At 39.6% G+C, this 144179-nt stretch overlaps 1 protein-coding gene across 1 annotated transcript; it reads right to left on the bottom strand.

Annotated features, from left to right (window-relative positions):
• Positions 1-27756: 27756 nt before the first annotated feature.
• Positions 27757-112517, bottom strand: Adgrg4 (adhesion G protein-coupled receptor G4). Its single transcript, XM_034486268.2, has 22 exons — positions 111905-112517; positions 90241-96177; positions 85708-85802; positions 84174-84238; positions 81802-81841; positions 80553-80605; positions 78695-78858; positions 76862-76994; positions 74617-74735; positions 66177-66393; positions 64679-64841; positions 55944-56078; positions 50159-50278; positions 48748-48793; positions 47137-47240; positions 45614-45735; positions 44372-44640; positions 40880-40958; positions 37504-37784; positions 32045-32153; positions 29777-29931; positions 27757-27957 (listed from the first exon to the last, which is right to left on the bottom strand). Exons 1-22 carry the CDS (start codon positions 112467-112469, stop codon positions 27767-27769), a joined length of 9162 nt encoding a protein of 3053 aa, XP_034342159.1. The 5' UTR covers positions 112470-112517; the 3' UTR covers positions 27757-27766.
• Positions 112518-144179: the final 31662 nt, after the last annotated feature.

Raw genomic sequence — 144179 nt, 5'->3', positions numbered from 1 at the left:
GAGAGGGCATACAATTGGGTACGCCTAACATTCTAGTCACCATAGCCCTCACCCAAGAGATTGCCACAGAAAATGGCAGACAGCAACTGGAATGGGGTGGGGAAATGACTGGAAGCCAATTAAGAGATTATAAAGTGATCCTTCCAAGCTTAACCTGGCCTTTTGAGTGTTTCTGTTTTCTGTTGGGGGCCTCTCTTGCTACCTTCCCCTGGGTAACCACACAAATGCAGAAGCAGCAGTCCTTGTTTTGATGCTGGTTTCTTCATCATGGAAGGCATCACAGGCAAATGCAGGTACACACACACATACATCATACGCACACAGATACATCATACACACATATACCCTGGTCCATCGATATCAACTCATCTTTCAATGATCAACTTAAAAATCACTTTGTGGGGTTCTCTTCATCTTCCCCAATTTCAAATCAATCCCCTACATCCTTCACGTTGTCATACACTTTCCTTGTACATGTTGTAGTGTATAAATTCTTTTTCTGTGAGACATGTTTCTTACTGTGTGAGCTTTTTGAGTGTAGTTTTGTTTTTCTCCTGGCACACAGGATAGGGACTTTAATCTTTGTTCTATTAATTTGTCTTCGTGTCTTTAGAGACTGAAAAATGGACCAGCACCAAGCAAGGCTCTTGATAAATCCCTACTGAGTGCATGGATCACTCTGAAATGGTGAATTCCTGAATGAATGACTCGAAATATTTAAACCATGGGCAAGATTTTTTTTAAGAATAGTTTCTTTACATCTTTTTTTTTTTTTTTTCAATTTGACGTGGCTTAAAATTTCTTGGATTAGGGAAGTTTTGCAGAGGAGAGCAAGTGGGTAAATTTGTTGCAACAACTCAACTCTTAGTTCAGAACATGATCAAATACATCTTCCAAGCTCCTTCTCTGATTTTTCACCATTGGCACAAACACACAACCCTCAGCTGAAACAGTAATGCAGCTGAAAGCTTAAAATACTAACAGACGCGCTGTCCCGTTTTCATTATTTCTTTCTCAGCGCTAACTGCTAGAGGACATGGGTGAGAAAAAAACCATCAAGTGGAAATGAAGAGAAGTGTCAAAAAGAAATAAAGTTTCAAGTCAAGAGAGGAAGTAACCTTTGCCCGCTGAGAAAGTAACCTTTGCCAGCTGAGATGTGCTGTTACATGAGTCAGCTGTCCTTAAATGGAACAGCCACCAGATTCTAAAGATTTGAAGTGCCTTATTGCAAGACACACAGGAAAGAAATGGGGAGAGACAAGAAAAGAGGGAGAGGCAGAGATAGATGAGTTAAGGGAAAGGTGAGAAAAGCCAGCAATTCCATCAGAAATGGAAGCTTGGATTGAGAACTCTATGAAGATAGAAATTATTCTCTTGACTAGCTCTTTTGAACCATGACACACATAGGCCAGCTTGGCTGTGGCCTTGGAATAAAGGGAAGCTGAGTGTGCTATAAAGAGACTGAATTGAAAGGCATGGCTTGTTCCATGTGCCTAATCACTGCATCACCTCAATGTGTGTGACTGTGCATGTGCATATGTGAGTGTGTGTGTGTGTCTGTGTGTGTGTCTGTTTGTGTCTGTGTGAATCTGCAAGTATGTCTGTGTGTCTGTGTATTTATGTTATGTGTCTGTGTATGTATATGTAGTAAGATTTGTGAGACATGATCTCATATAGCCCAGACTGGTCTTTCAACTCATCGGGAAATTGAGGATGACCTTGAACTTCCTGTCTCCTGCCTCCCAACTCCCAAGTGCTAAGATTACAGTCATGTACCACCTCACCATGCTTAAGAATCATGTTTTTAAAGGGAAGAGCAACACTTCAAATATAAACATAAGACTATCACGTTGGCTTCCTTGTAAATTGCAATAATCATTTGTTTATCAATGTAGAAAACCCTTTCAGAAAATATAGAAGAAACACCTAAATTTTTCTATTTCTTAATGAACTTTTCTCATTAAGCTGCTTAAAATCAATCCCCTCCTCCCCAGAAAGACAAGTTACAGCTAACGCTCCAACATTCATCTTCCCCTTCTAATTGCTGTGTAGGAGTAATTCTGTGATTCTGGAAGGAAACTGCAGTGAATAAATGAACGATTCTCTCATTTGCTATTTGGAAGTTATAAAAATTACAAGACATCATTCCATTATATTCCCTCATTCCCTTGTCATTGGGAAAGGTTCCAACCTTTCATCATATTAAAAAGCAATTATCAAAATGTTTTATTCCATAATAAGTTTGACTACTAGGAGAAAAAGTATTCAGCAATCAAAATAAGGGGGCTCTTTTTAGCATATAAACAGGTGAGTCAACCCTCCAAATTTGAAAGAAAAAACTGTCAGTGAAAGCTTTCTCAGGAAGCCATCCATTTCGGAGTTTGGTATCTTCATTTCAGTGCTTCAATACCTCCTGCTTCCAGCTATCCCATCCTGACTTCGGCAGACAGGTTATCTTCTTGATAAGTAGGCAACCTGGTGGAGTTGAGTTATAACTCCTACAAAAGTGGGCACAGGGTGTTTTTCACCAAGATGAGCTGGGCTTTGCTAAAAAGAATTCAGAGTTTGCTTTCCCATGGTCAGTCAACCAATAGGTTCCCTCTGAAACCACCACATACAGGGTCACTGCACTCTGGAGCTGGGCAAAATTACAGAGATTTAAAGCTATAGTTCCTAACCTCTCTGTGACAATTCTTAACATTTGTACGGACTCTCACAATTTACAAAAGACTTTCCCTCTTAGGTTCTCCCTTTTATCCCCACAGTAACCCAGATGAGCCAGTAACATACATCTTCATCAACTGATAAATGAGACGCCAAGGCTCAGAGAGCCAACATGCCTGGATTGTAGTCGTGAGGTCAGTTAGCAGAAAAGCAGCCAGAGCAGGTGTCCAGTCCTTTGAGGAATGGTGCAGAGCTCTTTTACCCTGCTGCTTCTCCCAGAGCAACCCATGCAGAGGCACGCACAAAAGAAACAGAGCAAGACAGTGTTGCATTAAAAACTACCAACCTGACGATTAGCCAAAAATCAGGCTAAGGGTATAGGGTGAGATGGGCTGAAGCCACTCATGTCCAGAACTGCTAGACTCCTTGGCACATTTGTGTGAAGTAGGCAGGAAAGGTGTCCCATTTTGATGAATGCAGTCCCGAGGCTGCATGGAACTCACAGAAACTTTGTACAAATGAAAAGGGTAGGCCGCTTCCTCTCACTGGATGTGGCCTGTACCTACCTGAAGCAGGGCTTGAGTTCCAACAGTACTGTTCTCTTCAAATGGATATCTTGGTATTAGGCCTTTCTGGGTACATGCTGGTGTTCAGTTCTGAAACCAGGAGACCTAGGAGTAGAGAAAAAAATTATAGACTCTTTGCAGCTCAGTAGCAAGCATTTTCAACTAGGGCATCTTAGATATGCGGCATCCTGGTCTCACTCCCAAACCTATTGCCTCTGAATTTGCATTTTCATGAAATCCCCCAAGGGATCCGAGAAGCTACAAACAGAAGGTGAGCAATCACCTCTGAAGTCGCCTGCAGATTTGTCTGGCTGGAGAAAGAGACTATGCCTGGAACTCAGGGTACTTACTATCAGTGCTTTTTTTTTTTTTCCCCTTCCGGTTTCTTCCGTTAGACTGACACTGTTTGAGCCATCTCTGATTCACTAAGCCCCGAACAGCTCCAGTTCTTGAGGAGGTCATGGCCTAGAGATAATAGAGTACATTCAGACCAACACAAAAACAGTGAAGGTGTATGCAAAGTGCTGGAGGAGCACAAAGGAGCAGTGACCAACTGTAACTATGCCTGATATGGGGGTCGGGTGGTGAAAGATAAAGGACAGCTCCCATACAAAGTGTCTCATCAAGCAAAGGTGCACACCTCTCCTACAGAACTGTGGAATTTGTAGGGGATGGGTTGCATATCTCCCCCTCCAGAACTGTGCAGGGGGTGGGGTGGTGAATCTGGAGTAGTTTACATAGTCCTCTTTGCCTCTGTCTCAGGGCCTAACCCAGCGACCAATGCATAGCTGTAGCTGTCACTCAAAGACTACTAGCACTAACTGACTGACTAAGGGGTAGGGCTAAAAGCATGAATGAATGGCATTGGAAATAACAGGTGTGCAGACTAACTAGGGAAGTGGAAGCATCTTACTAATTTCCCCCCAAAATAATATGCTACATTTGGTTATGGCTAAGGAAGGAGCTAAAAAATCTAGTGTAATACTAGTATTTCCTATCTGAAAGGAAAATGAAAAAAAAAAAGTTAAAAACATTTTTAAAAACACACCTGTGTTAAACATGAATAATCTTTAACAATGAGCTGGGCCAAACCTGCAATCAAGTCTATTTTCTCTAAATGGGCTGATTGGAGGCCACTGAAAAGGCTGTTGTCTGCTTTTTTTCCCAGTACACAGTGGGGTTCCATTTTGCTGTGGGTTAGAGAATGGACATTTTCCTTTTACAAATATGTATTACACAGGATAAGGAAAGAGTTCCCTGAATAAAATGCATTCATTAACCCTATCACTTATAGTCTGCAAGAGAGTTTCAGAGACAAGGAGACTGAGCAGGTCACAGGCCAACAAACCAAGGACCCAGTGGGGCTTCTCTGCCTGGGCTCTGTTGATACAGCGAAACCCATTACAGCATGTTTGTTTCAGGGCCTCTGTGTACTGGCTATTCAGTTGTGCAGCGTGAATGTCTTGTAACCTGAATCTGCTCTAAGCTGAATATAGATGAGATTTTCTATAATATAAGGAATGCATTTCAGAAATCTAAGTTATCTCCCATTCCTGGGCAAAAATGATTGCTGGGAATCCAGGGAAGACTATGGAATCCATTGGGGTAGAAGTCAGTTGAGCTGGTGAGGGTGGGGAGGGGTAAGTAGTAATCCCATGTAAACAGTCTAGAAGGCATGTCCAACCTGTGGCCCAAAGACAACAGAAAATATTAAATGCACTTGGAACATTATGATGTTATTTCTGTAATTAAAAAAAAATCAATGTGCAGCTCTTAAAGATGAGCTTCGTAAGTAACAGTGTTCTGATACAATGTCAAAAAGTTGGACATGCCTGATAAACACCCTGCACCAAGCCCAGGGGACACCAGAAAGATGAGATTATTGCTTCTGTACATGTTTCAAGACTGAAGAACTAACGGAATGTAGAGAGCAAGAGAATTGACAGCCTCAAATGACTCACAGACTTCTAGTTTGGATAATGGCACAGGTTGGGCCCAGGGAAGGGAAGACAGTGAGTTAGAACCTGAACACATCCAGAGGTGCTTAGGTACCATTGATGCACAGATGTCTAACAACAGATAAAAGTGCAGAACTGTAGTCCAATGGACATGATGATACCAACATTGATGTTATGAGCATAGTATTAACAAAAGCCATAGAAGTAACTTTTCCCAGGAGAATAGACAGAGTAAGACAAAGAATGAGAAGAGAACCCTGGGAAAAACCAACAAGAACTAGCCAGCTACCAAAAGGTAGGCCATGCAAAGTTGTTACAATTTTCTCAACGCTACAAGGGGTTGTAGAAGGCACGGACTTAGAGAACATCACCAGTGTTGAGGCTGTACTGTACCTGCCATAAGTTACTCCATTCTGTGTAAAACAATACTTTTTCATCCTTTGCCTTCTCCTTGGAGACTCCATTTTACAAACAACATTTGGAGCCATTTTGAGGTTAAAGGGTGACTCTGTGCCTTGGTGGATACATACACAGTGCCATCTGCCTGGTCCTACCCATGAGGCAGAGACTGATAATAACTGACTCCAAAAAGTAGAAAGGGTGCCAGTCTAAAATTTCTCAACTAGCTTACAAATTCAAATATTATATATACTAAAATTATATCTGGAAAATCAGGTATACGATTTATAAAAAGCATATCAGAGACTCTAGCCTGAGAATTGGGTGTAAGCCTTCAACCTGGCTCCTGTAACACTGCCTGCCTACACAGACTGTTACCTGAACACCTGGTGAATATATTATGGGACAGGCCATTTGAGAGCTCTTCACTGTCTTCGGGGTTTCAGCTGGGGATTTGTCCTTCCTGTGACACAGCCTCTCAAATTGTTGTCTATCTATGTGTTCCTTGGAAGTTTAAATTTTAAAAAATTTGTCTTTGTTTGCCATGTTTGGTTGATATTCCTGGGAGGTCTGCTCTTTTCTAAAGGGAAACAGAGAAGAAATGAATCCAGGGGTGAGGGGAGGTTGGTGGGGAGACTGGGAGGAGTAGAGAGAAGAGAAACTGCAGTCCCGGCAGAAAGTATGAGGGAAGAATAAGTTTTTGTGGAACATCTTTAAAACTTTGTTTTCATTAATTAATTAATTAATTAATTAATTAACTTTACATCCCTATTGCAGCCACCCTTTTCTCCCAGTTCCCCCTCCCCTTCCCCTTCTCTGAAACGGGGAGCCGCCCCCTTCGGACATCACCCCATCTCAGTACTTGGTATCACCTCACTGCTGGACTAGATACATCTTCTCCCCCTGAGGCCAGATAAGACAGCCCAGTGAGGGGGCCAGGGTCCATAGGCAGTCAACAGAGTCAGGGTAAGCCCCCACTCCAGTTGTTGGGGGACCCACAGAAAGACTGAGTTGTAAGATGGCTGCATATGTGGGGGGGGGGACTAGATTCAGCCCTTGTATGCTTTTTGGTGGTTCAGTCTTTGGGAGCCCGCAGGGGTCGAGGTTACTTGACTCTGTTGATTGAGAAGAATAAATTTCAAAAATAATTTTAAAAGAAAATCAATATAATTAACTAACTAAGTAAGTAAGAAATGAAAGTAAGTAAGTGTCTGTAGTGGTTTGAATGGGTTTGGTCCCCAAAGATTCATGTATTTAAATATGCTTGGCCCAGGAAGTGGCACAATTAGAAGTTGTGGCCTTGTTGGAGGAAATATGTCACTGTGGGGATGGGTTTTTAAGACCCTCCTCCTAGCTGTCTGAAAGCTAGTCTTCTGTTTACCTTCTAAATCAGATGTAGAACTTTTAGCTCCTCCAGTGCTATGCCTGTCTGTATAATGCCATAATGATCATGAACTGAATCTTGGAACCAGTAAGCCAGCCCTGACTAAATGTTGTCCTTTATAAGAGTAGCCTTGGTCATGGAGTCTGTTCACAGTAGTAAAACCCTAAGACAGAAGTTGGTACCAGGGACTGGGGTATTGCTGTGATAGGCCTAACCATGCTTTTGTTTCGAAGAATGTGAATTTGAGGTCTTTGAAAGCAGTGGAATGCTTTAAGTGGGGCTTAATGGGCCATCCTAGTAGGAATGTGGAAGACATTAGCTCTGAGGGTGATTTGCACTTTGGAGACCTTGCCCAAGAAGTTTCAGTGGAGAATTTCAATATGTGGCCTAGAGATTGTTTTGTGGTATTTTGATGAAGAATGTGGCTGCTTTTTGCCCTTGTCTGAAGAGTCTACTGGAGGCTAAGGTAAAGAGATTTCAATTAATTGTACTGACAAAGGAACTCTCAAAAAGCCCAGCAGAGACTTGTTCCCTGCTTAAGTCTCATGAAGAGTTCTGAACAAATATAGCAAGCTTAGAAAGGAAAAATATAAAATGTATGAAGTATTAAAGAGGCAGCAGGAAGTAGGATGAAACTGAATCCTATGTTCAAGGAGATAGAGACTAAGGTAGTGATAACCTTAAGGCAAGATCCCACCCTGCTAAGCTTACTGTTTATACTTTTGCAGTTGAACAAGGTGTTAGTATTCTGTCTAAACTCCACCTCCACAGTTACCTGGCAACAGCCAGGTATGCTCCTCCCCACAGTTACCCGGTAACAGCCAGGTAGACCTGGCCCACTATAAAAGGGGCTGCTTGCTCCCTCTTACTCTCTCTTACTCTCTTACCCTCTTGCTTTCTTGCCTCTAGCTTCTCTGTCCCCTCCCCCTCCCCCTTTTCTTCCTCTCTCTCCACGTGGTCATGACCAGCCTCTACTTCTCTTCTTCCTCTTCTTCTCTCATCTTCTTCCATCCTCTTCCTCCCACCTTTGCCCTATCTCCTGAATAAACCTCCCCCCTTGGAACCATGTGGTCTAGAGTGGTCTGTTCTGAGCTGCAGTTGGACATCTAAAGATGTCTAACACTGGTGTGTTGATCCGAGATCGAAAACTTCGGAAACCACCATGGCTGCAGCAGCTACCGCTGCAGCCAACAGGCTATGTGGACTCCATCCCACCACAAGCTCACAAAACTCCTGCTGCGGTCCACCACATGGTATTCTGCCACGTGGTTTGGGCAGCCAAACAGGCCCACACAGACCTCACGGTTCCACCTTTCCTGATACCAGACTTCATAAACGTGCAAACACACACTGGCATATTGATTGGTAAGGAGATTCCAAATGGCAGGAGGGACCCTATATGCCCAGATAAGGCCTGGCCAGCCTTCGCTGGGCTGAGAGGTATTGGCATTTGACTGCCCCAGTCCATATGTCTGGTCTCCTAGCTGAACTACTACTTCGGACATTGGCCACTGAGTGACTCCCCCTCGAAAGCAGTTTGTAGTCCCCCCCCCCCCCAAGCTCTTGCAGCTGCCGGAAATCCTAGTACCAGGTTGAACTGCTTTCTGGCAATCTCCAGGAGTTCACTGAGGCCCCTAGATATTCTTGTGACGACCTGATATCTAGGCTGTTGCCTGATTTATTACTGACTTTTCTTATTATTTTTGGTTATTGTTTTCATTTGGACTTTTAATCTGAAATGAACTACAATCCAGAAATAGAAAGCACAACTGTGATCCAGATCTTGAGGCTAGAAGACACAAGACTTTGATCAGGATCTTGAGAAAGAATGCCAATGAAAAGCTTAGGCCCAGTCATAGTGGTATATACCTTTAATCCCAGGAGACAGAGGCATGCAGATCGCTGAGTTCAAGGCCAGCCTGGTACAAAGCAAGTTCCAAATAGAGAAAAGCTTAGGTCCAGGCCTGTTGATACATGCCTTTAATCCCAGAACAAAGGCAACTCAGGAGAACTGCAGATCTCTGAGTTCAAGGTCAGTTTACAGAGCAAGTTCCAGGACAGCTCAGTGTAGGAAAGGAAGGAGTTGGAAAACAGAAAGCTGGTGATAAAATAGAACAAGAGAGCCATGTATCAGCCCCGGCAAGCAGAAGATCTTGGCAGCTTCAGCCATGTGCCTCTGTCTTTAGAGTCCAAAATAGAAGGGACTACTGGGACAATTGATGCTGGTTAGCTGGAGCTAAGAAATTAGTGGTGATTAAGAAGAGACCAGCATCACTGAGGTACAATCTTCTAGGAAATGTTTTCTGAGAACACAAAGAAGCTATGGTCCAGACATAACCAAAGTTGTACCTCATTGTCTTAGGGTTTTATTGCTGTGAACAGATACCATGACCAAGGCAACTTTCATAAGAACAACATTTAATTGGGGCTGGCTTACAGGTTCAGAGATTCAATCCATTATCATCAAGGCAGGAACATGGCAGCATCCAGGCAGGCATGGTGCAGGAAGAGCTGAGAGTTCTACATCTTTATCTGAAGGCTGCTAGCAGAATACTGATCTCAAGGCAGCTAGGATGAGGGTCTTAAAGTCCATGCTCATAATGACACACCCTACTCCAACAAGGCTACACTTCTTAATAGTGCTGCTTCCTGGGCAAAGCATATACAAACCATCAAACTCATGGTGCAGCTGTACTTGGTAATGTGTAAGAGTCACCCAGGTGGTACCGGTTTTGAAGGGACGAAGGTGTCATAGAGAGCAGCTGAGGCTCAGCACCACGAGAGGCCAGAGAAGGCCATTGGTGAAGGTACAGCTTTGGTTGCAATTGATAGCCCAGGATTGAAGAGGTCATGCACAGAAGCTGAGGCTTGGTACCATGAAGAGAGCCTATAAGAAGCTTTTGGTGAAGCCTAGTTGCAGTAGAGGACCCCAGTGTATTGGAGATGCGAGTGCCGTGTGATGACCACCAAGAATAGCAGCAGCAGTGGAGTGGAGTCAACCAGGCAATTAAGGGCTAAGAGAAAAAATAATGTCTCTATAAGGGAAAGAGGTGAAAGTTTATGACCTGTCACAGTCCAGTGATATGCTTTCTATTGTACATGCCTGTCCCACTTTGAGAGACTGTTTCAGTGAAGCTACATCCTAGGCCTCTGGTAGTTACAGATAGTTACTGTATCCCAGACTTGATGAGCACAGCAGATGTATGCGGTTTGATGTACACTACAGCAAAACTCAGTCTAAGAAGGTGGTTGTTGTTGTTATTATTGCTCACCCATGATGAATAATTTTTTGGTCAGAGACAATACAGTCTGTATATTTTTAATAATTCGCATGGAAATATATTTTGAATTGTTGTGTAGGCATTATAAAATAATTATCATTTATTGCATACCCACTGTGTGATACACACATTACATATATTATCATAACATTTGAAATATTTATTGAATAAGTTTTCCTTTTTTTCATAACCTGAAGAGATAGGCAATACTAGCAATGCCTTTGACTAGAGGAAGAAACGGAAGCTTCATCTCACAGCTATTTCCCAGTTCTTTGTTCCTAGTCACAGCAGCCATTAAAGAATTGTCTGTACTCCCTCTCACAGCTTCTGTCTTAATGTCATTCATGAGTCTCTTGTATCTACCACTGAACAAACCTTGCTTCAGCTTTGCTGCCATTCTCCATCCATAGGGCCATTCTTAGTCTTAATCTTCCTTGGCTGAGCTGCAGCACTTAAGAGAATGGATCATTCTCTCCTCCTTAACGTATTTCGTTCTTTAGTCTTTAGAAAACCACAGTTTCCATTGGCCTGCAGCTTCACTGATCACGCCTAGTCTCTTTTCCCTCCTTCCTGAGTAGTTGGACAGCCTCTATTTCTATGTCAAGTCGCCTCATCTTGTTGCATCACTTTGTAAGCCATCAGTTTACCTATGATTCCCATATTTATATACCAGGCAGAATTTTACCCTTGAACTTTAAACTTGGGTATCCAACTATCTGTTCATCATTTCCATGAGGCTTTCTACCAGACACATGTCCTAAACACTTCTATGATCTTGCTCCACATTTAAAATCTAAAACAAGTTGTATGCATATACATTGCTTGGCATAAATGTGAAAATTCATAAATTATGCAATTTAGATGCGATATAGGAAACATCTTCATCCTGGTTGTCCAGGATGAAGCCTTGAGGTCATTACATACAGTCTTAGCCAACGGGCCTAGAAGTAATCACTCACCTTGGAGTAATTTTGTTTCTTTTATTTTTTTAAGTTCTTTGAAAATTTTATACAATGAGTTTCAACCATATTCATCTTTCTCCTACCTCCTCCAAGATCTACCAAAATCCCTTTGTGTTTTCTATATATTCATGAATGTGTGGCCTTCCACTGGAGTGTGGTCAACCCACCAGTGGCAATATTCTTGACTCTAATTCTCTCAGCAACTATGAATTACTAATAATTCATCTGTTAGAGGTGAGACTTCATGCCCAGCTCTCTTCTCCATGGTGGGAGTTAGTCTTATTTGTGATTGCACTGTGACATGTGTGCAGCTGCCCTCTTGTGTTGGGAGGACATTGTTTCCTTGTACATACTCACCAGTGTTGGCTCTTACAGTCTTTTTGTTCCCTCTTCCTCAATGATCCTTGAGCCTTGGGAGGAAGAGGTACAATGCAGATATTCCATTTAGGACTGAGAATGATGTAGTCTCTTATTCTCCACACCTTGGCCAGTTATGGGTCTCTGTATTAATCATTATCTGCTGAAAATACAAGCTTCTCTGCTGAGGATTGAGAACTAACACCTTTCTGCTTCACCATGCCTCTTTGTCTCTTGATCTCACCAATGACACTTCTGTCCACCATGCACAGGCATGTGGTTGGTTTCCTCTACCTTATCCCAAATCCCCTATCAGCTTCTGTAAAAAGCCTGTTTCCCCCCATTTAATACTACAAACTCCTCTAGACAATCCTATTTGTACAAACACTACCTGCTCAGCTTGTACTTTAGTTCTTGCCATTCACCACGTGCTAAACACAGCTCATAGTTTATGTATCAGATTTATTAATTATACAAGCCTCATGAGGGCAGAGACTTTTACATACTTGGTTCATCTCACTTTGCTGTTCCAAGGACCCAGAGTAGCACCTGGCCATATAAAGGCTCAAATAAAGGTTCGTTGTATTGAATTAGAAAGTTTAAATATCTTGAGTTGATAAGATGGCTCAGTGGGTTAGAGAACATGATGCCAACCCTGACCTGAGATTGATTCCCAGAGTTTACATGGTGGGAAGAGAATTTATTTCCTCAGATTGTCGTCTGACTTTCTCATGGTTGCTGTCACACACACACACACACACACACACACACACAAATTCACCCACACAGAGAGCAAATAAGTAAGTAAATAAATAATAGAAAGCTATTGTCTTAGTTGAGACTATTGCTGCGATGAAACATCATTAACAAAAGCAACTTGTGAAGGAAAGAGTTTGTTTTGCTCACAGTTCCATATAGCAGTTTATCATCACAAAGAGTGAGGGCAAGAACTCAAGGAGGGCAAGAACTTGGAGGCAGGAGCTGATGCAGAAGCCATGGAGGGTGCTGCTAACTAACATGCTCCACACGACTTGCTCAGTTCTTGTGTGTATGCGTGTGTGCTTATGTGTGTGTACATATGACTTAGAAACAACCTAAGGTGATTTCATTTATTTACTTATTCTTCTCTCAAATATTACATCCTGACCAAAGTACCCTCCTCGACTCCTTCTAGTCTCTTCCCTCTCTCCCCTCCTCCCCAAGCTCCACTCCTCCTCCATGTCCCTTCAGAAAAAAAAGCAGGCCTCCCAGGAATATGAAACATGGCATATCAAGTTATAATAAGACTAGCCACGTACCTTATATCAAGGCTAGACAAGGCAACCCAGTAGGGGAAAAAAAAAAAAAAAAACAAGTCCCCAAAGGCAAAGAAGGTGGAGACAGCCTCTGCTCCCACTGTTAGAAAAGTCTCATGAGAACACCAAGCTACACACACAACTATAGCACATACGCAGAGACCTAGGTCAGATTCATACAGGATTCCTGATTGTTGCTTCAGTCTCTGCACGCCCTGTTCTTGTGGTGTCCCTGACCCCTCTGGCTCCTAAAGTCCTTTCTCCCCTTCTTCCATGGGATTCTCCATGCTCTGCCTAATGTTTGGCTGTGGGTCTCTGCATCTGTTTCTATCAGTTACTTAATGGAACCTCTCCCTGATGACAATTATGCTAGGCTCCAGTCTATGAGTATAGCAGAATATCATTAAGAATCGTTTCCTTGTTTATTTGTTTGTTTTGCCAGTTGTGTTTGGTTCTATCCTAGGACTCTGGGCTATCCAGCCTCTGGTTCCTAGCCATCCAGACAGTCAAGTCTGAGTTCTTTTTCATGGCATAGGTCTCAAGTTGGACTAGTCATGCGTTGGCCACTCCCAGAAGTTCTGAGCCACCTTTACTCCAGCACACCTTTCAGGAGGGACAAATTGTAGGTCAAAGGTTTTGTGGCAGGGTTCGTGTCTCAGTACATTCACTGGAAATCTTGTCTGGTTAAAGGAAATGTTCAGGCTCTGTTTCTTCCATTATTAGGAGTCTTCACTAGGACCACCTTCGTAGATTCTAGGGAGTTTCCATTGCAGTAGAATTTTACCTCCCTCCTAGTTTTCTTTCTTAACCTAGGACTACTACCAGTCCAGAGACGGCACCACCCACAATGGCCTGGGTCCTCCCATATCAGTCACTAATTATGAAAATGCCCTACAGCTGAACCTTATGGAGGCATTGTCTTAATTAAGGCTCCATCCTTTCAGACAACACTAGCTTGTGTAAAGTTGACATAAAGCTGGCCAGGACAGCTATAGTATCTTTCTCAAGGCTTGTTATACAGAGACAGATCTAGCATCCAAACCTTAACTTTTCAGATACCAGGACTCATACTTTTGATGATTATACCCTTCTGCATTCTATTTTGCAAGGGAGCCCTAGTTCTCAGAAGGTGTGCTGTACATGAAACCCTTTTGTCAGTGTAGACAGATATAGGGCAACATCAAACAAATTGCCTGGAAAGGAGACATGGAAATTGAGTAACTGGTATTCAGAGGATATGAAGAACCAATTACATTAATTGGATGAGTTGTAAAAATCTACAGCACAACACAGCACATATATTTTGTTACTGATATGGTATTTTGATTTCCAAAAAGATATTAAGAGGGCAGCTCTCAAGTTATATGTCCTTACCATAAAATAGGGGCAAGGGCTCAAGGAAACCTACAGGACTCCATATGCCCATTGCTTTGACTGTGACAATGCTATCACAGGTATTTAGATGCTTCAACTCATTTCATTGTACAAATGGGCAGTTTTCCTTGGCATATCAATTGTTTTCAATAAAGTTGGTATGTTCTTGATGAAACTTAATAAGAATAAAAAAATGTCACTGAAGTAGATAGAAAGATTGGATGCTTCTGTGACTGCTGAGTATAGAAGTGAGTATGATTAAGGCAAAAAAAAACTTTACAGCACAAATTGCAATAGAATACTGAGGCCTGTTGACAAACATCAAGCTTTCTAAGGCCCTATGAGGCCTTGCTCTAGAAAATGAGGGATGGTATGATTATTATGACCAACTTGTTAACTGAACTTTTAAAAGCCATTCCAGTGAACTGACTAAAATCTAGCTTTCAAAATTGTGGCATAGATTTTAAAGAATTATTAGGAAAACTTGACTGCCTATGCCTTATAAACATACCCAGCTACCTTGTGCTAATCATTTTATGCTTAATACGGGAATGTTATGTCATTGTACACTACTTATGGGCACCGGTTTATCACACAGCACTCCATAAATCAACACAATGAAAGTAAAATTTGAACACTGAATACAAAAAAATTACCAGGGAAAAAGAGCCCTCAGCTCTGGGTCAGCGTTCATGGCTTGAATATGTCCTTCTTATAAGCAGAGTGGAAGAGCACACTGTTTCCTGGACTTGATTTCTATTTTTCAAGTATCATTAAGGAAGTAGAAACCATAGCATGGAGTTGAGTCTACTTAAGAAGTGAACAACAACCAAGCAATAAACACAAAACCTATGAGGTTTCTCCTGGATCTCCCCAAATGTTCACAGGGAAGGGAGCAATAGACACTGGAGTCTGGTCCAAACATTGCAATTAAATGAGCAACTTTGACTCAGTTGTTTTCCTACTTAGTCCCCAGTTTCTTTGATGAAAAAAAAATATGTGGTGACATGAAAATTAGAACTACCATATGACTAAGTAGTTCACCAACCAGAAATCCAACCAGCTTGGGAAAGAGCTCCATTCAAACACCATGTTCATAGCAGCATTGTTTACAACACCAGGCCATGGAAACAACTTAAATATCCAACAACAAAGAAATGATCCAGTATGCACACAAAGGAATTGGAGAAGAGTGCCTTAAATTCTGTCTTTCTGATATGACACCGCTACTGCAGTCATGACCACAGCAACTGTAGTTTCTTGTGCAAGATCTGCACCAAAAACACTGTGGACTTGGTAGGGAGAACTAGTTGCGGAAAGAAGGGGTCAGCAGGAGTGAAAGGGAGTTAAAAGAAGATGAAAGGGAGATAGGATGAAAACATACATAGTGAAATTGTTTTTCAAGAGTTTCCTGTCCTTTGCAACAACATGGGTGCATCTAAACGGTATTATTCAAGTAAAATAATCCAGATGTTGCAAGAAAAGCACTCTATGATATCATTTACACATGGGATCTGAAAAAAATGGAACTTATGAAAACAGGGACTTTAGAAAGTCTGATACAGCAGGACCTGGGGTTATGGAATGAGAAAGCACAGCTCCAGGTACAGACTGAGTCAGTGCTGAGGCTCTTCTGTGCAGCCTAACGATTATAGTTAATGGCATCATATTGTGTACTTGAAATTTGATAACAAGAGTACTTAAGTGTCGATCTTGTCGGCTCACACTTTTAATTGCTGTACTCCAGAGGCAGAGGCTGGCAGACCTTTGTGAGTTTGAGTTCAGCCTGATCTACATAGGGAATTCCAGGTAGCCAGAGCTAAATACTGAGACTTTAACACACGGAATGGGGGAGGCCAAGAGTGATGGCTTAATGGTAAAGACTGTATCCTGTTTTTGCTAGAGGACCTAAGTTTGATTCCCAGCACCTATGTGGAGTGGCTCACAATTACATATAACTCTTGCTACAAGGGGATATGATGCCTCTGGCTTCTTCGGGCCTCTGTGCATATGTGTGCATGTACTCATGTATACACACATACACACCTAAATCTTTGAAAGAAATGGATCTTAAGTATTTTTATCACATGAAGAAAGCAACTATGTGGCAATGAAACATTTTAATTGTCTTGCTTGTGGCCATGATTTAAAAAATAAACGTATTGCCGGGCGGTGGTGGCACACGCCTTTAATCCCAGCACTTGGGAGGCAGAGGCAGGAGGATTTCTGAGGCCAGCCTGGTCTACAAAGTGAGTTCCAGGACAGCCAGGACTACACAGAGAAACCCTGTCTCGAAAAACCAATAAATAAATAAATAAATAAATAAATAAATAAATGTATTACAATGTCATGTTGTGTATATCTTACATTCTCAGTTTTTAACTATTAATAGCACATTAATAAAGCTGAAAAAAATAAGTGCTAGTTGAGGGCCAGCCCATGCCAACCTTCCCATCCTCCTCCAGCCCTGATCCTGTGCCAGGCTGTTGTGCTTGGTTAAAGATAAAAATGTTGCTTTCAACAAAGTTCACAACAGGCTAGGCAAGCATTTTGATTCACTTATTTATTTCTGCATTTAGTTGGTGCCTTATGTGCAGAGTGTTGAATTCATCAAACTCAGCTTATGGCACATTTATCATCATTGGTATCTTGTTTAACTTATTTATTCCTGTCATCCCCACACTTCACTCAAATTCTCCTTGCTCTCTCATTAGCAACTCATCTCTTCTGCTTAATGACTATATTTTATCTGCATATGTTCCTACTAAATGCTCATTATCATTTTTTAAAGAATGACTTTTGAATTTCTGTATGTGAGATACTCTTTCCATATATATTATTGCATTTCTTGCTCATTTTTACCCATCATGACATTTTTTTTTTAATCTATACATGCTACTCTTACAACTAATCCTTTGTTTGCAATTGCTGCAAACGACTCCAGAAGGTGCATCTACCACACTTCAGGCATCCACTCTCGGTGATGGATGTCAGATTGTCTGCTACTCTCTATCATCATAAATAATGCTGCCATGTGAGGCATCCTGGTTTAGAAAAGAGTTGTAGGTGAGAGTATGAGAGGGAAGCTGCTACTAAGCAGTGATGAGAATGGCCTGCCAGGGTCTCCTTTGCTCCAATATGCCATAGAGCTTTGGGTGATGGGCTTAAATCCAAATTCCTCAGCTGAGGCGATAATTAGCAGGTGGCTTTGTGTGGTTATTTTAGCATCTTTACTGAATTAGTGTGGTGGTGGTGGTGGTGGTGGCGGTGGTGATATGCATGCATGCATGAGTGCAGGGGTGTGTGAGAAAGAGAGAGAGAGTGCACATGCATGTGGCATGTGTGTGCATGTACGTGTGCATCCATGCATGATTTTGTACATGTGTGTGTGTGCGCGTGTGCATGTGCACGCACGTGTGTGTGTGTGTGTGTGTGTGTGTGTGTGTGTGTGTGTGTGTGTTTGACATAGGCTCACACTCTGTAACCCACACTGGCCTACAAACTCACTATACAATCTATGATGGCCTAGAACTCATGGAAATCCTCATGCTTCAGGCTACCTGAGTGCTGGGAATACAGGTGTGAGCCACCACTCTTGACTTAAGTTGTTATTTGAATCTACTGACATCACGTTTCACATCTGCCTTCACTTCTGAAAACTGACTTATCCAAACAATGGTCCCCACCTTCAAGCACATCGAATCTACTGACATCACGTTCCACATCTGCCTTCACTTCTGAAAACTGACTTATCCAAACAATGGTCTCCACCTTCAAGCATATCTTTAAGGAGGATTGCCAAGTGTGTTTCTGTTTGGGTCTTCTGTGTGTTCTCCATGACAGCTATTTTCAGCTTTCTCCAGCTCACCACTTCTTCCCCCTTTCTCAGCAGGTTACCTTGCCTCCTACTTTAGAGAGAAAATAGAATTTATCAGATGAGTGCTCTCTGGAATTCTTATTACCATCTATAAATTTGCCTATATCTAAGTCTATCCATGCCTCCTTTCTTATTACAATGAGGTACCTACTTTCTGTGTAAGAGGAATCCAGCCATCAGTGCTGCACACAGCATAAGTATCTTTGATCTGCTGGCTAAATTCTATCACTAACAAAATCTATCTCCACTACCTGTTTCTATGACCCTGTGAAATTGAATCTCACCAATTTTAATACTATATTTTTAAACACTGTCTTTGTCATTCTGATAATTAATACGTTCTATGCCAGTTTTTTAGACAGAGTTTCTCTATGTAATAGCCCTGACTGTCCTGGACTAACTTTGTAGACCAGGCTGGCCTTGAACTCATAGACTTAAGGAACTTCTGCCTCCCAAGTGCTGGAATTAAAGGCATGTGCCACCACACCTGGTTTCTAAGCCAATTTTTTAAAAGTTAAAATCAAACCAAAGTTTCTCTTAACCTCAGTTCCACCCATTGACCTCCTTCTTCCCAGTCCCAGCAACTTAGTAGCTACAGCTGCACAAAGAACTATATTTAAGCCTGCATCTACCATCACTATTCAATGGTGCCTGGTCCCATCAAAGCTCCTTTGTGGCTAAAGCCAGAAGCCATAAAGGACTTATGCCCTCAGCATTTGTCACCATTGAGTGAGCACATCATCTGTTACAAATTACTCTTTCCCTGGTTTATATAGCACCTCCTTCTCCTAGTTTATCTGACTACTTCTCTGGCCTGTTTTTCAAGGTGCCCATTCCCAGGCTGATCTACCTAGATCTGTTTCTCATTGTTCTCGGTTTCAGGCCAAATTCATTTCTATCAGTTCTCTTCATGATTCACCCCCTTGAAATTTCACTGTGGCTTTGGCTGACGTGTATATTACCCACATCTCTGTCCCCATTCCTAACTGGTCTTCTCTACTACAGACTTACACAGCTGGCTTCCTTCTTAACATCCATACTTAAGCATCCCTGAGGCATCTCAAAATCCTTTGTGAATAGATTGAATTCGTTTTCTTTTTCAACAACCCTCTTTTAGTTACTTCCACTGTCACTATCTCAAGGAAACTCATTACACAGTATATAATCTTCTTATCAGTAAATGTTAAAATTATTCTTTAAGGTTCCTGATATCAAAATTAAAGCAATACAAAATATACATAACGAAAAGTAAAAGCCTCAGTAATTTCTATCTTGAGAGGTAAACAGCTATTAATATGTTCATGTTTACAGATTTTTATGTGTATATATGTAGATATACATGTATACATGTTTTATTTATACATATACTTTATCATGTATGTAACATAATGCAAATTTTCTTTTGCAGAAAATACATTATGCGTATCTTTGAATTATAAAACCACATTGCCGTAATTCAGTCTTTTGTTGGCCATGTGCTATTATTCTGTGCTAGGAACAGACTACATCTGAGATTTAATGATCTTTCCTTTTCCGTTTTCATTATCTCAAGGTTGCAATAAATAACCTTTACCACAAATTTTTGTATCCTCGTGATTAGATACTGTGCTAGATGTGAGATTTCTAATCTAAATCTATATTATACATTAAAGTTCGTGTGTGCACTACTGAGTATGCTCAAAAATGTTTCCCACCTCTGCTTATTGAGAAATCATTTATATATGATACAGTGCAATATTTTGAATATGCTACTGGATGAATTTTTAACATATACACGTACTTGTGTATCCACGATCTATGTAAAGCTAGTTGCCATCTCTATTTTTCCAGGTTCCTTTCTGTAACGTTTCTAATATATAAGTCTTCTCCAGAGGTCACAACTATTCTGACTTATTTAATCCTTCACAAGTTTTACGTGTTCAAATGAATGAAATCATATAAAAATTATTTGGGGTCTAGCTTCTTTTACACTGCCCATTTCATATTGTCATATCTAGCCACAGTTCATTGTTTACTGCTATGCATTATTCTCCTGTATAAATATCTCACAAATTGTCTTTTACTATGAGCTTATTTGAATGGTTTGTCTGTTGGGGCTATTATGAATTTGTGTACAAATACTTTTACAAGTCCATTTTTTTTTTCATTTCTCTAGGGTATTTATGTGCACAGGAGTGGAATGTTGGGTCCTAGGGTATATGTAACTCAATTAGAAACTTCAGACTTTACAAATAGGCTGAACCTGTTCATCTTCTGCCTGTTGTACTAATTTGTATTAATGAAAACCTCTGATAATGGTGTGTGAGAGTATCACACACTGTATTCTCACATCTAAATGTCTACTTCCCAGACAATTGTAGAAGCTTTGTCTGCCTTTTCCAATGCCTTGAACATGGTGCATGCTCAATAAATACTTCTCAAATTAGATGAATAATTGAAAAGCTACAGTGAGTTTTGCCTATAGACCTCTACCACATGATTTAAAGAGTTAACATATGCTACTTTGGAGATATTGTTGCAGATGTAGATATTTTATCACTTCAAGGGCAGTGCCTGCTTTTGTGGATAAAACTATTGCTTTTATGCCAATAGATTGTCCTTTAAAAAGCTTAGTGTAGGACTGGGCACAAAGAAATAACCATAGCAATCAGTGTGCCATGCTTTATTAAACAACAGATTTAAATAATGTGGAACATCACTTGACATTTATCTGAATTTTACCTGTTCCATTTCTAGATTAGAGTCTAGAGGAAGCAAAGAGAAGAGAGAGCAGCTCTCTTCCCCCCTCCCTCGCTGCACAGTCACAGCCCTCATGCTAGGAAATAGTCCATTGACTCAAGTCCACAATCTGATTTGCAACGTAATATAGCTAAGGGAAATATGGTTCACTCTAATGTATATCCTTCTCTCTCTCTCCTCTTGAAAGAGCCAGTGTTTGAAGATTTTTTTTTTACTGGATTTTTATTCTTTCCCTGTAGCCACAGCTAAAGTGTCTATTCTTCTGGGGTTTGGAGGCTGAGGATTCAAAAACACTCTTTCTTGCATGAACTAGACCTTCATCAAAATTCACTGCAACTGAGATTCATTTCCCTTCAAGTCCCATTGCTACCCACAACCAACTGAGCGTGATGGATGAGTTGGATAACAATTTGAAGGAGATAACTATCTAACCATCTATCTACCTTGTTCCCTGATTTGAGTGCCGTCACCCTATTAATGTACCACATCCTTCACTCTTGCCTCCCTTCACCTCTCAATAATGCAGGATGTAAGCAAAAGTCCTCAACTTTCTATAACAAACATGAAGTTAATATAGGGAAATCTTAGAAACTTGGAGATTTACTTGCATTCAATTTATGTCATAGTTTTCACAGGACTGCATATGCTCAGGAAACATCTGTATGTTCCCTGTATGAGAAAGTATTTTTCAGTATTTGAAGTCACTATTATTGATTTCTTTGGAGCTTGTTTTAGTTGTTGTTGTTGTTGCTGCTGCTGCTGCTGGTGGTGGTAGTAGTGGTGTTTTAATCTCTTTTCTGTCCTAAGGATTGAAGCCAGGGCTCTTTGTAAACTATAGCTATGGCATACTTCAGCAACACTTGTTTGTGTGTGTGTGTGTGTGTGTGTGTGTGTGTGTGTGTGTGTGTGTGTTATTTGCTTGCTTTTTTTTCTTTTTAAGGAAATATAGCTCTGGCTGTCCAAGACCTTGCTTTTTAGCTCAGGATAGCATGGAACTTACTCTGTATTGCTGGCATGTAGGCAGACTTTTGAACTCACCCATCTCCTGTCTTATCCTCTCAAGTCCTTGGATTATAGGCCTGCATCACCATGCATTGGCTTGAGTCCGCTTTAACATACAACAAACAAGGCTGGTCCAATGCAGGGCCCTGAGCAGCACCTGCCTCCCACATTTCTCTGACTCTCACTTTGGGAGTGCTATGCTGTTAGCACAGAGGATGAGAAAGGTATGTAGCACTCCTCCTAGCTTGCCATCTGCAACGACAGCCTTTCCTAACCCAAGCTGAAGACCTCTAAAAGGATCTGGCATTTAGGGAAACTCTTATAAGACACCTTTTGGGGCCATGGGGAGAGGAGCTTTAAAAGGTTTGCTTTAGTGTGAACTAGCACTGAGAGCTGTGACAAGGCAGCAAAGACAAGCAGGAAAGCATGTTTTCATATGCTGGTGCCACAAATCTCTGAATATCACCCCCTCTCTTTTTCTCGATCCTTCCCTCCCTTCTTCCTTTCCTTTCTTCTCATTATGTAACTCTGGCACATTTGGAACTTACCATGTCGACCAAGCTGGTCTCAAACATGTGGCAACCCCCATGTCTCTGCCTACCAAGTGCAGGATGAGACTTGAGCCACCACACTCTCCCAGGATCGCCTTTTCAAATGAGCACTCTTCTCTCATATCCCAGCATGCTTACATTAAACTCCTCAATCTGCTCAGTACCTCCTGCTTCACCTGTCTTAGAAAAGCAAGTGAGTACATAAATGAGACCTCAGAGTGATTGGGAGCATTCTTCCCCTTCCTAAAGAAGTGTGCCCACCACTAAGACACCACAGAGCCCTACCTCGTGTGTAACACTATACAGTCCTTTAAAATCCTCTCTTTCTTCACTCCCAACATTACTCGCACGTTCTTGTAGAATGCCTTCTATGCTGTAGGTATTCTTCAAGGAACAATACATAGAAAGGTTTTTCCCCTCCCATTATCAACCCCAAAAGGATCCCTAAAGGTTTTGGTGCCACATTTCCAACTCGTTGTTTAGTAAAGTACAGTTCAGCTGTTCAGGCATAGTCCCCTAGGACTGAGTCTAAAATAAAATGTGGGAATATAAGACATAACTGTTTATACTTCCAAAGAGTGCTGCTTCATGAGAAGCCCCCTTGCCAGGAAGCTATGTCCTCCCAACACTATTAAGTGTCTTGCTTTATCAACCTATATTCTATTTTGTGCCTTATTCTATAACCTTCTTACAAATGAGTTTAATTGCCAAAATGTTTTCAACCAGGTCCCTTTGCTTGATGAACTGGAGTGGACAACATGGTCAGTTCAGAGACGACTGTTTTTCTGTTGCTGGCAACTTCAGAACATTGCCAGAAGCATCATCCTGGAGGTACTGATGGCACAGCTGGAACTTGCAGACAGGGAGAGCTCCTTTGTGAGGCTTATCTACTAATGGAAAGTATGTGTTTACTCAGCCTTAACCACCATTACTTGGGAAAATTCCATATTGTTTTTCATATACTTATGCATTCTTACTATTTTTTAAGAGGGCAAGGAAGATTTTATCTAGGACTATTACAATATGGGTATCACAATTATTGTAGTAAAAAAGAAATCTTGAATTCAACTCTGATAAAAGTAACTAAAGGCGTTTTTAAGTGCTGCAACAAGCTAGAGAAATATCACTGGACAAAGTTGAGTCCATTTGATTTGGAGATTTGTGTTTGCAAAACTATCTACTTGAAGCTAGGCTCATCATGTCCCATGAATACTAGGAGACAGAAACACCAGCTTTCATGATGACTCATTTCAAAGGAATAGTGTCTTTAAAAATACATTCCTGTCATGGTGACTCACACCTGCAATTCTAGTACCTGGGAGGCTGAAGTAAGAGGATCATGAGTTCCAGGCCAGCTTAGGTTACAAAGTTAGACTTTTTATTTTTTAAATCCAGGATGTACTGGAGAAAAGGGACTCTTCAAATAAAGCACTTGCCATTCAAGTATGAGGACCACAGTGAAGAATCCTCAAACTCACAGGCAACCATGGCAACACTTAGGAGTCAGAGCCAGGAGATCCACCGGGCCAACTAGCTAGCCAGAATTGGTAAATTGAGCCAGAGACTCTGCCTCAGTAAATAAAATGAGGCACAATCAAGGAAGACATTCAACATCAAAACATGCGCCTACACAAATCAGAACACATATATGCATACATAAACACTACACACATACACGGGAAGATAAAACAAAGCTTAGAAACATAATTCTGAGCTAGAGTACTTGCCTAGCCTGTACAGAGCCCGATGTGCTGTCCTAGCACTGCAAAGACAAACAACCAAAACAGCTTCTAGAGACTGCCAGAGCTTTCACATTTTAATGACATAAAGAAAGAACTCACAAATCCAAAGGTGCTATAAAAAAAAGAAAAGGGGATTCAGGACTTATTATCAGGAAGAAATCTATCTAAAATTTCCTCAGGCTGAAAGGCTTTTTAAGTCCATCATGATCAACTACCTTTGATTGAATGTACCAAATGATGAGTAGTTTTCATCTGTATTAATTCATATACTATAATTACTCATTGTCAATTGAGTCACATATAAGACACTGTAAAGAGTGTGAGCTTGGAGTAATTGTTTCATTTTACAGCTGATCTAACTATCAAACTTAATTGTAGATTGGTTTTCCAGTATCAAAGTTCATCTGGGAATGTAAATTGCTCACTCATTTGTTTATTTAAGCAGAAACTGCTTCCTTATAAAAGATGTTAGTTTATGATTTTTGGCTAAGAATAGCTAAATGCTTACTGATACAACCTCTGCAGATTTCTAAAGGAAAATTTTAAGGACACATTGAAAAGATAAAGTTGCCCACACTTCCAGATAAGGGGAGGCAAACAGAATCTATCCATTGACCAAATCTGGCAGAATTTGGTGAAAGCAATTATCGTTGCCACCTCGTGCCCACTCATTTAAACATAACAGCTAAGGAAGGGCGACATACCATCTGTTCCTATCTCAGTGACTGTCAAGGACTCTCAACCCTTGGGTGTTAGGGAAAAAAAAACTCCAGTAGTGTTCTGTCTTGGAAAAATATTGCTTTGTGAAGTAGCAAGGGCACTGTCTCTCCTCCTTCTTCATTCACAATTTCACACCGTTCAGTCATACATAGCCTGATACACACATGAAAAAATACAAAGTATCCATGATGTGCTGGGTGTTATGAGTTTATGCTACTTCACTTATTTTACCTAATCAGTATCAGTCTAACCTGGATCTTCCTCTAGTGTTCCATACTCTTTGTGTCTCCCAGTTTCTTAAAAGAAAAAAAAAAAAAAACGAAGCACACCAAATAGCCATATAAGCTTGAGCTGTTGACAATATAAATAGAGCTCTTATCTTCCCCAGCCCTTTTACTGCCCCCTGCCCCTCCCTTGACCTGCACCTTCCCATATTCCTAAATGTAGGGTAATTGAACCATCCCAGATAGTCATGGTCACCATTTGGATTTCTAGGGGAAAATAAAAACAGCAAAGGCTTAGTGCTTAGTACCACTTGGTTTTTGCCAGCATGCCCACAGGCACAGAACAGAATGGCAAGCCAGATCATATGCCCTGAGGCTGTAACAGGCTTTGTACGTTTGTTACCCAGGGCTGAATTATGAGCATTTGCCTGTAGTATTGGAACTGGAGCCTTACCTTCTTCCTTAAGCTGTCCACACTCCAATCCCAGCCCAACTAGACTCTGTATCACTTTTCTCCCATGAACCACTTGTCTTCCATCACATCCATGTCACTCTCTATTGCAGTATGAGTGTTCCCTCTCTCTAGTCAAACAGCTGCCAAAGGTAGTAGACTAACTTTGCAGCCACCTGAAGGGAAGAGTTGAGTGTTGGCTGCTGATTAGAAGCAGTGTAAAGATTCTGGGGCTTCCTTTCCAGAATTTCTTTGCTCTGTCTTCATAAAAGAATAAACCATTTTGTGGCCCAAGAAGGACAAATCAACACATAAAATACAGACATTTAATCTCTGTTCTCCAAGTTATTTCAAATTATCTAATTTTCAGAAAGCCTGGTTTTGTTGTTGGTTTGTTTGTTTTTGCTAATTACTAAGAGAAGCCATGACAGGAATCAGGAACTCTTACATAAAATACTGTTCCTGTTTGTCACAGTATGTCAGGGCATTAGAGGTGAGCTCTGCACTCATCATCCCAGGAATAGGAGAACAACCAGGAAGGATTCTATTACTTGTTGACAATAAAGACAACCGCAGACATTTTATAGCCAAAAGAACCACCCCCAATCAAATTATTTGCAGAATGCATAGGTTGTTTTTGTTTGGTTTGGTTTTGTTTTGTTGTTGATTTTGTTTTGAGGTTTTTCTGTGTTTTGTTTGGGGGGTTTGTTTGTTTGTTTGTTTGTTTGTTTAAGATAATATTTCTCTGTGTAGTCTGGGCCATCCTGGAACTCTATAGACCAAGCTGGCCAGAGGTCCACCTGCCTCTGCCTTTTGAGTGCTGGTTAAACACATGTGCCACCACTGCCCATCTGCATAGGTTGTTTTGTTGATGGTGCTGGTGGTAGTATTTTGGATTTCTGAATTGCAACCAAATCTTGTCCTTAATTCTATTTTTTGGGCGACAGTAACTTAATGCTATCAATCTCAAAGACATATCACGTTTAGGGTACTTTGGTCATCATTCCTGTTAGTCTTTTCACACACACACACACACACAGAGAGAGAGAGAGAGAGAGAGAGAGAATCCATCATCCATCCAAGGGACATATAACTTACCCCAGACAAATACAAAAGGTCTCTCATCCTGCTTAGCCACAAAATACAAAGTCATAGGATTCCGCTTTATTTGCTCATTTTGTCATTTTCAGATGGTTCTTTGTTGTCCAAGTCCTTTCCATAATGCTTGCCCTGACCTACCCCTCACTTCTTATGGAAAGCCAAGAGCTTCACTTAGTTCCTGTTCTGTTACACTCATCAGGACCCTGCTTGCTCCCCACTGGGGGATTATCTTAGCTGAGAAATTGTCTCCACTATGGAATCCCTCCCTGCATGTGTGAATAGATGATTCACCCTTTCCACAGAACATGTTTAAATAAAGGGTTATAATCAAAAAGAAGACTTGAAAGACGGAGATTTTAGTTTTGTTTTTCTGGGGCTGTTTGTTTGTTTGCTTGCTTGTAATGATAGGCAAACAAGAAAGGTTTTTTTTTTTTTTTTCAGATGCTCTGACCTTGTGGTTTTCCTGCCTACTTCTTTTGTGGGTATCCAGCCACAGAAGAAACATTATTTACTTAACATTGTTTGCCTCTCAGGACAGAGCAAATAAAATCTTGGCCTTGTTTGGTTTGTTTGTTTGTTTGTTTGCTTGCTTTAGGACATATACTCAGCAGTTTTTTAAACAAAATCTCCAATGTTATGGACACTTCTCTCTTAATGCTTCATACACAGATGTCAAGTTCCTCTTTACAAACAAATTTAAAAAGAACAAGCACTGGGGGAGGAGAGGTGGATCACCAGTTAACAGTAGCATTTATTGCTCTTGCAGAAGACCCAGGTTTAGTACCCAGCACCCACAGGTTGTCATAAACCACCTGTTACTCCAATGTCAATGGATCAAAAGCCAGCTTCTGGCCTCTAAAGGATCCCTTATGTATGTGACACACATCCATTCACATAAGTACACACTCATAGTCATAAAAAATAAATAAATAAATAAATCTTGAAGGCTGTCTTTTTCTTTGATGTCTTCTTTCTATCACATATATTTAATTTTAAGTTTTTTTCAATTAAAAAAAAACTGAAGAGAAGAATTATTCCAAGGCTGATATTTATTAAGTATGATTTCATTCTGCCTCTCCGAAAACAATCTTTAGAATACAAGGTAGAGGCAGATTTGATTCACAAATTGAACATTTCCCCCAGTCCAGGGCTGGGAGTCAGGTGAGCATCTCTGTTGACATTTATGGAAAATGATCTTTGTTTATGAATGGAATTTGCTTTTATTTCTGCAGGCAATGCTCTTCTCATAAAAGTAGGTGCAGCTTCACAACTCAACGGAGAGAAAGTATAGGGACAGTCATCAAAGTCACCTGCATGAAAACAAAGAACATTTAAGCTAGAGACATTAAGAGTTTTGCACAAGGAAGAAGCATATGAAGATTTCATGGAATGATGTGATGTATCTGAAGTATAAAAAATGAAAGTTATGAAAAATATACTGTTATTATAAGTGTGAGGAGATGGGCTCATTCTGACAGCACTGTCTGAGCAACAGGTACATATGTACTTCCTGCAGAGCAACAGCCACAATCTATTAGCACTTTGAAACAGGCCCTCAGCCTTTTGGTTCTGCAGGATTATTGCTTGATATAAGGGTGTTAAGATTTTCCAACATGTACTTGTTACTGTTTCCTCTGAAGAAAAATACAAGTCCATTTGTGATACATATTGCTAATAAATGAAGACATCCCTAGGACCCTTTCTACTATGACTTTTCAGGGTTGCAAGAAGAGAGATAAATATCTATAGTTAGCTGGCCATAGTATGATGAGTACCAGTGGCTAAGGAAAGACTGTTTTCATGGATACCCCTAACTTTCCCACACAATGATGGAGACTAAGACTATATAGTGTGATTCAACCAGTTTCTTTTGCTCACCCAGACCTACCGTTGACTGGTACAGTTTATACATACTAAGGATAGAAAGAATGCAGATCTAAGTAGGTTAAAGAGTCTAAGACACGGCACAATCTTAAGCCAAAGGCCTTTTTAACCCACTGTGCAGTTTCCAAATCAGTTTTAGGCCTGAAAAATAGAATTAGTTTTTAGAATAAGTGTAATAAAAACTAGGAATGGGAGAGGGTGTCCTGTCATTAGCACTGAGAAGTGACAGGTTGACCACAGTCAGGCTGTCTAAGCTTATCTGTCTATGTGTGGAGCTGAAGCTGAGTTTGGGCTTAGAAGGGCTATTGCATCATGATCCAAGTAGAAAAGAATGCAGTCATCATGGCATCAAATTTAAGGGGTTTGCTTCTCCCCACCTCAGGTTTTCAAGATGGGGCCTCATTCCGCAGCCAAGGCTAGTCTCAAATCTAGGACAATCCTCTTGTAAGTCTCCTAATATAGCACGTGCCACTACACCCAGCTTTTAACTTAACAGTTTTCAAATTTTCTCCATCCTTTTTACTTTCCTTTTGTTGTTTTTTTCTTCTTTATTTTGAGAAGACTTTCCATTTTTAGATTGTAGATCCATCCTTTCCCAGCAATTTCCCTTCTAACACCCCATCCTCAGCTAAATACCTGTGTCCACCTACAAGTATCGATGTCTGTGGTAGTAACTCAAGGGGTATTTGTGGTAGGAGGCAGTAGCCATGAGAGCCACAAGACCTGAGTTCTGGCTCAGTCTGCTGCTAATGCTCTTAGTGACTGTTCATGAGCGTCTTTACTATGATTAAGTTTCTCTCTGTATAAAATGAGAAAATTGAATTAGAGAATGTCTAGGGTTCTTTCTCGCTTCTGTCTGTGATAATTTGAAGAGCCTTTGAAGTTTTTAAACCTTCTGTCTCTTCTGATCCCCATTGGTCTAATAGCTCATCAGTCTATACATTCTTTCTCAGATAAGAATGAGTCCAAATACACAGCTTCATGTATCTACAGAAAATCACATAGATCTACATATAGTTACAGAATAGATTATATTTAGTGCTTATCTGGATATATATCATAGGTATTATACTGTATTATATTGTATATCATCATAATATATAATATAATAAATATTAATTACATTATGTATGAAATATCTACTTATTTTGAGGGAGAAGTATTATCCAAGATTCAACATATAGTCTCTCAGGTTACTGAGTATCTCTGGAATACAAATGCAAACAAAAGTGTCTTGTGTTTTACCATTTGGGAAGTTTACTTCCGAAGGAGGGCTGGGTACAGATCCTATTGATTTGAAAGTACAATTGGTTGTTGTTGACTTGAGTGATGGTGTCAATAACTGGGGCTCATTGGTTTTCTTTAATCTCTTCTGTTTACGCCTAATATTTATCCCAAAACTGTTTCGTCCACCTGAAAGAATACCAGAAAAAAATGTTAAACATGTAAAGTTATCACATTCTGTATTAAAATAGGTGAGACTGTGACATAGTAATTGCACTGCCTTCAACAGCCCCTTTAAAGACAAAGTTCAATGTTTAATATCTGTTCATTTGGGGAATTAGCTTTTCTATACAGTTGTAAGAAGTAAATTTGTCCTGTGGTGTGTGACACATGAAAAGCCAAGAATGTCTGCTTCTACTAGAGCATAAGGACTTGTAGGTCACCAGTATACCCAGTATAAAAGATATCTGGGTATTATCTGTAGACTCTTAAAGTACAAACGTTGCCTCTCTGAAGGAAGCAGACTAGCCTTTGTGTGGAGACTGATACAAGTAGCCAAAGTTGAAGAAAAGATCATTTGATAATAGAACACCAGTTTATGTTGGAATTTTGATAGAAATTGCATTGAATCTGTAGATTGCTTTTGGTAAAATGGTCACTTTTCCTATATTAATCCTACCAATCTATGAGCATGGGAGATTTTTCAATCTTTTGATACCATCTTCAATTTCTTTCTTCAAAGACTTGAAGTTATTGTCATACAGGTCTTTCACTTTTTTGGTTAGAATTACACCAAGATATTTTACATTTTTTGAGACCACTGTGAAAGATGCTGTTTTCCTGATTTCTTTCTCAGTCTGTCATTTGTATATATGAGGGCTACTGATTTTTCAAGTTAATCTTGTATCCAGCCACATCACTGAAGGTGTTTATCAGCCGTGAGCATGCCCTAGTAGGATTTTTGGAGTTGCTTATATAAACTATCATCTTATCTGTAAATAACAATACTTTGATTTCTTCCTTTCCAATTTGTATCCCCTTGATCTCCTTTGGTTGTCTATTTGTTCTAGCTAAAATGTCAGGTACTGTGTTGAATAGATATATAGAGAGTGGACAACCTGTCTTATTTCTAATTTTAGTGGAATTGCTTTGAGTTCCTTTCTTGGATAGTTGCTTAGTCCCATTGTCATCAGAGAGGCATCCTCAGGCAACTGATGGGGACAGATGCAGAGACCCACACTTAAGCATCAAGCAAAATTTGGGGAATCACATAGAAGTGGGTGAGAAAAGATTGTAGGGGCCAGAGGGGTTGAGAACAAGGCCCACAGATTTAACTAAGCAGGGCTCATAGGGGCTTACAGAGGCTGAACCAACAATCAATGAGCCTGTATGGATCTGACCTAGGCCCTCTGCATGTACGTTATGGTTGTTTAGCTGGGTGTTTTTGTGGACACGTAACAGTGGAAGTAGGGGCTGTCTCTGACTCCTTTGCCTGGTCATGAGACATTTTTCCTCCTACTGGGTTGCCTAGTTCAGCCTTGATATGACAGCTTGTGCCTTGTCTTATTATAGCTTGTTTTGCTTTTTTTCAGTTATTATCCCTGCAAAGTCTGCTCTTTTCTGAAGGAGAAATGAAGGAGCAGTCAATTAGGGGAGAGGGGATGTGAGGTGGGGTTGAGAGGAGGGGCTGTGGTTGGGATGTATTATATAAGAGAAGAATAAAAAGGTGGAGGGAGGGAGGGAGAAAGAGACACACAGAGAGACAGAGACCACCAGTTGCCTCCACTGGGAGATGTCCTCAAGTGAAGGGCCACTGTTGAGATACATTAGAGGCCATTACATGTCACATTTGGCCAAGTCCCATCAGAAGAGTCACCCAGGCAGCTCATTTGTGAAGCATCTTCAGAAATGTTGACATGACACTCCACCTTTCACCACGCCTTGCTTCTCACATCCACACAACCTACTGTTGGCTACTGGCCAAAAGACCCCATGACCCAGTTCCTGAAATTCTTTAAGTGCTTGGTCAATATTCTTCTAACTGAACCACAGGTGAGATGACAAGCAATCCAAGAAATCTGGGCCAAACAAAAGCTCTACTGAGTTAAACTAAGGCCCAAGCTATAGTCGTCCCTTGACTTCCTCCATCTTAGCACAAAAATACAATCATTTTTATGACGTGGAAGCAGACTCCATTTTGGTAGTCTTGTCATATGAATTCATTAGGAGACAAATTGATATGACCAATGCTGTAAAATAAGTGTAATTTAAAACCACACCTAAGTGAACATCTTACCTGAAAAGTTATCCAGCTGAAACCACCTGCAATGGAGATGCATGTACCACTGCTCCCGCACGCTCTCCTTCATCACACAGTAAAACACAAAAATGAGGAACCCTAAGTCAGGAAAACAAGTTCAGTCTGTTAACCTTCCTCCACCTGTTAGCACCAATCCCTTGACTCAGGCCTATTCTTGTCACTATCCATGCCAGTGAACCCCAGGGGTACGTATGTCTTTTTAATTTCTTTATGATCTCTCAAAAGGCAGAAAAAGCACAAAGTCAGTATTAAGATTCCATGCCCACCATTGTTTCCCCACTAGGCTGCTTGCTATCCATGCTAGAGCATGAGATGCCAGGACTATTTTAGGATGCCCAACCTCAGACATAGTGATCAGTGATTCTCATCTTCATGTACTGAATTCACATCCTTGACATGCAGCATCCTCTCACATTATCAATGGCATGTGGCAGAAGTCATGGCTGTTCACTTCATTAGGCTATAAAATACATCCCCCTGCATCCACTTATGCTTCAAGAAATCAATTATTTTGTCTTGACAACATCTTGACATTTCTATGCATGGTGAGTCCCAGCTATGTGACTGAGTCTTCTAGGAAGCAGACACCTCAGCCCTGGACAACTCTTCAGATGACTACAGGAGCAATAGACTGACTGCCTGACTCCAAATTCATAATGGTCTTTGAGCCAAACATGAATCGTTAAGTTGTGCCTGGATTCCTGACCCTTGAACATTGTTGAAATTAGAAATGTATATGGTATTAAGCTGCTGAATTTGGGGGATAGGTTGTTACACAGTCATAAATATCTGATACATATGTTCTTTGGCATAATGAACGCATGTGTAAAGCATGTCCTGCTCTGACTTTGTCTGGTAAGTAAGAGGGAAGTGCTGGAGATATCAATTGTTAATGTGGGACATTTTTCATTTCTACCCTATAAAATAGTTCCGGGGGAAATAAAAGTAGGACTTAAGATTATTCTGACTGAAATGTCCCTGGTGAACTAATTGGATTTCTTCAAGATGGGGATGGAATTGACTAAAGGAATTCTGGCCACTACTCTGACTTTTATTTATGGTCCATGCCCAAAGTCATTATCCACCAAGCTCACACAGATAGCTCAACCTGAAAAGCACTTCCTACTTGTGAGTTGTCATGATCCTTGGCTTCCATATTATGAGCCCTCTTTAGTCCCATCATTCTCTACAGACCACCCATCTTATCTTCTGCTGTCAAGCCTTTGAAGGTCTGCCTTCTATCTCCTTTTCATCTTCATATCCCTTTTTTCCCTCTGCCCCCAGGGCAATGTGTGGCAACTCAGTAGACAGTTGTTGACTTGACCTTCCAAGCATGTGACACATAAATTCTTATTGTCATCTATAGCCTTAGCAATACTTGTTTGGACTTCAAAATATATTTTGTGGGTCAAGTGCTGTTTGGAAAGCTTTGTTCTCTGTAAAGAGTTCAACTTGCCTCTACATTGGAAAATTATCCTGCAGGTAAATTATTCCTAGCACTCATTGAAAACTGAGCATGAGTGAATGGGGTAAATAATTTCAAAGCTTATATATTTACTATTATTATTATTATTATTATTATTATTATTATTATTATTATTGCTTCATACTGGGGATTGAACATAGGTCATTATACATGCTCAGAAAGTACTATCACTGAACTATAGGCTCAGCCCTCTTTTTTTAACTTTTTATTTAGAAGCAAGGTCTTACTAAGTTCCCAGGGTAGTGGCCCTGAACTTTCAATTCTCCCGCTTCATCCTTCAAAATAGTTGTGATTACAGGTCTGTGTCATGAGGTTCAGCACAGTCAAAAGTCTTGGATTGAGGAAAGTGATAATCTGATGAAATTAACCCTAATTTGACCACCAGTTGGGTTCAAAGTGAGGGCTTTGCTTAAGAGGATGCAGACACACAGAAGTACTCAAAAATAGAGCCAATGAGCATGGTTATGGGCGTGGGAAAAGTTTGCTGTGCTATATCTAGATGAGGAAATATTTGTGGTAAGTAATAGAGGCTGAGAAGATGCAATGGCATTAGTCACAGATCGGAGAGGGTTGTCATGAAGAAGACAAATTACGCTTGCTCTCTGTGTGATTGCCAGGTCCGAATCAGGAGTGATGGGAGGAGGGGCTAGAACAGTCATGTGCTAGCAAATCACAGGCAGCATTTACTAAGGAGTGACAGAGTGACGGGTATTGTGTTGCCATTCTCCTGTTCATAGGTAAGAGGCTTTGGACTCCATGACCTTTAATAAACTTTGCCCAGGTCACAGAGCTAGTCTGGAGTCGGCAACATCAGCATTGAGCAGAGGCTCACTATGAACACCAAGGTCCTAACCATCTTACTTCCCTACCATCCAAGGAAGAAAAGTGGGATAAGAATCAGGGAATCAGAAGCTCAATGCTCTGCTTCATGGAATGCTGAGCTCTCAGCCCCTGGGAAGTTTCAGGAAGAGCCAAGTAGTTTTCTGTCACTTCATAGAGAGCTGGATTGGCAAGATCTTGTTTTCCTGGTCCCATCCCTGAGGCTCCCTTATTCCAGGTGGAAGGCAGCAATCTGGATGCCTGTCTCATTAACTCTCCCGAGGGCTTTACTACTATGTGGCACCAAACAATGGCAGCGATAGATTCAGTAGTGTTGTCTCTGGGCAACAACCACCTGGAAGGCAGAGCAGCAACCTGAGGAGAGCAAGCCTCAGCCTCAGAGCAGGGAGAAGCCTAGCTGCAGCATGAATCAGAGACAGCCATAACAATGAGCATTTGTGGCTACTCTGATCCCCTGCATGCAGTTTTGTGAGTTCTCGTACTTAAAGCTTATTCTGTGAATTCCAATGAGCAGACTGCCAGCTCTCCCTCTTTTCCTGGAAACTTTCCTTTCTCTTTCTCACAGCACATTGACCTGCTTATTCACTACAAGATAGGCATGAGAGAAGGTATCGGGTTGTTTCTTTGTTTGGGTTTTGCCACTAGCATTTCCATGTGTGTCCCACCTCCTTTACAAAGGGCTTATCATGAACCTAATGTTTTTTTTCTCACCTGACCACGGGACATCCACCATGGCTACAAATTTACCATTTGTCTTTCAAATTGCTAGTTTGTTTACCTGTTTCATTACAGTGTGTGTGTGTGTGTGTGTCTGTGTGTGTGTGTCTGTGTGTGTGTGTCTGTGTGTATGTGTCTGTGTGTCTGTGTGTGTGTGTATCATCTGTGTCTCTCTCTGTGTTGTGTGTGTGTGTCTGTGTGTGTGTGTCTGTGTGTGTGTGTCTGTGTGTGTGTGTCTGTGTGTATGTGTCTGTGTCTGTGTGTCTGTGTGTGTCTGTGTCTGTGTCTGTGTGTGTGTGTGTGTGTCGTCTGTGTCTCTCTCTGTGTTGTGTGTCTGTGTGTGTGTGTCTGTGTGTGTGTGTCTGTGTGTATGTGTCTGTGTGTCTGTGTGTGTCTGTGTGTGTGTCTGTGTCTGTGTGTGTGTGTGTGTGTGTGTGTGTCGTCTGTGTCTCTCTCTGTGTTGTGTGTGTGTGTCTGTGTGTGTGTCTGTGTGTGTGTGTCTGTGTGTATGTGTCTGTGTCTGTGTGTGTCTGTGTGTGTGTGTGTGTCTGTGTCTGTGTCTGTGTCTGTGTGTGTGTGTGTCGTCTGTGTCTCTCTCTGTGTTGTGTGTGTATGTGTGTGTGTGTGTGTGTGTATGTGTGTGTGTGTAACTTGACATTGGAACTCAGGGTTTTGAAAACACCCTTGCTATATAGGACAGCACACTCTATCTTACAGGCAGGACAAGGAATAATTGATTGACATAAAAAGCATCTGACAGACAGACAGCATGCCCCTGTTCACATTAGCTCTGTGAGGCTCTCGCTTTCATCTTCAAGAGAACACTTGATTATATTCTACATACTATTTTCCCTTCTGTCAAGGGACAGAACACTGGCTTTTTCAAAAAACCTCTTTCTTTTCAAGTTCCAACCAGCTTTATAGTCTTCAACCCCACTCTCCTCAGATTAGTTATCCAGAAAGCATCCTGGAGTTAGCACTGAGAAGGGAGTCTGCATGGGATTCTAATTCACTTCTACAGATACTCTCTACTGACCTTACTTAGTTCTGACGTGATAGAATATCAAGTTAGAGCACCCCAGTCTGAGTCAGGTGGCTTTGTCCACTGTAGAGCCGTTACCTCATTCTTTAACCTCTGTCATAATTACAAAGTACCAAGTAAGAATGTGCCAAGAGTTGCTAAGAAGTTCATCTCTACCACCAGATACAATCAGAAGGCACATGCTGGGGAGGGAGCATAGCAGATAAGAGTGCTTGCTGTACAAACATGAGGGTCTGTTTTTCAACCTTTAGCATTCATGTTAAATGCTAAAATAGCACAGACACCTGGCAGCCCAGTGCTATGTGGGGTGGAGTCAGAACTGCTAGAACAGGCTGCCTGTCAGACTCACTCCCAGCTGAGCAAGAGACCTTGTCTCAAATAAGGAATAAGTGCTAGAGGACATCAGCCTGTGAGTGTGTCCATCAATTCCCACATGCTCATGCATAGCTCTCCCACTCTCTCTATGTCTCTGTCTCTCTATCTCTCTCTCACACACACTCCTCACATGCACACACATCACACACACCACATACATACCACACATACACCATGCATATACCTCTCTCTCACACACACAGACCCCACAATACACCCCTCACATACACACACACACCATGAATACACCCCTCACACTCTCTCTCTCACACACACACAACCACAGACACATGCATACATCACACACATACATATATACCACACACACACACACACACACACACACACACACACACACACACACACGAACAGCATACAGAAGGAAAACAGCATATTTTATGTTTTCCCATATTCTGCTCAGAGCTTTGGTCCTCAGCTCTTTGCACTTAAACATCTATGTGACTCTGCAATTTTCTAGCCTGCTGGTTTAATAAAATATTAAGATATATGATGCAATTGGAGCCTATGGAGTTCAAAATGCAATGTCTCTACTGTCTAGTAATAGGTATTTTCAACTAGACCATGCACTTTAAAATTTAAACACAAGTGTGAATCTGTATGTCAGCAAACGCGGTGTGTTGGTGCTATGAGTACTGTAAGAACCTTTGTCATGCAGTATTTGATGCCAATATCACTAGAGAGAATTGTGCTAACTTATTTGTAATGTTCCTTCCATCACTGGTAAGAGAGGGGCCCCTGTATTCACTCAATGAAGGCTAACCCCTAACTGATATGCCAAAGACCACTTGTTGACTCACTGGGAGCAAGAATTTCCTGAAGTTTGGTTTTTGGTTTTTTATTTTGTCTCCCTTTAAATTCTGGTATGTGAGATCATTTTCCAAAACAAGAAAGCTTTCTTTGCTGGAGTGTCTAGCTAGCCACAGAAAGGGCCGACATGCAGTAGTTACCTTGCAACGTATTACAAATGGCAAAAAGATACATGAAAAAGATCCTCACAGGTCCCCAGGCGAAAAAGGCAAAGCCCCAGGTGAGGCCAAGTAGAAATGTCAAACTGATTGTGCCTTTGAGGTCATTCAGGATCATTTTCTTCCGAGTCTTCTGGCTTTGGGATTTCACCGAAGTCAATTGAACGAGAACGGTGCAGAACATGGAGAGATTCATGAGAAATATGAGGCAGAAATAAGCCACCACTGAGATGTAAAAGATGTGATCGTCTTTAATCCAACAACTGTACAGAGCAAGAAAGAGAAGACTATTGTGAGCTGTAAACATTAACTGCTGCTTTCTGGGGACCCCACTAAAGTCCCTGGTCACCTTCATCCAATCTAAGGACATCCAGACCTACAGAGATGAAGCAAGACAATGGAGTTCACTCATTCCCCGTGAAGGGATTAAACCTTATTCTCCTGAGCCTTAGTTCTGGATACCTTATAATGCAAGCTTGTGTCCTACCGGACACATGTACAGCAACCTCAGTAAATTTCCCTGAGAAACTATTCTCTTCTTCAACAAGAGAAAAACAAATTATGTGTTTTTCCCCAAAGGAGCTCTCCTCCCCACCCTGTACACACCTTAAACTAGAGCTTTTATTTGCAAGATGAATTCTGCTTTGCATGATAAATATCACAATAAAAGGGCAGGGGCAAGCAAGAATATCCCTGAATGCTATATCAAACAATGATGAGATGATCAGAGTTAATGAAAAATGCAACAAAAAGAAGATGGCTTGCGTTGTACTGCTTTAAAATATGATGCATTTGGACCACAAAAGGCAGCGATGACTACTGGATGGTTTAATGGCCCTACAGTTTCTATTAAAGAAGTGTACAGTGGTTCCTGTGAGCAGATGCTTCACTGAACAACATTTCTAACTATGAGACACATTGCTTCTGAGTTTTGAAGGCAGACAAGCTTGACTAAGTCAACTGTGTGTCTAATTAGCTGGAATCTCTTTCTGAATGCAAAAAAAAATAATGATCCTTTGGGACATGTTATCCACACTGGTACATGTCAGTGTGTGTGTATGTGTGTGTATTAGGAAGCTGAGGGGAAAAACATTTAATTTCCCTAAGAGTCTCATGCTTAAGATTCTCAGTCTATCACTTTTCAGCCTGAAACAAAACTATAGAAAACTCTCAAAATGAGGCAGTACTATATTTTGGGATACAGATGATCTCTGACATGGGGCTGGAGAGATGTCTCAAGCAAGTAAAGAGTACTTGTTGCTCTTGGAGAGGATGTAGGTTTGATTCCTAGCACACACATGGTGGTTCAGAAACCACTTAAAACTCAAATTCTAAGAAACTTGATGTCTTCTTCTGACTTCCCTGGGCACCAGGCATGCACATGGTGTAATTCATATATACATAAAAAAAAGTTCACATGCATAAAATAAATCAATCTAAAGGAATTATTAATGTTGATCACATAGAATGGGAGAGCAAATTAGCAGCCATCAGAGTCTAGAGAGAGTAGGAGGGAGGGTACAAGGCTCCAGCAGACAGGGGAATACATTCCTGTATTCTATTGCACAGAGTATGATTATAGCAAGCAATATGTGTTGTATATTTCAGATTACTAAGAAGAAAGGTGTTTAGATGTTGGTATCACAAAAAAATGATAAACTTTGAGATAATAGATATGCTATTTGACCATTTTAGATATTGATTTGACCATTTTGCAATGTAAATACGTATTTAAATATTTTTGCTCTGTTTCACAAATAAATACAACAAATGTGTCAAAAATAAAATAACTATCTAGGTGCCGTGGCTCAGGCTTATAATATTAGCAATCTGGAAAGCTGAGGCAGGCATAACTGAGTTTAAAGTCAGTCTGGGCTACCACTAACTTCCACGACATTCTGGGCTAAATAGCAAGACAAAATTCCAAACTAAAAAGTGGTAATAATAAAATAACATTTAAAATAAGACAAACAGGCCAAAAAATCTGTGCAAGGAACTAGGCATATGTTTGACTATTGGTAACAGAAGTTACCTGAAAGGAGCAAAATTTCATAGCTGGGGGTTGGGAAGAGGCTTTTCAGCCTCTACCCTTTTGTACTTTTGGATTTTGTACCCTGTGGTGAATTACCTTTCAAAGTATAATTATTTACAAAACAAAACTCTTAGAGCCATCTGCCTCTTACTAACAAATCCACATATAAAAAGGCTCTTTGTGGGGGGAGTGCGGAGTTGATTCTGTTCTGGTTTTGTTTTCGCTTTTGATCTTTGAAGAAGAATCACTATGAGACAGATACTGGGGACCTTTTAAGTCACGAAATAGGCAAAGAGGGAGGACAGAGCTGGAGACAAGATGGAAGGGGAAAGAAAGGGGAGGAAAGTAAGGAAGAAGCAGGAATTTTAATTAGAAAGCCTCTGCTACAGAGGGTGGTGTAATTTTGACCCACTGGCAACTGCCATCACACTGTGAGAGATGGAGGAGCACTAAATACAGGGTCTTCCACACTTGATCCCAATGCAGAGGGACAAGAAATCTATAGTGGATGTGATTTTGAGAGGCCATGGTAAAGGGAGTGGATATGGGGAACTTAAATAAAAAGATTGTGCAGCCCAGAGGATTGTATGACTCCAAAGGCAGCTCCAAAGAGATGGAATGGAATACAAGCTATTTTTGAGAGTCAGAGAGATGGGCTATCCATCAAATTTTAAAGAGAGAGGGAGGGAGGGAGAGAGGGAGGGAGGGAGAGAGGGAGGGAGGAAGAGGGGGAGAGACAGAGAGAAGGAGAGAGGGAGACAGGGAGAGAAGGAGAGAGGGAGACAGGGAGAGAGGGATAGGAGAGAGACAGAGAGAGAGAGAGAGAGAGAGAGAGAGAGAGAGAGAGAGAGAGAGAGAACAATAAATCTGGCCAGTTTATTACTATGGCAAGTTTTTCAGTCTCCTGGGAAAGCTGAAAGACAGAATATGTTTTCCAACTCAACTCAGTATTTCCTTAGACTAGCCACTAAATCTTTCCCATGGTCTGTGAGGTTTTGCGCCAAAAAGGCTGCCAGTTACATAGCATTTGCCATGGATCAGGCAACAGGTAAAGCAATGACATTTTATCTTGCACATGACACCGAAAGCAAGTAATATTCACTCCATTTTCCAGAAGAGATGCATCTAAAAGGTAGATGACGACCATGATCATACAGATGCCAAATACCTAATCATTCCGTAGGTGAGCATGGTTGTGTTTGAGCAGAAAAGCTGACACTGCGTTCTCTATAAAGCCAGTGCTTAAGACTAAGTCCCCTGACCAGAAACATCCCACCATACCTAGAACCCCCATCACCTGAAAAGCAAGTGATATTGGGTACTTACAATGGTGTTGTTGGGCTCAGAGTTCCATATGGATCTTTTCTTACACTGAGTATAATGGCCACTGTGATTGCTGGGATTCCTAGAGTGGTCAAGCAAGGCAAAAGAGCCTGTTAAATCCAGGAGGAAGGGTCCTAACCTAACAGCTGTGGGTCTGTTACATTTAGGCACTATTTAAATCAGCCACAGATGTATGGACATCAAAATACCATTGTTTGCAAAATGTTTGTGAATTCTTCCAAGTTAAATATTTCTAGGAGTTTTCCAATCTGCTAAACTAAGCATCATGCCAGTGACTCCAATGCAATACTCACTACTTATTAAAATAGCTCAAGTGCCAAAAACTCAGTTTGGCAATAGAAGCATTTAGTTGATCAGAATACAAATCCACACAAAGCGTTTCCTCTCAGATGATGGGCTATCATTTTCCCCCTCATTTTCAATTCTGCCCCTTCATTCCCACTAGGTCTTTGTCTAGGTCACCTTGGAGGAAGGGCACAGACCATCAGCTGCAGCCTTCATTACTTTTTTGACAGGCAAGCCATTTAGACACTCGTTACTAGTTTGACATTTTGACTAGATCGACCAGTTAACAGCTGCTCAATTCAGCCACACTATAATAAAGCAATCAGCTCAGTTAAATGGTCAAGCATGACAGGAGTATGAGCATGGGCTATACAAATTCAATTTTATGCACAGTTTAAAGCTGAGCTGATTTTTTTTATTCCTAAGCTTGCATTTTTCTACTGGGAGCACATACATTCACACACACTGTGTATGTAGAGGTTGCAAAATACTCCCCAAAGCTATCCCAATCCCCATAGTGGCAAGCATCTTGAAAAGTCCTCCATTGTCCCAACTGTGATAAATAGACCAATCCCTTCTAACTCTGCTAGACCACACCTAGTGCAGGGCCTACCCTCATGCATGCGTGCATGTGTGTGTGTGTGTGTGTGTGTGTGTGTGTGTGTGTGTGTGTGTGTGTGTGTGTATGTATGTATGTTTGTGTGTGTGTGTGTGCACACGCACGTGTTTCTTTCATGGAAAATAGAAGGGGCTCTATTCGTGGAAAGGAAAGGACCAACAAGAAGAGAGCAGGAAGGATGAGAAAGGTCTACTGAAGGAAGAGGAGGGTGAATAATAATATAGTATAATGCATAGAGTATGAAAATACCATATTGAAACCCATCACTTTCTATGCTAGTTTTTTTTAATGCCTCCAGAAGCTGTAAGACAGGTATGAAAGAAGGCCTCATATTTCAGATTAAATTATGTAGAGGTACTGGGGCCAGCAAGATGGCTCAGTGGGTTAAGTCACTTGCTTCCAAGCCTAAGTTTGATCCTGGGAATCCACATGGTGGAAGGAGAGAATGAATTCCCTCTGGCTGTCCCCTGACCGCCATTTGTACATCATACTACATACACATGCACCCACACATAATACATATCAATATTAAAATGTCTTATGAATAGCCTTATAAATTGTTCTGTTGGTTTTTGCTTGTTTGGAGTCTGGGAATGGAGTCCAGAGAATCCCACTGGGAACACAGCTGAACTGGAGCACACTGTATAGCATAGGATGTCTTTGAATCTGGGATGGCAGGCATGGGGCTCAGTGCTCAGTTATTAGTTTTTATAAAATGTGGACATTTACTTTCTTAGACAGAAATTTCAAAGCATACTCCTTCATAACATACTGCTTTGGCTTAGGAAGATCAACTTCTAAATCTACAGAGATCCTCCTAGTATTTGTCTTCCAGACTCCCTGCAGTGACTTAGCTGTTCCCCTTCTCCTCCGTGACCTTGTAAGCATCCACAACAAAGGCTTGCATCTCAACTTATCTGAAGTTTGACAAAATGTAGTATGAGCCTTCACCAATGGAAAAAAAACAAGAACCTTGCGGTGGGATATCATATCTCCCTCTTTCCTCCAGAAGTTGTCATGAGACACTTTGTTCCCAGCCTTTGGTTCTGAAGAGGTATGGGGCTTTGAACCTTGCCCCCCTTTAAAGGGAGCTGTAGAGTAGAGATATGCATAGCTTCCATTTGGTACTGACCCCTGAGCCATGGAGAATCACACCACTTGGACAGTGTCATCTGTTCTCTTTCTTTTTGGTGTTACTCTTTTCAGAGCCACGAGAAGTGGAGGTCAGCCATTTTAGTTACTCTCTCATTCACTGAAAATAATAAACTGTATCTATGTGTGGCTTGTTGTATCTTTTTCTCGACTGATTCTTCAGTCAGACCTTGGCCATGGCTTGACCTTAGCTTGGGATTATATTTGACACTTTTCAAGGTTCTCCTGCCCTTGTGTGTGATCCTTAGTCTTTCCCGCCTTTCCCTGTATCTTAGGAAGTAGTATAAAATGAGATGCTCTGAGAAACAAAGAACAAGCTGTAGGGAGTATGGGTATGGAGTAAGGGAAGGAGGAAAGATCTGTGAATGGAACAGAGTGACTACTGAAGAGGAAGGATGAGAGAAAGGGAAGGAACTATCTATGCTGACTTCCATTTGTGGCTTCTCCCAAGGGAAACAGTGGTCGTGACTGGCAAAAGGTGTGGTAAGGGTCAATTTGAGGTCTTGTTTCCTGTCTCATAGGCAATATGGCAAGATCATTGGTATTAAAAGTCCAAACTTTAGAGACAGGTTCTAGTTCAAATCTTGGGTGTGTGTTTTACCAAGAACAACCTCCCCCCACCTCCTCGTATATTTAGTGAAAATAATAATGGGGTTCATTCTATACAGATACTGTGAAGACTAACTACATGGACATGCAAAGCACCTTAGAATATCAGCTGGCATCTAGAAAAAAAAGATCTGACCATTCACTATCACATCAGTAAGTGTTATTGCAACTTCTGTAAGGGGAGGGCTAAAATCTCACAGGGTTTAGCATAGCACACAAGCTGCTGTTCAATAAATATTTGCCACAAACTCTTTAAGTTTAAAAGATGAATGTATAGAACCACATAAGCAGGAAGAGAAACGCATATCCAGACTCCAGTGATACAATACTTACTTCCTGAACTACACTAGTAAAAGACTTGGATCTGAAATAATCTCTCTCCCGTACTTTGAGCAGATCCTCCCAAGTTCATATGACAGAAACTTGATCCCCATTGCCACCATATTGAGAAATGAAATCTTCAATGGTTGGTTCAGTGATAAAGGACCTGTCTTCAGGAATGTCTTCTCTCTTGCAATAAATTGGGTTCATATTTTTTTTCAGCAGTGGATCTTTATAAAAGGGTAAGTTCTGCTTTCTTCCCCTCAGTCATAGCCATAAACACAGCAGAATGGCCCATGCCAAATGTGGACTCTTTGATCTTCTACTTCCCATCCTCTGGAACTTAGAAAGAATATCTCTCTTTGTAAATTACCCAAGAGGGAGGAAGAGGATGAGGATGAGGAGAAGAAAACAGACTAAAGTGAAGTTAATTGTTTTTAAAGACAGTATTTTAAAAGAGACATCAAGCCCAATGGTAGAATACTCACCCCAACCAGCTAGACAAAACTTGAGGATATAATTTGGAATGTATGTGTTGAAGACTTTGACTAAAGCAAAGTACATGTGGACTGCCTCCAGGCCCATCCAAGTCAAAGACACGAGCAGAAAGTAATGAAGTGCCACTGCAGCTGTGATACATAGTCCTACTTTCTGAAATGATGTCAGCCAGGAATTAACCAGAAATGCTAGGTTGAGCATCAGTAACGCTGTGCATAGGTTGATCAGGATTTTAGAAGGATAATCTTTTCGAAGTTTGCTTTAAAACAAACAAACAAACAAACAAACATCAGGCCAGGCAAGGTCTCCTTCCAACTTGAGCATCACCACATTTTATCATCTAGATAGTAAAACAAGAGTTGTGCCTTCAGGGCTCCTAAGTCCCCTTGCTGCAATCTATGAGCCTTACAGGGGCTCTGTTTTCTTGTGAACACCTTCTTCTGTTGATAACTTGAGATTTTCATCATCCTGATGGGTTCCCACCCATATAATTCTAGGGCTTGGATATTTTGTTAACTGGTTGTTTGGTTAGTTTTTAATTGTTAATAAAATTAAATTAGTTGCTTGTTTAATTTTGTTGTTCTTGAGAATTTCATGCAGCCCTGCAATGAAATATCATTCTACCTCCATTTCCTCTCCAAGTCCTGCCATGCTCCCTCAACTCATCCCCCTCTCAACCTAATTTAAGCTCAGCTTTAAAAATAATTATGGTTCCAATTAGCATTTCCTGTGATGAGTAATATTGTTGAGGACCTTACCATATGATAATACACTACTAACCATTTGGATGTAAATTAGAGCTGTCCATGGTGATTTTTTCCTGTGAAGTGTTCAGTCAGTTCTTTGGTTTACTTTTCAACTTTCTGTCTTGCTTTTTAATTTGTACACACACACACACACTGCACAAATCTCCCAATCTGTGGTTACGCTTTCACTATCTTAACTTTTTTCTTTGATGAAAGGGTTCTTGTTTCTGATATAACTTCAGACTTTTCCTTTTATGGTTCCTGTCATTCTATCAGGGTAGAGAAATTTTACTTCTAATTGTAAACCTCTCACTTTTAAAATACTCCAATAACAGTTATTTTGCTTTATTTTTAACTTGCCCATTTCAAAACCTAATGATCTAGCCACTTCTTGTTGTGTTTTGTTCATGAACTTAACAAGGTTTCAACGACAACACATCATCAGACCAAATTCAACTTACTCAGAGCTAAGTTGTATCAACTTACTGGAAAGCTATGTATGTCACCATGGCAACCCCCAGGAAAATGGAAGAGATCCCACATCCTGTATATGTTATAATCACTAATATCCGCTCATTCACTGCATCCACTGTAGACCTGGACAAATCCTAGAATTGCAATATATAATACTTTACATAGTTACCAGAACAAGTTTAGAGTAAAATGCTTCTGGCACATATGAACAGTTGATTCCCATGACATATAGCAACCCTGTAATAGCTCTTATATAGCCAAATGATGTGGATAGCTATGTGAGAAGACCATATATGGTTTGACCAGGCCTAGTACAGCTTCCTGTGGACAGAGCATGGAAAGTCATCAACAAGACTGAAAGTACATTTAGTCCTTCGTTTCATTGTTATTAACATCTTCAGCACTTGAAAATATAACCAAGCTAATAGATTTGAATTTGGGATGCAAAGTGAATCCTTATCTGAACTGAGTGTCCCAAAATGCTACACAGAAAGTAAAAACAAATGTTCCTTTTCCTTCGACCTTAAATAACTTTTTATAAAATTAAGAGATAAAGTGGTCCTTTGTCTAAAGTAATAATCCAGCAATGTGAAGACCACAAAAGATCTGAAATGGCATGCAAGATTATTTGAATATATAAGTGCACTGGTTTGGGAAGAAATCCATAGCTTTCATTAGATGTTTATAGTTCTCTGGCTCATAAAAAAATTAGGACTTGTTTTTAAGCTGGGAAGTGCTAATCTATTTTGGAAGTTCTCAAGTGAAAGAAATTTGTATCCCCTGCTGGGGCGTTTAACAGTACTTAGAGATAGTTTTTAGTTGTCAAAACTGAGGAAGATGCTATTGACATTGACTGGGTAGATACCTGAACTGCTGCTGACCATCTTAAGATATGCAGAATTGTTCTCCACACCATAGAATTATGTACTCCAAATAGCAAGAGTGTTGAAATACGAGAAACACTGATTCTCTCCCTTCTATTATTCACACCTCAAAAGAACGATGTAAGTTCCAAGCAAGTGAGACCCCCCTCAAACCAGACTGTAAGGCTAATTGCTGGCAGAGCTAGGGTGTGAGCATAGGGCTTTTTGACTCCTGTTGTAAGGCGCTAACTGGCTGGGAGTGAGCCAAACAAAATTGTCACAATTTGACAGTTACTGATTGAATGCATTCATGTGTCAAATAAAATTTTAAAGGGAATATAAAACATGCTTAAGTCAGGTGTAGATGTATACTGCTCTGCACCCAGTACTTGGGAGGCTAGGCCAGGGAGGCCATGAGTTCCAGGCCAACCTGGGCTATACACTGACACTGTATACTACACAGAACTTCTTCAGCTAAACACTTACAATTTTATAAAAAGAAAAATAAACACCTGTCTCGCGCTGCTCTATATGGGTAAACATGCTGGAAGAGAGTCTTTTTTTCTGCTTGTATAAAATTCCCCCATTATTTAGTTTGCAAGTAGATTAATAGCTTGAACCTAATAAAAGTTGTCAAAATTCCATTGAAGAGTGATAAAGGAGACAACTCACCATTAAGACTCCAAAGTGGGTGAGGTGGTTACACTGACAGACTGTGTAATTTATATTGCTTTCCTTTAGTTTACAGCCTGACGGGCTCCATCCACCTAGCCCATCTGCAGGGGACAGAAGGGAATTTCAAAGCAATTTTGCTTTTCTCAGAAATGTTTAATTTTTCATTATATGCACCATCCGAACGTGTGTTATAATTAGCATTGTTTGTTAAGACAGCAAGGTAGAGATACAATTGAACAGCAAAATTCAATTACATTTAATAGACCAAATTGACGTGTGTGTCAGGGGTGCAGGGCGGTGGGAGGCGAGTGGGCTTCGTTGTCACTCGCTTCTGTTTCTATACTACATCTCTACAGATTAAGATAGATTCTAATCATGAACAATTGTCCCTGTCACCATGCTGGAGCGACATGTTTTATAAGTAGCCAATAAAAGAGATAGATCTGGAAGTTTTGAGAAGACCTAGACCTTTGGAATATAGGCTGCCAGTTAGCCAACTCGGGACTGGCATTTATACTAGAAATAGCCAGTTCCACCCAGAAAGTAAGTGGGCTCAAGTGATCATGTTCTGAAGATCCTTACACCTTGTAGATCTTGGGTTATAGATCTGGTTTAGGGTAGTAGTACACCAAAAGATTTATCTCAGGACAGGTATCCATGTATGAGCAGGTACAATAGATTTCAGATATTCTAGGCTCACAGCATAGAGAGCCAGGGAGGGGCAAAGGGTCTCCTGGGGGTGTTCCAGCCATGAATCAACACAGGGATGAACTTATTAAAGCTGTGGAGGACAGAGCTTGTCACTTCATAGAACTATTTTTTTCTGACAGACTTGGACAAGCCAGGAGAGGATACATTGTTTCTGTTTGTCAGAAAGAGGTGGTATTCTGTTCCCTGAAGAGCTAAGTAAAAAGAGTGTTGTCTCTTTTCTCTCTGATTTCTAGATGGGAAAAGTGCCCAAGCAGAGCTCCCTAGGTAGAAGAACGTTTCTCACCACTAACCATGGCATTCCTAGGAGATGCTGGTTGTGTGGGAGAATTCTTTGTGATTTGGTATTAACTATAGAGACTCCAGTAGAGGTAGCAAACCTAAGCGAAACCCAGTCAGGAGTAACCACATCCAGCAACTCCATACACAGCATAGTTATCAAGCGGGGGGGGGGGGGCTCTGTGGGACTAATGATGTTTCATCTCTTTAATTAGATGATTAACGGATTGGGTCCCTTACAGGACATAGGACCTACCAAGGGCTCACCACCAATAAAAAGAAAAGGAGAGTAAATAGTGATTGTCCCTATGAGAAAGCATACCTCCTCAGCCCTCTCCAAATAGTTCATGGTTATTCTGTACCAGGCCTTCTAAGTTCATTTTTCCAACCTCGCTTTCCCAAAAATTGGTCTATTTTTTTTTTTATGATTTCTATAGTAATTGTCTTACCAAAAGGAGTTTTCTTAATTTTCTTAATTTAAAAGTCACATAGAGTATCTTGGTCAGACAGAATGCTCTGTAGGACCTGACTGGACAGCAGCTGACAATAAGTCCTCTCCCTCAACCACCAATTGGGAAAACAATTAGGGGGCAAGGCAAGTCTGCTTCTATTAATACTTACTGTTAGTGTCAAAATCCCAAAAGGCACAATAAACTTGATCATAATTCTGCAAAAAATGAGAATTACAGCTAAATACCTTTCCTTGTAAGGTTTACTGAACAAAAACAATGCACATAAGTGTTTTCAAGGTTTTTAGCCAGAAGAGCAAGAAGTGAGTGTACACATAAGTGTGCTGCACGCACACACACACTCACACACACTCACACATAGGGAGAGACTGGGAGGGATCATTTATGGTTTGGTTTTAAGTCTAACTCCACCTGGCTCTGGACTTACAAGTAAGAAAACAGAATGCGCTGCACAACAATGTGGCATGTGTCACTTTTAGTAGTTTGGGATCTGCCAGGCCCAGGAGGAAGCTCTAGAGAACCAGTGAGAGATTGACATATGTTAGGTGTTCTTTAGAAGGCTTTGGAATTTGGGACTCACAGCTACGATTATCCTTTATAAACACACAGTTGAGGTGCCTCCTCATTAAGCCTGTTGAAATTTCCTAAAATTCCCCTAGCTCCTACTGTCTCTGGAAATGATCTGACAGTCATAGTCTCAGTTCAAACTGAGAGATTTTACCCACCTAACATTTTAAATTTTCAATCTGGTTTTAAAATTCCCTCTCCCAGATGTGCTTCAGTGACTTGATGTGTGTGGGAGGTAGGGTGGAGGGTAATACCAAAAGGGGATTCCACCTTTGCAAAGGAGAAGGGGAGGGTGGGATGGGGGAGGATCTGCATGAGGGGATATTGGGAGGAGATGAGGCTGCTGTTGGGATATAAAGTGAATAAATAAATTTAATTGAAAAGGTAGAGATGAAATAAAATAAAATAAAAATATTAATAATATAATAAATAATAAAATAAATTCCCTCTCCTAATCTCCCTTCTCTTCTCTTTAAGACTATTGGAAAATATGTTATACCATATGGTCTCTTAGATAGGGGATGAAGGAAGCTATTAAAATTTCACAGAGGACACATTAACATCAAAGAATGAAACAGTAACTCATTCTTTTATTAAAACTGAGTTTGATCATTTAGTAATAAATGCCTTATGTTATTCCATATGATACAGTCCTTTGATAATTAATAGATGTCTTAATGTTTTCATGGAAAAATCAAAGAATACAAATGTTATTTTCAATGAAGTTGTATATCTCACTCAAAAGAGAATGAATTAAATGGCATTAACTACTACAACTAAGAGATCTGTTTATTCTTAGTTACTGTCTTGCTAGAATACCCACCATTCGGGATCCCTTGAGGATATGGCATTGTTTCTAGAAAAACCCAGTTATAACATACTTCTGCTACCCCAAATTAAATCATCATGAAGTCTTTGAATTAGATGTGAATTGGCCATTTTCCACATTGATGTCCTGAGGTCATTTGGTTCCCAAATGAAAATAGATATATTACCCAGTCTCCTTGAATATGCTTCAGAATGATAATCACTGGATCAGCCAAGTTTTGAATGGATGTATTTGAGATGCTTGCACTCACAACATATGTCACTAATTCAGAAGTGATGGTTTTAGCCTGCAGATGAAACACAAAGGCCCTAAATGTCTAATTTCTTATATAAACATGATCAATCTAGAATCAGTGATGTGCTACAAAGTTTTGGTACAGAAGTGTGGAAGAATCACAGTCTAAGGGTGAATTCTCAGAGTCATTCAGATCATCTCTTCACCACATAAAGCTCAATAATAAAAATTGAAACATTCATTATTTTATCTATCCATTTATCCATTCATCCATCCATCCAAAACATATCTATTCAACCAACATTGGGTTTATACCAGCTACTCAAGTCTGCCCTCACAGCATAGCAAAATATTCTCTGCCTTAATGATGCTCTAGATTCACAGATTTCACAGCATAACTTGGTTCTAACTCTTGACCATCCTTATAAGAACACCTTTTCTAATAAGGAATCTAAATCTATCATGATCTCGCTACAAACTAATTTCATAGTCTGTACCCCATAGGAAAAGAAACTATGTTTACGAATATCCATCTTGGAACATGTCTTTGAAAATATTGATGACTATCTCCATTCTAGAAGACCACACACTCTGAGGTCAAAGCATTATATCTCAGCATGGCCTGCACAGCCTAGTATGCAGCAGGTATTTCCTCTTTTGTGATCCAGATAGTTGGCTAAGTGATTTTCATGCATACTCCACAGCCCTCTGACATCATATGGTGTGGGACCGTGAAAGGCAGCCTGATTTCTGGTTGAGCTACATTTGAAACCCTGGTGACCCAGCAGGTGACCCTGCAGGGTCTCCAGCAAGGGATGGTAGGTGTTTGCCAAGCTCCAAGACTCCCTCTTATGGAGGGCTCCCAGAATGAGGCCGAGGCCGCAGCCCTCCATAGATTTGTGTCTTTCAGTCACTAAGGGCAACTACTGGGGGGGGGGGGGCCTCCCACTAAAACCTCAAGACAGATCTCCATATTAATGAGGTACCTAAAGGCCAAAGGGGCATAGCCGATTAAACATTCCTTTCCAGACCCTCCCCCTTACAAAAGGTATTTCACCTCAGGCCTGCCCTGAGAAAAGGGGGTAAAGTTTCTCATCTACTTTCTACCATGCCAATAAACATCTTAAAACCATGGACCGTTTCTCTTTCAATGGGATCCGCTGTGGGGAGCAATGGAGAAGGTTTTCACCTGCAGAGCCACCATCTAATCTCCCATAGAAGACCTCTCTGCATTCCTTGCCACCAACCCAAGCAAGCAGGGGAACAGCTGTGACCAAGCCAGGAACTCTCATCCCCATAGGACACAGTCAGAGCTTCTCTCCTTTTCTCCCCTTTTGGCCGAGGGCCAATGCAGTCCATATGCCTCCTTTTGGCCCAGGGACCCTCCAGCTAACTCTGGCAGAGCCCAGGGACTTCAGAGTGAGCTCCCCAACCCCCAGAGCTGGGTACCCCCCCCCACAGGCGTCACATAGTCCAACATCTGCCCAGTGCTGGCGTGGGGAGAATACAGTCAAAGTTCCCAGGTCTCTGTCTTCCCAAGTGGCTCTAGCCCTGTGGAGGGGCAGACACAGACTCAGGACACACTTTAACCCAACAATATGGCTTTTTTAAAAAATAAGCTAAACTGAGGCTTTTGTCAGCTCCGTGCCTATATGTATAAAGATCACACAACCAATGAGTGGCAGGGAAGGGGTGTTTAACAATGTTAATTTAAAGATAACAAACTAAAAGGTATTTGTAGAGATATGAGACTTTCTACTTAACAGGGCCAAAGTTCCAAATGCCAGGACTCCAGAAGGCCAGATAGTTGAGTGATCTCCTCCTGGATTACATGTACAAAACCATAGATAGAGCAGGAATAAGATGGGAGAGAGATGAAGAAAATCCTCTAATAATTTTCTAAGAAAGCCCGATGTTAAGATTACATCTTTTGAAGAGCCTACTGTACACAGTTAGAAGACTCCACTGAGGAAATAATGTGTGCTTGAGAAACCATGAATGTGGTCTTGTTCAACTTGGAAGTGTCCAACTTTCTGTTCATGGATGGCCATCTGTGTTCATGCTAAACAATACTGTGATGGCTAATATTGTCAGCATGACAGGATCTAGAATCATATAGGAGATAAACTTAATTGCATGCCTGAGAAGGAGCATCTAGATTGGGCTGACCTCGGGGTATACCTGTTAGAGATTATCTAGACTAGGTTACTTGAAGCAGAAGTCCTACTCTAAATGTGAGTACTCCATTACTTTGGCTAGGAATCTTAGAATAAATTTAAAAATGGAGAAATCTAGCTGAACACCAGAAGTTGTTTGTTTCTTTGCCCCAGACACTATGTGACAAGCTTTCCCAAGCTCCCACCATCTGGATTTTTCTAATATAGTGGACCAGACCCTCAAACTGTGAGCCAAAATCAATCCTTTCTAACTAATTTCCAACAATGAGACAAATAATGAATACACAAATATTAGATATACACTTCTGATGATACAGTGTTCCTTTCTTGTCAGAGTCCCCTGAGGCAGCCTGCTAAGGGTGAACCTCAACAAACTGTAATGTTGGTAAGGCCTTGCTGACATCCAAAAGACCAGTGCTAGCCCAAGCTTCCTGGTCCCTCTAAGACGTTCTCTCTGGGCCATGGGTGACATGAGGAAGGACAGTAGACTAGATGACCTGTAGCTATCCTCCCGATCTGGCCTAAGGTAAATAGCTTTCTGCAGTGGAAAGGTCAAAAGGAAATACTCACAATGACTAAGGACCTAACTAACCTTTTCTCTCAATTCATGCTTCTTACCTACACCATGGTGAGCATGGGGAAAAGGGGAAATCGTTTCTCACTCCTCTGGACTCAAGTTGTACCGGGTTTTACAACTTTTACCTCTGAATATTTACAGAGATGTTTCTTCTGTGTCAGCTCTATGAACTCTTCATTTCATCTTATGGCCCCTCCACAATTGAGCTCTCCCCTAACTCAGGCAGCCCCTGCTCTCCTCTGCAGTCCCAGAATCCCTATGCCACAGTGTGCTTGCTTAGTGTCTTTGCTCCTCCCTGAGAGCTGAAGCTAGTGGAAGAATGGAGGAGGCACAAGATGTTCAAGAGCGGTGTATTACCAACAATTTCTAAGGTAATATGTTGTAATGACTGTCAAGATATTGATCAAAAGATGTTAGAGGAAGCTGTATAAAACTAAGGCTATGGGGCCTGGGCACTGAAAAGAAAAGTAGTTAGTTACAAGGTAGCATGTCTTCAATCAGACACCAGTGATACAAGCCCTAGCCCCATGTACCTCTTTTAGTGTTGGAACCTTCTACTTCCTGTTCTCTCCTAATTCACTGTGTTCTATGTGGGGAGGCCCGGGTCTTTCTTGCTTAGCACTGTAGCCCCAACATCCAGTAACTGCACCATGGAAGATACAGAGTAGGAACAAAGTGATTATTTACTGAATAAATAAATGATTGGGTGAATAAAAAAACGAATTGTGTCACCTTCAGCAAAGCGCCTTCCCCTTTCTGGGTCTTGGTGACCTCACTGGCACAATAAAGGTATGGGACACTGTGAGTTATGAGGGCCCTTCCAGCTAGGAATTTGATGCATAAATGGATCTAACTCGTCTTCATCTGGCACTATGACGTCTGTAGGCTAATTTTTGCAAAGGTCTATTTCAATGGAAGGTGCTAGAGAATCAAAATTACTTATTAAGTGTAAAATCTATGCAAAGCAAGTTTATCTCTTATTCTGAGAGACAAGCACAGCCCTCTGAAGGAAGGAGGAAAATTAAGACAGAAAAATAATGGCATCTCTGATGATGCAAAGCAGTGACAAGAATATCAAAAGGTTGAGCGAGCTATGAAACACATTTTAAATCATTATTACAAAATTTTGTTCACTAATTCTTCCAGGGTACAGAGAATAGAGAATAGACTTATTAATTCTGGGGAGGCATCCTGGGTAGAAATTAAACTAAACCTACTGAAACAAATAGAATTTAGCTGGAGAGAAGACTGGCCACAGAATGCCAGAGAAATAGAATACTTTGCAAACACTTTTGGTGGTAGTGTAGTCCACTTAAATTGGCAGGGGCTAAAAGAATCTGTTATATTTTTATTGGCCTACAGCTCCTGTCGCCTGAGTTCTGGGATTAATTTATAGCCTATACTATCAGATAGTATATTTTCCTCCCAACATCTGTGAATATTTGACCACTCAGAATTCGTTCATGTAGATAATTCTTTACAAATGGAAACACACCTGGGCAAATTAATGCATTACCTTCAAATATAAGGACTTTGTGGTTGGGGAGATAGCTCAGTGGTTGATTTCTTTCTGCTCAAGCGAAGGAGCATTGGTTGGATTCCCAGAACCCATGTAAAATGCCAGGTAGGGATGGTGTCCCGACTTTAACTTTTTCCTTGGTAAGCAGAGACATGGGATCCCCAGACTAGTCTCTTTGGCAAGTTCTGGGTTTTTGACTAATAGACTTTGCCTTAATGAATACGGTGGGAAAACAATCAAGGATGATTCTGGACATCAACTTTGGGCTTCCACATGTGCACATACATATGTGAATGTGCAGCCTCCATATGTGTATGTGTGTGCGTGTTTGCACATGTGCATGTACGTGTGTGTATGATACACCAACATACATGAATGCATGCACACATTTGCATGAATTCACACACAAATGGGAAAGAAAAAACAAAATCAGAACTTCCGCGTTAGATAGCCTGAATTTGATTCATAACTATACCACTTCATCACTGTGTGACCTTAGACAAAACTATTTAATTTTGTTGATCCTCAGTTTCCCGTGAGAAGCAGATGAGGTAGTAGGCATAAACAGTAACAACTAAGTTGGGCATGGTGGCACATGTCTTTAATCTCAGAACTCAGGAGACAGAAGCTCTCCAGCTTCTCTAGCATTTTGGTCTATATAGAAAGTACTAGGCTAGCCAGTACTTTTTGACCTTGTCTCAAAAAAAGTACTCACTATTCTGCACTTCATGTAAATTCTGGTTGCTGCCATCTCAACAGCAAAGTGAGATAGAGTGATCATAGGCAGAGAACCTTCCCCATCATAGCATCAGCAACGCAAACATTTGCTCAGTGCTTAGGATATGCCAGGCAATCCCATGAACACATTATTTGTATTAAATGCTTCAGTCCTTCAACAGGCCAATATGGTGTGATTCTTAGACTATTTCACATTGAAAAAAAACTAGGGCACATGGATGCTGAATCACACAAACTGTGATTTTTACCAGAAATCACACAGATAGAAGACAGCAATGTCAGCCTAAGACCTCAGAAGCTGGTCCCCTAGATCACGGTTCACCACATTTCATGGCCTCTAGCTTATGGTAAGGTTTAGAGCACTCAGAGATAGAAGCCAGGAAGGATGGAGTGGAGAAGATTAATAAGCTGAAAGGCCATCTCATCAGGAGAACATGCTGTTCTTTTCTAGCTTTGAAACATCTTTGGTCACCAGATAGCCCTTGAGGTCCCATCCAAAGCTTTGGAGCTGTGAAAATTCATAAGTGTAAACCATCATAAAAGTAGATGTTGATTCATGTGGAGGGCCAGGGGTTGTGCTGAAAGACTCGTGGAATCAATCAGAGCATATTCTAAAATAAACAGAACATCATGAAAGTAGCAGGAGTTCATAATTACAGTGAGTCACCATGTCAGTTCATGACAGTTACCAGAGGCAAGAACTTACCTTAAAGAATGAGGTTTGGCCAAAAAAATTAAACAAGATGGTTTGCAAGCCATCAAGAGGAACTTTTTCCCTCAGTGACTTAGGCAAATAGATGGAAGCCAAAGCCCTCCTTAGAGGGATATCACCGAGGAGAATCTGCCAAGAAAAAATCAGGAAATGAAAACTGGAGTCTTCACCCATCATAGTGACAGCCTCCCCTCTCCCATCCCAACCAATTCAAAGTTCACTCAGAGGACTGAAGCTGGGGCTTGGAGCCTGTTTCAATAACCTATGACACACTTTCTTCACACACACACACACACACACACAGAGAGAGAGAGAGAGAGAGAGAGAGAGAGAGAGAGAGAGAGAGAGAGAGAGAGACAGAGAGAGAGAGACAGAGAGAGAGAGACAGAGAGAGAGAGACTTTTCCTTCCAAGGCTCTTGCCTCGCAGTACATTGATCAATGCTTTCACTAAATGTGAGCCCGGAAAGGGAGGCGTTAGGCTTCAGAATTCTGCTAGAGACTCATAGTTAGACCAATATTCTGAATATTTGGTATATTCTAGAATATTTTTGAGATGAAAATGGGCTTTATTAAAAAACTACACTCACTGGGAACACAAGCACAAACCTGGATCTCCCAGGCAAAAAGGAGTGTATGGGCACCCTTAAATGCATTCCCTTATTTAATATCTTTGCCAAACTTGAGAAGAGTGTTGTAGTAGGATATTAGGAAACAGGCTCAGGGAAGTTACAAGCCATATCCAGATGTCATAAATCACAGAAGTAACTGAACAAAAATATATGATTTAGGCCTGAATTTTTTTCTATTATCCATGACGCTGCTCAATGAGCTACTACCTAGCTGAGTATAGTGTGTGTGTGTGTGTGTGTGTGTGTGTGATAGTATATAATGTTTATGGAATGACTTCTTGAACCTAAAACCCATATGGACTTTCTAGCACAGATGACCCATGCCCAGTCAATTGATGACCTTAGAGGTCACAATTTAGCTTCAGCATATAGGTAATTTGGTACCAAGAATGTGACAAAGGTTGATGGTCTGTTTATCTGCTGATGCTTATAATGGATACTCCATATGTAAACAGAGAGGTCAACACCTGCTTCTACTATAGCTAAAAGGCTCTTAATGGATGAGGAGTTTCCTGCATATAACAGCTATATAAACTAACAGTCATTTGAAAGCCCAGGAAAATGAACACTAGCAGAGAGTCTAGAGCAGCAGAGTAAGCAGTCAGGAAAAAGGTAAAAACACAAGGTGAACTACCTGTTTCAGCTGTTCAGCTGATGCTTGGTTGAAACTATCATAGCTTTGAATGGAATCTGAAAATTGCTGCTAGGAAAATCTACTTATACCTGTTATGAAGAATCAGAAGCAAAAGGTCAAGAGAACCGTGGCCATTGGAAGGACAGGATGGAGAACATCCGGAGTAAAGAGAGCTAAACTCTGCAGAGGTTATATTTGTGGTCTCTGAGTCATATATGCATAAGGCAAATGCCAAATAAAAATCAAGGAACTCAACTGAGATTTGAACTGCCGCCCAAGACATGGAGTTTACTTTGATTCCAGACAACTTCAATTGCTCATTATAGCCAAATCCATAGCCTTCAGAGAAATATATTAGAAATTAATTTCCACATAAGAAAATTCAGAATGTATGTAATCACAATAGTATGTAATCAAAATGTAATCCAAATTTCTCAATATATGGAGAAAGAATGCATGTGATCCATATGCAACTACGAAGACAAGCAATGAAGAACTATCTGGAGAGGACACAAACACTAAAATTAATATACAATGATTTTAAAGCCTCAAGTACAGCTGTGCTTCGGTATGTAAAAGAAAATTTGCTTTCAATTAATGCAAAGAGAAGGAATAATACTACAAAAACAACAAAACAATAAGAATAAAAAGGATAAGGAGGAGGAAAAAAAGAGTCTGAGGATAAATGTTGGAAATTTTTGTGCTAGATGAGTTCAACAATTATGTGATGATAACGAACACCACTGAATTTTAAGATAAGTGAATAGAAATCATCCCATCAGAAAGCAGATAATAAAATAATTAAAATATGAAAAGAACCTCAAGGATGTTTGAAGCAGTACTAAAAGGTCACAGATACATGAAATTGCAGTCTCAAGTGAACAAATAACATGGTGAAGAAACAAGATTTGAAGAAATAATAAGTTATAAATTCAAGAAATGCAGCAAATCCCAACACAATAAAAGAAAACCACATGAAATCACATTGATAGTCAAACTGCAAAAAAAAAAAAAACCAAAAGGCAAATATTAAAAGTCAATAGGTGCAAATGATATATTCCACATCTCATACAGAGAAGCAAAAACTTAAGTGATACTGATTTGTCACCAGAAAAAGGTTAAGAGCAGAAGACAGTGACATGTATGAAGCTAAAGGGAACTGATACTAGATGAAGTGTGCTCTTCAGAGAGGACCAGAGGAACAAACATAGTAAGTGCCCCGGTAATGTTAAACAACAAAGCAAAACAAAAACCAACAACTTTTTTCTCAATTTCTTTAGCATAGTTGTATATGCCTTTAATCCCAGCTCTTGGGAGGCAGAGGCAGGTGCACTTCTATTAGCTTGAAGCCAACCCAGTCTACATAGTGAATTCCAGGGCAACCAGGATTATATAATGAGACTCTGTCTCAAAAACTCAAACAAAGAAATAAATAAGGGATTATAAATTTCTCTTGTGTAATCTATAGTCTTCCTTGGTTAAAAAATAATAACCCACATATAAAAGTTAGGGAATAGAGAACAGGGAGTTTAAGTAGGTAATTATGGTCTTAAAACTCTATGGGTTTTTTTGGGGGGGAGCAGCCAATATTGACTCTAAGTAGACTGCAAAAATATTAAGAATTATATTTTAATCTAGAGCAAGCATTAATAAAATTATATTAGATATGTGTGTGCTGGGTTTTATGTCAACTTGACACACTGGAGTCATCAGAGAGGAGGAAACCTCCATTAAGAAAATGTCTCCATAAAATCGGGTCAGAGGCAGGCTCCTAAGGCATTTTCTTTTGTTTTTGTTCTTGTCTTTATTGTTTTTATTTAGTTTGGGTTTGTTGAGACAGAATATCTGTGTAACCCTGGCTGTCCTGGAACTTGCTCTGTCTTGACCAAGCTAGCCTTGAACTCAGAGATTCTCCTGCCTCTGCCTCCTGAGTGCTTCTATTAAAGGCATGTGCCACCATCACAGTTGTTGATGGGAGAGTGCCCAGCCCATTGTGGATGGGGCCACCCCTGAGATGGTAGTCCTCTGTTGTATAAGAAAGCAGCCTGAGCAAGCCATAGGGAGCAAGCCAGTAAGCAGCACTCTCCTATGGCCTCTACATCAGCCCCTGCCTCCAGGTTCCTGCCCTGTTGGAGTTTCTGTCTGATTTCCTTTGATGATGAACACTGCTACAGAAGTGTAAGCCAAATAAACCCCTTTCTCTCAAACTTGCTTTTGGTCATGGTGTTTAATCACAGAAATTGAGACCCCAAGACGATGTGATTAAAAGGAGAAATGCTGCTGATGAAAATGTAACATAGTTCAGCCACTATAGAAATCAGTATGGAAGTTCCATCAGAAATCAAGTAGTACAGCCAGATTATCTACCTATACAACCCCTGAGTATATACTCGAAAGAATCAAAGTCATATGTAAGGCAGATACCTGTATTCTTACATTTATTGTGATACTATCCATAACAACTAAGATATTGAATTAGTCAAGGTGACTAGACATAAAAATGGATTTAAATTTTCCAATAAAATCTTATTCAGCCACAAAGAAGAATGAAATATGTCCCAGGAAATGAGTATAACTGGAGACTGTCATATTAATCAAATTAAGTCAGATTCAGAAAAACAAACACTAAGTGTGAAAAGGCATGAAGGTATAAAGGAGGCTATCTAAAGGAACGAAGGACCAATAGAGGGGCAACAAGAGCAGAGACGGTGAGCATAGATGTGATCAAAGTCCGTTGTCTGAAAGTGTCATAAAAGAAATAAATCATTTTGTAAACGACTATTTGGTTATTTAAGATATATAAAGAGTAAATATTATTAATAATATTCAAGCAGATATAAAAATTTATATAGACTTAGAAAAGGCTTAGAGTAGCAATCTTCCAAAAAAAAAAAAAAAAAAAAAAAAAAAAAGGTGAACACAGCAGGTATCAAGGCAATGAAAAGAAGGCCAAGAGGATCTAGCCTTAATGGCCATCTTGCCAAAAGCAATCTACAGATTCAATGCAATCCCCATCAAATTTCCAACTCAATTCTTCATAGAGATAGAAAGAACAATTTGCAAATTCATTTGGAATAACAAAAAACCCAGGATAGCGAGAACTATTCTCAGCAATAAAAGAACTTCTGGGGGAATTGCCATCTCTGACCTCAAACTGTACTACAGAGCAGTAGTGATAAAAAACAGCATGGTATTGGTACAGAGACAGAAAGGACGATCAATGGAACAGAATTGAAGACCCAGAAATGAACCCGCACACCTATGGTCACTTGATCTTTGACAAGGGAGCTAAATCCATCCAGTGGAAAAAAATATACCATTTTCAACAAATGCTGCTGGTTGAACTGGAGGTCAGCATGTAGAAAAATGCAAATCAATCCATTCTTATCCCCTTGTACAAAGCTCAACTCCAAGTGGATAAAGGACCTTCACATAAAGCCAGGTACACTGAATCTAATAGAAGAGAAGTTGGGGAAGACCCTCAAATACCTGGGCACAGGGGAAAAGTTCCTGAACACAACACCAATGGCTTATGCTCTAAGATCAAGAATTGACAAGGGACCTCATAAAATTGCAAAGCTTCTGTAAGGCAAAGAAAGGACGCTCTCAATAAGACAAAACGGCAACCAAGAAATTGGGAAAAGATCTTTACCAATCCTATATCCTATAGAGGGCTAATATCCAATATATACAAAGAACTCAAGAAATTAGACTCCAGACAACCAAATAACCCTATTAAAAATGGGATACAGAGCTAAACAGATAATTCTCAACTGAGGAAACTCAAATGGCCGAAAAGCACCTAAAGAAATGTTCAACATCCTTAGTCATCAGGGAAATGCAAATCAAAACAACCCTGAGATTCCACCTCACACCAATCAGAATGGCTAAGATCAAAAACTCAGGTGATAGCAGATGCTGGCAAGGATATGGAGAAAGAGGAACACTCCTCCATTGTTGGTGGGATTGCAAGCTGGTACAACCACTCTGGAAATCAGTCTGGCAGTTCCTCAGAAAATTGGACATAGCATTACCTGAGGATCCAGCTATACCACTCCTGGGCATATACCCAGAAGATACTCCAACATATAACAAGGACACATGCTCCACTATGTTCATAGCAGCCTTATTTATAATAGCCAGAAGCTGGAAAGAACCCAGATGTCCTTCAACAGAGGAATGGATACAGAAAATGTGATACATTTACACAATGAAGTATTACTCAGCTATTAAAAATAATGAATTTGAGAAATTCTTAGGCAAGTGGATGGAACTAGAAAATATCATCCTGAGTGAGGAAACCCAATCACAAAAGAACACACATGTTATTTAATCACTGATAAGTGGATATTAGCCCAAAAGCTTGGAATACCCAAGATGCAACTCACAGACCACATGAAGCTCATGAAGAAGGAAGACCAAGTGTGAATGCCTTGGTCCTACTTAGAAGGAGTAACAAAATACTCATGGGAGCAAATATGGAGACAAAGTGTGGGACAGAAACTGAAGGAGGGGCCATCTGGAGACCAGTCCACCTGGGTATCCATCCCATGTGCATTCACCAAAGGTAGATGCTGATGTGGATGTCAGGAAGTGCATGCTGACAGAAGCCTGATATAGCTGTCTCCTTAGAGGTCTGCCAGAGTCTGACATATTCAGAGGCAGATGCTCACAGCTAACCACTGATCTGATCATGGGGTTCCCAATGGAGGAGTTAGAGAGAAGACTGAAGGAGCTGAAAGGGTTTGTGGCCCCATAAGGAGAGCAATAATACCAACCAACCAGAGTTCCCCAGGGTCTAAACCACCAGCCTGGGAGCACATAGGGAGGGACCCATGGCTCCAGCTGTATTTGTAGGGGAGGAAGGCCTTGTGGGGCATTAGTGAGAGAGGAAGTCCTTGGTCCAGTGAAGCTGGATACCCCAGTGTGGGGGAATTCATTGATGGGGACGTGAGAGCGGGCAGGTAGGTGGGGACCCATCCTCATAGAAGCAGGAGGGGGGATGGGATAGGGAGTTTCTGGGTTGGGGTCGAGAAATGGGGAAAGGGGATCACATCTTAAATGTAAATAAAATATCCAATAAAAATATCGAGTTTCAGGTTCAGTGAGAGACTTGTCTCAAGGGGATAAGGCAGAGAATGATGAAGGATCAGGAAGTTTGATATTCTCCTCTGGCCTGTGCGCATTTACACACATATACATATAACACACACACACACACACACGCACGCACACGCACACGCACGCATGCACGCACGCACGCATGCACGCACGCACGCACGCATGCACGCACGCACGCACAGAGTATAGGTAGCAAAAGAGAGTAGCAATAACATAAGGATTCATTAAAAAAAAATGTAACCACACAGAAAATCTAAAAATAGGTTTATTTCACCAATTCTTCTTTTGAGAATTTCATGTATGAGTACTGTATTTATTCTATTTCCTCTCTTTCTCCTTCTAATTCTCGGTTTCTTCTTCTCCTTTTCAATTTCATGACCTCTTGTTCTTAAATTATTATTACATGTCTAGAGAGATGTAGATATATACACATTTATAAATACAGCCTGATGAGTTCACACATGTGTTCAGGGCTAATGACTTGGGATTGGACTGCCTATCAGAGGCTCATCCCTGGAGAAGACTGAGTCTCTCCCTCTCAGCAGCCATTAACTGTTTGCACCTCTTCACTTAGGTGGAGACTTTATGAGATCCTCCTATTTATCTTTTAAAAATGTATTGTGACTTGATTTTTTTGTCAAAGGTAACAAAGAACACCAATGGGAGAGGGAAAGTTCCCAGTAAGTGGTATTGTTTTAAAAACTAAATATTCATATGTAACAAAATTATTTCATACCGTGTAAGAAAATTAGCTCACTGGGGAATCTTCTTCTTAAGCATCAAAGTTAAAACCAAAGAGTTTTTCAAAGAAAGCATAAAAGAATGGTTTCGTGACTGCCCCATGTCTTTTTTTCCCAAACAAATCATATATGGTGAGTAGCAAGGTAAACGAACTACAAATTAGATTTCAGAAAAAAAAAATTCTAAACATCTGCTTATAAAAAGTCCCCACTGAGAAAACGATAGGGAAGTTACAGAAAGGAACTACAAGTCAATTAAAATATGAACAAAAGATTGATGGCTAAGTCAACAAAGAAGTTCTGTGAGCAATCAAGATGAAAATGAAAGCTTCCTGCCCATCATTAGCCACAAGAGAAGAGAACACAGGGATTTCTTACTAACGTAAGTATATACCCAATGAGCCAGCTACTCTAAATACTTGCCCAAGGCTCGTGAAAACATGTCCAAATAAAGACTTTTATGCAAATATTCACAAGAGTGTTATTTGTAATATCTACAAACTGGAACAAACAAACAAACAGCAATGGTAAAATAAATTAAAAGGACATGATATGTTTATTCAATCAAATATTCTTCAGCAATTTAAAAATATGGAAATCAAAATGATAAATTTCAAAACAATTGTAAAGATATATGAAAGAAGACTTCTAGTATAGAATCATGTACATAGTACATGATTTTCTTTAGAGGAATCAGTTCTAGAGCAGGAACAAATTATGGCAGAAAAAAAATGTCAGGGTGGTGGTGGCCCCTGGAGGTAACAGCTTCAGAGATTGACTGGGAAAAGGAGGGTCTTTCAAGAGCAATGATAATAGTCTATATCTTGATAAGGCTTGGGATATGTGGACATATGCCTTAGCTAAATTCAGAAACCTTAGACTTAGGATTTGTATACTTTTCCACATATAAATTTACAATTTTAAAGTATAAAATAAAATCTGCTCCCTAAGATTGCTTTGAAGTTGCATATCACCTGTCAGGGGCTGAACTGCTGTTGGACAGTTGACAGGGCTGAGACTTTTATAATTGATGCATGCCGGTTGCATTTATCTATGGAGTACAGTGGGATAAATCAGGGTAATTAGCATCCACATCACATCAAACATTTGACATTTGCTTCTGTTACTTAACCTGAACCCAGACTTTAAAATAAGGCCAGACGTAGATTTGAGTTCCAGCTTGGCTATTAGGTTGTGTTCTTGGGCACACCCTTTGGCTTTTCTGTTATCTTATGTGTTCCAACAAGACTCAGTAGCATAACATCCAATGTACAAAACATTATCCCTGTACGGTACTCAATAGTCACCTAATATTTTGGATGATTTCCAGTGACAGAGCCAATTGTGACATCATTGCACACCACACATCAATAGAGCTAAGATGCTAGCCTACCAAGGGATATGGATATGTACATACACACACACACACACACACACACACACACACACACACACAGCTTCCCTGGGGTCTCTATACTTCCCTGATGTTCCCATTCAGGTTTAAAACTTTTAAGGGTGCACTTTTTCCTTCCCAAGAACTTCATGGGTGAAGATCTAGGACAGCATTTGGCTGCCTGGCTTTCAGTTTCCTATGTTGCACTTACCTGGGGGGCTGTGACTTCCTCAGAGGAGTGGATGCTGAAGGCCATACCTTCAAACTTGTGGTCTACCCGCAGCATGGCCAAAGCCAGCTTAGCCACGGTGAGATTTGCTGTTCTCCCTGCAAACTCCATCTTGTGACCAGCACGCTCGATTATCCTCAGAATCCTGAAAAGAATCACAGGCAAACAGCATTTTTTTCTGCCTTGATAAAACTCATCCTCCTACAAGACATCCTCACTGAGAAGCTTGACTTTATGACTTCATTGTCATCGATGTTGTTTGGTTCTGGAGCCCGACGAATAGAGGTCTGCATCTTAGCGCCTCTAATTTCTGTAGGGGTAAACAAAATGACCTCCCCGACCTGCATTTCCCTTGCAAACAAAGTCAGAGGTGGCTCCAGCATGTATCTTGAAGTTCCTTAGAAAAAATCAGATGAAGTTATCTTTTATAAAGCCATCCATTGTGGCCTCATTTGCCTGAGAAGTTCGGATTTTATTAAACCTACAAAGGAATGCCACCAAGTGGTCTGAAAAGCATGGTGTGATCTGATGTGTACATTGAAACATATCTCTGAGTGCTGTGTAGAAAATGGGCCACAGAGCTGGAGAGATGGCTCAGCCATTAAAGGCTAGGCTCACAACCAAAAATATAAGAGAAAATGGGCCACAGAGCTGAAACAGTGCAAGCAGAGGCTAGGATGGGAGGCTCAAGCAGATGGACAGGGAAGGAAATAAGAGAGGAACTGGGAGAGGGAGAGATGGATGGATCCAGTGATTCTACTACAATAGTTTAAGGCAGTGGTTCTCAACCTGCAGTTTGTGACTCTGTTGGGGTCCCACATCAGATATCCAGTATATCACATGTTTACGTTATAATTCATAACAGTAGCAAAATTACAGTTATGAATTAGCAACAAAATAATGTCATGGTTGGAGTCACCACAACATGAAGGACTGCATTAAAGGGTCACAGCATTAGGATGGTTGAGGACCACTGCTCTAAGAGGTTAAAGGGTGTATGGACAGTACTTCATACAAGAGTTATTTTCTTCTTTAGTGTTGTTATCAATAACTCTGTGTCTTGTTCAATTAATGCTACATAAATGGGCATCAAACTATATTGGATAATATAGAGAATTTTCAGAGAATAAATAAAACATTTAATAAAAGAGTAAATAAAAATACATTTATAAGTCAGCTTCCCAAGAGGAAATATAAAACTGGCTATTGACTGTGAAGTAGAAGGCGTCAAGCAGAATAACTCCTAAGTTTTTCAGGATCCCACAAGTTGGATACATTTTATAGAAATGTGCAGCAGTTAGAGAGATTTCAGGCTGGGTTTTGGGTAGGAATGTATTTGAAAAGTCATTATCACTGAGAGCTCATTCATATTCAAATGGTGTTAGCCACCGCTTTGGACCTTGTCAAGGCATAACTGCTTCTGTGCTGAGGAAGTGATATGATAACATCTCCGCTTCCTGAGTAAAGCATTCCGACTTACTCATTGCTTACTGGAGGTAGATTGGAAGCTGAATCACTCTGCTTTTCCGTCACAGTGCTGAGGATTTGGAGTATGATCTGGGTTAGGTTGATACTTATCTCATCACAGTTAGAAATATCAGCTACTTTCGAAACAATGATCTTTGTCTCTTCTTCATCCAAAGGTGGAGACTCGTTGACCAGATTTAAAATGTGCTCTGCGACATCATCCGAATTCTCTGGGAGAAACAAAGTGGAAATGGGTGAGCTCCATGTTGGCCCTTACTGTGGAGCTAGGCTGGACGGCCTCCTTCTCGTTAAAAAGACAGGGCAGTGAAATGGAAACACACACCAAGGAAATAAAGTTCACCAAAGAAAACTATTGAAGCTCAAGTTCTCCGATAGATGTAGTTCCGGGAAGAAGAACAAAAGTCAATTTTGTATTCATTAAGTCTGATTTCAAATGCACTAGGGAAATCTTTTTGTCACTGAAGAATTATCTTGAAACTTGATGCTAATTAAGTTAAGACATTTGCGTGTTGGCTCGAGTTAAGATCCCACCTATACTCAAATATCAGCAAACATTGAGTCTAAGTTTTTATAATCAAGGGTGGTGATTACTATTTCCTGTCAAGAACTGGCAACCCACAGGTAGAAAGCAAATATGGACCACATAATAAGAAGCAATTAATTAAGATTTCTCTAAGGAGAAAGAAGAATACCTATTAGCTCGCCCACTTTTTTCTTCACTTTTTATTATGGAAATTTTCAAGTACGGTAAGAAAGCAAAAGAATAAAAAAAAAAAAAAAAGCAAAAGAAGAATCTAATGAATCTTCATGTACTCCACGAATCACCCAGCCTTGGCACGTGGCAGTGGCAGGCTAACCTTAATTTGCATCCTTTCTCACCCACCTTTGCCCCTCCCCACATCCTATTGTTTCACTCACAAACACTTCAATGCATATCTTTAAAACTAAACAACTTCACCTTAACCATGGTCATAATCAAATTAAAATTAAGATGAAAATTACCCCAAATGTCCAATCACTGCCCAAACAGCCTTAGTTTGTCTCCTAAATGCTTGTCTAGATCATTCATTTATGGGAATCATCACCTCCTTTTGAAGTGAAGGGTGCTGTTAAACAAATACAATGCAAATTAGATTTTATGGTACTAAAATCCATACAAAGCTGATCTTCCTGGCCAAAAGAATTGATCTGCTAAGAAAGATTCCAGAGAGAGAGAGAGAGAGAGAGAGAGAGAGAGAGAGAGAGAACAGTCATGATATGCATTTACCTCAGCTCATATTATGAATAACCAGCTATGTTTGGGAAAAGAAAACAATTTGAGTGTAAAATTCTCTACACCCCCTTCTCCTCCTCCTCTTCCTCCACTTTCTTCAGCATCCTCCACAGCTGTCAGCAACTGTCCAAAGCTCTCCCCTACCTCAAGCTTCCTACAATTTTATTCCCTAGGCAGGATTTTGGTTTTGTTTTGTTTTACTTTTTTCCCCCTCATCATCTTTCCCCAGTTTTCTCCCTTTATTCTTTTTTATTTCTACAAAAGACTCTGAACTCATTGATGAAGTACAGCAATTTTAACCAAGGTCCTCTTCATCCCCTCTTCATGACTCCAATATTCCCATGGCTTATTTAGAAACAAGTTCGCAAGCAATGACAGTGTTCTCATTGAGGAAACACAAAGGAAAGAAAGAACTAACTTTGTAATTGCTCCCAAATTAATATTTCATCCCTATTAATACATATCTTACGATCCATTCAGAAACAGAAAACACAGGTTTATGCCAGGGCGGGAAGGCAGGAGTGGGTGAGTGGGTGGGCGGGAGACATCCTCATAGAGGCGGGGGTGGGGTGGGGGGGGAGGAGAGATGAGATAGAAGGTTTCCTGGGGGAGACCTGGAAAGAGGATAACATTTGAATGTAAATAAAGAAAATATCCAATAAGAGAAAAATAAATAAATAAAAATTAAGAGAGAGAGAGAGAGAGAGACAGAGAGAGAGAGAGAGAGAGAGACAGAGAGAGAGAGAGAGAGACAGAGAGCTGAGTGGGTAAACGTGCTTGCTGCCAAAGCTTGCCTGCCAGAGTTTGACTCCTGAGATCTACCTGGAGAAAGGAGAGAACCAACTCTACAAGGTGTGTGTGTGTTGTGTGGTGTGTGTGTGTGTGTGTGTGTGTATACAAACTATAATATAAAACTTTGAAAAGGAACTAAGAAAACAAATTACTGGTGGAGGGAAAAACTACACTTCTTCCCAGATCTTTCTACTGCTGTTATGAAATTGTTCAGGTTTTGTTGAAAATCGAAAAGCCAGAGCTGCCTAGTCATGATCCTTCAGGCTTCTGTGGTGCGACTTCACTTCACGCTGTCCCTGCTGTGGCAGAATGAAAGTAAACAACAAGCCAAGGGGAAACTAACTACACTGAGGAAAGTAATTACAGACTTCTCATCTGGAGTTATATACTTTTTAAGGGAAATTCAGTATGAATTATAGTCATTGTATAAAAATTCTAGGTCCCTAAGCAAGAGTAAAAGGAGTTTCAGACTGGATTCTCTTTGCTTGAAACATTGTTTCAGTTAATCTGCCAAGAATTGTAGCAATCAAAGAATAAGAGCATAGTTTTGTTTTTTTTATGACGCTCCTGCTCTGAGCCAGTGCTGCATAACCACCAGGCACTCCCCCTCCCCCTACACACACACACACACACACACACACACACACTCGCTTTGTAATTTAACACAGTGGTTAACCATTATGTCTTGTGGTTCTGTGTGTTGAGTGGACCCAGCTGAGCAATCTTCTCTTGGGACTTCACAAGAAGTTGCCGTGGGATTGCAGCCCGGGCTGGACCCATCTAAAGGCTAGACTGGCCTGGAAGTTCCTTTCACATCTAGCAGTTGATGCTAAACAGGTGCTAATCATCTGGGGCCATGAATGAAACTCCCTCCGTATGTCATTTTCCAGTGACTTGTGTTCAGAGGTGTTGAATCCAGTGTTTAAGCTTATAAGAACGCAATTGGTGAGTCTCTGGGAATTTTTGTAATCTGGTTAACACAGGCAATCATTACATTAAATAGAATAATTAATTAATTAATATAAAAACTTACAATAAAATTATTAAAAACAATAAGGATTCTCAAAAAACACCATCTGCTAATTATTTGGCTACATTTCACTAATGCTTTTTGGACTATTTACATTCGTTGTCTCCATGTGCACTCCTCACTGACTTCACAGGTCACTGACTATGTGTTTGAGTTTGTATTTTGGATGAGAATATTACATTATGCAAAATAGCAAATGCTAAAAGTCATTAATTACCCTTTGCAAGTAGAATTGGTTAGTAAATATTTCTCAGCATATCACTTGACTTCTCAAAACACAGTATCTGCATTCTGAGAAGAAGCACCCTAAATGAGAATTACCAAGAAAATGAATACCTATTCTTCAGTCCTCTTAAAAAGTCGACCCTTTGCTTGCTTTTGGGATGATTTTCCTCCTACTGAGTTGTATTGTCCAGTCTTAATGAGAGGGTCTGTGCCTGGTCTTATTCTAACTTGTTCTTTGTGTTCAGTTAATATCCCTGATAGGCTAGCTCTTTTCTGAAGGTAAATGGAGAAGGAATGGAACTGGGAAATAGGGGATGGGGGAACTGGGAGGAATGGAGGGAGGGGAAACTGCAGCTGGGATGTCTTGTATGATAGAATAATAAACATTTAAAAATTAAAACATTAGACCCATTATTGACAGTGTTGCTATTGTCAAATTCTACCATTATAGCAGCCAGAAGCCAGGTCCAGTGAGAAGAGTAGATCAAATGATGTCAGGCATTTGGAGGATGAGCTATAACAGCAAAGCATTAAGCACCGCATTCAATGGTTATTCATATTACTGCCTTCACACAGATTAAGATGTAAAGACATTAGAGAGCATCTAACTCTCTCTGGCCCTAGAACTTGAGTCCTTTTGCATGGCTTTTTACTACAGCCTCTGTAGTCTTTCATTGCTTTTCGCCATACAATTGGGGGTAAAATGGCAGTGCTTTGCCATCATTCTGCCTTGACTGGGGGGGGGGGGGGTGGGGACCCAGAGCCTTCCACACATTAGTAATGTATTCATTCATCCCTGAGCTCCACTACAGCCCCTGTTCTCTGTCAATCACTCGCTGCCCTGCCTGCCATGATGGTGGAAAATGCCAACCAACTTCATCCTGTCTTGGCACATCCTTCAGTATCAAGTGAATGACAAAACCAGGGAACCAAACAGAATTCAAAGAACTTTGAAAGAAAGAATCCTTTAACTAGCGGTGTGATATAGGGGAGCTAAGAAAAGTAAGGATTTACATGGGAGAGCTATAGAGCTTTTCTCCAACTAAGATATCTAGTGTTTGTCACAAACATTACAAAGGAATACAAATAAATCATCTCAATATGAGTTCATTTCTTTCCTTTACATAGTACTCATCCTTGTTAAGTTCCTGACTTAAAAAGAAGAGGATTCCTCCAAAGGTAACAGTTTACTTTTCAGTCATATGCAGCAGAGGCAGCATCCATCTGATTGTCCCCTTTCTCCGTGGCAACCTCTCAGTTAATTTTCTAAAATTCTCAACCCAGTACAGTGCTTTTGTTCTTGTTATGGTTCTTTGTTGTCTTTTTCCTCCACAAGAGAAAATTCGATTAGCATGTCTAAAACAAATGTGTCACTCAGAAGGAGGGAGGTCAGCATGAGGCAGGCCCTCAGCCTCTCCTCCCACTCACTCCAGCCTGCAACACTACCTCCTGTTCTGATTCATGATTCCCTGTCTAGGACATCAGAGTTGGGCTGACTCTTCTAACTCTGCCACATTTTCTTTGCTAAAGATCTCAAATGTGAATCTTCCATAAGGAAGATTATCCAAAGAAGTGCTCTGCCTTCTGGCCAATCCTTTGGTCCTTCTGTAAGGTTCCATTGTACCTATGCCTCAAATGATGGTCATTCATTGAGACAGAGACCCAAAATGGCAGCAGAGCCAGAGCATCTGCAAAATTATTTAGAAATTGAAATTCTATGAAGAAAATATTTTCTATATTTTCTGGCCCTATTTCCTGGTTCAAAGACAGCTCTTGTCTCATTGTAACCTTACACAGTGGAAGAGAAAAACAAGGCTGAAAAGAAAGGCTTGAAAAGACCTCTCTTGTAGAAACACAAATCCTATTCATAAACGACCAACACTCATGACCTTCCAAATGCCTCAAATCACTTTGGGATTAGGATTTCAACATATATTTGCTGAATATATATATATATATATATATATATATATATATATATATATATAATAAAAATCAAGGAACTCAACTGAGATTTGAACTGCCACCTATAGCACATATTTCACAGAAAGAGGCATGTAAATGACAGATACACATGTGTGAAAAGATCCTCAATCTGTATGTCACTAGAGAGCTCCAAATTAAAGAAGGGCTACAAAGCGCTGACAACAGCACATGTTGCAGAGGATGTAGAGCAAGAGAACAACTTAGAAGCAAGCCAGATGTCCTAATGTAGAAGAATGGATAAATAAACTGTCATATATCCAAGCAATGGAATACTAGTCAGAACTAAAAAGAAATGATTTAGAGAGCCACACCAAGACATAGGGGAATAGGAATGTACACTGCCAAGTGCAGGAAGTCAACCTAGAGGGACTACACATTGCATGATTTCAACTGCATAACATCCTGGGAAAGACAAAGCCATGGAAACAATAAAAGGACCACTGCGTGCCAGAAACTAGAAGGGAGAAAGGAATGAATAAATGTACCACAAGAAGGCTTTAAGGGAGTGTGATTCTGTAGGCATGGGGTGCTGGCTATTTTTATGCCAACTTGACACTCGAACTAAAGATATCTGAAGGGACCTTAATTGAGAAAAGGCCTCCAAAAGGTCCAGCTGTAGAGCATTTTCTTTATCAGTTGTTGATGGGATAGCACCCAGCCCATTGTAGATGGTGCCATCCCTGGGCTGGTGGTCCTGGGTTCTATAAGAAAGCAGACTGAGCAACCCATGGGGAGCAAGCCAGTAAGCAGCATCCCACCATGGCCTCTGCACCAGCTCCTGCCTCCATTTTCCAGCCCTATTTGAGTTCCTGCCCTGACTTCCTTCAATCATGAACAGTGCTGTGAAAGTATAAGTCAAATAAACTCTTTCCTTCCCAACTTGCTTTTTGGTTATGATATTTTGTTACAACAGTAACCCTAAGATGCATGTCATGCACAGTCATACTTACAAGTATCCATTGTCCTGGTTAGTTTTATGTGAAGGTCACACAATGTAGTGATATTTGGATCAGTTGAGAAAGTGCCTCCATCACTTTGGCCTGTAGGTAAATTTGTCAGGCATTTTCTTAATTAGTGATTAATGTGGGATGACTCATCCCACTGTGAGTAATGTCATCCCTAGGCAAGTGGTGCTGGGTTTATAAGAAAGCCAACTAAGCAAGCTTGTAGGTATTATTCCTCCATGGCCTCTGCTTCAGTTCCAGCCTCCAGGTTGCTATGTTGAGTTCCTGCCCTGGCTTCTCTCCATGATGGCGTATGGTCTGAGAGTTGTAAGGTGAAATAAACCCTTTCCTCCCTAAGTTGCTTTTGGGCATGGTGTTTTATCACAGCAATGGAAGCCCTAATTAAGGCACATATTGTGCAGTGTCAAGAGTGAACCCCAGTATAAATTTTCAACTGGGTCAGGGTGGAGTCATCCATTGTAACAAAGCTAACTCTCTGGTGACATGGTGGGAGGACTAAATGTGTTGCAAGCACACAGAGGAGCTCTGTATTGTCTTCACTGTTGCTGCTGCTGGGCGTAGCGTAGTATTCCTGGAACCCCATGCTTAGAAGGCAGAGGCAAGAGCATCAGAAGTTCAAGGCTATCATGAGCTACGGAGAGGGATACAGGCCATACCTACCATGACTCTATCTCAAAAGACTAGATATTGCTATTAGCCCCTCCTCCTCTAAACAAATAGATTTTATGAGAAATTCAAATCCTCTTCTCTAGACTGACCAGGACAAGAAGAGAAAATAAAGTGCTAAAATCCAAAGTAAAAGTATATGTGCCATCAACTGTAACTAAAAGATGGTCATGTATTTGCAACAACATGAGGACACTGGGACTTTCATGTGGTGTCAGTGGGGATGCAAAATGGCTCAGCAGTTAGTGGAAAGCATTTTGCAGCTCCTTCAAAGGCTAAGGATAGAGTTACCAGGTGACTACAGTTGCACTCTTCAGTATGTCCTAAGAGAAGATAACATGACTACCGGTCATTTGCACCACAAATATTCACAATCTCTCAATGGAAAATAGCCCAACATGAAAACAACCAAATGGCCAGCAATTGATTACTAAATAAAATGTAATAGATCAATTTATCACAATAGTATTCAACTATTAACAATGTCGTATGTAGAAGCCCATGCTACAATATGAAGAAACTTCACAAACATTTTGAGATTCCTACAATAAGCAAAATTCACACAGGTGGGAAGTGGATCAATGGTTGCCAGGAGCTATAGAGAGTGAGAAATAGAGGTTTTGTTAACAGGTACAAGGATTCTTTTTATAATGAAATGGTCCTTTGTACAAGTCTCCTCCATGGAATTCACAATGAGGGTTGCACAACCGACTTACTGAGGAAAAACGCACAAGTCAAACGACCCACTACATCCCATTTGCTAAATGGAGAACCCGTGAATAATCACCACTGAAGAGGTTTTACACTACTTTGAAATATCAGGTCTTGATAATCAAATCACCCAAGACACCAAAGCTTGATACCACGCTTTGTTAATGAAGGAGTTCTGAACCAGGTATTTCCATACCCTAGGAACTGGATTATAAATTAATGCAACTATTACAAATGCATTTTGACATTATATGATTGACTCAAGCAAACCCACTTTCCAGAATTTATGCTTTGTACTAATTTACACTGACCAAATTGTTTGTGAAATTACAAATTCATAATACTTGCAAAATATTGTGATGTGAAATATTCACTAGAGCAGTCTTTTCCTTCTCTAATTGATACGTGTCTGATTTGGGAGTTTTGTGACTGTGTGGCCAAGGCACTGGCCTTGAACCCAAGATTCTGCTGCTTCAGTCTCCAAAGTGCTAGAATTACACAAACATGCCACCAGGCCAGCCTCCTAAGAGTTTTTAAATATGGAAAAGAATGGAAAAATAATACTAAAATGTAAAATGAAAATCTGCAAAACAAAAGATAGAAGTCTGATAGTCCTGACTCCTACCCTACTGCCACCTCCACCAACAAGCATCTGGCTTCTGAAATGGGGCTACTGTGAGGTAAACTGTCATTGAGTTCTGCCTATACTCTTTTACCTCAGATCAAGTAGGCAGATCAAGGGAGGAGGTCCCATGATATCTCTATGTGCACAACACTGTCTTACCATCACTTATGGTGATATTAGCAAGATCCACAATCTTATCAGGGAGTCCTTGAAGCAACTTGCATTGCTTAAGCCTTGGTTTTTCCCATTGACACTTGCCAGTCTGGATGCTGATGGAACTGCAAAAGATAGAATGGAGGAACAATAGGAATTATCCAGTGTTCTCATGAAAGTAACAGACAAGGATAATCCTAAGGGAAATGTTACAGAGGCTCACATCTATAATCCCAACACTCAGGAGGCATGAGGGTCACCATGAGTTGCAGACCAGACTGGGACTTGTCTCAAATTTGGTAATAATTATCATTAACGAATTAATCAATCAATTAAATAAGAGCAATAATCAAAGACCTTTCCATGCCTATGGCATGCTTCCCCATGTTCATTTCTAACCTTTAGGCTTAAATAACATAGATGGGCACATAGCTTGTATTAGAGCAGGACGAGATTTAGCCCACCAAGAATCAAGGAAGAGATTTTGCCCATGTAGATATAACTCCTTTCTATCACTTTCCTCTCTTGCCTCCTCTTAAGAGAAATTCCTATTGGAATACGGTCTTATCTTTACATAATAAATGTCTCTGATTAAGGACCTTCTGTAGTGTATTGTCCTTTACTATGAAGCCACACCTTTGCCTCATTTACTTCAGACCAGTTCAAGTCAGCCAGTACACACACTGAGCACCTACAGACTCTAGGAACAGTAGCAGAGGACACGGACAAACAGTGCAGGGACTTGAACATCACCAGGAGCTTGGGATTGAGTGGTCCTACACTCTGATTTATACAAAATATGAGAAAAGTTTATGTGAAATGGAACCTATTAAAACACCACACAAGAACTTCTTTTCTTTCTTTCTTTTTTTGCTTCTTTCGTTTGTTCTTTCTTTCTTTGTATGTGTTTGTTGTGGCAGTGGTGATAAATTTTGATTTGGGTTTTTTGTTGGGGTTTTGTCTGTTGTTTGTTTGTTTGTTTGTTTTGAAACAGGATCTTACTCTGTAAACCAGGCTATTTTGGAACTTCATAAGCAGTGCTAGCTGATCTTAAACTCACAGCAACTCTCCTGTCTCCAATCTTGGAGTTGCAGGTATGTAAAGCACTCATGTCTGGTTAAGGAGAACTTTCAGCATTTGAAGTAAGCCGAGCCTGGCACAGAAAGGATATATACCTTCCCTGCTGCCACCAGCCAGAGAAAGAGACACGCAGAAATAGCCATCATGTCTACAATAGCAAATTATGTCTTAGGCTATAGTACATGGTGAAGGGATGGAGCCAAGCAATGACAGGAAAGGCAACCTGCTGTCTTGATGACTGTGTTAGAGGTTTGCACTTCATTCCTTAACAAAAGTCTGCCACGTAGCAGCCAGACTCCAGAAAATCCTGCCGGCAGCAGAGTGAATTGGTATTGGGGAGTAGTGGGCTGTGAGAAAGCATGGAGACAGCTCTAATGTAGGCAAGAGCTAGGAAAGAGCTTGTACTAAGGAGCTGGCTACAAAGGAGAAGCTCCATGCAAGCTTCCACTGGGACTGCCAAGGTTGCTTGCTTTGTTGACTCATTAGATGTAAGCAGGGGTGGATACGATACAGGCAGAGATGTGGCTTTCTACCAGTGCTTTTAAGCATCTATCAAAACCTGCTGCCTCTGTTCTTGCCCATTTAAGTTATTTGGCATACACCATTAGCAGCAGAGAGTAAGAAACGAAGGCTGATGATTTAAAAAGGGAAAATGATCAGCTGAACAATACAAGAGTGATGGAGTAAATTATGATGGCCCATCCACGAGATAGCAGCTCGGGCTGCCTTCGAATTGATCATTAAAACGATGAATGCAAAACATGGAAATGTTTGATAAACTATTGAGTGAGAGGGTAAATTACATTATTGGTATGTAAACCATGGTTACTGCTACAGAAAAACTTAAAGACATACAAAGGAGGGCAAGATTTGGGGGTCAGAGAGAGGCAAAAAAAAAAAAAAAAGAAAGAAAGAAAGAAAAGAAAAAGAAAATAAGCCAGCCTAATAGCAGCCATGTTGAAGTGGCCAGGTTGTCGGTGAGTTTTCTCTTTTGTCCTCGTGAAATTTGTATTATATTATATGTGCATGTTTAACTCTAAAAGGGGAAAGAGGGGAAGAGGATCTGCAGTAGGGGAAAAGGAAAGGGACTACAAAAGGACATAGAAACACCCCCAAATGGAGCTGACCTCATTGCAGGTAAACTAGCATTTGCAACTTGACAGATACATACCAAATTCTTGTGGCGTTCCTATTCTCATTTTTAATGCACCTTTCTTGGGCTGTCTCAGTAGGGTCAGTTAATGGCCACTTATATGTCCCTTTGTATTTTGAGGGTGTTTCATCTGCTTCACATTTTCCTGGCTCTACAAAGAAAAAAAATATATGCAACATTTCAAGGGCAAAAGGCACTTAAAAGTATCATGAACATCCATTATGACCCATCATTATTACCCTGTTCACAACCATCAGCACATACAAGAGGAAACTATTCCAACCAGGACATTTAAATGAAGCTTCATGGAAACCAGTTTTAAAGGCGGCCTTTATTTAAATAAGCCTTTCAGTATAACCTCATGTTTAGTCCTTTTCATTAGAACCCCACCCATGTTGGAGGGGAGCTGCTTTTCCCCCACTTTAAAAAATTCTTTGACAATTTCAGACACGTATATAATGAAATTTAGAAGTTGTTTGTAAAAAGTGCTATATATGCTTGCATGGGGGAAATCAAAGCACAAAATGGGTACTAGAGTAACAAACCCATCTGGAGCTTCTGTCTGCCAATTGTCTTTCCTCCTCAGAAGTATGCCCTGTTATCACTTTGCTATGTAAACACAGGAGATTGGGCAGGCATCCCTTCCCGTGGTAGTCATCTCTTTAATGGTCTCAGGTGGATTTGGTTTCAGTAAAATCAACATTCCTGCTGTGACCAATATAGACAGCCAGGACCATGATGTCTCTGCTGATGGTGCTTTCCCAATGAAAGCCTACTGAGACACACTTTTGATACCAGGCTTTGTCATGTTAAAAGAGATATCGTCTAGGCTAAGTCTATGTGAAAGTCCCTGGTCCTTACAGTGTGTTTAGACATGTTTTCCTTAGTTGGTGACAGAGTGACCCAAAAAGTGACTCATACAAGTCTGTCCAATCTTGTCTATGAATGCAAGAAAATCACCTCCCTCTCTCTTTCAGGACAGATTGATTAGTGTCATTTACATGGTGGGTTCTGCCTGTGGCCTCCAGTCTTCTCCATCTTCATCCCACTGTAACCTTGTACACCCACAAGCCTCTGCTATTTACTATGCTTGCTGCCAAGGACAGTCCATTCTAATGCTTGTGTGTTAACTCAAAGTTTTTCCAGCCATCTACTGGGGAAAAGGAACAAAGCCAGCAGTGATGGGCAGTAGGTGGGCTGGCCTGGTAGACTTTCTCTTTTAACCACTGAAGCTTTCCTAATTAGAAAAGAAAAGGTTCAGAAGGGAAATCTGGGACAGTTCCCAGGTCATTTCCTAAGATGAATAGGTTGGTTGAATCAGTCAATAAATTAGAAATTATCTATAGGGCATGTATTGTGTGTAATGATGAAGCTCATCATGTTCCAAGGTTTTTACATCAGAGAGGCAATCCCTCTACACTACTCAGAGGCCAGCCACTGCTAATAGTAACAGCTGACCAAGAGTGAACTTGTAATAGTCCCTTGTAAACTCTCTGTTGCTCTATTCATTTATAAGCCCTTAAAAATATAAGAGTGAGGAGGACATGTGAGCATAAGTTTATGTGGAAAGATGATTTCTCAGCTATGCATAATGACTCATATCTATAAGCTGAGCACCCAACACTTAGGAGGCAGAGGCTGAGGTAGGAGGGTTTCAATGAGTTAAAGATTTACTTGGGTTATGTAAAAAGTTCCAGACCACACTGGGCTACAGAGGGAGACTTTGTCTAAACAAACAAACAAAACACTTTTCTTGCCATTGAACTTAAACATCCATACAGTATATTTATTATGAGTTTTATAATTTTTAAAAGGTGAATTTATACTGAAATGCTTTGCCAAAATAATTACCTAGCTTTTCCACCACAACATGGTCAGACTTTACCAATAGCGTCAATTGATCCTGTGTGAAGTTCCCATGTGTGAGGTTCCCGTATATTTTATTTCTGATTCTCCTGATCAGTTCCATAGATTGTAAAGAAGAGTTGGCTTTTATAATGACCCAAGAAGCACAACTACAAAACGGAGCAAAAAAGAGACACTAGTCAGGTCAATAGAATGCTATTTGGCCAGTGCCGCTGCAATTCTATAGACTTGCCATCGTTGGTAGTCTGTAAATACTAAATATTGTATAGTCACTGGATGATAGCTGTTGAACAGTGGTGAAAGCATGTGGAACTAGTCTGATAAATTTTCTTACATGCATCCAAAAAGGTCAACTCAAACGTTATTTTCAAAAGAATGGTCCACAGCATTATGTTGAAATTGCCTTGCCAAGAGATTTCTCTAGGAGTTTGTAATAATTAATTGGGAAGATGGAGTGCTCAGGAGTTATTATTTCAGAGAAAACCTTTTATTGTTCTGGTCCTTCAGTTTATCCATCATTACTGCAATAAGGCAAATAGGTACATGCCCAATTAGTCTATACAGAAGTGTTCTGCTGAAGGCTGAGTCCTATAAAAGACTAATGGTGATGTTAATAATTGCTAATATTTGTGGAGTTCTTGCTCCACATATTTTGATTCATTTAATTCTCACAACAACCTTATGAGATCGTGATGTTATCGTTCCTATCCTACAGATGGGATAACTGAGATTGGGGAGATAACATTTCCTGCAAACTCTACAAAGTATTTTTATCCATTTATAATAAAAAATAGAGGTGTCCTTGACCTTAAACTTTACAATACTGTCTTTAAATAATCCAGATTACTCTAGTATTCTAATAGGGAAAACATTCTAAATTCACAAACTTGCTTACACCTTTATTTTCCATTTTCATTTCAAAATACAGCTTTTGATGAACATGTTTACTGAGCATCCTCAGAATTATTGGAACTTAGATGCCCTTGCCTTTATGTCACACTTCTCCACATAGCAAACCAAAAATACCCTATCCTCCCCTGACCTGTAGGTGGTGAATTAAACCCCATTCATCCTACCCACTTTGATTCAATCAATTTCTTCCCCAAGTTAATATTTCCACTGTAAAGAAGACCCTCCATTGCAGCTGACACTCAAGCCAGCACCTCAGACATATCAATAGTTTCTTCCTGAGTCTTCTTGGGCAGTAGATAATTAGTTCTCAACCTTCCTAATGCTGCAACCCTTTAACACAGCTCCTCATGTCATGGTGACCCACAACTATAAAATTATTTTGTTGGTACTTCATAACTGTAATTTTGCTACTGTTATGAATTATAATAGAAATATCTGATATGAAACCTTTGTGAATGGATCCCTGAACTATCCACAGGGGTTTCTACCCACAGGTTGAGAGCCAGTGTTCTATGTCCTTCATGGTAGGTATCAAACAGACCAGCAATAGCCATTGTCCCAAGAGGAGCTTGCCCTTTAGTGTGAACACTATCTGGAGTGTTTTTCATGGTGGTGGTGGTGGTGTTTTCTCAGCATTTTATTGACCCTGTTGACCACAACAAACACTCTCCCCCTTCCCCAAATTATATACACGTTGGATTCCATTTCTTCACTATAAAGAGCCACCGGCTGCTAAGGCTATGCTGTGACCAACTGAAACAACTTAGTCAGTGGATGCAAAAGCTTAATTAGAGCATCTGAGAAATAAGCACCAGGTACTTTGATCTCCCTCTGACAACTCTGACCGAAAGGCTGCTCACTGCACGTACAGAATTAAATGGAAGGAAAATCAGAACTAAATGTACCAGCTATGAATAAACTCATCTCCTACCTGTATGGTACATGAAAAATTGCATCCATTCCTTGCCCTTTTTTCTGTTCCAACCGATGCAAAAAAAAAAAAAAAAAAAAGTGCATAGTCACTGAAATCTTTGAACAAACATCAAACTTAAATAGAGGGCTTATCATTAACACAAAAATCATAATCATTCTATACATTTACACAGCCACTACATTCTTCAAATATCCCTTAAGCACATTAGCCTGTTAGCCTGAAGGGTCGATAATACAAGGACTGTCTGTCCACTTTCTTGATGCAGCAGTTGACACTTGGGAAGTTAATGATCTACTTAGCAGCACAATCCAGGCCTTCTGGATACTGGCATACTGATGATAATACACATAAGCAGCTAAAGCCACTGTGAGCCTCAGCACTTAAGGTAGCACTTAATAAATACGAGTTAGTTCTGTCCATCTAACAGCACTCATTTTAAACATAAGGAAATGGAGGCACAGACAGGTTGATTCGTTTGCCCCATGTCTCACAGACAGAATGTGAAGGACCTGGGAGCTTTGGCAGATTACCACATGAGAGCTTTTACACGTAGTATTTAGCGAAATTTCAGTTAGATCGTGTTAGCTGTGTGTTACATTTTTATAATTCTGACAGCTCTTTATAGCAAGTATTTCAAATGATGGCAGGTGACTTCAAATGCACTATAGGATTTACTGCATTTCATATACTCAAAATATTTATCTCATATTCAAATACCTTGAAAGTTATGCAGTTTCCAACCATTTTAGAGTATAGTGTTGCACAACTCTGAGGAGCTGAAATAAGTACTGAAATTTGGGTCAAAGAAGATTCAAGATCGAGAGTAGGGGAGAAGAAAAAAAGAAGATTCAAGATCATTCTGCTGTACTCTGACTACAGATATACCTTAAAGGAGGGATTTAGTTTTGTTAGGTGAATGGCAGACTTACAAACAATTGCATCATGGAAGACTGAGTCTATTCTGTGAGTTGTCCACAATCAAGAAATTATACTACCATTTATAATCCCTAAGTCCTTCTACACACTCAGCCCACAAAAACTTCCTCAAAAGCTGCCACATAAGAAACAGAGATCTGCTTTCTTGATAGGTCCTTGGGCCAACCCTAAAGGGAATAACTTCATTTGACTCTCAACTTTTACCATTAAATTTGCCTAGTAATATACTCCTGGGTAGAAGAGCTGTTTACTTATATCTGATTATTTTTAGGATGGGTCACAAGTATCTTCAATTTGAAAAATTACTTACAATATTTCTGTACATGGCCGTCTCTTCTTTGGAAGTCTTTCTGTATCAAAAGCATCACAAAATTATAGAACAATGAAATGCAGTACCCAATCCATGGATCACAAGGTAAGGATAATGACAGGTGTGGGGTGGCAGGGTTCCAACAGTGCTGGGGCTCCAAGGAGACCCTTAAACTGCTATTTGCATACTAAAGTGGTGGTAAGACTTATTCAGAAACAGATCCAGAAATCAATCCCATGATGTTATAAGCAAGAGTGCATAGGATACACAGACAATGGTGAGAATTATTCAAATATCTATGCAATTATTAGAACGAATAAACTAAACTGAGAGTGATGGCGCATGCCTTTCATTCTATTACCCCTGAGGCAAAAGCAGGCAGATCTCTGTGAGTTTAAGGCCAGCCTAAGTAAGTTCTAGGACAACCAGAACTACACAGTGAGACCCTGTAGCAGAAAGAAGAGAGACAGAGAGAGAGAGAGAGAGAGAGAGAGAGAGAGAGAGAGAGAGAGGAATAAGCTACTTTTATAATCTGGAATAAAAGATGCATATAATGAATTATGAAACAAGAAAAAGAACATTGTTTCACATTATATAAAGTAGAAACTCTCTCATGAAATGTTTTAGAAAAACTAGTGGAATATAATGATGTCAGATGTTCACAGACATTCTTCAAGGAGTGGGAAATGTGAGTACATTTTTTGAGTAGATTTTGTAGATTTTCAATATCCATGTTACAGATTTCTATGAATATTTCTACATAGATTTCATGATGGCTGCATTATTGTTTTTATATTGAATAAAAATAAAACTTTTAAAACAATATTGTAGACTCCAAATATCTTCTATTTGCTTTCAATCTTTAGGGGGATTGGGTAATGAGGGTGGATCCCCCATGAATATCATTTGGGAACTAGTCAAAAGTGCTTCCTGTCTGTGCTCCTTGGCATGTGAAGATGAAGTCTGAGGAAAACATTTGCTGGGGCTGAAGTCAACCAGAAGGGAGTATTCTGTTTCCTTAGCCGGAACTATGGCAGTAACTTAGGGTAACCTTCGTTTATACATAAACCTTCATGAACCTCTTTTTGTTTGAACATATAACAGAAACCAAAGAGCCAACATATATGCAGTCATATGGAGGGGAAGCCACATGTGGCAGTGTTCAGAGGTGACACCTGGTGAAAAGTGTCTGGGTCCTAGAATCAGCCCAAGAGTTTCTTATGTGAGAATTGCACACTTGCAGAATAGTCGACTGATTATATCTGCCTAGACAGAGTAATCAGCCCTTAATAATTCTGCAGCACTAAGGTCTGTCAGATGATCCTGGGCCAGAAGGCAGAAGAACAGATGCTTCAACGTTTTGTAGTAGAGGGAGTGTCCAGGTGTTCAGAGGTCTCTATAAATTGGCTAAGTTTTAGAAGCTATGCTTTGTGCTTCCCACAATTATAGTTAATTCAGTCATTCTGGATTTCTGACGGGGTTGAAAACTTATAGTCTCATAGCCAATCCTGGCTATTTACCTTGAGAGAAAAAATTTGAGTGGATGGTCTTCAGCTGACATTCATCCTAAAGCCAAGGAAAAAGCCAGGTTCAGAACTAAGTGTTTTAGTTAGGAGAGATGACAGAGGTTCTGGTTAGTCAACAAAATGATGGACTGGGTATGAGGACTATCTTGTACCTCACGGGTACAAATTGGCATAATTATGCTCTAATTGTATTTTGAGAGAAAAGTTTCATTTTAACAGGAAGGGTGATGTGTAGGAGGAGCTAAGGTGGGAGGAGTACTGAGAGGAAGAGAAGGAGTAAGGAGAGGAGGAGGAGGAGAGGAGAAGCTAGGTGATGAGAGAGAGAAAGAGGGGGGAGACAGGGAGGCAGATGTTCACGTATCTCCACCAGTCAAGATAGTTGATATATCTACGTTGGGTTGTGGGTTACACCTCTGATTGAGCATTGCCAAACTTATAAAGCCTTTGATTAACATTTTTAAAAAAAATGTATAAGTGCAAAATGGAAAAGGGGGCATGGGATAGGGGTTTTTAAGGGGGGGAAATGGGGAAAGGGGATGGCATCTGAAGTGTAAATAAAATATCCAATAAAAAAATGAAAAAAAAAAGAGAATTGCCACTTTCTCAAAACTGGATTTGTTATATTGAGAGTGGAATGTTGCAAAATGGGTCCCCAGTTTCCCTGTTTCCTCTGTTTTTGTCTCAAGTTGGGGTTTTTTTTTCTGGTTCTGTTGTGTTCTTCCATTGGTTTTAGAGCCTACACCGAGATAAATATGTTCTTTATTCCCACATATCAACAAGGGAAACTCACAGACCCAGGTGCTTCCTCAATTTCCCTTCAACTCACAGAAGATGTCATTTACACACCTGCTTTTAATTTGAATAGCCAGGTTAGCAAGAGAAAATTCACTGTTGTGAAACATAGAGTTCAACTGTAAAAGAAAAAAAAAAGAAAACTGATGGTCAGTGTTTCTGCGGCCACTCTTCTGCTTTTACCCAGTGACGTCATAGGACAATGTGAGCTGCAGTTGTCATGGCAGTGAGCCCAGCCTTTCCACACCTACTCCACGTTTTCAGTTCCCATTTATTCACAATGTTAGGAGCTAAACTGGCCTCCAACCTCACTTCAAATATGGAAGCCCTAACCTGCAATCTGGTCATACTTGTGTATAAAGCCATTAAAGTTAAAGGTAGAGATCACAAATCCAGCATGCACTATTATCCTTATAAGAGGACAAAGAGAAAGCATGTGCACAGAAGAAATACCATTTGAAGGCACAGCAAGAAGGCCAAAGAACAAAATCTCACCAAAATCCAACCCTTATGGCCCTTTTCTCTTCAACTTCTACAACCCCCCCCCACTCCTACACCACCCTTACTCCTTCTCCCAAATCTGTCTCCCACCTAGAACTGTGAGATAACAAATAGCTATTTTAAAGTCACCGAGTTGGTGTATCTTTGTCAGGCAACCCAAACACGTTGAAACACGTGCTTATTTTCAAGCATTTCGCATTGGTCATACACACTTGAACATAATGGAGAGAAGGAAAACCAGTCTGTTCAGTCACTGCTGGGCCCAAGGTGCATATTGGTATTGTTACTTATCTGAAGACCATTTTGTAATAATTTTTAAAATGTAAAAATGTTCATGACTTTTGAGCCAATGATTTAAAATTTGAAAATGAATCCTATTAAAAAAAGTTCAAGATTCTCTAAAATAATTGGAAGAATGCTATTTTGAAACTATTTAAAATAGAGAAATAAAAACAGAAAAAAAAAAAACCTAAATGCCTACCAATACACATCTGGATTTGAAAATGAAATGAAAGTTTCTGTTAGAGACATATAGTAAAATCTCATGTTACTGTTCAACTGTATGTGGTAGTGCTATATCCCCAACCACATATATAATAATATAATATAATCAATGATACTTAGTAAAGTGTTCATGGTAGTCGTTTATTATGTAAGATGGTTGCATAATCTGTACAAAGATCTGGGTGTGCTCCCCAGAATTGAATAACACTCATCTATGACTGTGTAGAAAAATCTCACAAAGTATATACCTCAACTTATTAAGAGCATGTTATCACTGCTCTGTTTTCCCCAACTAGAAAAATTTAGCAATGACTCAGAATCTGTGTCCATGGAGGAAAACGTACTGATCTCAACAAATGAAAATAACATCTCATAAAAGCTTTCAACACTGCTACCATGAAAGAGATGATTGCAGATATCTTCAAAGTATTGCCTATAGAGTAAGTACATTTGCAGTAAAAACAATCTAAACTGATTATCTATGAAATAGATTATCAGTAGAAAAGGGAATCTACTTTCAATCTATCTAGTCTCTGTCCCATGTATTTAACAAGCACCATAAGAATTTTAAAAAGCATTTTACCCAATCTTTTGTAAGTTCATGTATAACCGTGGTAATAAGGACCCTTGGCTCTTCATCAAAGACAGAGAAACTCATTTTGATATTGTAGAAGGAAACTGTAATTAAAAATAAACAGGTTATTTTTAGTTATTTACATCAAGAATTCTGACTTCTTGCCAGGCAGTGGTAGCATACACTTTTAGTCCTATCACTCAGGAAGCAGGGGCAGGTGGATCTCTGTGAGTTCAAGGCCAGCGTGGTCTACAGAGCTAGTTCTAGGACATTCCAGGGTACAAAAAGAAACCCCATCACACACACACACAAAAAAAAGAATAGAAAAAGAAAACAATGAAAAAAAGAAAGAAATCTGACTTCTGGCAATTAACCACTGTAGAGCAAACAAAACAACGTTTTTATTCCTAAATTTTGCTTACTTTAATATCAAGAATCGGCCATTTTAGCTACATAACCAAGAGAAAAACATGCAAGATGCTATCATCCCATTTTTGCTTTGATTACCTGTCCATTTCCCTGTGTTTCTACACAGTTGATAGACTTGTGGCAAACACCCTAAATTCTCTTTCATTCACCAACTGGCTTCCAGCTCATTCAACAGCCACAGTAAATGCTATACGTCTTAAGCTAATTTATCTTAAAAAAAAAAAAATAGTAATTGTCTCCCCATTGCCTTCCTTCCCCCTTTAGAGTTTTCTCTCTTTATGTTTCTCTTGATCTTGTCCTGTTATAGCTTTATTTTGAATCTTAAAAGTTACAGACCCAAGCCAAGGAAACTGCTCAGCAAATACAAGCACTTGCTACCAAGCCCAATGAGCTGAGTTTAATTCTTGGGACCCAGGTGCTAGAAAGAAGACATGAGCCTTCCTGTCTGGGCCAGAGCACTGAGCAGATCTTGGGTGGCAGCTCTGTCCCCAACCTCCAAGAACCCAGAGGAAGCAGGGATCCCAGGCGCTCTAACTCAGGCAGTATCTTAGGTAAGCAGATATCAGGGCCTGCCCTAAACAGGGAGTAACTGGGAACCAAAAGGACCCAGGAAGTCACTCCTGGCCCGGAACACTGGTCCCTTCCGGTCTGGGCCAGAGCACTGAGCAGATCTTGGGTGGCAGCTCTGCCCCCAACCTCCAAGAACCCAGAGGAAGCAGGGATCCCAGGCGCTCTAACTTGGACAGTGTCTTAGAAACTAGTTCTCAGATCTGAGGCCTGGATCAGACCTCTGCCAGGTCTTCTGTTGTGTGGACCCTGGATTCCACCTGAGACATACTGGAAGGTCCACTCAATCCGGAGCCACAGAGGAACAAATGAACTCAGAGCTTCAGACAACATATCCTGAGATATTCTAGAGGAGACACTGCACCCAGAACAGCAGACACCTAGCTGGACTACTACCTTGGAGGCACCATATCCTGAGGCATCCTAGAGGTACCACTGTAATCAGTGCAGCTGGAAAAGATCACAGAGACATCTGGACCCCTAGGAGATCAGACACAAGCTAGATAACTAGAAAGACAGGCTTCAGTCAGAGACAGCAAGTATAGGCAGCACTAGAGTTAACCAGATGGCAAAAGGCAAGAGCAAGAACGTAAGCAACAGAAACCAAAGTTACATGGCATCATCAGAACCCAGCTCTCCCATCAGAGCAAGCCCTGAACACCCCATCACACCAGAAAAGCAGGAATCAGAATTAAAATCACTTCTCATGATGATGATAGAGGGCTTTAAGAAAGAGATAAATAACACTCTCAAAGAACTTAAGGAGAGCACTGGTAGACAGATAGAAACCCTTAAAGAGGAAACACAAAAATCCCTTAAGGAATTGCAAGAAAATGCAACCAAATGGGAAAAGGAATTAAACAGAACCATGCAGGATCTAAAAATGGAAGTAAAAACAATAAAGAAATCACAAAGGGACAATACCCTGGAGATAGAAAACCTAAAAAAAAAGATCAGGAGTCATAGACACAAGTATCACCAACAGAATACAAGAGATGGAAGAGAGAATCTCATGTGCAGAAGATACCATGGAAAACATTGACACAACTGTCAAAGAAAGTGCAAAATACAAAAAGCTACTAACCCAAAATATACAAGAAATCCAAGACACAATGAGAAGGCCAAACCTAAGGATAATAGGTATAGATGAGGGGGAAGACACCCAACTTAAAGGACCAGTAAATATCCTCAACAAAATTATAGAGGAAAACTTCCCTAACCTAAAGAAAGAGATGTCCATAAATATACAAGAAGCTTACAGAACTCCAAATAGTTTAGACCAGAAAAGAAATACTTCCCGCCATATAATAGTCAAAACATCAAATGTACAAAACAAAGAAAAAATACTAAAAGCAGTAGGGGAAAAAGGCAAAGTAACATATAAAGGCAGACCTATAAGAATTACACCAGATTTCTCACCAGAGACCATAAAAGCCAGAAGATTCTGGACCGATATCATACAGACCCTAAGAGAACACAAATGCCAGCCCAGACTACTATACCCAGCAAAACTCTCAATCATTATTGATGGAGAAAACAAAATATTCCATGACAAATCCAAATTTACACAGTATCTCAACACAAATCCAGCACTTCAAAGAATAATTGGTGGAAAACTCCAACACAAGGAGGGAAACTTCAACCTAGAAAAAGCAAGAAAGTAATCTTCCAAAAACCCCATAAAACCCCAAAAACCCCAAAAACTCTCATAAATACTGCAGCAAGAAACATAGGTCTGTAGGTATGTCTGTGATGTGCTGACTAATTTCCTTCAGGTGTACACCAAAAGTGTTAGAGCTAGATTTTACCTTTAGATATCATAAGAATTAATAGGCCTATCAAATGTCTTGACCTTTTGATCTTACAATTCAAGCTCTTGGGCCTCTGACCCTTGGAACCAAGAATACTTACCTCTGGAATTCGCTCAGGGGAATTCCAGTCTCTTATAAGGTATACTTTAATAGTCACAATGTGCCTCTTCTTGTCTCTTAGGAACACAGAAGAAGCTGTAAATTGTTCTGTCTCCTATTTTTTTCTAAAACTGTATGTAAAATTATTTCCAGATTTGATAGTCAATCTTATGCTACCTTGTATGCATGTAACTCTGAGAATGCTAACCCTGTATTGAAACCATATTGTCTCACTCTTCCATACTGGTGTGGAAGGTCTTTCTGACATAACTGTTTGAGTGCTCTAACAAGGAGAGACTGTTAGTGGTTAGGTTATTGTGATATAAAATGCATTCAAAGTCCAAAGAATCAAGAGATACCAGTTACACTGAAGCCAAAAAAAAAAAAAAAAGCAGACATGACTTCTACAAGTTGTTCTTCTTCCTCCACAGCCACACAGTGATATGCACATGCCCACACACATAGATAGATAGATAGATAGATAGATAGATAGATAGATAGATAGATACATACATACATACATACATACATACATACATACATACATACAGAACTGGAGAAATGATTCAGCAATTAAGGACATTTGTTACTTTTGCAGAGGACCTGGGTCCAGTTTCTAGCACCCACATGATGGCTCACAAACCCCTATTTCCAAGGGATCTAATACCTTTTTCTGGCCTCTTTGGGCACTTGGCATTCATGTGTCAAAAATACATACATGTAAGCAAAATATACATATAAAACAATATAAAAATGATGTAAATTAAACAGAAGTTGCAGAACTGTTCAATATTTGAACAACATGGAAGCTGAATATTCCCTAACTATGGAAAACCATTTCTAGCCAGCTAGATGTAGAAATTAGAGAGGGCTCAGACCTGCACAGAGAAATTCAAAATACAAGGTACAGTTGTGTGTGTGGTTGTTTTGGGGTTTGGGGTGTGTGTGTGTGTGTGTGTGTGTGTGTGTGTGTGTGTATCTGTGTGTCTGTGTATCTGTGTCTGTTTATCTGTGTCTGTGTTCTGTTGTGTGGTAAGCACCATCAGACCTAATGGCCTATGACTATTTATTTATTTGTTTATTTATTTATTTATTATACATATGGGTGTTTTGTATACATGTATATCTGTGCACCTTGTTCATGCCTGGTCCCTGAGGATTTCAGAAGAGTACATCAAATCTCCTGGAATGGTAAAATCTCCTAAAACTGTAGTTCCATGGGGGCTTGAGCCTCCGTGTGGGGACTGGGAATTGAACCAAGGTCCTCTGGAAGAGCAGACAGTTCTTGTAACAACTGAGCCATCTTGCCAGGCTTCCCACCCCCAGTATGATTCTTTTACAGGGTAAAGATGAGTGTCTGTGTTCACATGGGCAAAGTCACACATCAAGAACCAAATAACTGTAAGCAAAGCTTCAAATTTACATACTGAGTGAAAAGAGCCATCTGTAATATATTTCAATAAAGACAAGAAATTTAGCTAGAGAGTTCTGTGCTAGACCAGGTACTTGTGTACCAATGCTCTTAGGGAGATTAGAAACACATACACCCTTCCACCTCTTTTCTGCCTTCACAGAACTTGGAGAATCCATGGCCCATTGTTCATGCACTTTGTTAAGGATATATGAAACAAAATACCTGCAGACACTGTGGCAATTGGTGAAGTAGATGCTTGTGTAAATAGAGAGGAAAATATGGAGTCCATCCACTTTGTCTCAAAAGATGAAGAGACTAGTGAAAACCCAGTTGCTGTAGAAGAATGTGTCATTTCAGTATACATCAGGGGAAATGAGGCTCCTATAGCTGTGGGGGTAGTAGTGGTTATACTCATAACAGAGTCCAGGGTGGATTTAGAAGGAATTAAAGATTCTGATATAGCTGGGACTTTACTCCACACAGATGTATTTGTAGGAGTAGATGCAGTCAGAGAACCAATAGATTGGTCATGGCTTTTTATAGAAGGTGATATACTCATTCTACTAAAGGTCATAGGTTCAGACTTAGCCATGGAGTTGTCAGCCACAGTAGTTCTGGGGGATGATTCAAGGAATGTAGAAGTATGTGGACTCTCATCTTTGTCTTTTGCAGATATGGGCAGAGATGTCAAAGAGTCAGCAGTGATGATGCCCAGTGTAGTTGCAGAAGTGGTTCGGGTAGGCATGACACTTCCATCAGAAAGAGGTGCCATTGTAAAGTTAGGGTATGTTGTCATCATGTCAGAAGCTGGAAAAGTAGATTCTGACATTTCTCCTGAAGATGAAGTTAAAAGCTGAGAAGGAGTAGATACAGATGTCCGAGAGTTTGAAGGGAGACTAGATAAGCTCCAAGTGGGATAGGTAGCCCTGGAAATTACAGAAGGATTTGATGAGAGTGTGGTTCCAGGGGTTACAGGCATGGCTGTTTTCTCAGATGTGTGCAGAATGGCAGCCAAAGTGATAGGAAGAAATGTGGAAGATCTTGACAATGAAGTACTCTCAGAAATCCTAAAAGTAGGAAGGCTTTCTGATGTGAAAATCGATGGCATCATTGTAACATCCCTAGAGACTAGACCAATCTGAGATGGTTTAGATGTTGACAGTGTCCCAGGGAGAAAGTGCAGAGTATCTGTTTCCATTCTTTTGGGTGTCATTACCTTTGTTGTGAAAACTGGAAAATGAGAGTCTTCAACTCTGGGTGTGTTTCTAGACGTTGTAAGCAAAGCCTGGGTAACACTAGGTGTGATTCTTGTAGTCCATACTGTATAGTCAGCCATTTGAGATGCAAGTGGAAACTTGGCCTTGGTACTTGGTGAGTAAAGATGTGATGTCAAAGAAGGTGGAGCTGTACTGGTCTGAGTCCATGAAGGGTATAAAACAGGAGCAGTCACACATGGACTGCTCTTTGTTAGTTCACTCGTCAAAATGTCCATCTTTCTGGTATCCAGGGAAAGGTGTGTCAGTGTGGGTTTTACACTTTCTGTAGGTCTAGGGGTCCCTTTAAAGTTAATTGAAGACGGGAAAACTTGAGTATTCGAGGAAGTATAAAAACTATCTGAAAGGGTAGAAGAAAGCCCACTTGCAGGGACAGTGGCTCTAGAATGGGCATTAATGAGCTCTGTCACCCCACCACTGCTCACAGTGATCCCAGGTAATGTGTCCAGTGTGGGAGCCTCATTTTCTTGTGATGGTTGTTGAGTTGTTGAAAGTAACATTGAAAACATGGTCTTTGGAATGGAGGAAACAGCTTCAGTATTTTTAGAACTGGGCAGAGAGGAGGGAGTGGCACCTATAACTGAAGTCTCTATCCCAGGCATACTAATGGTTGGAATCGTTTTCATAGGTAAAAATTCTCTGTGTGTTGGAGAGAAAACATGTGCAGTTGTGTAGTTGAGTGGTACCTCTACCACTAAAGAATTTGAGGAAGTAGAGGAAACTACTGTGCTTTTTGAAGTAGGCCCGGAATGTGCCACCGGTGTGATGTCCAATGTTGATGCTTGGGTAGTTTTAGTAGTCTTAGGGGGAGGTGAAGAAAATGAAGTAAAGGCTACCCCAAGTCTTGTGAAAGTGTCAGAATAAAGCACTGTAGTTGAGAAATCAGAGTTGTTAACTGGCATTGAAGACTTCTCAGACTTAAGTCCAAAGGTACCTATAGAGACACTTTTCAAATTGCCTGAGTGTATTGTTCTAGAAGACTTAGTCATTAGCATTGTAGGGGTGTCAGAAACTTTTTTAGAGGTGAAAGCAGTGACACTGGGGGACAATGAAGCACTTTGGTAAATAGGAGTGGACGCCTCCATAGAAGTCTCCTTAGGATAGTTTGTTGGTTCATTTGAAACAGAAAAGACTGTAGTGCTCCCATCAGGAGTGACTGTTGTAAAATTGGTGCTCAGGAGGCCAATTGTGAAAGGAGAGAAGGACTTAGGGAAATTCCCTGTGCTTCCAGAAGTGGATGAAGCAATCTGTGTTGCTTCAGGTTGTGTCTTAAGTGAAAGTGGGTGTGAAAGAGTTGTGTTGATGACCACAGGATGTGATATTCTAGTTGTCCTGGAAGTGTCTACAAATGAAGTAGCTAAGTGACCTGTGACTTGATGAGTCACTGGAGAAAAACTCAAGATCTTTTCTGCAGTCCTGGTAGGATATTCTGAAAGGGTACTTGTCCTTTCTTTGTCATGAGACAAAGATTTTGTTATTGTCTGAATTTGTGAAGGGAGCGCCGTTTTCTCAAGACTAGTAGACCCTTCTGAAACATGAACACCTATTATGGTGCTTGAGGTCAAGATGTGGGCAGACTGTGTGCTCCCAGAAGTAGAAGATGTCGTTAAATTCCCAGAAGATGGATAAGCAGGTAGAATCTCTGAAGGCAAATGGGTTTGGTGGCTGGAGATTTCTGTGGTCTCAGAAAGTTCTGTGTCTGTCTTTTCCCAAGGGAAAGTGCTCTGGGAGTCCAAAATAAAGGAATTTCTGGATGGAGAAATCTCTGCCACGCCTGTAGTTCTGGGGGTTTTCTCCATGGAGAAATTGGTCTGTTCTTTGTCAGAGGATACCATAGAGGTGTCAAACACTGACTGTGTAGAGACTGGAGTATTTACAAAATATGTGGTAGATTCAAGATCTAGTGAGGTACTAAATTTATTGGCAAAGGTGTTGGGGGGCATGGCCTCACCACCAGCAGAGATTTCTGTGGGTTCAGAAGACATACTGACATCTCCATCACTACTAAAAGCATACGGAAAGCTAAAACCATAAGTTGAAGTCTCAGCTTGAGATGCAGATGGTGTTGTTACTGATGTAGATGCAGTTGAGCTAACATAAGTAGAGGATACAATAGTAATGTTATTAGGGGAAGGCCTTGAGCAGACAAGAGTGTGTATGGATGGACTTACTAAGTCAGCTGAGCTGGAGGGAATGGTACTTAGAACCTCAGTTACCACAGGAATGGGAGGTCTCAGTGAGGATACCAAAGTCTCTCTCATAGAAGAACCTGCCATTAGTGCTGTTATGGAAGAGATTGCTGTGACCTCGGAAGTGGTATGAAGTAAGTCTCTTTGGGTAGACATGGAATCACTGATTGTGGAAGCTGTTGGATTCACTGGCACCAACTCTGTGGTCATTGTCACTGTTGGTAGAGTTAAACCAACCAATGGCACGGATGTAGTGAAATCCCTGTCCACTGTAGAAGGCTGAGACAGGGTCACCTTAGTCTCATCAAAAAACACCTTAGTGGTGGCAGGAGAGGTGACAGCAGAGATATTAACTAGCAGTGAAAACGTGTGTGTAATAGGTTGAGGGGTTACTGAGGAATGAGTAGTGTCAGTCTGTGGAATGAAGACACCAGCAGACAAAGATGCAGCTGTCCTCTGTGAAGGATTAGTGGAGGAAGTGAATCCCAATGTCTTTGTTGTTGAAGAACTCAGAAGTTCAGGTAGTGCCTGGGTGCTCGAAGAATTGGGTGATAAAGCTGAGTTCCCCTTGGATGTCTCTGAAGTCCAATCTACTGTGTAGGTGTGGGTCGAGTTAAAGCTTTCCGTGGTTCCATTGTGTGAACTCTCAGATGTGCTTTCCTTCAATTTTGTTGAAAGCCAACTGACTCCCACCTCAGCAGTTGCAGTCTCATTATTCAATGCAGTAGTCAAGTTTTCTATATCTGCGAAGGGGGAAACAGTGACAAAAGCTGTCACCATTTGTGCTGATTCATCTGTCGCTTCTGCCTCCAGCATTGCTGAAAATGGAGAAGCCTCAGCTACTGCTGCGATAGTTGACTTTACCTTAGGATGACCGGAAGTGGTTTCTTTTGTCACAGTGGTATAGACTCTCTGTGTTGTTGCAGAAATGGGCAGAGGGGCCATAGTATCACCAAGGGTACTCACACCATTTGTTTCTATTTGTATTGTCTCAGAAATGTTCTTCTCAGTAGAAAAATTTGGTTTAATGTCAGTGAGGGTAGATGTATCCACTGATGGAGTCTCCCTTGGTATTGAGGGAAGTTCATTTACAGCTACTGTCGGCATAGAGTTGTTTTTCAATAGTAAGGTGGTAAGTTTAGACTCAGGCTGGCTGGCTATAGATGTGATTCCAGAAACACTTGTGAAATTACTAAGCCACTGTGATGTTGGTTTGAATAGAGCTGTTGTATAACTGGCTGTAGTAGCATCAGAGCTGGTAGTCGCCTTGCTCTCTGTGAATGCTCCACTTGGTGTGATGTTAGTAGACATGGATGAATGATGTATATTAGTGGTGTTACCTTGGAGTGATAATGTGAGAGTTTCATTAGGCATGAATGTGGGTATGGTAGTTATATTTATAGAGGTCAACAGGGAGTGACCTGACTTAGAAGTCCAAGATGTCTCATTGGTGAAAAACTGATAGTCACTTTTAATTGTTAAAGATGCAAGACCTGATTCAGATGCATTGTATGTAGGAGGTGATTTAGTAGAAATCAAAGTAAGTATGGGCTCATCAGTTGTGGGTGTATCAAGGGTGTATACTAGCCCTTCCATGGTAGGGAAGAGTGAAGCTTCAGCCAATGCAGGGACAAGTTTGGTTCTGGGGGTTATGGTTGGATGTGTACTCTCAGCATCAGTAGCTATCTGTTTATCTTGAGTTCCGGTGATTGGAGAGGAGGTAATGGAAGAAAGGGCCATGAAAGAGGTTTCCTTAGGCATGAAGGCAGATATAGCACCCTCCATGCTGGGTGAAGAGACATCTTGGAAATTTGTAGAGAATGACTCTGTTTTCACTGTTCTTAGGGCAGGTATGGTCTCCATAGGCAACACTGAATGGACTGTGAATGGCATTTCTGCATCAGTTGTTGACAAGGTAGGTGCCACCTGAATTTCAGGAAATGTAGCATTCACAGGAGAAGCTGTGGAGGTGAGCAAAGACTCTGGTGGGGAGGTTGATGAAATCCCAACATCAGTAGTAATAGGTGAAGTCTCTTCTAATGTGGTCCAAGACACAGTTCTGGCAGCTGAAGATACAAGAAAATCTTGCCCAGATTTAGAGGTATGGAGTATAGCAACATCTGTGGATTTGTGTTTGGGACAATGTGTTGTAGCTATGGATGTTGATTCATTCAAGAATAAAGTTGTCTTCCCAACAGCTGACTTGGATTTAGTTGTTGAAGTTTCAGATACAGTATAATTCTTGGTAAATACAGATGTGTCAATTAAATCAGTAGCTGCAGTTGAATGAAAGATCTCAGTAGCCATGGCTTCCACCATTTTTGTTGTCCTTGTTTTTTCTAAATATGAGTGTTCTGTTACATGTGTGGAGTTAGTAGTATAATTAGGTGTCCTCTGGGTAGGCAGGGGGATGTCTGTTGAAGTAAGCAAGGTATCTGTTGAAAATGTAGCTGTCTTGGTTGTTGATGTCTTTAAGTCTTTGGATGTACTTACTGTTGCTAGAGGTGAGGGTACTGTACTAGAATATGATATGCCTGTATGGTTGATTGTAGAAACAGGCATGCCTTCTGGCAACACTGTGGATGAATGTGCAGTCTTGTATGGGTTGAGCCCAGTAGTTTGGGAAGAAGTTGCTAGGTCTATTTGCTGTGAAACATTTGTACTTGTTTCTTGAGTTGTCATATTTTCAGAAACAACTGAAAAATCAGAAAGCATGTGTTACTTTTGATTCAGCCTTGGAAATTAGGGACAATTGTTTAAGAAAGAGCTCTATAATTTCTTTTCATTTTAAAGAGAGGTAGGCATCAGATATAATCATGTTGTTTGATTACTTAATTTTTCTTAAGATGATTTTCTACTTTGTAAATCTCTATCTGATTTTCATAATACCCTGAGTAAATAACTAGTAGGATGACATCTATTACATAGTATCTGCATAAAAGATATGGGCACTTGAACAAAACTGTACACTGATTGAGGTGATTCACCTTTGGAAAGGTACCTATCAAAACTCATAGAAAAAGAAATCAATAGCTTGATTAGTTCACATCCATTACTGAAACTCAATTGTGAAGTTAAAAATCTTCCCTCAAACCTCAGGATTAGATTCACACAGATGCAGTTTTAGATGCTGACTCCATAGCTTGCATTATTCCAGCCTTAGTCTACCTCTCTGTGCGTCAGCATCTTCCTTTGTTGTATAAAAATTATAACCCCACCTTATAAAACTTCTCTGAGACTTGGGTGAGTTTCTACCTGGGAACCAGCAAGCTTAGTGAAATCTGGTGCATAGAAAGCAATTTTAAAAATAGTTGCTTTGATTTTGAGTTGATTAAATCTCTTTTTTTTTCTTTTCTCCCCACAAGGTAGGGCCCTGCTTTGTAGACCAGACCAACCTCAATTCCTCACCTTTCTGGTTCAAGGGATTACAGGTTCACACTCTGATGACCAGCTGCCTTGGTCAAATTTTTATCGTTATTTGAACACTGAAGATCAAAAATGGTCTTATCTCTGGAACCTCAAGGTTAGTCTTGACAGTTTATGGTTGAGCATATGAATATATATTTATTGACAATGTATCCTTGTATATGTTGTAAATCTGTAGTATGAGCATTATAAATACATATAATAGGATTTTCAAAGGCTGTGGTAAAATAAATACAAACTTGAATACTTCTAGCACTCTATTATAGTGTCTGTTTTCCCCATATGAAAGTGCTTTGAAGACCATATGAGCATAGTTCATATTCCCCTTCAAGTCAATTAAACTTCACAAGTATGGTGAATACTATTAGAAGTCCTTTGAAAAACAGAAAGCTTTCTAGCATGATTTCTTACTTTAAAGAATTCATACTCTTATTGGAAAAGTTATACATTGTTGAAATATTTTGCTCATTTTTTGAGACAGGGTCTCACTATTTAGTTCAGACCTAAAACTCACTATGTCACATAGGCTAACCTGAATCAGGATCTTCCCATCATAACTTTCCAAGCACTGGAAAGCACAGGTATGTGCTACCACATCTGGATTGAATCTTTTTCTTTAAAAAAAAATAGACAAAATAATATTTTAAGCAAAAGAGTAAAATGATGGGATTTCTAATAAAGCCAACAATGGGATATAATCAGGCTCCAAATAACTTTGAAGTATAATAGAAAATCAGTACAGCAAAAGAACAAAACTGGCTCGAAGATAATGAGAAGTGAATATGGATGGATGGAAGAAAAGGTCAGTCTAGCTAGGAGTGAAAGGCATTACGTATTGAGTACTGGTGATAAAGTCTACAGATGAGGCTGGGACCTGGGGGGGAGGTAACATGCTTTTATGTATGGAACATGTATTCCAAGCCAAGTGCTGTTCCTCATGCCATCTTGATTAATGCACTTTTTTGGGAAAAATAATAATTATCTCTATTTCAAAATTGAAGAAATAGAGCACCAGAAACTTCACACAATTGGCCCTATTTCATCTTGGAAATTCAAGGTTCCCCGTCTGTTCATCTCCTCTGTACCTTTATCTGCGTATTCAAGCATGGATGGACCCAGTCACAAGAGGATACATTTCTCTTTCTAAAAACTCAGGATAGCCAACCTCAAATGAGCCTTCCACACCGCCTCCTACCACGTCTCTCTGTTCAGTTTATGCTGCTATTCTATAATAACCCTTTCAAACATGCCCCATTGTCAAATACCACCTCCACATGTTTATCAGATAATCATACCTCCTGCTTCAAAGGAAAAAGTAATTGAGATCATCAGACAGAAGTTCAACTGTAATTTAGATCCTGTCATCCGCTATTTCTCAAAGTTTGTCTTTCTTTTCCCTAATGAGCCTTTCCCTCCTGCTTTAAAACTTATTCTCCTCGCTTGCAATAAAAATGAAAATGGCCCATCTCTCTGTCCCATCTCTCCCCATCACATCTAAAATTCTTTCAAGTTATTTATGCCTGATGTCCCCACTCCCCTGGCTCCTTACCTGGAACAAGTATTGTTCTAATCCCTCTCCTTTTATTCTATGGTTTTTACCCACCTACATTATCTAGTTACATCAACAAGTTCCATCTCTCTCTAGGCCAGATCTCTATTCTGAACTCTACACTTTTAAAAACCAGTCCTTTCCTTGGCATTATCTTTTGGCTAGCTCATTAATATCTCAGACTGAACCCTCCTTAACTTGAACACATTATCTTCGGCCTGTATTGGATCTTTTAGTATTTCTTTATTGAGTAGTCCATTCAGTTATGCTAGCCCAAATATTCTTTAGGTGCCTTTCTCATTTTTCCCTCCTGTTCTATAATTAATCTATCACCTTGTGCTAGGTATCATACCTACTACATAGTCTCTAATCACATTAATTTATTTCAATCTCCATCACTCACCTTCCAACAGCATCATGCCCTCCTTTCGTTTGTTTTGTTTTTCTATTATTTTTGAGATTATAATATAATTTTATTGTTTCTCCTTTCCCTTTATTCTCCCCAACCCTCCCATATACCCCTTCTTTCTCTCTTTGAAATTTATGGCCATTTTTTCATTAATTGTTTATATATATATATTTCTAAATATAATCTCCTCAGTCTGTCATTCTGTATTACATTACTTGTGTGTATGTTTTGAGGGCTGACTATTTGGTATTGTCTAACTAACTGGTGTGTAATACCCTGGAGAAGACAGTTTCTCCTGTTCTCAGAACTCCTTAGTTACCTGTGAAGTCTCAGCCACTCTTGAGTGTCTTCCATTCTGTCTCAGATGCAAGAAGAAAGAACATTTGGAAATGTGAATCTCACATACACTATTGAGTACACACACACACACACACACACACACACAGAGTTCCCTTTAATGTTTTCCATTACTCACAGAGTAAAAAGAATACATTACTTAAAGGAGCCTAACTGTGTATGTTTGAGTTCTTACCTACCCAGCTCCTGTAAATTTGTACTAAGCCCTACCCTTCCTTCTGAGCTTCCATCCACAATTCTCATCTCCCCCAGTGCTTAATGTTAACTTCCACCATAAGAGCTTTACATGTGCTGTTGCCACTATTTACAGCTTCCCCCACAGTTCTCCATGTCAGTAACATCTACTCAGCCCTCAGGTATCAGCTCATCTGTCACTTGTTCAGAAAATCCTCCCTTCCCAAATGCCCATGATGAGCTCAAACTAATCTATAGAGGAGTGTTGTGCAATCATGTCCTCTTCTTTGTAGCAGTTATCACAGCTGCAGTTTTACTTATGTTTCTACATGGCTGCCTTCCTCAGGAAGACATATGGACCAAAGCATCATCTTTTACTGTGCACCATTGTAAACTAAGTTTCTAATGAGTTCCTAGACCATGATAGGTGTTCAGTACAGAAATTTTGGCTTACTAAATAAATGGAAAGGGTGAGGTCAAAATAGCAGCATGACATGGTACCAAAGAAGATTAAGAGACAAAGGAGACAGAGTGCTCAGAGGTTATGCATTTCACTTTTGGGGAAAATCACAGAGGACTGATAATATTCACAGAAAAAAAGAAACCATCCTGTTTCTTAGACCTGAATGTGTGCAACTTGAGGTAGGAGTGAAAATGGCACTCAGTAAACTGCACAAGTGAGTCACAATCGCTCTTCAATTCGAATCTGTCAAAATAAAATCATGTGTATTCATTTTAGACAAATTGGCGTTTTGAATTCATCTTCCTGAGAAGCATATTATCTATGATGTAGAAATAATTATGGCAGAAGACAACTACTAGCTTCTGCCACAGCCTTGATCATAATTAATTCTGCTTGCATATACAGAAAATCTGAAGTGTGTATAGAACGCTTTAAGATCATTTTGTCATGAGAAAGTAAAAGAATCAGAAGTCTTCAATCAACTATATAGACCAGTTAATTAAAGCACAATGATAAAGAAGAAAGTCAAAATTAACTAAGCGGTACATCTTGCCTTAAGCTAATGAGAATATTGTTTTTACCATCAGAGTTATGCCCTGTCAGGGCTTGTCAGAGGGGCATTTGGTTTCATTAGCACACAAATTCAAGATTTCTGCTTTTAAATGTGGCCAAAACCATAAGCAAAAGGAGGAGTGGCAAGACCTGGGGTTCCAGTTTTACAATGATTTCATTTCAGCCTACTGGATTTGCAACTCTCTGCCTAACAGAGAGTCCTTTTCAGAAAGGTCTTCCTTACACCCATTATCTTGCAGTTATTCCACTTTGCTTCCTTCAGCAGCCAATAAGCACATGAAAACCTGCTCAATATCTTTAGGAAAAAGTAAATTAAAACCATACAGATCTTGGCTCACTCCAGTCACGATTTCAATCATTGAGAAAACAAGCATCAACTAATGTTGTCAAGGGTATGGAAGAAAAGGAACATTTACGCAAGTCTTGGTAAAAATACAAACTGGTCCAGGCACCGTGAAAATCAGTATAGAGGAATGAAATTTTCTATTTAAAAATCTAAATATGGAACTACCATATAACCCAGCTCAGCCATGCCTAGATATATATCTGAAAGAATCTGAGTCAGTATACCACAGACACATCTGCACACCCATATTTATCACTTTTCATAATAGCAGCGTTATGGAATAAGCCTAGGTGCTGCCAAGTGATGGATGAATAAGTAAAATATCCTATATGTACATAATGGAGTTCTATTCATCCATAACGAAGAATTGTGCCCTTTGCTGATAAGTGGATACAACCGGACGTCAACATATTAAAGGAAATAAGTAAGGCAGGGAAACACAAATACATTTTTTCTCTCATTTGTGAATCCTAGAATTCTTTTTAGATACAAAAAATTATATGCATCTATAACATATATAATAAAAGATGAAAAGAGACTGGGAGAAGGAAAGAGACTAGAGGGACAGAGAAAGAGAAAGGATGAACCCCTAAATGCATGTGCCCCCAAATATGTCAAAGCCAAGAGAAAGAAATGCAAAGACTGTACTCAACATAACCCAGGAGAAACAACCGTTGATACTAAGAAGCTAAGTTCTACAAATGCTGAACAGCACAAAAAAACTGCAATCATCCAAATAGCTCAAGATATACATTTCAAAGGAGGGCATCACACTGCTAAACTAAAACATTACAGTGAACTTGCTAGCCCAGGAATTGAAAACCAATGGGGAGCTCAAATTACAGCCATTCCCTGGAACAATATCCACCTTCAACGTGTTCGTATCTCTGATAGAAACCAATCAAATATCAATAGCTCTTTAAAATGGGAATCTGTTAAGAATGGGGGAGATATAGCAGTCATCCCTTGGTGGGGGAGGATTTTGCATCAAAAAGATTGAATGGGAGATTTTGGGAGATTTTTCTGACATATAGGAACCCAAACTTCCATGGTTAAAATAGAGCAATATAAAAAGTGTTATTTTCTCGGCAATCTCTGGTATTTTCAATTGCTAAGTCTAGCAATCTGTGACAATGGGGTAACGAACGTGTTCAGGGTCATTAGTGTGCAATATGAGCTGATCGTGAACGTAAACCACCTTGATAATTTCATTGGTGCTCTTAATCCACATGTACTTTGTGTTTTAGTAAATTAAGCAGTGCAAACTTTCTCTATAGCCGTTATTCTGGAGATGTTAAATTTACAGGACTTCCCCTTCATCAGTCTGTCTCTTTTCTCCTTGTGATAAAGATTTTTTTCTTATGGCCTCTAAATGGTATACTTATCGCCATTGGATATAATGGCTATCCTGCTCAGAAATAAAATTTCACAAGTGATTGAGGCAGCTACAATGCTAACCATGTCAGCTCCATCATTTTGATACATGCTGTCTACACACACACACACACACACACACACACACACACACACACGAGCTTCTACTTCCTGAGAACTGGTATTAAAAGAAAGGCATATTTCTCAACTGAACAAGATGACATAGACTCACTTTCCCCTGCATCTCACCACTAAGTACAACTGCAAGCCCTTTGGGGGTCAAACAGACCCATTCATGGGGTCCCGTATCAGATATCCTGCATATCAGACATACATTACAATTCATAACCATAGAAAAATTATAGTTATGAAGTAGCAACAAAACAATTTTATGGTTAGGGGTCACTACAACATGAGAAACTATATTAAAGGGTCACATGAGGAACTATATTATATTAGGAACATATAACTACAACAGGAATTAGGAGGCATCTGGACTATGATTTAAGAAAGCAAGCCGGGTCAGCACCTACCACTTCATCACCCAGGCAAACAAGCTTTTCTTTCTTTCCTTTTTTTTCTTCTCTTGTTGCTAAAAGCTCCTTTTTTTAAAACAATATTTTAAGTAGATAATGCAGTCACATGGTTCAAATAGAGTTTTTAGCAACAGAATATAGTCCAAATAGGCTTACTCTCCTTCTGGATCAAATAGGAGGCTACCAAAATTCTGCAAGCCTGACACCATCAGCAAAGAAAAGTAACTGGGCGACCTGCTACCAATACGCAGTCAAAAAACAGCTCTCTGCTCCCGCCAGGACTGAGTCCCCTTGACTCACCAGTACACATCTGTTTAACAGCACTTGATCTGCAAAGACTTTTTCTCCCATTGCCCCAAGAGTGTCTGTACCCACAGAGAAACACAAACTCAAAAAGAGATCACAATAGAGTCAATAGCTGCAAGTTCTCTGCCCCAGGCAGGGTCTTTGTCTCTGAGCTCTTTCTCCCCATTCAGAGACAAGAAGCAACCCAGGAGCAGTAGGTGGCCTGGCCCAGGGAGCTTGATGGAAGGCTTCTTTTTCTTTTTTTTTTTTCTTTCTTTCTTTCTTTCTTTCTTTTTTTTTTCTTTTTTTTTTTTTGTCGGACACACAGAGAAAGCTAAATCAAGAAACATCACCAATAAATCATCCCACTGCCCAGCCCCATTGTGAGACAATCTGGACATGCTTCCTGAGGAGAACTTTCATGTTTCTCAAACAGGCAGCACCACCAGGGACCAATGGGAGCCACTGAGTCACAAAATAAACAATGTAAGACAAAATAACACTGCAGAGACTCTTAAAAATAATCTGTAGTTATAAGTATAGCCCGCAAAGGTAGATTAAGACTTATGTGCTAAACAGCTGCCTGCTGAAATTAATTTTTTGAAATAAGACCCAGACTCTCCTCACATTGACAAAACAACCAGGACACAAGCCCAATTAAAATGAGAAAAAATAATCAAGTCATACTAACACCAAGAGGACCCAGATGTTAGAACTATCTGACAAAGATATTTATTGAATTTTATTGTCAACAGTTTATTGTACAAAGTAATGGCTTTTGTCATAACATTTCCATGCACTCATATAATGTACAATTAATCATATTTGCCACACCCTTACCCCCCTCTCTGAACCTGTTCCTCTTCTCTAATAATCCCCTTCTATTTTCATCTGTTTCATTTTCTAGATTCCACCGATAAGCAAAAGGTATGCTATATTCAGCTTTGTCAATCTGGCTTAGTCTGCCTAATGTGACAATACAAAAATCTTTAACAAAATATTAGTAGCTTAAATGCAGCCGTCTGTAGAAGTTCTAAACCATGGTCAAGTGGTGTTAGATACAGATATGGAAGGCTTGTTAAACACTGCATAATCCACCATATCAACATGTTAAAGAGGAAAATGATATGCCCTTACCAATTGATGCATAGAAAACATTTGACAAAAATCTCACATCCATTCATGATAAAATCTCACTGTGGTTAAGAAACAGAAGGGATGTGCAGCAACTTGAAAAAGAGAATTATTAAGAAACCCACAGCAGAGGACAGACAGCTAGATAGCTCAGAGGTTAAGAACACTAGCTGCTTGCTCTTCCAGAGAACCCAAGTTCCATTTCCCCTGCTCATAGCTAATTAATCTGCAACTCTCCACTTCCAGGGAACCTGACTCTCTCTTCTGGCCTCTGGGAGCACTGGGCATCCAAATAGTGCACAGTCATGCACACAGGAAAAAGCACATTTCAATAAAAAGAAAAATTAAAAAAGAAAAGAATCCTGAAACAAATATCAACTATAATGGTGAAAGACTGAATATTTTCCCACTAAGATTGGGAATGAAGCAAAAAGTCTCACTACATTTATCTAAAGCAAGATAGGCAAAAGAAATAAAAAGTCCAGGGCTAGAAGTCTTCAGACTTAACCCCCAAAACCGTAATCTATAAAAATAAATTGATAAATTGGACTTTTTCACAACTGGAAACTTCTGTCCTGTGAAAACCCTTATGAGAGCTACTTTTAAAATTCTAAGGATCAGAAGTCCTTTTTACAGTAGTTACTTTCAAAGTATGTATCCAACAATCACTGAAATATATAAAGAATTTTGGAAACTAAGGTCTGAGAATAGTTGGGGTGGGATGGATATGATCAAAACACATTGTATGAAATTCTCAACAAACTAATAAAATCCAACAAATACCAGTTTTTAAAAACTAAATAGTAGCTGGGCAGTGGTGGCGCATGCCTTTAATCCCACAGCACTTGGGAGGCAGAGGCAGGGGGATTTCTGAGTTCGAGGCCAGCCTGGTCTACAGAGTGAGTTCCAGGACAGCCAGAGCTACACAGAGAAACCCTGTCTTGAAAAACCAAAAAAAAAAAAAAAAAAAAACCAAAAAAAAAAGTAAAACAAACAACTGCCTTAATTCTACTTTTAAAAACAAAAGACAAGAATATTTTAAAAAGAAATGTCAACTAAAGGGAAAGAACATTGAACATCAATGGGCATCAAGAAAAGACAAATCAAAACTGCCATGAAATATCACTACTCATTTACAAACATAATCTCTATAGGCAGCACAAAATGCTAGCAAGGAAGCAGAGAAACTGGGTTACTCTGCCATTGTGGATAGGAATGAATGTTCACCTGTACACCAGTTCTTTATAAAACTAAACCTGCAGCTACCATATATATGGTCCAGAAGTTTCACTAAGCACTTAACCACAGAGGAACAAAAACTTTGTTTTGTACAAACCCTGTACAAAACATTCATAACATTTTTGTAATAGCCTCAAGTTGGAATCAGTCCAGGTATTCTACACAATTTCAAAGGTTAGGAGAACATTTGTAAACCATCTGCATCATGTACAATGAAAAGAAGCAAACTATGTATTCATATAACCACCTACTCTGCAGAGAGGCTGTGGGTGGAGGAGGTCACATTTTAAAGGCCACATGCTGTAGAATTGCATTCATAGTTATTTTTATATTTATTTATTAATTTATTTCTGTGTATGGATGCTTTGTCTTCATGAAAATCTGTGTGCCATATGCATATCCAGGACCCTCACAGGTCAGAAGAGGGCAAGGGATTTCCTATAACTGGAGTTACAGATGGTTTATAAACTTCGAGATAAGTGCTGAGAACCAAACCTAAGTCCTATATAAGAGCAGCCAGCTCTCTTAAGAACTGAGCCATCTCTCAAGCCCCATATTTTTATGTTTTAAGATGACAAAAAATTAGAAAGACAGGACATCACCATCAAATGACAGGAACTTGAAAAAAATCTGTGTGGAGGTCAAGGATGGACAGGAGCTGGGTACAATAATTCAAAGTTCAGCTTGAGGAAGGTCTATGGTATAAAAACTACTCAAGCTTGACTTGAATGGTGGGTGCACCAATGCACACATAAACATGTACTGTATAACTAGAGAAATCTGAAAAATATCAATCTATTAGAGCAATATCAGTATTCCTTTTCTTGTACTGAAGTCTTACATAATGTTGCCATTGAGGCAAACAATTTGAGGTATACAAGGAATCTCCAACTACACTGCCATCTACAATTTTCATTAAATTTTTTGGTTAAAAACAAAACAAAGGGTGGGGTTGGGAAGATGGCTCCATGGATTAAAACACTGGCTGCTCCTCTAGAGGACCCAGGCTCAATTCCCAGTACCCACACGGCAGCTCACAACCCTCTGTGACTCTAGTCCCAGGGGATCCAATGCCCTCTTCAGCCCTCCTTGGTCACTAGGCATGCACATGGTAACAGAAATACATTCAAGTAAAATGGCATACACATTAAACAAACAAACAAATAAATAAATAAGTAAATATTTTAAAAAGAACAAAACAAATATGAAGTTTCGTATTGTCCAGGTAGTATAGTGATATCAAATATTCTCTTGCACTCCAGGGACCCCAAAATCCATGGGACCCAGCCTCCCTATTTTGCCACCTTCATTGTGTTTCTTTTTATAAACAAGTGATCACTTCATAAATTATATACATGAACCTCACTGTATGTTAAGGTAGGGATAATGTATGCAAATTCACAGGGGCCCATGGGCTTAATTGCCATTTGCTCCTTCACTCTAGATTAAATTGTGTTAGTATAATCATTTGGAGCTGGAGACCAGAGGTATAGAGTAGCTGAATATTTATGAGGCATTTTGTGGCAGATGCACCTGCCAACAGAATATTAAGTAGAACATTTACTAAGATACCAAATTCTGGTTGTGATTTGGATATATCAACTCATATTAAATCTGTGTGTTGTTCTAGCTCACACACTGCATCTGGCTTTTCTTTGAATCATGACCTCTGCAAATATAATTCAATGTGTTGATTAAATTTGTGAGAACTAATGGTGACCAGAAACTACCACAAACAGATTTGCCCATGAGGTATGAAAATCCAAAATGAGTATCTTTGAATAATAAACCGTTTTGCCAAAATTGTGCTTGATTTCAGTTTTCAAGTAAGGAAATGAAAAAAATGAAATCTTGTGTGAGAGAGACAGGCTACAGACTCCATCTATGAATCTATAGAATGTCACCCTGTGCAGGAGAATACCAATAAGGGAGGTCAAAGTGAATTAGAAACTCTTCATGCTTATCTTTCCTGATGAAAACAAGGATAGCAGAAAGAATTGATGTACATGGGCAAGACCAAATTGCCTGTTAGCTGTAGAGCCCATCACCACAGAATTGTCTGTATGAGAACTGATAATTGGATAGAGGGATTACTAGTGAGCCAATCAAAGGCCTTCAGAAAGTACACTGACTACAATCCATCTCTGCATATTTCAAGAATGGACAGTTCATAAAGTAATCCAAGACAGCTGCGGAATTCTATCAATTAATAAAGCTCAACAAATCAATGCCTCCACAGATGGAGAACTGTTCTGCCTTTAATAGACTGTAGATTTCCCAAGACGGACTCAATTCACATAATTGCATTCTGTTCAATAGAAGGGATTTCTCAAATACATGACTAAGAGGAAGTTGATATCTGTATCTTTGGAAGATTCATTGTCTTCATACATTTATACTTTAGAACAAATTCATTTTTGCATCATCTGTCTGAATGGAAATTAAGAGAACTTAAGTTTGTCATTGGTGCTCAGTGGTTGCCATAAGGATTTTTGTTACCACTTATTACTCATAAAAAAATATCATGGAACTTTGGTGAAAAGAGAAAACTAGAAGCAAAAGTTTCTTCAGATGATTTGAATTTGTGGGCCCTTACTCTACTATATCCTTCAATAGCCTATACCCCAAAATAATCAGGGCACTACATTTTCTGAAATTGAAATATCTGTACTGGTAAATCATATATAAATATGTGTGCACATGTGTGTGTATGATACATATAATTATGTATATATCATATATATTGCATATATATGATACATGTATGCAGGAGACTATCTAATGATCCCAATAGTGAAAAATAAAATATTCATGTCTAAACAAAAGTTCTTTTTCTGCATGTGTATCTAACAATTGTTACTTTTGAGGTGAGTCACTTTGGATAAGGGATTGTAATCTCTATGGAAAAACTGAAGGGTAAATTTTGCTTTGTATCCTTTCACATTGTTAAATATATTTTATTCACAACCATGTATATTGCATCACAAATTTTTTAAAATAAAAAGAAGCTTCAATCTTCCCCAGAAATAAATTTGTAATTACTAGCACCTTTACTATTATTATTTATCACCATGCTGATTAAATATTCCTGAATTATCTTCAACTGTCATGAATACTTGTTCATTAAACCCAGATAGGGTTCATGGTTTTCTGTTACATGTTCCCCCAAAGCCTTGTTCTCATGAATATAAATATATATGTATATATATTTTATGTGTAAATATATTTATTGAGATTTGAAACATAGTAATGTGCTCATTAAAATTTATTTTAAGTGTCATAATCCTTCTATGGACCATAAATAGCAATTTTTAGACAAAAGCTAAAGCTAGACATGTTGTAATCACTCATATTTATCCACCATTTTCCTAGCTGTCATATAGTCAAAACAGAAATAGAAGACATTTTATGCTATTGCCTGCCTTTAGTGGTAAGGACAGCAGTGACTCAAGCTGCTTGCCTCATTGCTGCAGGTAGGCTATCAGCACCAGAAATCCCCTGTAGAGGAAGCCCCTAAGACCCTACAAGCTTGTAGAGGGAAGGCACAAAGTCTCCTTAAACCAATGGTTCCGAACTTGTGGGTCTTGACCCCTTGGGGGGTGTCAAATGACCCTTTCACAGGGTCAACTAAGACCACTAGAAAACACAGATATTTACATTACATTATTTCATAACTAGCAAAATTACAGTTATGAAGTAGCAATGAAATAATGTTAAGGTTGAGGGTCACCACAATATGAAGACTGTATTAAAGGATTACATCATTAGGAAGGTTGAAAACCACTGCATGGTGTGGGAATAAAAGGTACACGGACCTTGTGACTAAATACAGCTCCGTTCAAATGCCAGCCACCACTTATGTGACCTTAGAAAATACTTGTAACCTCTCTTTTCTCATCTATAAAATGCCTTGACCTTGGTAAGAACTTAGTAAAAGGCAGAAACCAATATTATTAGAATAGATTAGAAACTATTCTAATAATAACCCTGAAGCCTCAGTCTTCTTTAGAGGACCTCAAGTACTGACCTCAAGTGCTTTTTCAACTCAGTCTCTGCTATTCTAACCCTCAGTTTAGGACCTTCTATTCAAAAGCTTAGAAAGAACACTTGTAGAAACATGAATAGTAGAGAGACCATTTTCTACTCTTGCTTAATTATCATTTTCAGTAATGTTTTTCTTCTGTTTGGTATGTTGGAATATTTTATCCACAAGGACTCAATCAGCCCCAGATGATGCGTTGTATATTAAAAAGTGCACAGGAGAGAAAAATAGATGGGGGTTGTACAGCACTTTACCAGTAACTAGACTTGTTTACTTAGCAGCTACATAGTGCGGGTGGGCAAGGCTCCATTATAATTTCAAAGGCTGCTGTAAAGTTTGTGTGTTCCTAAGGCCTAGACTTCTGGTTCCTTAGAACAAAGGTAAAGTTACTTTAAACTACATTGTGTAAGTTATTCAGGCTTGACTACTCAGTGCCTAACTCAGTTTTGTCATTAGAATCAGCTAGAACTACTGTCCTATATTTGGAAGGCCTCAAAAAAGAGGTAGATCAACAACAAGAACAAAATCAGTGTCTTCAGCTAAAATCATGAAAAATAGCTTTTGTATTCTTCCATGCTAGTCTCAAAGCAACAGAAACCCAGTGCAATGTGTTTCCGTCTTTAACCCAGTTAGCACCCAGACTATTGAGAAAAGCATATCCCCACAACATGCTACAGCATTCCTGGGTTTAGACCATTTTTTCTGTAACTGGCTTTCAAAATCAAAAGAACAAAACATGCACATTTCTAGAAATGTGGAAAATTCTATTGTCACTAAACACCTGCATTTCAGGGCTGCTGCTGTTGGTCATGATGGAAACTGAAAGGAAAATGGCATTGTGTTGAGAAAAAAAATATATGTATATATATATATATGTGTGTGTATATATATGTATATATATATACACATATATATATGTATATATATATACATATATATATCCAAAAAGACTATGATTAATATCATTAAACCAACAAAAGACTAAATTATCACATGTATATATGGTACATATATATGAAAGTCTTCACCAAAAGGAACCAGGACTCCTTGGTAAAATGACTAAATTCTTAGGCTGAACACACACCAAAAAATATGAAATGAACCTGCAGTATTCTTCTTTTCCCAGAAGGCCAGAAAATGTGCAAAGAATGACAGAATGTGTCAAAGGGACATAAACCAGATTGAAGAGCTCCCACTGGCCAAATAGGGAACAATTGTCATATCGAAATAAACAATACTAACAGGTGGAAACCTAGTGAATAAAATTTGAGTCTATAATTCTATGCCTACATAGACACAAATTAATTAATTACTTTGGAGGACGTCTCCCTTAAATAGAATAAACACAAGCTAATGTGAAACTTTGCCATCATCATGTTCCCACCATCATAGTTGTGATTAATCTAAGCAAGAACCTTGAGTATAATGTAAAACTATTGGATGGAAGCTAAATAGGAGGATATTTACATTGTCTCCAAACACCTCCACAGAAACTAATTGAAAATAAAAAAGACAACACATTTCCAGTGACAAAATCTGGCAGATATCAAAATCAAGTGAGCAAATTTATCATTATGAATATGGGGACAATTTGGGCTCATGTTTCTACTGAGATGAGAAACATTATCATCACTTTTGCAGTATTCTTACAAAAAAAAAAAAAAAAAAAGCCAGAATCTAGTTACCAAAGGTAGACAAATCTAAACTAAGGCATGGTCTACAAAACAACCAGACTACATAATAGAAATGTCTAGGTTTTTTTAAAAAGTGAAAGGCTGGGAATGTAAGTAGACTTGGTAGCTAGATGCAATGAATGGTTATAAAACAGACCTTAGACCAAACCAAAAAATAGCTGAGGGAAGTTAAGATGATTAGCTAAATTTTGAGATCAGCTAGGAATTAAACATTAATGTTGTATCCATGTTAAATTTTTTTCTTTTGTTCATTGCAATATGGTTAAGACAATCTCTTGTCCTTAAGGAGCATACACTGAGACAAATGGTGGTAATTAGGAATGTATTCTTCTTCTTATAATCAAATGACTCAAAAACAAATAAGGGTGTGATATGGAGTGTCTCTCTGTGTGTGTGTGTGTGTGTGTGTGTGTGTGTGTGTGTGTGTTACAGATATACAGAGAAAGAGAGAGAAAAACAGAGAGAGGAGAGAGTGCATAGCAGGAAAATTAAAGACTGAGGTGAGGAAGGGGAGAATGACAAAGCATGTGGATGGAAAGGGTTAACCTTTGACAAGTGTGGGTAATTAATCTTTAGATTTTTCTTATTGTTCTACATTTTCCATGAGTTTGAAGTTATATTAAAACAAGAGGGAAATTAAAACAAGTGTTTTCCCTACATCGAAAATCAGGTGGCAAAATTGTGGGAACCTTGGGTGCCATGGAGGAAGGCAGAGCCTTGATCTAGGAATAGATAATTTTAGCCTTATTTGTGAGCAGAGCTATGATATACCAATTCTACTCTTGCTGAGATTAAAAAAAAAAAAAAAGTGAAGTTACTCACAGCAGCGCAGTCTCCTGTCAATAGTTGGACTTATCTTGTGGATGAGCCAAACATCATCTTCCCAACTAACTATATTTCCATATAAACATGTCATAAACTCCTCAGTTTCCAGGATGCGGTCCCAGAGATGAAAGTAATACAGGCTGCTCGTAAAGCGAGGTATCATAGCTTTAACCTGACCTTCTCCATTCCTGGGAAAGTGCCCCAAGACCAAAGTCCCGTTAGGAGACAGACTATGTGGCTGGTCCATTATTGCAAGTATCCTTTCTTTGTTCCGGAAGAGCTCTAATCTGCCCTTCACACCATCCCATACCAAGCACAGGGTATGCCAATGAAATGGAATCAGGTGATAACTGACATAAAAGGTCTTGCCAAAGTTGTACAGTATCAGCTGCTGATGGTCTCCTGCAAGTCCAAGGTCTACATCTTCTCTACCCAGGAGCGTGTTATTGGTAATGTAGAAGAAGGCCATCCAGTAATGTGAGCTGTTAGTCATCGATATCAGATCAATACATGCTGTGAGTTGGCTGAGTTCAGGCATGGTGTTGGTCAGGCTAACATACATCTCGCCTTCACTATAAAAATCCAGCCTTTTTCCTTTCAGTGAAAGTAAATCTGTCCAAATTTGGAGAAAAGAAAAAGAGAAAACAAATGAAATTTCAGTTGATTTTTTCTATCATCTTTGGCAGTATAGTCAAATTGTACAATAAAATTATGAGTCAATCTTGATGCAAATAAGGAAATAGTAGATACACAAAAATCATCTCTATTTGACATTGACATTGACGTGTGATTCTTTTGGCAGAAGAATCTCTCCCTAATTCTATTTTGCCTGGGCTAATATAAAAAGTTAGCTTAGTGTCCCCCAAGCATGCACCAGCTGAACAGTTTAAAGACATAGTTAGAAGTACATGATGGAGAAGGCCAAGGAAAGGCAGCCTGGACTTCAAATTTGCTATACAATCCTCATGCATATAATCAAAAGAGAAATATTTCCACCCTCCTAACTGCCTAATATGGCATTCCTGATGCTATAGCAATTTGTTTCTCTAATGCCTTTTTCTGAGCCAAATTACGGATTTCTTCTGCCTCTTGAGACTGCTTCTCATTGAAAGACCCTGACAAAGGATTTCAGGCTGCATAACTGGACAGCATAGAAGCTCTGTAGTGTCTGCTGGGCCTCAGAAATAGTAGACATGACTCTATCCAAGGGCATCCTTCCATATCCTTCCTAAGGCTCACATTGAGTTAAAGATCTCAAGGCATCCACAGAACCAGTTACAGACAGCATGGGAGGCTTGGTTTTGGCATTCATCAGCTTTCTGCCCTTGGCCTCAGTGTTTGCTTCAGAAAAATGAAGATTTGGAGTAAAAGGGTTACATATCTGCCTCCAGAAGGAGCCATCCTTTACATTAGAGTCTATACCAGATAACCCCTACCTTCACAGTCTTTTAAGATTCTTTGAAGATTACGTGAGATGGTATTCACAAAGTTTTTTAAAACATCTCTGAAACATCTCCTTTGGTACTCTTTCTTATTTATTCTTCTACAATTGTTCTTTGATCAAAGTTTCCATTATCCTCTCTTATCCATTTCCTCCCTCCCAGCAAATCTTTTCTTCCAAAGTTCCTTCCCTACTTTCCTGTCTATTTTTTATGAATCCATTCCATTGAATAAGAGCTGCATGCATGAGTATGTGGGATATATTTGTCCAAGTGAGAACAATGTGCCAGTGGCTGCACCACTGAGGAATTCAACTCACTCTCTCTATAACTTTTAACAGTCTATAACTGCTCTGGGAAGAGGAAGGCCTTATGACCCCTTTTTGCATCAGTGATGGAATGTTAATGGGCCCAGTCTTATGTAGGTTCAACATTATGTTCATAGGTGCAATATCCACATCCTGTCCAGAAGACAGTATTTCACTATATTCTTTCCCATCATCCTGCTCTTGCATTCTACCTCCTTTTCCACAGTGTTCCCTGAGCCTGTCTCAAGCTGTGGTACATACTTCCACACATCCTCAACTTACATGTGTACACATACACACATTCTCATTTGCATGTGCACACACATACACATGCTACATCCACATGCAGGAGCTGCTATTGTTCCCAGCTTATGTGATCATATTATCTTATCATCATATGGCTAATAAATTATTAAAGCCACAAGATAAAAATCACCATGAAGTCCAGGAATCAGTTATTGTTAGTTAACATAGTTATTGTTGTTGTTGTTGTTGTTGTTGTTCAGCTCAATAAAATGATATCAAATCACTTAAGAATGTCACTTATGGTGGGCATAAATCTTTAGGGTTTACTTGGCCCTTTAAAAAGAATGTATCAGGGGCTGGGGGTTTAGCTCAGTGGTAGAACACCTTGCAGGCCCTGGGTTTGATCCTCAAATCTGAAAAAACAAAAAGAGGTAAAAAGAAGGTATCATAATCTTATATGCTCTCTGGGGGCCTCTTCTCCCTTTAATTCACTAATACAAAGCCAGTTACCAAATGAAATGAATGATCAACTTACAAAATTAGAAATATAATAAAGACTAACAGTATAAAAAAAGTATATCATTTCACTATTTTCAAACATATTAAAAGAATGACACACTGTTTTTTCCAGTAGACCAATTTTATAACTATTTTCTTTTGAGTTAGGGTCTTGGTATATAGCCCAAGCTACCCAGGCTGAACTCAAAAATCATGACCCTCACATCTCTACCCTACCCCTTACTGTTCTGGGAATACAAGTATGTGCTATCATGCCCTGCTCTAGTCAAGCTAAAATTTTAACAAGTTGAGAATACCTAGTATTGACAAGCCTGTGGGGAAATGAGTCATCCTTCCATGCTGCTGGTGGGAGGACCAATTAAGAAGCATTTTTGAAGAGCAATTTGTGAGTGCCTGTGACAATTTTTATTGTGTATAATTGCAGGTATACTTTTGACCTTGCAATTCCAGTTCTATTAGTTTATTCTAGACAAATATACATATACACAGAGAAAAACTTACAGAGATGCAGATACAAGTATACATCATTGTGGCCATGGGATTTTTTTAGTTTGAACAACTTCATACTCATATACAATATGTTGTGATCACATCCCACCTCAGTACCCTGTCTCAACCCCTCCCCAGTCCTGTCAATCTTCTTCTTTCTAACTTGGCCTCTTTCTACCCTCTCATTCCTCCTGTCTTCCTCTCTTTGTTCCTACAGGCTGTATGCAGGTAATCACAGCTGCTCTGTGGTCATGATTGTATGGCTCATGTCATATCTAGAAGCTTAACGTCACTCCTCTCCATCCTTTAGCTCCTGTAGCATTTCCAGTCTCATTCATGATGTTCCCTGGGATTTGACACAAATACCCTACCTATTTAGGGCTGAGCACCACTCAATGGTCACTTATTCTCAATGGTTATTCAAATCTGCAAGGATGTCTATTGAAGCAGTATTGTTAATGAAGAAAATTGTAAGTCTCTGAATGTATCAATAAATGATTAGTAATGTGGCCTCTACGCAATAGAGTATGAAAACACATGAGGTAGACTTGTATAGTCATAGGCTTTTCAACACTGAGTAGTTAGTGAAATGGGACTGAAGTGTATATATACATATCATGATGGCACATGCCTTTAATTCCAGTACTCAAGAGCCAGAACCAAGTGGTTTTCAGGTTTTTTTGTCTCCTAGCCCCTTGGGCAGGGACAATTAGTGCATATAAAGCTTTGAGGGAAGTTTCTGGAAGATAGTGCGTGCTATACTAATGTTAAATAAATCCCTGTCCCTTTGTTATGCTTCCTTTTTCCATGGCAAGATGAGAATAGGAATTATCAGACTCAGGAGGTGGGTGGGGCATCATAAAAGATGATGCAATGCTAACATTTAGGTTATTGATGTGATCATGTTCACAAACTGTGAAGCACTTTATAAATGTGAAGTGCAGTGTTTGCCCGTGTCACTGGTAGAAACCTCTTTCTTCCGTAACCTCATCTGCACCCATCTGAGCCCTCTTGCTACTTCCAGGCTTATGGCAGGGCTCTAAGGAGGCAGGACTATGACAAAATGAACAGGGCTTTGGCTCTTCTGTTTCACTAAGCAGGCAGCCTTTTCCAGTGGGTCTCTCAAGGGCCCGCTTCAAAGGCCACTTGTGTCTTTGCATATCATTTTGCAAATGTCTGCTTGGATGCTGCCATCTGTTCCCTGGTAATTCTCAAGTCCACATTGCATGATGGTTCCCCAAAGTGTGTTCTCTCTTGATTTGTATCTGTGCCATTGACCTTTATGCACCCTTTCCTTTCACTTGAAACTCCATTTGTTGCTTTTCCTACATAGAGGAAGTGGTTTGTTTCTATCATAATAGTGAGGTTTTGCTTTATTTTTGTGTTGTGTGGTTATTTTGCCTGCACATCTTCTGCAGAGGTCAGAATAGAGTATCCAAACCCCTGGTACTGGAGTTACAAACAGTTGTGTGTCATCATGTCATCATGACTTGAACCCAAGTCTTCTGGAAGAGCAGCAACTGCTCTTGGCAAAGAACACTCTCTCTAGCCCTGTATTGGTTGTTGGCTTAAAGGAATAGTGAAAATCATCAATCAAAACATAAGACCAAAGTCAGCTAGAGGACTCTGCCAGCAAGAGACAAGTACTGTGAATATGTTGGTATAGTTCCTTTTTTCTATGTAAGGGTTTTCCTTGTTTCTGGCTCCTTTTTCACTTAACATTATAGCGTAAGCGTGTTCTACTTTAAGAAAAACTCATCAGAAGCCTGATTAGAGTACCCATTGTTTTCAGGGCAAAGAACACCAGACATCATTTTATTTGTCCTGGAAATTTCACCATTTTCAAAGTGTAGAATTTCAGTGGCAGTTCACATGCTCATGTTAGTATACAACCATGATCTAGTTTCAGAGTGTTTCCTTCAACCCAAGAGAAAACTTGTACCTACCAAGCAGTGGGTCAATCTGTGTTTGTTCCTCTGCAGGTCCCTGGTAATTTGTAAGCTGATTTCTTTCTGCTCTGGGCAGTTCATTTGGCTAGTTAGTATTAAACATCAACTTGTCACAACCTAAAACCACCTGGGAACAGTCTCAATTAAGGAATTATCTAGTTGTTGGTTAACACAGGAAGACCCATCCCATTCTGGCCAGCACCACTCCCTAGGCAGGGAAAAGCTAGCAGTAAGAAGCAGGCAGGTAGCATCGATGCATTCACTTCTGCTCTCCAACTGTGGATGTGCTGTGACTGGCTGCTTACATTCCTGTCTTACTTCCCCAAAATGATGAAATATTTTAGAATTTGTGAACCAAGCAAATCCTTTCCTCCATTAAGTTTTTTTCAGAGTATTTTATCATAGTAACAAAAATGAAATTACAATATGCAATTGTACAGTATGTGGCTTCTTATGTCTAGCTTTCTTTATTTAATATATTGTAGCATGTACTGGCGCTCTTTCCCCTCCCATGGCTGAATAACATTCCATTCCATGGATATTATATTTTCTTGATTAATTAATTTATCTGTCAGCTTTTTCATCTTTACCTACTACTAACAGTGTTTTTATGATGTTTATCAGTCATTTTGTTTTGATAAAATGTTTTTAACTCTTTCGTTTTGCTGCAATTCATTCAATGCTATTCATTTTGGTTTTGTTTTGGAAAATTTAGTTTATGTTTTGTTTTGAGAAAAGGTCTCCATATACAGCCTATAGTGGCCTTGAACTCATGATCCTCCTGCCTCAGCTTCTCATATGCTGGGATTACATGTATACAGTACTGGCATGATTATTGTATGCCATTCATTTTATTTGAGCACATTTTTATCTCTTTTGGAATTCCTGGGTAATATAGTAATTTTATGTTTAATTATGTTTAATATAAGTAGCCAAATTAGTATAAACAGTTAAACAGTAATTATATTTAATATAAACAGAGAAACTGTCTTTCAGAATAACCATTTTCAAAAATGCACCATTTTACATTTCTTCTAGCAGTGTATAAGGGTTTCAATTTCTCCACACTCTCAGTAGCATTTAAGTTATTATTAATTTCAGTGGTATGAAATAGTATCTCATTGAGGGTTTGATTTGCATTTTGCTAATGATTAATGACATGGACTATTTCCTCATATTCTCTTCAGCTACTTTCATATCTTCTTCGGAGAAAGATCTATTAAGTCCATTATTTATATTTAATTGAATAGTTGAAATTAAACTAAGCATTCTTTATGTCTTATGAGTACTAGGCCATTATCAGACATGAATTGCAGATATAGTCTTTCATTCTGGTGGTTTTCCCATATCTTCGGATACATTTTTTTTTATCTTTGGATACAGTTTTAAGCATTGATTAAACCCAAATTATCAATTTTGACTTTGTTACTAGTGTTTGTGATCTTAGTGTGATCTAAGAATTCATTACCAAAGCCCAGGCTGAAGATTTGACCCTGTGTTTGCCTCTAAAAGTGTTGCTTGGTTCTGGCATTTAACTCTTGTGTTCATTTTTGTGTCAGAATTGTACATACTGTGAGGTGTTAGGGTCCCTTTTTGGCACATAGAAGGAAGTTTGTATCTGTTTACTTCATATGTGGTTCTGTCCTATTTGAGGAGACAGAGTTACAGGTGGATAGGTAGGCCAGCCTCTAGAGAGCTGTTCATTATGCACCAGTGTGAGGATGTGGACACAGAATCCAGAAAACATGATCACACTAAACTTGGGCCCTGCCCGGGGTTTTAGAGAACTTTTGGCCAAAGTCAACAGAGAACTATTTCCCCATATCAGAATCTCAAAGGAAAACTATATTAATTTTAAAATACATGAATAAAGTGTTTAGAACTCTAAAATACAAATGATCCAGATAACGTATTTAAGCTGAAAACAATGGTAAACAATCATCAGATGTGCTAACTTCTGTCTTCTTTCTTTGCAAACTTGTCTCTTAACATGTTCAAGTGGTGCAAAGATTGGTAACTGGGGTTCCATATGTACTGGCTGACATTATTTTAGAAGACAGAATAAACGGGGTTCTTCTATGATCAAGCATTGTGAGCACGTTCTGCTCATGGGGATCCAGCCATGAAAGTATCTGCTTTCCTCTTTTTGGCTGAAGACCTCTAAGCTAATCAGTCTAACAAAACATCAGTGCTTGTGTTATTAATTTGCCTAGGCTACTATGACAATGAGCCACCAACCAGATAGCTTAGACAATGTAAACCTACTGTCTCACAGATTTTGTAGTCAAAGTGTTGGGAAATGTGGTTCCATCTAAGTAATGTGTCCAGAAGAAATCTGTTCCATGGCTCTTTCTTAGTTTCTGGGGGTTTGTTGTTAATTCTTAGTATTTGTGGACCTGTAGACAAATCCTTGGGTGTGCCTTTGGTTTTACATGGCTTTTTCCCTGTGCACATGTCTAGATCCAAATCTATTCCATTAATAAAGATATTCATACTGCATTGGGCAATCACTACTCCCATATGATGGCATCTCAATAAGTCACTTTACAATAACTTTATTTCTAAATAATATCACATTCTGAGGTACTGAAGGTTAGGATTTCAACAATATAGATTTGGGGAAGGTGTGACAAGACTGACATACTGTGTAGGGCTCAAAGCCCAGTGAAATTTTGGATTCAAAGTCCATATCTCACTCAATAAGTGTATGTCCTCACACATAAACCCAGAAGCTCTCTGAAAAATGACCTTAGTAAACAGTGGTAGTGATTGAGCAGCAACTATAAGTGAACACTGGACCCTAGTCATACAGCAACTCTGGAAATGTAACCCATCAGAGAGGAGAGAAGGCAGAGCAGTTCTGGGAGAAAGCCCATTCAAGGCCATGGTCACACTTGTCCTTTGGATAGGCACTAAAGATACAGCTTATTGGGAGAAGGTTCTCCAAGTATACACTAGGCCTTGGTTTCAATTCCTAGCAGTGCAAAAAAAAAAAAAAACAACAAAGAAAACATTTCTATTGTTATAGTTCAGAGAATCTGAGCATTCTGCAAAGGGCACTCCATGCATGTCAAATGGCAATATTACTCATCAAAGGAAAGGAAAAGCTTTTATTATCATGAACCCTTGCTAATAGACATTCAAAAGCATTGAAAGCTTTGTAGACCAGATCTTTGCTGAGCAAACCCATAGCTTCTTGAGAAGCTGTATTATACAGATGTCTGATAATGCGTGGGAATTTCATTATGTGCATCACCATAACCATAATGTGAATAGCCACCAGAGTTCCTATCTGCCACCCACTAACAACACTTCCTGCTGGCCATCCAACAAAATAAATCACCTTACTCATGAATCCAGAAGCCCTTTGGAAAATTAATTTGCTATGTGTCAGTATTAGAGCACAGTAATATAATGAATATGACACAAAAGGTCTCTGGCCTTGTTAGATTACATTGCAAGGATAGAGGCAGTCAATAAGCAAGTAAATAAAATAATTACCAATTGTGAGAAGTGTTCTGAGGGAAATTAACAGCCTGATGAGCTAGATAATGGGAAAATCAGAAACAGGGGGAATAGGAATGTCTATGGTTGACATGCTAGTTAAAAGCTTCTCTGATGAAGAGCTAGTTTATTCCTCAGCAAACAAGGTTCACAGAGACATGCCATAACTCAGACACAGATAAAAGCACACAGAAGAGTCTTTCAGTGGACTGTACATGGCATTTTCAAGGAACACTAGGAAGCCACCATATCAGAGTAAGACAATGGAGAAGCATCGTAGAAAATGAGACCCAAGAGACAGAAGGGCACCAGATCATGTCATGCCTTCTAGAATTTGAATTGCAGTCTGTGGTAGGAGCTTCACGGACAGTTCTGAGTAAAAGAATTGCATGGTTTTTACTGATACACTGAAAGGTCATTCTGGCTGCTATAAGAAGTGATTGCAATAGGAACAAGGATTCCAGTTGGGAGGCTATTGAAGTGATTTGAAAGGAGATAATAGTGGCCAGACCATGCCAGCAAGGGTGATATATATATATATCACCATATATTATACATATATATTACACACACTATATATATACACTACAGACACATACCATATATATGTGTGTGTGTATATATATATATATATAATTACACCATATATTATACATATATTACACACACCATATATATTGCACACACAATATATTATACCTGTACATTACACACATTATATATATATACACTACTCATACATACACACACACACACGTGTGTGTGTGTGTGTGTGTGTGTGTGTGTGTGTGTGTGTGTGTGTGTAAATGTGAATGGAGAAAGAAAAGGAAAAAATTCAGCATGGGTAAATAGTATACAGAGAACTAAAGAAAAATAATAGAGTTACCGGACAGTAAAATTACTAGGACCCCATCAAGGTTTCTATGTTGTGAGAAGTACATATATAATAAAACTCTAGGCTAGATATCTTTCTCTATATGCAAGGCAAACATGGGGAAAGCCAGCATTTGAGACCTACTCTTTAAGCCATGCAACTTCCCCATTAATATTTTCACTGCTGGTGAATGAAAATTCTATTATCTATTAGACTGGGTCAATACAAGGGTTCTGAAACCACTTCCAATGGAATGCTCAATCCCTCAAAATATTGGGTCCTGTTAGCCTTTCCTATGTATAATATGCTGGCTCTGAAAGCACCATGACTATGCCAACTCAAGAAAACATATTATTTGAAATTTTTTAAAATAAAAAAATATACACAGCAAAGTCTGAAAGGTCTAGTTTTGCAGTCCGGGAGCTCTGACTATTGTCAGATGAAACGTCAGGGGCAGGCACGTAGCTCAGTGACAAAGCTCTTACTGAGGATGCAGAAGGCCCTGGGTTCAATACCCAGAGTCATAAAACAAATAATCAAGCCAGCAAAAACGTCTGGTTTGGTATTGTAGTATGTCGTGACAGATCCAGCACTCTGGGATTGGAGCAGGAAGAACATGATTCCTATGTCAGCCAGGGCTACACAGCGATTTGCAGGCCAGCCTGTACTATAAAGCAAGACCATTTCCAAATAAATAAATCAAATCATCTTTTATAACATATGAAAGATAATGTACATTATAGGAAAACACAAAACCACAGTAATATATCACTTCACACCATTAAGATAGCTATAATCAAAAGACAGATAGCAACAAGTATTGGCATGCATGTAGAGAAATCTGATTCCTCACATACCACTAGCAGGGATGTAAAATGATGCAGCTCCTTTGAAAAATAACCTGGAGGTCTTTGGTACCCTGAAGGCTGAGCACTGAGTGGGGGGGGGGGATCTGAGGGTGGGGAGGGGGATTGGGGGGTAGGTGGGTAAACACACTCATAGAAGCAGGAGAAGGGGGGATGGGATAAGGGGTTCCTGGGTGGTGGGGGGAATGCGGTAAGGGGATAAAATTTGAAATGTAAATATTATATCCAATAAAAGAGGGGGGGAAAAGAAAAGCGGTTAGAACCAACATTCTTAATAAAATGTCAGCCCTCTTTAAAAAAAAAAAACTATCTTGATACTAAAATTTGTTTTGAGAATTGTATATTGCAGAATGATCAGCCTTGCTGTATCTACTCAACAAGCAAGCTGGGCAGACCTGCTCAAACCTCTGAGGTCCGGGAATTACATCTGGAGGCAGTGAAGACACAGCATCAGAGGCTTATCAATTTGCTCTTCCCCCCACTCCTCTTCTAATATCTCAATGCCCATAGTCAGCTTGAAGAAGCCAATGAAGAGTCAGCGCCCCTATTCCCTGGGCATGGGGACTAAGGTGGTAAATGTTGGGCTGCCTTTCTAGGGAAAACTAGTGGTTTTGTGGGAATAGAGAGGATTAGCTAGGATTTATTGCATAGCCATAACCTATTAGTAGAAATCTGTATAATTAATATCAAGATGAAGTTATAAATTCTTAAATGGCACCAATTTACTTTGATTTCAAATTTTAAGGTTTTCATTGGTACGAGCTTCTTATTGATATAAAAGTGAGATGAATATTGTTACTCTCATAGGCATTGTACCAGTACAACACATTTAGGAATACAAGGCTTAGACCCAGTCCTTCTTTAACTTTTTTTTGACTGATTTGAGATGGTTAGCCTGTGAGTTAAGGGACTATAGCAAATTCATGGCTTGGAGTTTATTGTTAGGGTGTTTCCTATGTTTTATTTAGAGATAGCTAAGTGGCGTTAACAGACAACAGTCCAGATTACCTTACATGGATAGTTGGTTTTCAAAATATCAGAAATCCACAGAATTGACATGACAAACATTTCTGTATTAATGTTCATTTTGATTAGAGACCTGTCTGCTCTGGACAGCTTCCTATATTGAATTCTAAGAAGAAATTGAGCATCTTTGGAGTTACTCCAGTTGTGGTGAGACAGCCACTAGACAAGAATTGCCTCTTTTCATCTACAGACAAATTACTGTCCAGAAAAGGACACACTTGCAGAATAGTCGACTGATTATATCTGCCTAGACAGAGTAATCAGCCCTTGATAATTCTGCAGCACTAAGGTCTGTCAGATGATCCTGGGCCAGAAGGCAGAAGAACAGATGCTCCAACGTTTTGTAGTAGAGGGAGTGTCCAGGTGTTCAGAGGTCTCTATAATTTGGCTAAGTTTTAGAAGCTATGCTTTGTGCTTCCCACAATTATAGTTAACTCAGTGATTCTGGATTTCTGACGGGGTTGAAAACTTATAGCCTCATAGCCAATCCTGGCTATTTACCTTGAGAGAAAAGATTTGAGTGGATGGTCGTCAGCTGACATTCATCCTAAAGCCAGGTTCAGAACTAAATGTTTTAGTTAGGAAAGACGACAGAGGTGCTGGTTAGTCAACAAAATGATGGACTAGGTATTAGGACTATCTTGTACCTCACTGGTACAAATCGGCATAATTATGCTCTAATTGTATTTTGAGAGAAAAGTTTCATTTTAACAGGAAGGGTGATATGTAGGAGGAGCTAAGGTGGGAGGAGTACTGAGAGTTAGAGAAGGAGTAAGGAGAGGAGGAGAAGGAGGAGAGGAGAAGCTAGGTGATGAAAGAGAGAAAGAGGGGGAGACAGGGAGGCAGATGTTCACATGTCTCCACCAGTCAAAGATAGTTGATATATCTAGGTTGGGTTGTGGGTTACACTTCTGATTGAGCATTACCAAACTTATAAAGCCTATGATTAACATTTTTAAAAAAATGTATAAATGCAAAAAGGAAAAGGGGGCATGGGTTAGGGGTTCTCTAGGGGGGGAATGGAGAAAGGGGATGGCATCTGAAGTGTGAATAAAATATCCAATAAAAAATGGAAAAAAATGTTGCTCATAAAGTTACCACATGAGTCAGCAATTTCACTCCTGGACACACTCCCAAAAGAAGTGAAAGCATATGTTCATTTAAAAATAATAATAATCCTGCATACAAATGTTCCCAGCAGTATTATTCACACTAGCCAAAACATGAAAACAAACTTAAATGTGTGTCAACTGATGAATGGGAAACTTCAACAATAAAGAGAAATGGATGAAGAAGTCATGAACCCCAGGGAAAATATGTTAAGCTATGGAAGCCAAACACAATAGGTCAGATACTCTTAAATGCAATTCTCTTAAGAGATAAACTCATAGAAAAAGAAGGCAAACCAATGCTTGCTAAGGTCTAACTTGGGGGAAAAGAAGATGAATAAAGAGTTTGGGTGATGAAAACTCTCTGAAATTAGATAATAGTGATAGGTGCACAACTTTCTAAATACACAAAAAAATCATTGAATTATATTTTAAACCTACTTTATAAGATGGAAATTATATTTCTGTAAGCCTGTGTTTAATTAACTTATTTTTATTTTCTGTACATCAATGCTTTGACTGCATGTATGTCAATGTAAGGGTGTCGGATCTCCTGGAACAGGAGTTACGGACAGTTGTGAGCTGTCATGTAGTTGCTGGGAATTGACCCCAAGTCCCATGGAAGAGCAGTCAGTGCTCTTAATAGCTGAGCCATCTCTCCAGCACCCATAAGCCTGTGTTTTGTTTTGTTTTGTTTTGTTTTGTCATTTGTCAAATGGTCAATCCCCACAACCTCCCAGGACAGCAGAATCCCTTTTTGTGATGCCAGAAGTGTTCTTTATTGTCACTTGTCTATACATTAACAACTAGTCACTTGTAGGAGCTGAGTAAGTAACATGTAGCTTGTGTTGCTTTTATTTAAATTGACTGAGTTAAAGAGCTGTGTAGTGTAAGTATTCACCACATTGTACAGGTCAGCTCTGGAGTTTACAGAGAAATTTCCAATATCTACTCAAACTTCATCCTCCACTTCACCTTTCTCAGAAAATAAGCATGACTCAAAACAAACAAACAAAACAAAGGGGTAACCTTTCCATCACTACACAAATAACTTTCAGATGAGGTTTCCTAACATGACTGATTCTTAACCACATCTTAACATTCTCTGACCAAGTAGATCTTGACCAAATGTTTTTGACATGGTTCTAGGGCCTTCCTGTGGTAGATGAGTCCTGATCGAGTTGTCTCTCAATATGGACTTATTAAGAAATTTAATTCCAGCCTGGCTGTGGTGGCACACACCTTCAATCCCAGCACTTGGGAGGCAGAGGCAGGAGGATTTCTGAGTTCGAGGCCAGCCTGGTCTACAGAGTGAGTTCTAGGACAGGCTATACAGAGAAACCCTGTCTCAAAAAAACAAAAAGAAAAGAAAAAAAATTTAATTCCATCTCAAGTTAACTATTCAGAATAAGAGTAAAAGACTCAAAGATACCAAAATTGAGCTTGTCTTCAATGCCCTATGATTATGTCAAAAACCAAACAAACACCTCAGCCATTCTTCCACTCCTCAAAAATGTTCTAAACCACATTACAAGGCAGTCATAGTGGTACATGCCCATAATCCCAGCACTTGAGAAGCTGACATAGGAAGAATATGAATTTTAGGCCAGTGTGGACTACAATAACAAGACCCTGCCTACAAACAAATAAATCATGATATATTCTTGTTTGTTTGTTTTTGAAGCAGGATTTCTCTAGGTAGTACTGAAAGTCACTGGACCAAGCTGACCTTAAACTCACAGAAATCCTCTTGCCTCCTGAGTGCTGGGATTAAAGGTGTGCACCACCATCAAACCTGGCCTATAACACACTCTCTACAGCAAAACCTGCCCTGTTACTCTTGAACTGTCATCTTTCTCTCTCTCTCTCTCTCTCTCTCTCTCTCTCTCTCTCTCTCTCTCTCTCTCTCTCTCTCCTCTCAATTTTAGCCTTGTGAGTACTTTGGGGAAAGGTACATCTGAAAACCAGGAGAGCCTTCACCAGTCACGAAATTGGCTGACATCTTGACCTTGAATTTCTCATTCTCTACAACAGTGAAAAGTAAAGGCGTGTTGTTTAAAACATCCCATCAAGGCAGCCCAAGACAGCGACAGTAGCACAGAGAAACTTAAATCCTAGGTTTCTACCAAACTTAAATCCTAGGTTTCTACCTACTCTTTCCTGACCCTTTACCTCTTGCTGCAGCCTGTGAGTACATGACCCCCAAGTCTACTGTTGGCCCCTTCCCATCACTCTTGCTCTTACCCACTGCACTTTAGACAGATGTTTGCTTCTTGCTGACCCTTGGTATCCTTTTATATGAGTAGTTTACTCCGCTGTCAACTCATCCAGTTAAAGCATGTCTGAGTCACTCTCGGCTTGATCTGCCCTTAAGCTCTCCCCCACAACTACCCTCACAGTTAGGAGGCTGGTGACTCGACAGGAACCTGAAGGGAGCTGAACCTTAGTTACATTATAATTTCAAGGACAAGAGGGTTTTTTTTTTTCCAGGAAGAAAGTAATGCATTGCTCACCAATTGAAGAACAGTTTTACTTAATGATTTGATATCAAACCACAGAGAATTATCACCTGGAGCCATAAACTTGAGATGTAAACATTCTGAAGAAACTTATGCTTAAAAGTGAGATCCATAAATTTAAAACCTTGTACGTATGTCATAATTTTGACTAAGGACATTACTCAAAAACTTGATACAGGCCTTTCCATACCACATCGCTTCTGTTTTTCATGACTGCACTGAACTCATAGACCACTGTTTCTAGTTCATGCTATTCTGTGTCCTGTGCCCCATCACACATAACTCAGTAAGGTTTGTGTAACATCACCACCAAACAGGGGTCTAAAGTTTTACAACGTCAAACTGAGTGGCTGTGTAAAAGAAGTACATGTATGTGTATTGTAGACCAAGTGCCTAACTTACATAACAAGACCTGTGGTGTAGATAGATTTTGGATAAGAAAATAAAATAAAAAATTTCTTGCTTTGAGGAAGCAGGCCAGGGAAAGATAAATCAACATCTTAGCAGGTAGGTAATGCCAAGTGACAAAGTTGCCACTGTGCCCTGCAGGTCCCATTTCAACCTTTATTATAAGAAATGCAGTTTCCCATCAGGCCCTGCATGCAGCAAGGAGCTAGTTGGTGTTTGCTATTGATGGTGATGATGATGTATTTTCCCAGAAATTAGCTCTGAACTCTGGGCATTGTTCAGATTAAACCCCAGGTTAGTTTCATGAGGAATTGTCACTCACTGTTACATATGACCTTTCAGCTAAGGGTTGATTGGCTAAATGGGTGGTGTTATCTACTGAATTCACTCCATATAATTGAGATTGTTATATTTTAAGACAATCTTCTCCTTAATTCTTCAAATTACTGGCTACTTCAGTCAACTAACTGCCTGTCACCCATTTAACTTCAACATAGAAAGGAAGCTTCTGTCTCCACTCCTCCTGCCACAGAATGCAAGCTGAAACCCTTCTAGACTACACCTAAGTGTTGCTTTCAGTTAATAGATTCCAGCACACTTCAGATTCTACATCTATATTCTATTAATTATCTACATTAACATATAAGGGAGACAGAAAGATGGTACCATAATCCTCCAGGAAGTTTAAATAAAGCATTATGCATAGGAAGCAACAGTTCAAAAGAAACCCCAAGTGTTCTATTAAGTATGTGTTGACTATCAAATGACATTTCCGAGAAACATGAAAGATAGTAGTGCAAGCTAGTTTTTTGCATAAGACAGTTTACCTTCAATTACATAAAATGCTGAATGAATGCATTTGTACACTGAAGCTCTAGGGTGTCTTACAACCACATTCACTACTAGGAGTAGACAGAAAATCTTTAGCAGTACTGTCTTCCAAATAGTTGATTTCTAGAACCTTCTACATTCAGAAAGAGAATAAAAAACATAGTGTCTTACCTGAAAGAAAGATAAAACTCGAAACAAGAATCAATCCATAAAGCCTCTGATATAGTATGTGTTTTCTCATCGTCTACCCTGTGTTCAAAGAGTCAAAATAGGCCTAGATCAGATTCAAAGCCAACAATTTCTAAGTACATATGATCACACTTTGCCCTCACATTCTGCCTAAGGTTTTTTGCCCCTATTAGTCATTCTCAGTGGCTGGAACCTTACTGACTGATTTTATTATATCCCTACTGTGTGCCACTGTGTTACTCTCTAGGAATATAGTAATAAAAATAGAAATAGCTCACCGGAAGGCAATTAGCTCTGTGAGAAGGCCTATACTAAAATAAAATTAAATTAAAATTAAAAACCATAATTAGTGTGAAACTATTTGCTGTTTTAATTGTCCTTAGTTTCTAAGTGAGTTTTGTTTTGTGTGTGTGTGTGCGTGCGTGCGTGTGTGTGTGTGTGTGTGCGCGCGCGCGCGCGCGCGCACGCACGCACATGTGCTTTTCAGTTGAGGCACAACTTACATATTTTTGTGGACTACACTGTGTTGCTGTGATGCATATATACTTTGTGTAATAATCATGACAGGGGTGAAGGAACACCATGCAAGATGGCCTTATTGACAAAAGGAACTCATCAAACAAGTCTTATACTCGAAGCACATCTGCTTCTAGAAACCTGGCCACCATCTCATTACTTTCACTCAGCTTCTCTCTTTAACTAATTGCAAGTGAAGTTTCTTATTTGGGAAATGTATTGAACCTCCTCATCTCTTTTCCCTAAGCACAATTGCGGCTTAAATATAAACTGTGGTTAAAACCACAAATCTTATGGGAATTTATTACCGAAAGCTGGAAGTAGGATGCTAACAGCCATTTTCTGATTCTGAATACAATACACTCCTGAATGATTTGCTACTGATTTAGGCATTTTTTTCCTCCTATAGGATAATGTAATATATTGTATTTCTTCCCACTTCTATGCAGGGCTTGGAGCTAATAGATTCACTTTTACAGTTAATATCACAATAAGAGCCAATTAGAAAACCTGATGAATCTTGAGCTTGCTATGAGCACCAGCCATTGATCAGGCTCTTCATATTTATTGCATTATTCATTAGAATAATGAGAGAAATTGTATAACTTGGGTGGGTTTTCTCACATACAAGCTTAAAAATGAGAAGGTATCCAAATCTTTTGTGAATGCTGTGATAAAATGCAGCTTAAATTTATAGTGTCATAAGATGACTCTCTTAAGAATCTAGTAACTGTCTGTGAAACCATACCTATTTTCGTTCCTTAATTTTCCTGAGCCTCAGTTTCCTTATCTGTAAAAATATTGATAATAATCTGCCTATTTCCCAGAGCTGCTATAAGAAAGAATCAATTAAGATGGTATTTCTGAGGCAATTTTCAAAATAGAAAGTACTATAAAAATGTGTATGATGGATTGCTATCTATAAAATGGAATTTTTTGGCAGCAAACAAGCCAATTTCTATCTATTTTCCATTTCCTTTAAACTTTTATAAAATTACATTGAATAAATAAATCAATGGGCACTCACTACAGAATACTATGCAGCTGCTAAAAGGAACAGAAGAAGTCTATATGTCTGATATGAAATGAGAGGCTCGGGAAGGGACAGTGCTCTACAAGATTCTCATATATGATAAAATTCTATATATTACTTGATTCTTTCATATTGACCATAAAGTGCATGTATGATTTTTAAATGAAGGTAAAGATGAAATAAAAGAAGAAAAGAAAGAAAGAGAGAAAGAGAGAGAAAGGAAGAAAGAAAGAAAAAGAAAGGGGGAAGGAAAACAGGAGAATTAATGTTGAAAGATTGAAAGAAAATAAATGTATTTTCCTTATACTATTTGTGATTCTGTGCTGTTTGGGTTTTTCTTGTTATTGGTTTGTTGGTTTATTTGCTTTTTGGGTTTTTTTTTTTTTTTTGGTTGGTTGGTTTTTTTTTGCAATGAACCTGCATCATCTTCACAATTTTAAGAATTAACATAAAAAAGGAAAAGATGAAGAAAAAGAAAGGAAAAGGAGAGAACAAAATGATGGAGATTGAAGATTTATATCATACAACAATATGCAATGTTATTCTTTATAAATAATAATTACTATGATTATAATTTTAATATGAAAGAAGGAAGAAAAAGAAGAATAAGAAAGAGAAAATGAGGAAAGGAAAAAGAAAAGGATGAAAGAAGGGAGGGAGAAAAGCACTTACCTGGGAAGAGGATCCCTTTAACTTCCCACCACAGTGGCCCTGTAGCTTCCCAAAGAAGAGTTTGCCTCACAAATGGTGAGATCTGGAATCCAAATTTCTACTTTAGGCATGAAGTGGAATGAGCAGAAATGAGATTCATTGTCTGCTTGCCAGGCCTTGGTCCCCTTTTATTCTGGATCAAAACAGCCTTTCTGCTCCTAGCTTTCTGAGGCGTATTGACAGGGCAGATGCTCTTTTGTGGCCTGCAGCACACCATGCAGCCACTCTCCCATGCATGAAATCAGCCTGACCAAAGTTCTCAGGTTAGTACACACCTGCAATAACCCATTAATTTCAGGGCTCTTTCCCAGTTTCATTAAGGATTATCATCTGTTCCTAGTTAATTATTGCTTCAATTAAGTTGGATATATTAAATGGGTGCTTGCTCACTTACTTAAGGCTCATTTCACTTTATTGAGAAAATAGGGCCCGAAGGGTAGTCAGAACTATGAGTGAAAAGCAAAGGCCAAGAAGACATTGACACATTCACATCTTCCTTGGCAGTGAATAGGTTTTTCTGAACCAATTCTTGAGACATTTTTGGGTGGCAGGGGTCCAGTTTTTGTTTCAAAAGGCAGCAATGCAGTTTTTGACCTATGGTGAAAATAGCATTGGCCGTGAACATATCACCATATCCCATCAGCCATCCAGAAATGATCTGTACTTCACAGATGAGAACTCTAACATTCTCAACAGTAGATTGACTTGCCCAAGATCACAGAGCTTGATATCAGAGCAGGAATTAGTGCTAATTCCTCTGCAGACCATGGCACTTTCTTCTCCATATATTTTTTTAAAAAAGATTTATCTATTTATTTCATTTATATGAGTGCACTGTAGCTGTCTTCAGACACACCAAAGAGGGCATCGGATCCCACTACAGATGGTTGTGAGCCACCATGTGGTTGCTGGGAATTGAACTCAGGACCTCTGGAAGAGCAGTCAGTTCTCTTTAACCTCTGAGCCATTTTTCCAGCCCCTCCATGTCATTCTTTAAGTGGAAATTTTCAGTCTAACAGGAGACTCTCTCAGCTGATCTGAAGGCCAGAAATCTCTGTGAAGAAAAAGAAAGAAAAGATGTATAAGGATTAGCCATCACTAACTCCTGAGCACAGAAGCTGCGACTCATACAACAGAAAAGAGCCAAGGCTCAGTAGAAAGACAGTTGTGATTGGGACTCATCCATATTACTTAAGGCTAGCTTCTTGACATCTATGAAGCCCCAACACAAATAGTGGAGCTCACCATATGTTATAACAGTTTCCTGAACTACAATGTATAAAGGGGCTTAAATCATACCTCCAATGCTACAGACCCTGTTCTGGACTCCAAGGTGTCTCTCTTACACTAAGCATTTGGTAAGACATTTGTCAAGGAACATCATAGTACTTCTCTGATGATTGCTACTTCACACCATGGTTGCTCATTGGCCCTCTACATAGTAAGTTGTGGAAGGGCGTGAACTTTATATTATTCATGGCTTCACATATAACTTACACATAGAGGATTCACAATCAATATTTGATACATGGATGACAACATCTTTCTTATTTACTAAGGTGTAAATATCCTGAAAATGGAGAAACATGTCTCCAATCTCCTTGTATCCTGACACAAGAGCTAACATAATGTCTGACATTAAAACTACTTAATGAATATTTTCTGAACTCAAAGTTACTATGGTTTGAGTATAAATAGTATTTCCAAGGTCCATATGTAAAGGTGTGGGCCCCAGACTGGTAGTATTGGCTCTGTAGACCTTTAAGAGGTAGAGCCTAGCATTAGATCCTTAGGTCACTGGGAGTGGACCCTTGAAGGAGATTGTGGAACCTCAGTTTCTTTCTTCCACTTTTGCCTTCCATAAAATGTAAGTACTTGCTCTGACATAAGCTTCTACCCCAAAGCACTGTCCTATCAGAACCTTAAAGAAATAAAACCAATCTTGGGTTTAAAAATCTCCAAAACTATAAGCCAAAATAAACTTTCTTACTTCATAAGTAGCCTGTACCAGGTATTTTATTATAGTAATAAAAAGCTTACTAATAGAAAGATGAAGATAATTTAGGGAGAATATATTCATATATATATATATATCAGTCAAAATTGTCTGAAAGAAAATACTGGTGAGAATAGCTGCTGCCAGAGAGAAAGACTGGAACATCTCGGGTGAAAAGGAAGCTCAATTTTCTCTGCTCATGATTTTTATAATGTTTGAATTTTAATCATCAGCTTGTGTGATTTTCAAAGAAAAACACTATAGTTTTTTCAAAGAAAATCCAACATAGTTCAATGAAATAACTAACTAGAAAATGAAACTTGTGCAAAAAAAAAAAATGAAGCAGGAACTCTTTTGCCAGGAAAAGAAGTGCCACCTGGGATGGCTTCCGTGGGTCTCCTCCATTAGGTGGAAGGTTATAAGGAGAATGTTGACCATCTGGTCTCCATATCTACAGAGTAATAGGAAACAGGCCGAAATTGCAGTGGGAGATGAGGTTAGACATAAATAAGTCATTATTGATGACGGAGGTTGATAAACACCAGAAAAGGCTATCACAGGGTGTTATGCCCTACCCATCCCTGGAAACTCCAAGGTCGACCTAGCCATATGGCTCTTATTTGCCTTCTCACAGGCAAGGCTGATTTGAATGACTTGAGACTCTATCCCCATTTCTAACACTAGAAAATACTTTTACTCTGTTGAAGGTCTAGGCTGTCGTCATCCCTCTTCCCTCTCTAGGTGTGAGCATCCTATCAAAACATTTGAGAGAATGGAGTAGCGCTCCAACTACAAGCCAGCTGTTGAACATGGGCTCAGCCATCGAAGAAAGGAAAGGATCTATGCTGGAGAAAAAAAAGTATGTGATCATGTGTGTTGGTGATTTCCTAAGAGAGCTTGAAAACCAGTTTTGATTATATTTGATTGGTAGCTAAAACACTACCATTAAATTAATTGTCCTTATCATTTTCATGGGTTCTGTCATATTTTTACTTTCTCTGTTACCATACCATAACAGTGCATCCTATGCCTTTATATAATACTTCTGCATGTTTCTATGATATAAATTTGTGTACTTTAAATAAGCATGACACAAAATGTACAGCACCCCAAGAGAGGCAGCACAGCATAGAAACTAATAGACTTTCAAACCAGACTGCTTGGGTTTCCTGATACCTTACAGCCTCACTGCAGAGTGGAGACAATGATGCTGATAACATAACTGGGATAGTAATGAGACCCACTTCACGTGTTTTCATATTGTAAATGGCATGCTATACATTAAGCACTTAGAAGGTTGCCTAGTATATCACAAATTCTTTATAATCATTGACTATCACTTCTTATTCTTCTACAGCTTATTTCTGAAGACCAACTGCATTTATTTAGTCAATACTGAGTGCTCACTGCATAAGGTATAATAAAGAGATGCTAGGAATTTGGCAGCAAACAAAGCAGGATCACTTTTGTCTTGCCTCATAAATTTGATGAGATCTTGTGGGACACTATGAGATCTTACACAGACACTAAACAAAATGAATGAACAAAACATACACCATATCAGATGATGATATGTTCCATAGACTCATAAAGCTTTCTAAAATGAGGGTGGGGATGCTATTTCAAATAGAGAAACCAAGAGCATCCTCACAAATACAGTGGCCTTTGACCTTGAACCACAAAGGAAGTACAGGTACCTCATAGGAGTTTCCAAGGAAAGAGTGTACTAGTCAAAGAACCATTTGGAATTTAGGTCTACTGACCTCAGTGTGGAGCCTTTCCAGTAGTCACAGTGGGGTCAATGTACTTAAACCCAAAGAATAAAGGGGAAAACACAGAGAGGAGAGAAAAGAAATCATGCAGGTCTGGATCACACAGGATCTTGTGGGCCATTCCAGGAATGTTAGTTTTGCTCTGGAGACATGGAAAGACCATGCTGGATTTTAAAAACACATTTTACTTTGAAATAGCATCAAACTTACAGAAAAGGTAATAGAAAAGTGCAAAGAACTCTCCTCTCACCCTCAGCAAGAACCTCAGAGTTTTGACATTTTGATATTTTGCCCTTATCTCTCCTTATGTGTATTTTTCAACAATTGAGAATAAATTGGACACATCATGTTTTTCACTCAAAATAATTCAGCAGGCATTTTCCTAAGAAGAGAAATAGGTCCTTACATAACAGCAATTATCTAAGTAAGGAAAGTGACGTTGATACAATACTATCTCATACCCAGACCATGCTCATTTTTAGCCAACTGTCTCACTAATGTTCTTTATTTCCTTTCCCCCTTGATCCTGGATCCAGTCTAAGATCACACATTGCTTTTAGTTGTCACGATTTTTCAGTCTCCTTTAATCTGGAAATGTTCCACAGTTTTCTTTGGCTTTGATGACATTGATACTTTGGAAGCATACAGACCAGCTATTTTATAGAATGTTTCTCAATTTGGGCTTGTCTAATCTTCATGATTCAGGTTGGGAATTTTTAACAGGAACAGCACAGAAATGATGTAGTGTCTTTCTCAGTGGATCACATTATCACACACATGATGTCACTTTGTCCCAGGATTGAGGATACTAACTTTGATTACTTGATTGGGGTAATGTCTGCCATACTCTTCTATTTCACCTCTCATATTCACTCATTATATTAGTATGGGTTTGTGGATTTCTATTGGAATCAAAGAGTTACAGTCTATCACAAAGATTAGGCTGTGCCTTGGAGAGATGGCTCAATGTTTGGGAGCACTTAGTGCTCCTGCAGAGATCCTGGGTTTGATTCCCAGCACCGAAATGGCCACCTATAACCATCTGTACCTCTAGTTCCATGGGATCCAATGCCTACTTCTGACCTCCACAGTTATTATCCACATGATGCACACACAGATATGCATGCAGACAAAACCATGCATACACACACAACACAATAAAACATAAATGCATTGTGCTGATACTCAGATTGTCACACTTATCCAGTGAATCCCCATTTTATTTCATTTCATGTGAATGGGTATTTTGCTCACCTGTATGTTTGTGTACCATTTGCATACCTTGTGCCTCCAGAAGCTAAAAAAAAAAAAGGACATTGGACCCCCTAGAACTGGAGTTATAGACCCTCCATGTGGGTCCTGAGAATTGAACCCAAGTCCTCTGAAAGAGCAACCAATGACCCACTTATTTAGCCAGGAAACTCTGTCTCCTTTTGACATGGCCCCCATATTCTTGGAGTACTTCTTTACTTTCTTGAACAAGATATTCCAAGTTTATTTTGCATTCTTCCTGGTCTTAAACCTAGAACTCACTGTTTCTCTAAGGATTCATGCTTTCTTTTTGAGGAGAATGGTCTCTAGAAACCAAGACTTTCTCAGCACCTACATGGAGGCTCACAAATGTGTTTAAGAGCAATTACTGCTCTTGCAGATGACTGAAGTTTAGTTCCCAGCATCCATGGTTCACAACTGCCTGTAACTCCAGGAGATCTGCTGCTGTCTTCTGGCCTCTCTGGGCACCTGGTACCATGGCATACACACATAGAGACCCATACACACATATACATAAACAAAAATACAAATATACATTTTCAGGGAAAAGGCTTTTATTGAGTAAGGAGAGAGAGGACTATACATATGAGGTTATGCTATTTAAGCTGGCAGTGTTCCCCACAAGAGTTATAAGCTATCTAACAAAACTCCCAATACCAAGCATGAGAAACTCCCTTGTGTTGGTCATGGTAGTCCAAGAGATTCCTAAAACAACATAAGCTATGTTGGTTCCCTCGGTTGCTTCCCACAGGTTGAAAATAAGCCCCTATTACTGAAGACACCACACATTTGGAAACAGGACTTGGAAGATCTGAGCTGGATTTGACCTGAAATCCTCCTACCTCTAGTCTGCTTTCTTTTTTTTTTTTTTAAAGATTTATTCATTTACTTATTTACTTGAGTACACTATAGCTATTTTTAGGCACATCAGAAGAGGATATCAGATCCCACTACAGATGGTTATGAGCCACCATGTGGTTGCTGGGAATTGAACTCAGGACCTCTGGAAGAGCAGCTACTGCTCTTAACCACTGAGCCATCTCTCCAGCCCCTCTAGTCTGCTTTCTTACTACCAGAAGATATATACAAATTTCCAAGTGAGTGAAGTAGTCAATACTCCTAACCAGCTGTGAAGTTTGTGAACCATAATGAGGGCTACCATGGCAAGGTACCCCTAAAAGTGCAATAGTGGCATTCATATCTTGGTGATAACCAACAGCTCTCTAATTGAACTTAAGGCCTGATCAACAGGAGGTTAAATCATGAATGATTCACATATATGTGTGTATATGTATATATGTGTATATGTGTGTGGTATGTGTGTGATATATATAATCAAAGAAAATGAGACTATGAATTTGAAACTCAGAGACTTGGGAGAGGTTAGAAATGGATATAGGGGATGTTGGAGAGAAAAAAGGAATGAGAAAGTGATAAAGTTATATTTTAATTAAAAAACAAGGATGACACCAATGAATATCCTAAAAGGGGTAGGGGAAAAGCCCACAAGGTCTCAAATCTACACGAGGAGTGATAGGCAACTGAGGAAAGGTGGGGACAAGAGAGGTTGTCTTCTCCAGTGCCAAATGGTCAGCCCTGAAAATATACATACAAATATAATGTCACATGGACTGAACAGGTTATATTTAGGAATATATATGTATATGCATATATATGTAATATATGCAATATCAATTAGTTAAAAAGCTATTAATTAGAAAGAAAATGGAAATGGTTTATAGGAGTATTTGGAGGGAGGAAAGAGACGGGAGAAATGCTGTAATTAAATTATAATATTAAAAATTAAATAATAATAATAATAAATAGAAGAACACATCCCCTACAAATCTTACAGAGCTGAATAATAGCCTTTTTCCTCCTCTTCTGTGATTCCAGGCTTATGTCATATCCTTTAAGCCAGTTGGGAAACTGTATGATGCCTTAAGTTTACTGGAAAAGATCTTTTTTTCTGAAACGTTTCCTTCAGGGTCTTAGATACATGTCTCATTAGCAGGCCTTATTAGCAACAATCAAAGCTTTAAAATCTTTCACTCAATTCTAAGCTATCATAGTACTGAAAAGTATGATGCAGACTGCCAGGCAAGAAAAGACATCAATGGTCTTGTCTAACATTGGACCCTGCATGCTACAATACTGACCTGGCAGGCAAGATGCTCCCACTGATAAAATAATAGCAATGCCCACTCCACAAGAAAGAATTCATGCCTGGTTCTATAAACATGGTCAAAACCCATGGCTAGTGAAACCATAGATCCTAGATGAAAACTTACCGATGTTGTTTTTCTAAATGGCAGTGTTGTCCATCTTCCTTCCATTTATTCATGTTTATATCCACAGATCTGTGCTGTTATCACCTTGGTTAGAGAAGCTTATCACCACAGTAGGTAGAGGTTAGTCCAGAGACACAGTTCTGTTCAAAGTGCTGACAGCTAGAAGTCGAGAACTGTAAAATGCTGTCCAATGGACATGATGTTGCAGTTGTACGTATGAACCTATGATAGTTTTGTTCGTTTTTTACCTGCACAAGATCAAGACAGTTAGTATTTCAACATGAAGAGGGTGAGCTCGCAAAGTTCCATTTCCAGCTGAGGAGATAACGGCAGTTAATAACAGTTGGGGGAATGGATAATCACTATTGTTTAGGAGAATTGCCACTGGAATATTGTCTGTGCAACCCAGATGAATCCATGCCCACATTTATATAGGCAGCACTAATTAGACTCAATTAATTAAATAGGATGGGGGAGGGGATAACATCTGAAATGTAAATAAAAGATCCAATAAAAAAGAAAATTGAAACAGAAAAAAAAGTTTATCAAAAATAACTTTTAAAATTATTAAAGGAGGACATGAAGTTGGGAGGGAGATGTGATGGAGGATTCTGGGGAGAGGTAGAGAAAAAAAATTGAGGGTAGGTATGCTCAAGACACATTATAGCCATGCATATATGAAAGTTTCAAAGAACAAATACCTTGGCATTTCTTTTTAAATACTGTTAAATATTTTTGAAGATTTATTACTGAATTTGAGGCTTCATTAAATGAGTTGGAAAGCATTCATGCAAATGAGATTTGACTTGAAGTTCTCTCATTTTGGCATCTTGTGTGGGGACAAAGCTCTAACTGGTACACAAGTAGCAGTAACAGTCACTCACAATAAGCAGGAGGGGGAAATGATTGTCATCCTGTAGTCTGCATAATGAGTGGCTCTGATCTTGTCCATGCTTAGACAAAATTCCAAAACTCTGTTTTACCGTATCATAATATTGAAATGCCTTTAAAAAATCTCACTTCTGTGAGATTGTTTAGATCCCACAGGCAAATTAGACATGGCAGTTAAGACCATGAAGCTGGCTTCCATCAACACTGAGTCCCAGCTGTGGGCATCAGACTACTTACAAGATTGAAACATGGCTCCTCTGTGTCTCTTGCCAGGACAGGTAAAGTCAGATGGCAGGATGTTGTTCATGGCATCTCCATCCTCCCCATAGCTGGTCAGAAGATGGCTTTAGGTTTAATGTCTGTGTTTAGACTATGGTGAATCTCTCCTGCTTGTTACAAGAATAGCTGTGGTATAAAAATGGCCACATGGGAAGAATTCAATATAAAAGGACCCTATGAAGATTATATAAACCAGCTATAAGATGAACAACTATCAGAAAAGTATGTCAACAACAGGTCTCAAAGTCAAAAGAGTATGTTATGAAATTTAAAAAATGAAAATATGGCTCCAAATCCAATAGAGACTTTTAGGTAAGTAGGAGGCCTTTTCTTTTAGCCTAATCACAAGTTACTATGTTTTTACTGTAGTCTTTTCACAGATGTAACAAGTATTTACTCTCACCTAGCTCCGTGTTCAGCTGGCTGAGGAGAAGCAAGGACCATGTGATTGTCTTGACCACACTACCTAAGGAGTCTGTGTTAATTTTTTGGACTTCAAAAGTAGATAAGCCACCATGTATGACTTCTAATAGCATTAGAAAGAAGTTTCAGACTGCTTTACTCGTACTATACCCACTATGGAAATTACACCGAAGCATAAGAGTAACAAGGTAGACCTACTTGAAGTTCTCCTCAATAACTTCCTTTAGTCTCATTCTGGAGGCTTCTATGCATCCTTCTTAAGGAGATATGAACCACTAGAGGAATGGTAGATTTAAAACCCTAAAACGAGTTCCAAGTAGGTTGATGAGGTGGCACAGCAGATAAAGGTGCTTGCCACCAAGCCTGAGGGCCAGAGTTCAATCCCTAGGACCCACATGGCGGAAAGAGAGAATGACTCCAGCAAGCTGTCCTTTGATGTCTGCACATATACTTTGACTCATGTGCACCCACAGACAGAAATACACATATGCACACAAGAGAAAAGTAAATGATTTTGATTACAACTATCCAAGATATGGTAGTATGTGGCAGGAGACAAATAAAGCCATATGTTAGAAGCACTACCACAGTATAGATTGCATTACAAATGCAAATGTCATTTAACTACGTTAAGAATGATCCTATCCGTGTCTCTTGTGACGGGCAAATCCCTTTAGTGGAGTTATAAACACTTCCTGCAAAGGTTAAAGAGAGAAAACTGGTCTCTGTAATCAAGCTAGCCTTCAAATTACTGTCCAATTCTAATTTACTGGATCTTTGTGATACAGTCATTATGAAGACAAGCATTTTGTTGATGTGAGGTCAAGATCAAAGTTTTATCAGATAAAAGGTTGGTTGGGCTGAATGCTGTGAGAGAAACAAGTGCTAGAAGAGACCTGTAAAAGGGAATCTACCTCCTGAAGTGTTTAGGGGAACAGCTATTACATTTTTGTCAGCAGTGTTAGGCAGGGGGTGACATATGCGGCACTCAGTTAACTGCAGAGCTGTGGTTATGGGAAAACATGTAAGAGTTTTGGGTTTTTTTTTTTTTCTTAAGTGGTACATAGTGAGGCAAAAATAATAGGATGGAGATAAAGGGAGTCACATTAGTATTCCAGAAAGCATCTAAGTGTAATAATAGGTGAGATTAGTACAAATGTAAAGTCAGAAAAGGGTGTCATCAAATCCAAAAATTAATCTTCTTTCAACTAGGGCAGAAACTGTCCAACTAGGGCAGAAACTGCCCATCTCTGAAGTTTGTGGAGGGTCCCTCAGAATCCAAAACTGAAGGTCATCGGATAGACCTGATGTGCAGAATGAAAGTGAGCTTGTGTGTTTCTTTTGAGTTGGGAAAGATGGATCCAAGCATCAGCACTTTGGAGTTGTAAGACTATATCAGCTGATACTAGTATTTGATAAGGTCCTTTCCAACTAAGTTTGAAGGCCGTGTTTTTCTTTGGTATATCATCCACCAGACTAAACCTGCAAGCTAAAAATCACCCAGAAGCTGTTAAGAAAGATGGTTTTGAAATACAGGTTGTATCTCCTGATGACTGAAGTTGAAGATACTTAAGAACCTCTTGCATTCATTGATTATGTGTTCGAGGTGAGGTAGACGCCAAGAGTGAGGGTGAAATGTCCAGATAGTTGGGGTGGCTTCCCACTGACCCACAAGAAAATTTGAGACTCCCAGAAGAAGCTGATCTTGTAGATAATAAAGTAACTCATCATATTTTAGGCCATGAAATTTCCTGACTGCAGATGCCTCAAACTCCCTGCCATTACATAGCCCCAAATTGTGGGCCAAAATCAATCTTTTACCCTTTAAGTGACTTTTCTCACATATTTTGTTAAAGCAACTAGAAAAGTCATGAAGGAATGGGCCTGTAGCACATTGGTAGAGCCCCTGCCTAACATGCCTAGGGCCCTAAATTCAATCCCCAGTACTAGGGACAGGTAGTGAACCATTGACTTGAGCTTGTCTTTATAATGCTTTATTTTGTGATTAAAATAGAAAAGTAACAAATATACTATCTCCAAAAGGCAAGGAAACAACAACAAAACCCAAGAGATGACAGCCATCATGTCAAGGAGAGACGATCTAGAATAGATCCTTAATTCCATGTCCCTCAGAAAGGGCCAGCTCTGCTGATATCTCTATTTAAGAATGTGAGGCAACAAATGTTCATTTACCACTTGACCCCTGTTTGGAAAACTAAGTTACAGCCTCTCAAGCAAACAGATACAGTGCTATAGCTAACCAGGAACGTCAAAAAATTGAAAGTTAAAAGCCATCTGCCAGGCAGTGGTGGCGCACGCCTTTAATCCCAGCACTTGAGAGGCAGAGGCAGGCAGATTTCTGAGTTCGAGGCCAGCCTGGTCTACAGAGTGAGTTCCAGGACAGCCAGAGACACACACAGAGAAACCCTGTCTTGAAAAACCAAAAAAAAAAAAAGGTTAAGCCATCTTGAAAATGAACAATCATAGGGTGTATTTAGAGTCTATTGAAGAGGCTCTCGCATGAAACACATTTGGAAGTGTTCAAAGGGTCCTTGAGGATTTGACTCTGGTATCTGAGCCATCTTTCCAGTTAACCACTATTGTGTTTTCAGGATGTAGAAGGTGTTTTGGAAACATGGTTGACAATAACTTTAAAATTGTCCCCATCAATATTCATTTAATATTTTGGCCAATTTATCTCCTTTCTTATGGGTGATATTGTGAAGAATATTTTAATTTCATTTTTAAAATTTGGCACTTTTCAGTCAGCCCTTCTGGCAGTGGTAAATGTTATTTTTATGCAATAGAGTCTTGACATTTTTCCCAGTATATTTTTTTCCCAATTAGAGGCTTGTCTTTGATAGCGAATGACAATATCGTTAATTCCTCTAAGGCTTCTCCTTTGCAAATGATTACAGAAGCAATTATCTTGGTTGAAACTGCTTGTTTAGTCTAGTTGTTAGTTAAAGCATGTGATTCTGGTTCCTTCTACTTTGAATTATGCTCACATATATATAAGAGTTATTTACTTTTTCCATTTCTACAGGTATTTCAGTCTAGATGAGAAAATCTCCATTTCAAAATAGTTTGCTGTCAAACTAACCTAATACCACATAACTATCTCTATAACTACTACTGTATTTTGTACTGTTTGTTAATTCCACATAATGATAATCAATGAACCCATCTGACTAGATTTGATATCTTTATCTTCTGTAAATGTAACTATATGGCAGCATACCCTATGTACCAATATCTAGGTATGGGGGATTTGGGCTGTTTGTTGGTTTTGTTTGTTTGTTTGATTTTGTTTCTTGAGATGAAGGTTATTTTGCTCTGTTTTGATTTGATTTTTGTCTGGTTGGTTGGTTTGGGGGTTTTGGTTTTTGCTTTTTTGAGACAGTGTTTCTCTGTGTATCCTTGGCTGTCCTGGAACTCATTCTGTAGACCAGGCTGGCCTCGAACTCAGAGATTCATCTGCTTCTGCCTCCTGAGTGCTGGGATTTAAGGGTGTGCTCCACCACCTGGCTCTAGTTTTAGTTCTTGTTTTTTGTTGTTGTTTTGTTTCATTTTTTGCGACAGGATCTCACTATGTACCCCTGACTGACCTAGAATAAGCTATGTAGACAAGGCCAGCCATGAACTCACAGAAACACTTAAGAAGGTCTATACAGTATATAGATATGTTTGTTGTTACACCTGTTAGTAAGTAAAGTGTTTGCCTTTTTGGGTAAAAAGTAGCAATAGTCTTATATCCCATAATTCACAAAAGACAGAGCAACAATGCTTTACAGAAGGCCAGATAGCAAACTAAACAGGACTTAAGTGAGCTTCTGCTTGGTGTGTGGTTGTGTTTGGTGCTGAAGTTTGAGGCCAGGGCCTGATATATTAATCCCATGCTCTATCATTAAACCACACTCCCAGCAAGTGCTTTTTTAATACAATGGTTTTTGTTTGTTTGTGGTTTTTTTTTTTTACAGTACAGAGAACTATTAAGTTAAAGTCTTCACGTATCTTACTATTTTTAATTTTATTTTTATCATTTTATTATGACCACGTATGTGTGCTTGAGTGGGTATGTGCACATGAATTCAAGTGCCCACAGAGACAAGAAGCATTGGATCCACTGTAGCTGGTGATTGTGAACTACCTAATATAGGTCCTCTGGAAGAGCTGTATCTGCTCTGAACCACTAAACCATCTCTCCAGCCTTGCTATTAGTGCTGTATTCAGAACCCCGAAATAATTGTATATGTCTTGGCCACTGGCCTAATAAATGACCCAATGGACAAGCTGCTGATGATACCCATGTCATATCAATATTACTTTTTGAATTAAAAAGACCAATGGGATTGTGCATACAGCGAGTTAGGAAATTTTTGTGATAAGCAATTATTACACCCATCTTTGTGCTTATAGGTTAAGTATTCTTTTCCTTGAAAAGTATTTAGGCATTGAAATAAATTCATATATAACCTACCCTGGCCTACTTACATCATACCTCAGGCTATGTCATAATAGCTTGCTTAGAACACAATAAGGCAGAGTGGGTGGGGTCAGGATATACAGGGCCACTTCCTAGGCTCAGTCCCCAGAGAACAGCGAAAGAGCACATGAAGACACATCTTTGCAGAGAGGCTCATTTAGAGAATTAACAACATTCTTCCACCAACCAGGTAAGCAGTTACATTTGACATCAATTAAGAAAGAAGCACATATGCCTTTAATCCCAGCACTTGGTAGGCAGAGGCAGGTGGATTTCTGAGTTCGAAGCCAGCCTGGTCTACAGAGTGAGTTCCAGGACAGCCAGGG

This window comes from Arvicanthis niloticus, chromosome X (assembly GCF_011762505.2).
Source record: "Arvicanthis niloticus isolate mArvNil1 chromosome X, mArvNil1.pat.X, whole genome shotgun sequence".
NCBI classification, from domain to species: Eukaryota; Metazoa; Chordata; class Mammalia; order Rodentia; family Muridae; genus Arvicanthis; species Arvicanthis niloticus.
Note: the sequence above shows the minus strand (reverse complement) of the source record. Positions and strands in the feature narration are given on the sequence as shown.

What these genes read in the sequence shown, in the direction of transcription:
- Adgrg4 (XM_034486268.2), bottom strand. Translation starts at nt 112,469, where the DNA reads ATGTATGTTAGCCTGACCAACACCATGCCTGAACTCAGCCAACTCACA. An exon ending in AGGAAGTCACAGCCCCCCAG is followed by an intron (nt 56,079 to 64,678) that starts GTAAGTGCAACA and finishes TTTTCTTGGCAG; the next exon opens with ATTCTCCTCGGTGATATCCC. An exon ending in GTTTTGTCTAGCTGGTTGGG is followed by an intron (nt 40,959 to 44,371) that starts GTGAGTATTCTA and finishes TGACCACTCTAG; the next exon opens with GAATCCCAGCAATCACAGTG.